General features: G+C 34.6%; 2 protein-coding genes and 1 pseudogene across 2 annotated transcripts in view; 2 read left to right on the top strand and 1 right to left on the bottom strand.

Annotated features, from left to right (window-relative positions):
* The first annotated feature begins 16,182 nt into the window (after positions 1 to 16,182).
* On the top strand, positions 16,183 to 75,053 carry LOC131059797 (cinnamoyl-CoA reductase 1-like; annotated as a pseudogene).
* A 41,612-nt stretch (positions 75,054 to 116,665) lies between these two features.
* Positions 116,666 to 117,239, bottom strand: LOC131874541 (uncharacterized). Its single transcript, XM_059217969.1, has one exon. It carries the CDS (start codon positions 117,176 to 117,178, stop codon positions 116,762 to 116,764), a length of 417 nt encoding a protein of 138 aa, XP_059073952.1. The 5' UTR covers positions 117,179 to 117,239; the 3' UTR covers positions 116,666 to 116,761.
* A 1,866-nt stretch (positions 117,240 to 119,105) lies between these two features.
* Positions 119,106 to 120,280, top strand: part of LOC131874417 (cinnamoyl-CoA reductase 1-like) — a 5,609-nt gene continuing 4,434 nt past the window's right edge. Inside the window, exons 1-2 of the mRNA XM_059217791.1 lie at positions 119,106 to 119,177; positions 119,276 to 119,330. Of these exons, the coding sequence (XP_059073774.1) occupies positions 119,106 to 119,177; positions 119,276 to 119,330 (127 nt within the window). The remainder of the gene's footprint in view (positions 119,178 to 119,275; positions 119,331 to 120,280) is intronic.

Here is a 120,280-nt window from a genome sequence, read left to right as displayed (position 1 = left end):
TAGATCGTGCATATTTCTCTAAGTTTACAAACACTCTTTTTTTGATTGTCGCCTTTAACATTTGCACCCATCCCAACAATTCCTCAACCACAACGGCAATGAAAACATAAACCAGTCTCTCTTTGTAATGCCAATCAAACGTAAATGTCGTAATATTCATCGGAGATAAATTGGTGCCTTCCATGGCTGACTCGGGTAGGGAGGATTTTAGATTAGTTTACAGAGGAGTTTTGTAGGATACAAAAAATGTCGTATCCTTCTATATATATAATTGTTATTGTATCCTTCTATATATATAATTTATCCTTCTATATAATAATTGTTATCCTTCTATATATAATTTATAGGTGATGTGTGACCATAGCTATGGGAAATTATATTGATGTTACAAAATTTGATTTGGGCTGCTCCAGAATGGAGGTTCATAAAGTAAAGTGCAATCCATCCAATATCAAGGGTGCATCACAAATTCTAGAGGCTAAAAACTAATATATGCTAATTTGCCACAAATTTTGTGTGAGAGCGAAGCTATGTATGTTGTCGCTAGTTTCCATTCTCCTAATGGATGATTTATTTTTCTTTTTAACCACCTTCTAATCATCATTAGTACCATCTTTTAAGTGGGTAGATGATGAAGGTAGATCAAGAATAGTAGGACCTTTTTCATTTCGATCCATGATAATTTGAACCTCTGACATGCCCTGAGGGAGGACACCGGTGAATTCATCTCCAGCCTTCCCTCGATACTTTATTGTTGCATTGATGTTGTGATGGGCAAGGTTTCATTACTCTTGTCAGCCAAACTACAAATGTATCTCTTTCACCTTTGTGAGGTTTTTTATCACCCTCAAGCTGTGACTGCATAATTTTGAGGTCTGGAAACCTTGGTGAAGACATTGGATTCTCCAAAGGTGGAATTCATGAATGGAAGACATTTGTTAGCTAGTTGAGAAATGAATCTTTTTATGGATTGTATTCGTCCTTGTAGAGATCTTAATTGTTTGATATTTCTAGGAGGTGCCATCTCCATGATTTCTTGTACCTTTGCAAGATCTACCTTGATTTCTTTTTCTGAGACTATGTATGCCAAAAGTTTGTCAGATGTTACACCAAAGACACACTTCCTAGGATTGAGTTATCCATTGATATGTTCCAATCTTTGAAAGATTTATCCAGGATTTCTAGATGTCCTTCTCTTGTGAATGATTTAGTCAATAAGTCATCTACATAATCTTCCATGAATGTGTGCATCATGTCATGAAATATTATGGTCCTTTCTCTTTGATAAGTCACTCGTGCATTTTTCAAGCCAAAAGGCATGACATTCTAACAATAAGTACCCAATGGACAAGTAAATGCTGTTTTATCTTGGTCCTCTGGTACTATTTTGATTTGATTGTATCTAGAGAAAGCATCCATGAGAGATAACATAGAATGTCCTTTTGTTAGATCTACAATTATTTCGGTGTTGGGTAAAGGAAAGTCATCCTTCGGACAAGACATGTTGAGATCTTGGAAGTTTATACAAATCCTAATGATTTTACCTAGTTTAGATACCAGCACAATGTTAGAGATCCATTTTTTATATTCGATAGGTCGGATGAATCCTACATCTAGTAGCTTCTTCAAGTCTACTTTGACCAATATGGTGACATGTGGGTTCATATTTCTTAGTTTATGTTTGATAGGTTTAGCTGCAGGAGGTATACATAAGTGATGCATGATTAGATCTGGATCTACCGCTGGCATATCTACATAAGACCAAACAAAATTAATGATGAAGTCAGGCCTTTCTTTTTCTGTTAGTGATTGGGCCAGATGTATGATTTGTGTTGCTACTTTAGAGCCAAAATTAATTGATTGAGTTGGCTCAATTAAATTGGGTAATCTCTCTTGATAATTCTCAGGAAGAGTGTCAAGTCTCTCATCATCAAGTGCCTCAAAGAGGTTTTCACCATCAAATATGTCCTTTGTTTTTACTTTTTTATGATCTAATACTGTCATTAAATGGTTTTCACCATTAGATCGATTTTTTATTTTGATTTTGCAACTAAGAGACTTGGAACTCTCGAGATTGAAAACTCTATTATGAGTGTCACTGGTGGAACATATTTCTGGGTTTACAGAACAAAGGTATTGGAAAATGGTGTCATCATCTAGGAAGATAGGTATGTTAAGGTGTCCAAGTTGTTCCCAGTCTATGAATTCAGGATGTATGAGGGGTAAGGGATTGTTTGGTAGGTCAAGGTCCACAACAGTCAGGGTCATGATGGATTAATTGTCAAAATTTGTTTCATTTAGGCTAAAGTATGGGATGTTACCTTCTTCAGAATCGATTTCGCTTGGAATCTGATCATCCTTACCAGAGACATTGATATTTTGTAATCCAACTTCAACTGGTCAAGCCCCCAAATTTTATCCATCATAGGGTATGGGTGTATATGCGTGCATTGTATCTACCTCAATGTCCTCAGTGACATCAAAGAAAGTATCCCATTCATATTCTTTTTCGTCTGTCTCAAAATAAATTTCTAAGGCTATACCATTGTATCTTACAGGAATATTGTAAGATGAGAAGAGGTCTCTGATAATTTATACAAGTTGTGTGGCTTGTGTTGATTTAGATTATGTTCTTGCTTGTATTCTTTGAATTTTTTCATAAATCGTTTATCTTCTTGCAGTAGCAAGCTCTTCTTGTTGTGGTTCAGATTCATCTTCCCTATGTGTTCTGACTGTTTCTTTTGTGACTGATTATGTACTGGCTTGATCAGGTTATTTCATTGCTTGTATATGTTGTATCTGTTTGTAAGAAGCTTCTTCTCTTTGAATAGAAAGTTCCTCTTGTTTCCTTTCATATTCCTCATCTCTTTTATCTTTGCTAATCCTTGCATCTGCTTGATGTAGTGCTTCTAGCCATTAGTCCTCTTGGTATGTGAGCTTTCTTTTCCATCAGGTATTTTGATGATGATCTCGTTTTTGTTCACATGGAAGATGTTTATCATACCCTAGTCCTAATTTATCTTTGGTAAGTTGTGAATGGGGTTGTATTGGTTTTGTGATGCCTTCTTGACGCTTTCCAATTGGACCTGTTCCTTGATATCCCATCCATTGTATGATTTTAAATTATTTTCCATATTATTTTGTGGGAATAGTGATGTTAATAGCTTTTTCTCGTATGTCTTCTTCATCTTGGTAGAGCCAATTTCTTTCATCTAGTAGGGTCCCTGCTTGAATGAACATGCCATCAAACTTTTTGATAGGTTGTGAACACTGTTGTTTGGAAGTTGATGGTTGTCCATGAGATTTTGGTGAAATTGGCATCTTTTATAGACATAGGGATTCAAACAAGTATTCTCCCATGCCTTTGTCTTCTAACTTCAAACCTTTCTCAAAATCTATGAATAGGGTTTTGAGTTGATCCTTGATGTTTGTTGATCTAGAAGCGGGAGCTTCCCTCTTAAGTGGTACAAACAATACTGAACTTATTTAAGATTATTGCAATATTGGAAAGGATTAGTGTCCACTGTGATAGTAATTTCCTACTCATCATATGGAAATTTTAGGCACTGATGATATGTGGATGGCACCACTTGCATTTCATGGATCCAAGACCGACCCAAAAGTATGTTGTAAGATAAGTCCATGTCCAGGACTTGACATAGAGTATCTTTTTAAATTGGCCCTACTTGAATGGGTAATACCACATACCCTTTTGACAATCTTCCTCATCGTCATATACCTTGATTTCTATCTTTTTATTTGTAACAATGGTCATCTCTGAGAAACCCAATGCACAAATAAGTTTTAGAGTACAAATATTTAGACCGGCTCATCCATCTATTAGCCCTCTTTTCACTCGATGTTTGTAGACTAAGAATTCGGTATGGAGTGGTTTATTATGTGGATGATTAAGAGAGACATCATCGTGCTCTAAAAATGAAACATTGTGATGCATAATTAAATGTCCCACCCTGGCTTGGAATCTGTCAATACACAATTTATTTAGAACTGTAGTGTCCACGAGAGCCTTTTCCAGAATATCCTTGTATGTAGGTGAGATCTTAAGAAGCTCTAATATTGATATTTGAGCGGGTGTCTTCCTCAATTGTTCCACCAAGGTGTATTGATCATTTGGAGATGTTGTTGTTTTTTATGTCTGTCCCTTCAATACATATTTTTGTGCTCGAGTAGTTATATTGACAGGGACATGTTTTTGTTTGTTTTTAATAGTAATGACATTAATCTGATCATCTGATGTTGATATGTGATTGATATGGGCTCCTTTGTTGTTTGAGGATGATGATGCACCTTTATCATAATTTGGGAGTGGATTCTTAAAGGTTGCATGATCATCATTGGTCTTATGACCATCTACCATTATGTCACCATTATCAATTAGATCTTGAACCAAGTTCTTCAAGCTTAGGAAGTCATTTATGTGATGCCCTTTTTTCTATGATATTCACAATAATGTGTGTCACTCCACCATGGTGGTTTTATTTGGGGGTCAAAATCCCTCGTGTTTAGTAATGTAATGACTTTACTTGCCAATAGTTCTTGAAATGTAGATTCATTGGTTTGTTCTAAAGGTACAAACTTTCCTCGATATGGTGCTGGTTTTGAATTAGCGTTATTATTATTCCCTTGGTTGATGTTGCCTTGATTGCTCATTCCAAGAATGTTGGTTCTTTGATTGTTATTTTTTTGAGGATTGGTTGGTGGAGTAATGCCAGAAAAGTTTAACACGAGTTGTTTTGGTTTAACATTGTCTACCACACCATCACTAGAAACATTTTTATTTCTTGTCTAAAACTTGGATTTGTTTGAGTTGTTACAGTAATTGTTGTTATAGGTGTTGTTTTATGAGCTAACACCCTCTTTAGAGAAATTCAAATTTCCTTTCTTGATTGAGGCTTCTTCTACTTGGATGCCATTCTCAATAAGCTTTGCAAAACTCTATAGACATTGCATTTTGAGTTGATAACTCATTTCATCGTTTAACTTGTCTATGAAAATTTCCATTTTTTCCTTTTCTAGCACATCCCGTGGGTATCTTGAGACCATGTGTCTCAAGTGTTGTAAGAAAACCATGTAAGTTTAATTGCTCTTTTTTTTTTAATTGCAAATGTCTAGCATGGTGCACAACTCATTATCATGATCATGAGGATCTCTCTTACCATTGTATTTATCATAATTTGGTATGTCCAAGTTTGGTGGGAAAGGCACCATGCTTAACCTCCTATCAAAAGTATAAGGACAAATGTCCTCCAAAGAGTACCTTGTCATGGACCCTTGTTGCATGTCTTGCATCTATCATTGGAGTGCTTGAAGTTTTTGTGTTATTTTGGCTAAGGGAGAATTTTCTTCATTGAATATTTGATGGTGAGCCTCCCCTTGTTCACTAATGTTATCATGATTCTAGGTATAGTCTCGGTTGTGGGTGTTGTCTGGATTATAGGTGGTATCTCCTTCCAAGTGCTCTTGATTTTGAGTATGGGATGTGTAGGTCCGTGCCCTTATTCTTGGGATCATTTCATTGGTATTATTTACATTTTCTATGTCAAAATATTTAGGAATCTCGACTCCTTTACTAGTTAGCATGAGGAGGTATTTTTGCTTATCTAATTCTATAAGACTTTCCATGACTATTTGGAAAGTAGAATTCTCTTGACATTGTCAGATAAGATCCTTAGTGATCTCTTCTTCGCCCATATGCGTATATTTATCAGAAGGATTGGACTCCCTGCAACCCCTGCTTGATCTTCGTTTTGGATCCTTTTCTTTATTTTCTAAGATCGAGTGACAACGACCATCAATATACCTCTAAAGTAGTGAATTACTCTTCTCCTAGTGGGGTTCTTGGTGGAGTTGGTGGCTCAGATCAAGCTTCATTGTAAGTGATGTAAATTCTTGGAAAGAAAGCGGGATTGATCTTTCCCCCTTTGTTAAGACGTTGGCTAAATGTTGTTTTCTGTGTAAAAGCCCTACTTCTCAAAGGCTCTTCATCAAACTCGTTAGTTTTTCCTTGAAGATATAGTCGCATATGACGCAGGAAAATATAGTATGATATAAAGAGTTGATGGTTGATGTTGAGAAACTTTCTCCTCTTGATAAGAACTCTAGGGCTAGGTTGTCTCTTCTTCAAACCAGTTTTTAGACAAGGATGCTTCTTCTTGGCATGTTGAAGGGTATTCATGCGAGTGATCAAAGTTTGAATTGAGAGATTGGTTCGATGAATACTTTGTTTTGATTTCTAAGTCTACTTAGTCGAATAGAGGGTTCGATATGCCTCTATTCATATGACCAAGTGCGTCAAATGATATGATACAGTTCCCTGATATTGGAAACTAAGCTGATTTGACCAACTTAGAAAACTAACTTGGTATGTTGATGTTTGGATTTGGTTGATTTGAAACTTGTGATCACTAACTGATATGGTGTTGATCCATTTTCTCTTGTCTGCATTGGATTTGACAAAAAGACCCAAAAGGGTATTTAAAACTGGTTATGAATTTTCAAAAATGTTGGTAGATTGCTCTTTGTTTTTAGCCAATTTTGGTCATGCGTTAAAACAAACCTCTTAAATGTGCTAAAACATGAGTCCAAAGTGCTACAAAGTTGGTCAGATGCGCTATACTTTCCCTGAAATTTTCTATCTAGTATTCGCTGATAATACAAATGTTGATTTTGCAATGCGCTAATTTTTTTTGTGCAAGCACTAACTTTTGGTTGGTATGCACTATTTTATGATTGCTATGTGCTACACTGATGCTCTTATGTGCTAATCTAGTGTTCATAAGTGTTATCTAATTTTTTCCAATGTTCTTTTGTTTATGCACTAATTTGATCTACTCAAGCACTAAGATTTGGTTTCAATGTGCTATTTGATGGTTGAAATGCTCTATGCTGATGGTCTAACGTGCTAATTGTCCTCATTTTCTCAGTTTGATGAGTTTGTTGAAAGTTTAAAAATTATCTCTGTGTTTGATGGATGATCTTTTGATAACTGATTTAAAAACAATATAGACAAAAGCAATAACAGTTTGTCTACGCTAACAAAAAGTGTATGTTGTTTTGAGGATGTGTTCAAATCCCTGATGTTTTCATTGGTTTTGATACAAAGAAGACATATCAAGTAGACTCTTTATTCAAGGTTCATTGACAATATCATAGCCCACACTCGATACTCCTTCAACTCAAACAGCCGTGTAACCCCACAAAGGGCACCCATTTTTTCGGCTTTGTCTATAAATTAACCCAAAGAGGATTGTTGCTCAATTGAGTAGTTATCTTGGGAGATGTATGATAAGTATTCTTGTGGGTGGATTCTTCCCCACCCTTGCACTATGATATTGCCAATGTATGGCAACTGACTTGGCTCAAAGTTTCTACTTCTATGGTTTATAATAAAGGTTATGTTCGGCATGACAAATGATAAACTCAATTAAGAGACTTCCTAAACTTTAAAACAAAAAATTTTCAGATCACAATGATACTAGGGGAAGGTTATAAAATACACACTTCCATTGGAGGGGATTTTCATATTTGATTATAGCGGGTTGGTAAACTTGGCAATAAAGTTGTTGCCCATTTGGGTCATACCCTTCTCACTAGGCCCCTCAAGGCTTCAAGAAGGTATGCCCTCTAAAAGATTGTATTTTCTAAATTGAAATAAAGCTTGACAATGGTGTGTTTGGATTTTTTATCACCCGATTAAGGGTTGAGCATATACCTCACACCTTCAAAACATGGAATACACGCTTTCTTTTTATCCAATATCGTAATCAGTTTCTAAAAGACTTTCTTGGAGATGTTTCTCCAAAAGACATGTGATTATTTTTATCCCAAGATAGAAATGTGTGAAGATAATAAATATTTTGAACAAATCAGATCGTGTTCAACCAAATGAAATTCGCCAAATGACTCAACAATGATTGCAAACTTTTAAAGCTTTTAAGATTGCAATGTGAGGTTCTTTTTAAGCTTCCAAATGAAATCTAAGGTTTGTTTTAAATTCTTGCAAGAAAGATGAGTTATTTTTACCAGCTTTAAAGGTGAACAAAGAAACTATTCTAAGTCCTCCTGTAGACAACTATTAAAACTTGCAACTAAATTAGTTAGCAAAAATCCAATTCTGATGGTGGGCTTCACAAGCCTAATTTTTAGCTCTGTTAAATTTTTTTGTCTCCGCCAGCTCTGTGCGCTCAATTTTAGTACAAATGCATTAAGAAACGATGCCTCCATTCTAGAAAATCTAGCAAATGCTCTACTCTGAGGCCTAGATGCGCTAGTCTGGTGCTCCTACGGGCGGAAATAGGAGAGAGGGATAAATGCTAAAAAAAAGATTAGATGCACTGAAAGATTATTTCTTTGTGCTAATATGTAACATGGAAGTTCTAGGACAAGCTATGGATGCGCTAAAAGAACTCTCTGATGCACTATTCTAATATTTTGATGTGATACTTATGTTCAACCTACAATAAAAATGATATTAGATTTGGGGACATGCCCCATGGTGGGTACAAAAACGGTGTGCTAGAATATGTGGTGATCAAAATATTAAAATGTAGATCCAAAAGGCCAACATACCAATGAGGCTTTTGAGTGTAAAGATCAACTATCTTAAACTAGTTTAACTTCTCAAGATGTATCTCATTGTTCTCTATCTCATAGGATCCCTAAAGTCAATATTTTTCTCTCAGATCATTGAGAAAATGACAACTTCAAGAACAAGTGATATTATGATCTACATGCATGAATGCATTTTAAGATCTATATGATATGTTCAAACTATGGTATTAAGCAAGGATGAAGATAATGATATGGTAAATATATTAACAAACTATCCTAACATGATATACTAGCATGGATATGTTATGATATAAAATGTTTCTTAATGACAAAATGTTATTCTAGCAAAGAGAGGCTAAAATGCTTGATATAATTAGACTATAATTTAGATGCATGAAACTTGGATATGATTAATGAAGAATGTGAGCTCTATTTATAGAGGAAATAGGGCAATGAATAATTAGAATTGAATAATCTTAACAAGGGTCAAGATTGAAAGTTATCGGTCCATGTTTATAGTTTTCACCAATGAAATGGTGACAATTGTCAACAAGAGGTGGCTTGAGAGGGGATGCAAGAGGCATGAAATGCTTGAGAAGAAATAAAGGTCACCTGAGGAGGTTGGATTATGGTTAGTTTAGAGTCATCCATTGGATAAATATTTTACCCAAGGGATAAACTCTTGTACAGGGGGGAAATGGGATAACTACGGTCAAAGCCACGAGTGCTTGATGAGACCCTTGGGTCAAATAAGGGTTAAGCTAGAGAGAAAGTCTCTAACCATGTGGGAAGGTTGATTTAACTATTAATGGTTTGGGATACTTTGAGGGTTAACTTGTTGAAGGCATAAAGCCTTTAATTCATTTTGAAGACTTTTGGGGATTTATGAGAAGTGACTTCTCTTAAGGAATGTACAAATGTTCAAGCGATGAATTAGACTAAAATAGAATGTACAAATGAATCGAATTTTAATTAAATTAAAATATTTTATTTCAACTAAAATAGATGCAACTTGCATTTGTAGGAAAATACAAGTGGGGGGGTGGGGAGTATAAATAAATTTAATTTATTTATATGCAAGGACCAATTTAATTAAATGTAAATTTAATTAAAATTGAGAAAGGTGATTTGATTAAATAAAGTGATTTATTTAATTAAAGGCTAGAAAGGGGGGGGGGGTTAGATAATTAAATAGATGAAACTACAAAAATTAATTAAATAAGATTTAATTAATAGGGGGATGCAGTTTAAATAAATATTAAATATTTATTTAAAAAGGTGGTCAGATATATACATTTACAAGATCTATTTCCTTAACCCTTAAACCTAATAAGAGGAGTATCTTGAGTATGGGTGTTATCTATGCATTTCACATGAATTATGTAGATAAGATTGATGCACTTTCTCTCTCTATTGTGTTTTTGTATGCATCGTTATGTTGTGTTTTTCTTTCTATAAAATCGCTTGTATGCTTTCATCTATAGAGGTGCATCTTTATGTTTTCTTCATACTTGCTAAATATTTGTGTTATATTCATCTCTTGAAATGTATGTGATTGAGATAGGATTTAGATCTCAAAATGATTTAAAATATTTCAGAAAGGATTGTCACTAATACCTTCATATTTTTGTTACATGCATTTTGATTTCCCATGGTATGGATACATTAGTGTTAGTATGTTGATATATCATGTTGCACAAATTCCATTACTCCTGCCAGTATGACATTGTTAGTCTTCCTCATGGTGGGTTGTGTTTTTTTTATGTCACGAAAGATTTTGAGGAAGTGTAACTAATTCTTGGTAGGGTGGAAACGTACTTTGGCAATGTTCTCGCCCATGATTTGGTTGAGGGAGACAAATGTCAAGAGTTCCCATCAGGGTGGTTATCATGATTTGGTCCTTGTACATTATTTGTATTTGACCTTGTGGTCTATTGTAAATTTTTATGTTTCCTTAAATATATCTTGATCCTATCTTATGTAATTTGACTTTATATGTTGAAATGTAATTTCTTGTCTCTAACCTTGTATATCTACACATGCGGGAATGATTTATTCTTGATTATTTGTATTTTGTGAATTATGTTATTTTGAAATTATGTCTATCCTTACAACTCTCTTGAGCCAATTAATTATGAAGGGGTGAAGAAGAATGCTACTATCTAGCACATTTTACAAAAAGGGGATATTACTCCTTACCTAGAAAGGCTTCATCAAGAGAACCATAAATTGATTAAATCTTTTGTCAAGGGCTAGAAGGATACCTATGTCTCTATGTATGGAAAGAAGGTTGACCTCATGGAAGACCTTATCTATGAGATTACTCGCATGTCAATGGATGATAAGAAGGTCTTCAGAGACAAAAAGGCCTCAGAAGAAGAAGTGCAAAACTTCCATAAAGGAAAAGAGGGATAGCATCTAATTAGGAAGCCAAAGAGTTTCTTTAAAATAGGCTCCATCAAACCCCTTTGGGTTGTCATTCTTAAGGTACTTATGCATTATTTCTCCCTTGATAGCCACTTTAATAATATTTTTTGGCATCATTTTGTGTTGCTAAATCATTTCAGATATAAGGATGGGATTTCTTTTCCTTTTTTTCCTTTATCTTCCTTGAATGAGGGTATTAGAGATGCTAAGAAGAACCCAAAAAGCTCTATTTTACATGAAGGTCTTATTATGCTCATAATGGAGCACATTAAATCTTTTCCCTCCTGCTATAAGAGTAAGCCTAAGATTTTTTTAGGATTCAACTCCCTCGAAGGATGAGGACTCAAATTTTATTATGTCAAAGGATAAGTGTTCGGATATTGATAAGGATTCTAAGACTAGGGTTGGAATCAAAAGGGGGAACCTGAGCTATAGCAGAAGTCTAAAGAAAGGCAAAATGAAAAAGTCCTCCCCTATTTCCTCTCACTCTAAAGAATAGAGTTACCACCACTCAAATATTCCCCAAGTGATTTTCTGGAGAGTTATAAGGATAGAGATGGTAGATAGCCATTTCCTCAACAATTGAACATTGAGTCCCCCCATCTCAACTTGGATAACGAGACTCGTGATGATATCCTAGGTCTTTGTAGGGATGTGACGATGGACTCTTTTAAACTACATAAATGTTATTTCCATGAAATCAAATAGATGAGCGTTAAGATAAGGTCTATTCAAGATAGGCTAGATGAGGGTGTAGAACATGGTGACTTGGGGTGGATAAAGAAGGCAAGAATATGGTTGTGTCTCTTTAAAACATTGTGACAGATGTGGCTAATTTGAAATCATATTATGAAGGGCGTATTATGGCCTTGGAAATAAAAACAGAGGATATTAATGCTAACCTAGTATAGGTGATAAAGTTTAGCCATAGTGTGATTAAAGGGTCTACAAGAAGTATTGAGGATTTTGGTTGATAAATTCAAAATTTTGGAACAAGGTAATCCTTAATCTATCGATCTAGAGGACAAAGGTAATCAGGTTAGTGTTGAAGATGGCAAGGGGTGATGCACCCGTACCACAAGCCATCTCAAAAAGGTTGTTGGTCAGTTGCTAAAGAATTTTGTAGGATATTAAGAAGCTTGCTCGGGAAGCTTTCGAGCATGAGGTTGAAGTTGTTGAAGTCTTAAAGTTAAAGTAACTTCTTTCTTGTGTTTTTACTTGTCTTATCCTAGAGCCTTGTTTTTGTCTGGTCTCTTTACTCTAGCTTTTGTTTAGTTTTTATTTTTGAGTTGTTCTGCTAATGTTTTGCTATGACATCGTTTTGTACGTAGGGTTGAGAGTCCCTTCAAAACCTGTTTGAACCTTTAATCAAAAACTTGTATTATTTTAGTTATCATTTCAAATATTTTGAATTAGCAAATTCAAACTTATATACACTTATGTAGATAATATTTAATTTATCTTGTCTAATTTAATAAAATTTAACTTTTATTTACTATGGTATGGTCACAGATACACTTGGAATATTAACAAGTGAACTTTTGCATAACAAATATGAAGATTCCAAATTAAGAGAGAAAAATTTAGCTAACTAATGCACCTCTATGTTTGAATTTTCTAATAGATTTTATGTTGACAATTGAAATAAATCACTTCCTCAAGGTTATAATTAAAATCCATTTTCAAAAATAAATGATAATCTTTTCTAGATTATTATATAGTACATCATCAATACCACACATAGAATGATATTTTAAAAAATTTCACATTGAAAAGCTTCTTTGCAAGACTCTCATTTTAATGATTTTATTTAATTTCAACTAATTTTTTACATAAATATTAATTTTGAATTTCCTTCAACTTTATTATTTGAAATATCTCTAATCCAATATTAGTTGTAAAATTAAAAGATAGTTTTAAAATTTATGTTAAGACAATATATAAAAAATAAAATAAAATAAAACAAACTTATATTTTATGAAAGAAAATTAAGAGTGAAAACACTCAACTTATCTTCATAACTCCGTAAAAGTAATTATGGACTTTATTTATCTATTCTTATTTCTATATAACTTTTATTTACCATAGTATGTTCATAAATGCACTTAAAAGATTAATAAGCTAACTTTTGCATAACAAATATGAAGATGCCAAATTAAAATAAGAGAAAAAAAATACATACCATTATTATTTTGAAATATAGATAAAATTTTAGATAATTTTACTTTGAGAACTCTTTTTGAAAGGTTGCTAAGGTCATGATTTTATTTTAGATTCAAAATTTAAGCTAAAATATTAGATTTTATGAATGTGTGAAGAATAATTAAATAAAAATAAGAATACGAATAATAATTTATAATCATTATGTATAAGTGTCATTAACTTTATTATTTCCAATATCTTTAATAAAATATTATTTGTGAAAATAAAAAATTGAATTACAGTTTATATTAAGAAAATATATAAAAATTTAAAAAACTAAAACCAACCCAAGAGAAAATTAATGATGAAAAAATGGACTCATCTCTATAACTCCATAAAAATAATTGGAGGCTTTATTTATCTATACTTAATTCCATTTTACTATCAAAATAGATTCTACTTATTTTAGGCTTTTTCTTTAAAGCGGATTTTTCATCTGCAGACAAATGCTCCATCGATAAGGAGTGTGGTGGTCTATAGCAGCAATAAGGATTGTGAGTATAGCTCATGCACTCTACACAAGCTTTTGAAATACGAGTGTCCACTGATTTTTCATCTCCTGTTGAGAAATGCTCCACTGATTCTTCATCCTGTGAGAAATGCTCCTCCACTGATTTCTCATCTGGTGAGAAGTGCTCCTCCATGAGTGGTGACAAATTAGGATGATGTGGCAAATGGCAGCAAGTAGGATCAGAAGTATATCTTCTGCAGTCTGTACAACTAGGTAACATTCGACGGTCTCCAATCAGAATGGTACGCTTAGCGGAGGAGACATGGAAATTAAATAAACTGAGCGACACAACAAGTATGAGCGTGATGACCATAGATTTCCCCATACTCACTGCTGAGATGAAGATAAATGGAAAAATAACAAATAACTCAGCAGATGAAGATGAAGATGAAGATGAAGATGAAGATGGAGATGGAATCCAGCTATATTTATAGAGACTTAAATTATGAATAGTTCAAATTATTGTTAAATTTTGAGTGAGAGACGTTCAAACTGATAGTGCGTCTAAAACAGTGGAGAATGGAAATCCAGCTATATTTATAGAGACCACATTATGAAGACACAGAAGGAGAATGGAAATCCAGCTATATTTATAGAGACCACATTATGAATAGTTCAAATGATGGTTAAATTTTGAGCGAGAGGCGTTCAAACTCATAGTGCGTGTAAAACAGTCCGTATATGACGTACGTTATTGTTAAAATATTCATTGACTAGATTTCCATGTTAAATTTTGAGTGAGAGACGTTCAAATTGATAGTTCGTTATGCTCAGCAATTGATCCACCTGTTAAAAACGCTAAGTAGAGTGTAACATGTACAAAACTCCACCGTCTTGATCGTGAACGATTACGGCACTTGATCGTGTACAAAACTCCACCATCTGTTCCGCCGCGGCATTTATGAGAAGGGACTGTGAAAAATTTAGTTGGAAAATTGTCCATCTAGGGTGCAGTAGTTTATTTCTGCTGTTATATTTCGATTTGGTTGACATCAGTTTGGGTATAAAGCACATTGGTTACCACTTATTGAGGTTTATCAATTTCTTTTATAATGCTAGCATGCAAATACATTAGCTCAAATTTATTTTGGGACTGTGGGCTGAGATCATAAAGATAGTGGGACTGAGTCATCCGTCTGTTGTTCCAAAAGCCAGGTGCAAGATATGTAAATCCATTTAAATTATCAATTATATATCTTTTCCCACAGACCCACCTTTCGATTCACCTTTAACTTCAAACCCTAAAAACGTTTTCCTATTGGTATAAGTGCAAACAAAGTAAACATATAGAATGATGGCGAAGACATTTTTCTATTGAAGCTCGAATATTATCGAGAAACCATGCACAAGATAAGCAATGGTAACAAAATATTAAGTATATTAATAAGAAATAATGGTACACTCATAGATTAAAGAGAATTTACATTGGGAAATGCTTCTAAGAGAAAGCCAAACAAAAATGGCAACCGCTTGCCTTATTATCTTAATCATTCATAATACAATAAGATGTATCCACTTGTTCTTAACCCTAATCAATGTGCAAGTATTAATAGGCACATCAATATGGGAAACTTCTATGGAGTATTAGACTACAATGGATATAAACTATGGATTGAAAAAGCATCTATAAGGGTCTAACAACATTCTTAGAGAGCTCTCGTCTCCATACACTTTCTATTGTGGTAGGATGTGTAGTATGTAGGGGTGTAAAACATACAAACTATACTACAAGTTAAACAAGTTAGCGTCATTAAAGTATTCTGGTATTTATAGATTAATGAAACTACTTGTCATACAGAATAAGCCTATTCAATTGGGAGCGTTCAATAATTTACCTTAAAAAGAAGGATTCCTATAATGTGACTATAGAAGTTTAAGTTGTATGAGGGTATTGATAGCCTTGAAAAATGACTATGCAAAAATTTTGTGTCCTTGACAATGTTTTGTCATTTTGAATTAATGTTGCTCTCTGAGTTACCCTTAGATTTTAAGATTCTTAGGTTTAGATGTTTCTGGGTGAGCCTTTTGTTTTAAACCTAAAGCCTATTATGTTTTTTCATTACCTTTTTTCACTTAAACTTGAGTGTCTTTTCCATCGTCGCAAAGGACCATGTTCCTTTCCCTAGGCATTTTTTCTTCTGTTGGCCTTTTATTTTTTCCTAGAAACTGTCTTTTCCATTATGGTCGGGTCCCCTTTTAATATTTTTGCGGGCATTTATTTTCCCTAAAGTCCGGCCTTAATGTTCTGACTTATATCTCCATGTTTAAGTACCAAGCAACTAAAGGCTCCATGATTTTGCACATGCATCAAATGGATGGTGATGTTTTAACTCAAGCGGGAAGATGCTTGAAGGATAGCGACAAGTATTGAGTGGACATTATAACCTGCACGTAATGAATGAGCAGATCGGATGACCCTCACAGTCCAGTGAAGGAAGATGGAGGGAAGTTATTGACGATGGTATCGCAAGATGATGTCGCATGTCCCAGGCAGACTAGCAAGGTGCGAAGGTGGGGCTGCTAACGGAATTGAGCTGGAACATGACTGGACAATGCATCGTCAAGCTTTTGTGGACCCATCTTTCTACATTGGAAGGTCAATATCAATATTGACAGATGGTGATCGCGCGATGTGCCATGCTAGACAGATCTACGACGGATATAGAGCATTTTTTAAACAGAGTGTTTGGGGCATTTTTCATTGTTATTCATGCGGGAAAATTGAAGGCAAAAGAAAATAAGATTGTTGATATTGAATAAACAGAGACGTGTCCAGGCACATGGATGTCGACTAATTCTCAAAAGACCAATTTAGGAGGTGTTTTGTTGGGTCGATTCGTATTAATGGAAAAAGTTGGAAATACCAAAGGTGGCAATATCAGCAAGTTTCCATTGCCACTACAAAGAGAAGTTGAGATCTTCAGAAGGATACAAAATCGTTCATGTAAGGTAAACTTGGTCAGAAGGGCAGTGAATTGGCAGTTTGAGTCTAACGATGTTTTGATTCGATGGATATGATTTTTTGAATCCGTTTAGTGGTAGGATGCGTAGAAAAGCATTGGAATGATTTTTTTTTCTCATGCATGAAAACCACCAAGAAAGGTATTTTCATTATAAATACAGCTATGTGGTGTCTTCAATTGGTAAAAAGAATAAGAAAATTCATTATCTTTTTCGAAGGTTTTGAAATGGTGAATATGATTTTTGCGTAGTATCATGCTAGAAGTTACAATAAGCTCTTTGATACCAGATGGAATTCTTTTGGGAGTGAGTATTCTTATAGTCGATGGAGTCTTGAAAATGGGGAGAATAGTCGATGGACACTTGAAATCAGTTTCCTATCATAACAAGCCCTGCAGGACTCATCCCCCGTCTCTCCTCTATCACTCGCTGGTAGAGGGTTAAAGAAGGAGATTTATAGAGAAAAAGGAGAAGAACAAGGTTGCGATTGGGGCAGTAGCTGATCATCTCAGCATAGGCATGGAAGTTGCAACACCTTCCCTCCACTTTGTGTTCCTCTATGAGCTCCTCTTTGTATTTTCTCTGATCCTGGGCATGAAGGTTGAAACTTCTGATCTAGTTTAGGGGTGACTATACTTCTTGTCAAGATCTAATTTCCCTTCCAAAAGGGAAATGCTCTGCAAAACAAAGATGATGTATCTCATGGTCCATTTTAAAGTATCTGTAATGATACTGGCATAGCTCAAAAGGTTTTGTTTCTATCAAAATTTAGTTAGAAATTTTGGTTCTACTTCATCATGAATGCCAGCATGGGCAATCTTCTAGGAGACTGTGAGTAATATTTTTGTAACAAAGTCATAAGCAATCTTATGATCTTGTGACAGGTGTCTCCTCTGGCCTGAAGCTTGTTTTCTCCCTTGTTTCTATAAAAAGGAATTCATGGCCATGAGACAGAGGTCGAGAAATTTGGTCACAAATCTTGGGGGTCGAGAAGCTTGGTCCACAAGTTTGGATCCAAACCCTTGGTCATGTATAGTAAGTCTAGGTGAAATGAGTAGCCTATAATAGGAATTTGTAGAGAAAATAAAATGGATCTTGTGTCTTATTTTGTTCAAAGTTCTTGAAGGAGTTATATGTAAGATAATTTGCAACAAAAAATAGCTTATTAAATGAATGTAAGCATAGTTCATTTTCTCTAGTGTGTAACTCTGTTATGTTTTGAATTAGTAAGATCAAGGGTTTTCGCATTCCTTTCATTGTTGTGATGTATGTGTTTTGTATCTTATGCTCTAATCTAAGGGGCTGGTTAAATTTATAGGATAGGATTTGCAGACTGATGGACCTTATCAATGGATTATGATAAGTATTTTGGGTTGGGACAGATAGATGAGATGCATTGTAAGGCAGTGTTATCTTAAGATCTCCAACTATTAGATTAATGTTTTGTTCTGTTATATTTCATCTTATGTTTTACAATTTTAGTCCCCCAATGGATAAGACACTCGTCGTGGATTTAAGTTGTTTCTAGTAAAAATTCTTTACTCATAACTCATCAACAGCTTGATGTAAATCGATAATATCAGAATATCTTTTTATTTTTTTATATGTCAATGATTGTCAAAAGTTGTCTCATGCTCGAAAGTAGGTCAAGGATCACTGAGAGCTAGCCACTCTGTAGCATTAAGGCACCACCCTCCCGTCTTTTGTAGAGGCCGAAGTGAAGAAGGGTTAGCATAATCGTTGTCATATGTTGCTCCAAATCCTCAAGTATCTCTAAAACAATGCAATCTGGGGAACCAACACGAATAATTGGAAATCTTGAAATGCTAGCAAACTTGACTATGCTAAGAATAGAAAATAAAACCAAGTTGGGACATGGAAAGTAATCATTCGCTCTACACATCTTTTGGATAAATGTTGTTAGTGATAGGTAGAATGAAAAAAAAATGCTAAAACAAAGAAAGGCGGAAGGTTATGCATATTCAATGAATTGAATCTTAGATGGAGGTTAATAGTTAAACCATGATTATATATTTAATATATAATAAATTACCTGAATATCAAAGAAAGAGAGAATTGTGAAACCAGGTATAATTATAAAAATCATTGTGAGGTAATATTTTAGCAATGTGTATTAATTTATGTATGTCTTGTGGTCAAATACCAGTAAATATTATGTTTGTGTCTCAAATATATTATACAGGGTATCTGACTTTGAGTAAGGATGAGGTAGACATTATAACGATACATCAAAATGTACCCTTGGTGACAATCATGTGTGAAAGTAATAGTTATGAATGTGCTATTAAAATTTTAATGTATTGGTGTATCCTTACTGAAAGGAGTGTATGAATCAATCTTTAATTATACATATTTTCTGTGTATGTAGGTAGATATTGCCAATCATGTTATATTCTATGTTGGGGTTTTATTACCTCTAGTATCAACCCTCACCTTTGGACAAAGATATGCTAATGTGACTAGGGTCAAAGGGCTAGAGGCCTTCCATCAAAGTGTTATGAATTTTCCATGGATGTTTGTTCTTGTGCTAGCCGGTGAACTCCCATACAAAAAAGTATGATTCTCTATGGACATTGTCCTTGGCCTACTCACCCACAAGTAAAACCATGCTTGTTGGTTCATAGCACAAACTCACTCCTTGTGACTAGTATCCTATGGTTCAAGATGGACCCTTAGGTGCCATGGTACTTGGACTCATTCCAACTATTGGTTATCAAGACTTAGTACCTCAAATTATGAGTATAAGAGGCCTTCCAAAATGGTAGGCATTTGAAATCAACATGGACTACTGGTATATAAATATAGGTAAGAAAATGTGCAATAAAGAAAAGTTAGATATGGAGTTTAATCATCTTCTCACTTGGGATAAGTGAAAACAATTAGGATGAAATTGACTTTTAATATTACATAAGATTATCCACCAAAGAATTAGAGAAATAGGATTCAAGATCATGGATAGTATGATAGGATGTTAGCACATGCAACCAAGGTACATATTAAGGAAAACAAATTTGAGTAGTGATATTGAAATCTTATAAGATTAAGAAGTTGAGGTTTACACGTGATAATTGGAGTACTACATGAAATTATTTTATATTTGCATAGAAGAATTAAAGAAAGTAAAATACAAAATGCTTCAGACATATGAAATTATGCATTATTTTCTTAGCATGTATCCAGTTTTGTGGGACCATGCCTATCCTTATTTGAGATGAATTATTATGAGATGTGTTGTATCCTTGTTTCATCAAAGACCTATTGAACTCGTAGAAAAGTGTGAGGACTATTTTATATGAAATCTATCTTTTGTAAGTCTTTTTTGGAGTCCTAGGGGGTTCTTTTGGATTGGAGGTAATTGTGAGTGTCAAAATAACTTGATGACCCATTAATGATTAAAAGGAAAAATGATTTTTCTATTTTGACAATTGGAATTACAAGAAAAATATTTATAGCAAAAAGAATTTCTTTACTAACATTGCTACGATTCAGAGGCTTATTAGGACCCATATTTTGAAAAAAATCTTTCTTCTCCTAAGAGACTGTAGGGCAGTTTGAAGCGAGAATGTAGTTTTTTTGTGTTTATTGGAAAGTAGGGTAACGTAACTCACTCATGTAGTAATAACGAAACAAATTCTATAATTTCAATTTTGTAAGTACATAAAAACGTGAGTAAATTTCATTTAAGCAGATAAAAAAATAATTTTATCAAGCCTTGAGTTGATTGATGCAAAAGAAAAATGTGCTATTTCTATAACCTAGAAGATTCTAGAAATCAAGAAATAGAAAAATAGAAATGAGTTTAAATATCCAATCTATTAGTGAAACCCTAGCTTACACTTTTGCACAACCTGACATCATATTCATGTTGCACTTGCACCTAATTCTTTTCATGGAAATAGAGATAATAATCCTTCCTTTGCCTACAAATATGCGAGTAAGAAAATAATAAAGAAACAAATTAGATTAAGTATATATCATACATGTAAAAATAGAAGGAAATAAAATACAAGTAACCCTTTGTGAAGGGCGTAGCCTAGCCCGAAAAGTTCATGCCTTAGGGTAATGAGGAGAAAGATACCTGCTCACACACCTTTTAGCGAATAGTAATAAAAAATGCATAGAATAAGAGAAAAGTTTAGATTTCTCTGATGTCCTTTATTCAAAACTATATCAGCTCGATCCCCTACAAATAGCTGCCCAACAAATGACATTGAAAAAAATTACGCTCTGTAGAAGTTCAATGGAATAGTGGAGAGCCATACGAGTGAATATGGGCCCTGCCATGCATTCAAAGTTGTGGATGTTCTTCCTATTGATCATTGCCACAAGGGGCTTCATGCAAACAAAATTTCAGACACTCTTTCGTGGGTCCCCATCCAAGTCCATAGATCTTCCTAAACCACTAGCACTACAGTCAGTATACAAAAACATGATCTAATTCTCCTTATAAATAGGCAAAAGAATGTGGGAAGGAATTAGGAAATAGAAAATTGGAAATTGGAAATTGGAATTGAGGGTGAGAAGAAGGTAGAGATGGAAAGTGTGTGTGTCACAAGAGTAGGAGGGTTTATTGCCTCTTGGCTTATAAGGATGCTCTTGATCAAAGGCTACACTGTAAAAGGAACAGTCCGCAATCCTAGTCAGTATTTATTTTTTATATATGAGAAATTGAATTTTTAGGGTTTAGGTAGGGGAGGGGAACTCATCCCCTATATTTATTATATTTTATATCTATATCGATGAGGATCAATTATATGTAGATGATAAAAAGTATAAGCATCCAAAAGAGTTGGAAGGGGAGGAAGAGAGGCTTGATCTTGTGAAGGCTGATATTCTCGATCCTGACAGTTTGATACAAGCTATCAGAGGGTGCAAAGGAGTATTTCAGATGGCTTTCCCTATCATTGAAGATCCGGTATGTCCCTGTCCCTTTCCCTCGCTTGTTTAGCTGAGTATTTTTACTGGTCTACGCACTTAATATTTTAATGGCCACTTCCATAGGCACAAGTGTTGCAGGCGGTTGTGAAGGGCACTCTAAATGTGTTGAAAGCCTGCAACAAATTGGGAGTGAAGGCTTTAATCCTTGCGTCTAGCATCGGCACCATTTACCTCAACCCCAAAAGGAATCTGCAAGCTATAGTCGATGAAGACTGCTAGAGCAACCTTGATTACTACATTGAAATCAAGATCACAAACTAAAAGTTAGTTATGTCACAATCATAACTAAAGAATCTACATTTTTCCCCTCTTTAAGGCAATTCAGCCCGTTGCGTTGTTTTGAATAAACTGATTAACAGATATATGCCCGAGAGATTGATTGAACAAATTGTGAGAAGATGGATCTCTCAATAGATTATGGGAAAATATATTCGATGATTGAATATTGTGCTTGAGATGTACATTTGATGAAAATGCACAACTGAGAGGCATAATTGAACAATTGATGGAAATGAGCAGTATAGCCAAATTGATAAGTTGATTAAGCTGATTCAGTTGATTAAGCTGATTTAGATTGATCCTAGCGCAAGACAAGTTGATCAAATAATTGATTAATTGATTGATCTAGGGGCGAGGACATTTGAGAAGCAAGTTGATTGATCTGATAAATTAATTGATAAAGAGATTAAGAGACATGTATCAGTTGGATAACGCATTTGATTGATCTCTCTAAAACAAGGAATCTATGAAGAGAATATTGAAAGAAATGGTGGTGAGAAACGGTTGATGTTAAAGATAAAAAGAGATGAAATGAAGAATGAAAGAAAGGAAATGAAATGATAGAAGGAAGGGATGAAGGAATAAAAGAATAATTGATGAGAGAAATGAAGAAATTATGAAAAGAATGAAGATAACAAAAGAGGAAGATGATCAAATAAATAAAGATGAAAATAAAGGGAAGAGGAAGCGATGAAAATTTATGTTCTTTTAAAGTTCTTATATCATCATCGATCTTATCATGGCAAAAGGATGAACTCATCTGAATATGGATTAGACCCAAATGAATCATATCAGTCACATATAGGAAGACACATCAAACAATGAAGGAATGCTTTAATTCACATTAGACCCGGACTTCCTCGATGATCAAGTAGACAACCATGTCCTAAGAGTGTCTAGTAAGAATTCAGGGACTTGATGTCCATTCAAGAATCAGGTCTCCCCACCCTTGGATAGGTCTCCTCCCATCATCGTAAGGTCTGATATATCTCACACAATTGTGGATACGTAAGGAGCTGACATAATGGCTAAACACCAAGAAGTGGAAGGCTTTCGCCCTCTAGCCAATTTATATAGTGGATCGAATTAGAAGCACCGCTTAGGTTGTCCCCTCTTACCCAACCCTAATGGCTTCTCGACTAGGCCCTCTAAGCATAATAACAATTTCTCTTTCACCGAGGATCCCAAATGCAAGGGGAGAGGATACTTTTGTTATTATCTTTTTGGGATCAACTAAAATAAAAATATGTGCAAATACACCAAACACATCAAACACTTTGTTCTTTTTAAGCACCAAATCAAAATGTGATTTAAGCTAAAATAAAAAATAGTTTGTTTGAAAATCACAATTTCTTCGACAAACGTCCTGCACCACACAAGTTAGCAGTTTAAATATATGATCTTTGACAAGTGAAAATGGATGCCTTGCCCAAATCGTTAGCCCTGCAAGATTAGTACCAATAATAAAAAATCCAACTTTCTCACAAGTCTATTGATACAATCAACAACTAACACAAACTACAAGGCACAAACTAAGAACTAACAAGGGCAAAAAACCAAAAGACTCTACTATTAAATGAACACAAAAACCCCATTAAGAAACAAAAATAAAAAAACTAAAAACAAACCAAAACAAACAGTCAATAGTGGTCATGTACAGCGCTTATTCATGTTGAGAGTCATCAATTAGGCGCTTTCTAATATCTCAATATTTATCGATGACCATTTTACTATATGACTAGTGTCTATGTGGGTATTATAAAAGACACACTATTAGGCAACAACTAAAGATTTCAGTTGTTATGAAATAGTCTTTATTTGGGGTATAATAATCTCTTATATTGCAACCGTTCACTTATGTGTAAACTATATGTCAATTTTATACTTTGGTAGGACTCCTGTGCAACTTGACCAAAGACTTAAAATCTCTGACAGTAGTCTTTAGTTATCATATGTAGATAAAGTTGGTGTGCAACTAATGTTTTCCTATTGTGCAATCGTCTTTAATTGTTCCACAATTTCTTAGTAAACATTAAGCAAGGAACGGAAAAATATGAGGCATGTCAAAATAATTCAAAGAGCACAACCTTAAATCACAACTCTTGAGGCCAACACAATTTCTATTCAAATGCAAATGGTAAGTTGGAAGCCGAATTCCACAACACTTGCTTGTACACTTGCAACGTGTTTCAAATAGATAAAATCCTAACCAAACAACCCTTATTTTTAAAAGGAAATGAATCAACAATTCATAGAGATCATATAAACATTTCTATAGGTCATACCCGTAGGTGTGTGTTTGATCTTGCGGTTATGCCAGTGACTCGTAATCACAGGTTAGTTTACATATTCTAAGGCATATGTCAGCTCTTTATGTATTTTCCTATATATTAAGTAACTATCTAACATATCTATATCAACTTTCCAAATAATTAGCTTTGTTTATTTGTTTTCAATTTCAAATGTTTTATTTAATACTTTACTCAACATATTGCCTTTCAAAATTATTTTAATTGTATTATTATATGGTTAATTTTGTTTCATTTATTTTTCCTAAGATTATATGCAAAGGAGATTTTACTATTTGTTTCAATACTATAATTTATATTTTCATTTTATGTACACATTTTTGAAATCATGAAAATTATATTTCCTACACTTCTACCACTCATTTTACACCCCTTTTGCGTGGGCATTTCAAGTACTTGGCCCTAGCGCATGATTTTATCTAATCTAGTGCACATCGTTTTACTCAATATTCCTCTTTGGCAGCCAAAAATGGAAGTAAACACATCTCCTTGGACATTTATCATCCCTCAATTTATGCACTCCCATTCAACGTTCAAATTTCCACCTACAAGTTTGATCCAATTCATTTTTTTGCTGAAAATGAGGTTTAAAATATTTGATTATGGCTCAATACCAACCTCGTCCAACTATATGTCATGTTTCGATTTCCACTTGAGAGGATTTGAATTATGTGCCTAAGTTAATTGTAAAAATACATATCCCCTAGCACATTAACCATCTTGTATTATCCTTCACTTGCCATTCATTATCACTCCCTATTCTATATATTCAACTTGTTGCTGCTAAATTTGCCAGAGAAGAAATCTTACAATCTTTGGATGAGTACTCTGTAGCACATCTAATTTGGATCTGGAGAATTCTATGAGTAGCCTCTAGAATTTGGATTTGGTTTAAATTTCCTTTCTTGGTTTCGAATCCTCATCCTCACAAAGCTTATACCTCGTATAATCTAATGGAAAAATTAAGTTCAATGAGATTTACCAAGCGCGATTCCCTTTTAATAGATTTGCATACAAAATAAATCATGCATATTTCTATTTTAATAGATTGTGCATATTTCTCTAAGTTTACAACCACTCTTTTTTCGATCATCTCCTTTAATATTTGCACCCATCCCAACAATTCCTCAACCATAATGCCAATGAAAACATTAACCACTCTCTCTTTGTAATGCCAATCAAACGTAATTGTCGTAATATCCATCGCAAATAAATTGGTGCCTTCCATGGCTGACTCGGGTAGGGAAGATTTTAGATTAGTTTATAGAGGATTTTTGTAGGATACAAAAAATGTCATATCCTTCTATATATATAATTGTTATTGTATCCTTCTATATATATAATTTATCCTTCTATATAATAATTGTTATCCTTCTATATATAATTTATAGGTGATGTGTGACCATAGCTATGGCAAAGTATATTGATGTTACAAAATTTGATTTGGGCTGCTCCAGAATGGAGGGTCATAAAGTAAAGTGCAACCCATCCAATATCAAGGATGCATCACAAATTCTAGAGGGTAAAAACTAATATATTGCTAATTTGCCACAAATTTTGTGTGAGAGCGAAGCTATGTATGTTGTTGCTAGTTTCCATTCTCCTAACGGATGATTTCTTTTTCTTTTTAACCACCTTCTAATCATCGTTACTACCATGTTTTAAGTGGGTAGATGATGAAGGTAGATCAATAATAGAAGGACCTTTTTCATTTCGATCCACGATAATTTGAACCTCTGACATGCCCTGAGGGAGGACACCGGTGAATTCATCTCCAGCCTTCCCTCGATACTTTATTGTTGCATTGATGTTGTGATGGGCAAGGTTTCATTACTCTTGTCAGCCAAACTACAAATGTATCTCTTTCACCTTTGTGAGGTTTTTTATCACCCTCAAGCTGTGACTGCATAATTTTGAGGTCTGGAAACCTTGGTGAAGACATTGGATTCTCCAAAGGTGGCATTCATGAATGGAAGACATTTGTTAGCTAGTTGAGAAATGAATCTTTTTATGGATTGTATTCGTCCTTGTAGAGATCTTAATTGTTTGATATTTCTAGGAGGTGCCATCTCCATGATTTCTTGTACCTTTGCAAGATCTACCTTGATTTCTTTTTCTGAGACTATGTATGCCAAAAGTTTGTCAGATGTTACACCAAAGACACACTTCCTAGGATTGAGTTATCCATTGATATGTTCCAATCTTTGAAAGATTTATCCAGGATTTCCAGATGTCCTTCTCTTGTGAATGATTTAGTCAATAAGTCATCTACATAATCTTCCATGAATGTGTGCATCATGTCATGAAATATTATGGTCCTTTCTCTTTGATAAGTCACTCGTGCATTTTTCAAGCCAAAAGGCATGACATTCTAACAATAAGTACCCAATGGACAAGTAAATGCTGTTTTATCTTGGTCCTCTGGTACTATTTTGATTTGATTGTATCTAGAGAAAGCATCCATGAGAGATAACATAGAATGTCCTGTTGTTAGATCTACAATTATGTCAGTGCTGGGTAAAGGAAAGTCATCCTTCGGACAAGACTTGTTGAGATCTTGGAAGTTTATACAAATCCTAATGATTTTATTTAGTTTAGATACAGGCACAATGTTAGAGATTCATTTTTTATATTCGATAGGTCTAATGAATCCTACATCTAGTAACTTCTTCAAGTCTACTTTGACCAATATGGCAACATGTGGGTTCATATTTCTTAGTTTATGTTTGATAGGTTTAGCTACATGTTGTATAGATAAGTGACACATGATTAGATCTGGATCTACTCCTGGCATATCTACATAAGACCAAACAAAATTGATGATGAAGTCAGGCCTTTCTTTTTCTGTTAGTGATTCGACCAGATGTATGATTGCTGCTTTAGTGCCAAAATTAATTGATTGAGTTGGCTCACTTAAATTGGGTAATCTCTCCTAATAATTCTCAAGAAGACTGTCAAGTCTCTCATCATCAAGTTCCTCAAAGAGGTTTTCACCATCAAATACGTTCTTTGTTTTTACTTTTTTATGATCTAATATTGCCATTAGATGGTTTTCACCATTATATCGATTTTTTATTTTGCTTTTGCAACTAAGAGACTTGGAACTCTCGAGATTGAGAACTCTGTTATGAGTGTCACTGCTGGAACATGTTTCTTGGTTTACAGAACAAAAGTATTGGACAATGGTGTCGTCATCTAGGAAGATAGGTATGTTAAGGTGTCCAAGTTGTTCCCAGTCTATGAGTTCAGGATGTATGAGGGGTAAGGGATTGTTTGGCGGGTTAAGGTCCACAATAGTCAGGGTCATGATGGATTAATTGTCAAAATTTGTTTCATTTAGGCTAAAGCCTATGATGATACCTTCTTCAGAATTGATTTCGTTTGAAATCTGATTATCCTTGCTAGAGACATTGATATGTTGTAATCCAACTTCAACTGGTCAATCCCCCAAATTTTATCCATCATAGGGTATGGGTGTTTATGTGTGGATTGTATCTACCTCAATTTCCTCAGTGACATCAGAGAAAGTATCCCATTCATATTATTTTGAGTCTATCTCAGAATAAATTTCTAAGGCTATACCATTGTATCTTACAGGAATATTGTAAGACGAGAAGAGGTCTCTGATAATTTATACAAGTTGTGTGGCTTGTGTTGATTCGGGTTTTGTTCTTGCTTGTATTCTTTGAATTTTTTCATAAACAGTTTATCTTCTTCGAGTAGCAGGCTCTTCTCATTATAGTTTAGATTCATCTTCCCTATGTGTTCTGTCTGTTTCTTTTGTGACTGATTATGTACTGGCTTGATCAGGTTATTTCATTGCTTGTATATGATGTATCTATTTGTAAGAAGCTTCTTCTCTTTGAATAGAAAGTTCCTCTTGTTTCCTTTCATATTCCTCATCTCTTTTATCTTTGCTAATCCTTGCATCTACTTGATGTAGTGCTTCTAGCCATTAGTCCTCCTAGTATGTGACCCTTCTTTTCCATCGGGTATTTTGATGATGATCTCATTTTTGTTCATGTGGAAGATGTTGATCATACACCAGTCCTAATTTATCTTTGGTAAGTTGTGAATGGGGTTGCATTGGTTTTGTGATGCCTTCCTGATGCTTTCCAATTGGACTTGTTCCTTAATATCCCATCAGTTGTATGATTTTAAATCCTTTTCCATATTATTTTTTGGGAGTAGTGATGTTAAAAGATTTTTCTCATATGTCTTCTTCATCTTGGTAGAGCCAATTCAAAACATATTTTTCTTTTGTTTCATCTGGTAGGGTCCCTGCTTGAATGAACATGCCATCAAACTTTTTGATAGGCTATGAACATTGTTGTTTGGAAGTTGATGGTTGTCCATGAGATTTTGGTGAAATTGGCATCTTTGATAGACATAAGGATTCAAACAAGTATTCTCCCATGCCTTTGTCTTTTAACTTCAAACCTTTCTCAAAATATATGAATAGGGTTTTGAGTTGATCCTTGATGGTTGCTGATCTAGAAGTGGGAGCTTCCCTGTTAAGTTATACAAAAAATACTGAACTTGTTTGACATTATTGCAATATTGGAAAGGATTAGTGTCTACTGTGATAGTAATTTCCTGCTCATCATATGGAAATTTAAGGCACTGATGATATGTGGATGGAACCACTTGCATTTCATGGATCCAAGATCGACCCAAAAGAATGTTGTAAGATAAGTCCATGTCCAGGACTTGACATAGAGTATCTTTCTAAATTGGCCCTACTTGAATGGGTAATACCATGTACCCTTTTGATGATCTTTCCTCATCATCATATGCCTTGATTGCTATCTTTTTCTTTGTAACAATGGTCATTTCTGAGAAACCCAATGCACAAATAAGTTTTAGAGTACAAATATTTAGACCGGCTCCTCCATCTATTAGCCCTCTTTTCACTCGATGTTTGTAGACTAAGAATTCAATATGGAGTGTGGTATTATGTGGATGATTAAGAGAGAGAACATTGTGCTCTAAAAATGAAATATTGTGATGGACAATTAAATGTCCCACGTTGGCTTGGAATCTGTCAATATACAGTTTATTTGGAACTGTAGTGTCTGGGAGAGCGTTTTCTAGAATATCCTTGTATGAAGGTGAGATCTTAAGAAGCTCTAATATTGATATTTGAGTGGGTGTCTTCCTCAATTGTTCCACCAAGTTGTATTGATCATTTTGCAGATGTTGTTGTTTTTTATGTGTGTCCCTTCAATACATATTTTCGTGCTCGAGTAGTTATATTGACAAGGACATGTTTTTATTTGTTTTTAATAGTAATGACATTAATTTGATCATCCGATGTCGATATGTCATTGATATGGGCTCCTTTGTTGTTCAAGGATGATGATGCACCTTTATCATAATTTGGGAGTGGATTCTTAAAGGTTGCATGTTCATCATTGGTCTTATGACCATCTACCATTATGTCACCATTATCAATTAGATCTTGAACCAAGTTCTTCAAGCTTAGGAAGTCATTTATGTGATGCCCTTTTTTCTATGATATTCACAATAATGTGTGTCACTCCACCATGGTGGTTTTATTTGGGGGTCAAAATCCCTCGTGTTTAGTAATGTAATGACTTTATTTGCCAATAGTTCTCGAAATGTAGATTCATTGGTTTGTCCTAAAGGTATGAACTTTCATTGATATGGTGCTGGTTTTGAATTAGCATTATTATTATTCTCTCGGTTAATGTTGCCTTGATTGCTCATTCCAAGAATTTTGGTTCTTTGATTGTTATTTCTTTGAGGATTGGTTGGTGGAGTAATGCCAAATAATTATAACACGGTTTGTTTTGGTTTAACGTTGTCTACCACACCATCACTAGCAACATTTTTATTCCTTGTCCAAAACTTGGATTTGTCTGAGTTGTTATAGTAATTGTTGTTATAGGTGTTGTTTTATGAGCCAACACCCTCTTAGAGAAATTCAATTTTCCTTTCTTGATTGAGGTTTCTTCCACTTGGATGTCATTCTCAATAAGCTTTGCAAAAGTAGATAGACATTGTATTTTGAGTTGATAACTCATTTCATCGTTTGACTTGTCTATGAAAATTTCCATTTTTTCCTTTTCTAGCACATCCCATGGGTATCTTGAGACCATGTGTCTAAAGTGTTGTAAGAATACCATGAAAGTTTAATTGCTCTTTTATTTTGTATTGCAAATGTCTAGCATGGTGACCTTATGTTGGATATTGTAGGAGTATTGTCAAATGAATTTATTCACTAACTCATCAAATGATCTGATAGGAGGTGTGAGTCTTGAAAGCCATTCCATTGTTTGTCCTCCCAAGCTTCTTGGGAATAGCTTCATCATCTAAGTATCATTATGGGAAAACTCCAAGCTCATAGTGTAAAACTCCTTATCATGATCATGAGGATCTCTCTTACCATTGTATTTATCATACTTTGGTATCTCCATGTTTGGTGGGAAAGGCACCATGCTTAACCTCCTATCAAAAGTATAAGGACAAATGTCCTCCAAAGAGTACCTTGTCATGGGCCCTTGTTGCATTTCTTGCATCTGTCATTGGAGTGCTTGAATTTTTTGTGTTATTTTGGCTAAGGGAGCATTTTCTTCATTGAATATTTGATGGTGAGCCTCCCCTTGTTCACTAATGTTATCATGATTCCAGGTACCGTCTTAGTTGTGGGTGTTATCTCGATTATAGGTGGTATCTCCTTCCAAGTGCTCTTGATTTTGAGTATGGGATGTGTAGGTCCATGCCCTTATTCTTAGGATCCTTTCATTGGTATTCTTTACACTTTCTATGTCAAAATCTTTAGGAATCGTGACTCCTTTACTAGTTATCATGAGGAGCTATTTTTGCTTATCTAATTCTATAAGACTTTCCATGACTTTTTGGAAAGAGGAATTCTCTTGACATTGTTGGATAAGATCCTCAGTGATCTCTTCTTCCCCCATGTGCATATATTCATCAAAAGGATTGGACTCCCTGTGACTCATTCTTGATCTTGGTTGTGGATCCTTTTCTTTGTTTTTCTAAGATAGAGTGACAACAACCATCATTATACCTCTAAAGTAGTGAATTACTCTTCTCCTAGTGGGGTTCTTGGTGGAGTTGGTGGCTCAAATCGAGCTTCATTGTAAGTGATACAAAATCTTGGAAAGAAAGCGGGATTGATCTTTCCCCCTTTGTTAAGACGTTGGCTAAATGTTGTTTTTTGTGTAAAAGCCCTACTTCTCAAAGGCTCTTCGTCAAAATCGTTAGTTTTTCCTTGAAGATATAGTCGCATATGATGCAGGAAAATATAGTATGATATAAAGAGTTGACGGTTGATGTAGAGAAACCTTCTCCTCTTGATAACCACTCTAGGGCTAGGTTGTCTCTTCTTCAAACCAGTTTTTAGACAAGGATGCTTCTTCTTGGTATGTTGAAGGGTGTTCATGCGAGTTATCAAAGTTTGAATTGAGAGATTGGTTAAATGAATACTTTGTTTGGATTTCTAAGTCTACTTAGTCGAATAGAGGGTTTGATATACCTCTATTCATCTGACCAAGTGTGTCAAATGATATGATACAGTTCCTCGATATTGGAAACTAACCTGATTTGACCAACTTAGAAAACTAACTTGGTATGTTGATGTTTGGATTTGGTTAATTTGAAACTTGTGATCACTAACTGATATTGTGTTGATCCATTTTCTCCTATCTGCATTGGATTTGACAAAAAGACCCAAAAGGGTATTTGAAACTGGTTATGAATTTTCAAAAATGTTGGTAGATTGCTCTTTGTTTTTACCTAATTTTGGTCATGCGTTAAAACAGACCTCTTATGTGCTAAAAGATGAGTCGAAAGCACTACAAAGTTGGTCAGATGCGCTATACTTTCCCTGAAATTTTTTATCTAGTATTGTTTGATAATACAAATGTTGATTTTGCAATGCGGTAAACTGTTTTGTGCAAGCGCTAACTTTTGGTTGGTATGCACTATTTTATGATTGCTATGTGCTACACTGATGCTCTTATGTGCTAATATAGTGTTCATAAGCGTTATCTAATTTTTTCCAATGTTCTTTTGTTTATGCGCTAATTTGATCTGCTTAAGCGCTAAGATTTGGTTTCAATGCATTATTTGATGGTTGAAATGCACTACATTGATGGTCTAATGCGCTAACTGTTCTGATTTTCTCAGTTTGATGAGTTTGTTGAAAGTTTAAAAATTATCTTTGTTTGATGTATGATCTTTTGATAAATGATTTAAAAACAATATAGACAAAAGCAATAATAGTTTGTCTATGCTAACAAATCATGTATGTTGTTTTGAGGATGTGTTCAAATCCCTAATGTTTTCATTAGTTTTGATACAAAGAAGACATATCAAGTAGACGCTTTATTCAAGTTTCATTGACAATATCATAGCCCACACTCGATACTCCTTCAACTCAAACAGCCGTTGCACCCCCCAGAGGGCACCCATTTTTTTGCCTTTGTCTAGAAATTAACCCAAAGAGGATTGCTCCTCAATTGAGTAGTTATCTTGGGAGATGTATGGTGAGTATTCTTGTGGGAAAATTCTTCCCCACCCTTGCACTATGATATTTCCAATGTATGGCAACTGACTCAGCTCAAAGTTTCTACTTCTATTGCTTATAATAAAGGTTATGTTCAGCATGACAAATGATAAACTCAATTAAGAGACTTCCTAACCTTTAAAAAAAAAGATTTTCGCATCACAAGGATACTAGGGGAAGGTTATAAAATGCACACTGCCATTGGAGGGGATTTTAATCAACCTCCACAATTGATTATAGCGGGTTGGTAAACTTGGCGATAAAGTTGTTGCCCATTTGGGTCATACCCTTCTCACTAGCCCCCTCAAGGCTTCGGGAAGGCATGCCCTCTAAAAGGTTGTATTTTCTAAATTGAAATAAATCTTGACAATGGTGTGTTTTTCTTTTTGATCACCCGATTAAGGGGCGAGCATATACCTAACACCTTCAAAACACGGAATACATGCTTTCTTTTTATCTAATATCGTAATCGTTTTCTAAAAGACTATCTTGGAGATGATGCTCCAGAAGACATGTGATTATTTTTATCCCAAGATAGAAATGTGTGAAGATAATAAATATTTTGAACAAATAAGATCATGGTCAACCAAATGAAATTCGCCAAATGACTCAACAATGATTGCAAACTTTTAAAGCTTTTAACATTGCGATGTGAGGTTCTTTTTAAGCTTCCAAACGAAATCTGAGGTTTGTTTTAAATTCTTGCAAGAAAGATGAGTTATTTTTACCAACTTTAAAGGTGAACAAAGAAACTATTCTAAGTCCCCCTGTAGACAACTGTTAAAACCTGCAACCAAATTAGTTAGCAAAAATCCAATTCTGATGGTGGGCTTCAGAAGCCTGATTTTTAGCTCTGCTCTAAATTTTTGTCTCCGCCAACTCTATGCACTCAATTGTAGTACAAATGTATTAAGAAATGATGCCTACATGCTATAAAATCTAGCAAATGTACTACTCTGAGGCCTAGATGCGCTAGTCTGGTCCTCCTACGGGCAAAAATAGGAGAGAGGGATAAACGCTAAAAAAATATTAGATGCGCTGAAAGATTATTTCTTTGTGCTAATATGTAACATGGAAGTGCTAGGAAAAGCTATGGATGAGCTAAAAGAACTCTCTGATGCACTATTCTAATATTTTGACCTAATATTTATGTTCAACCTACAATAAAAATGATATTAGATTTGGGGACGTGCCCCACGGTGGGCACAAAAACTATATGCTGGAATATGTGGTGACCAAATTATTAAAATTTAGATCCAAAAGGCCAACATACCAATGAGGATTTTGAGTGTAAAGATCAACTATCTTAAACTAGTTTAACTTCTCAAGATGTATCTCATTTTTCTCTATCTCATATGATCCCTAAAGTCAATATTTTTCTCTCAGATCTTTGAGAAAATGACTTAGGAATGACGACTTCAAGAATGAGTGATATTGTGATCTACATGCATGAATGCATTTTAAGATCTATATGAAATGTTCAAACTATGATATTAAGCAAGGATGAAGATAATGATATGGTAAATATATTAACAAACTATCCTAGCATGATATACTAGCATGGATATGTTATGATATAAAATGTTTCTTAATGACAAAATGTTATTATAGGAAAGAGAGGCTAAAATGCTTGATATAATTAGACTATAATGTAGATGCATGAAACTTGGATATGATTAATGAAGAATGTGAGCTCTATTTATAGAGGAAATAGGGCAATGAATAATTAAAATTGAATAATCTTAACAAGGGTCAAGATTGAAAGTTATCAATCCATGTTTATAGTTTTCACCAATGAAATGGTGACAATTGTCAACAAGAGGTGGCTTGAGAGGGGATGCAAGAGGCATGAAATGCCTGAGAAGAAATGAAGGTCACCTAAGGAGGTTGGGTTATGGTTAGTTCAACATCATCCATTGGATAAAGCTTTTACCCAAGGGATAAACTCTTGTGTAGGGGGGAAATGGGATAACTAGGGTCAAAGCCACGAGTGCTTGATGAGACCCTTGGGTTAAATTAGGGTTAAGATAGAGAGAAAGTCTCTACCCATGTGGTAAGGTTGATTTAACCATTAATGGTTTGGGAGACTTTGAGCGTTAACTTGTTGAAGGCATAAAGCCTTTAATTCATTTTGAAGACTTTTGGGGATTTTTGAGAAGTGACTTCTATTAAGGAATGTACAAATGTTCAAGTGATGAATTAGACTAGTTTAGGACGATTAGAAGAATCTAGAAGGCTCTAGAAGAAGATTAATCATGCAAGTGGATTTGGTAGGAGAATGCAAGTGGGATGAATAGAATTTTAATTAAAAAAAAATATTTTATTTCAACTAAAATAGATGCAACTTGCATTTGTAGGAAAATACAAGTGGGGGGGGTATTAATAAATTTAATTTATTTATATGCAAGGATAAATTTAATTAAAATTGAGAAAGGGGATTTGATTAAATAAAGTGATTTATTTAATTAAAGGCTAGAAACGGGGGGGGTAGATAATTAAATAGATGAAACTACAGAAATTAATTAAATAAGATTTAATTAATAAGGGGATGCGGTTTAAATAAATATTAAATATTTATGTAAAAAGGTGGTCATATTTATACATCTACAAGATCTATTTCCTTAACCCTTAAACCTAATAAGAGGAGTATCTTGATTATAGGTGTTATCTATGCATTTCACATGAATGATGCAGATAAGAAGTAGACTTGTGGATATGATTCATGCACTTTCTCTCTCTATTGTGTTTTTGTATGCATCGTTATGTTGTGTTTTTCTTTCTATAAAATCCCTTGTATGCTTTCATCTATAGAGGTGCATCTTTATGTTTTCTTCATGCTTACTAAATATTTGTGTTATATTCATCTCTTCAAATGTATGTGATTGAGATAGGATTTAGATCTCAAAATGATTTAAAATATTTAAGAAAGGATTGTCACTAATACCTTCATATTTTTGTTACATGCATTTTGAGTTCCCATGGTATGGATACATTAGTGTTAGTATGTTGATATATCATGTTGCACAAATTCCATCACTCCTGCCAGTATCACATTGTTAGTCTTCCTCGTGGTGGGTTGGGTATCTTTCATGTCATGAAAGATTTCGAGGAAGTGTAACTAATTCATGGTAGGGTGGAAACGTGCTTCGGCAATGTTCTCGCCCATGATGTGTTTGAGGGAGACAAATGTTAGGAGTTCCCATTAGGGTGGTCATCATGATTTGCTCCTTGTACATTATTTGTATTTGACCTTGTGGTCTATTGTAAAGTTTTATGTTTTGTTAAATATATCTTGATGTTAGCTTATGTAATTTGACTTTATATGTTGAAATGTAATTTCTTGTCTCCAACCTTGTATATCTACACATGCAGGAATGATTTATTCTTGATTATATGTATTTTGTGAATTATGTTATTTTGAAATTATGGTTGTCCTTACAACTATCTTGAGCCAATTAATTGTGAAGGGGTGAAGAAGAATGCTACTATCTAGCACATTTTGCAAAAAGGGGATATTACTCCTTACCTAGAAAGGCTTCATGGGGATAACCATAAATTGATTAAATCTTTTGTCAAGGGCTAGAAGGATACCTATGTCTCTATGTATGGAAAGAAGGTTGACCTCATGGAAGACCTTATCTATGAGATTACTTGCATGTCAATGGATGATAAGAAGGTCTTCAGAGACAAAAATGCATCAGAAGAAGAAGTGCAAAAATTCCCTAAAGGAAAAGAGGTGTAGTGTCTAATCAGGAAGCCAAAGAGTTTCTTTAAAATGGGCTCCATCAAACCCCTTTGGGTTGTCGTTCTTAAGCTACTTATGCATTATTTCTACCTTGATAGCCACTTTAATAATATTTTTTGGCATCATTTTATGTTGCTAAATCATTTCAGATATAAGGATAGGATTTTTTTTCCTTTTTTTCCTTTATCTTCCTTGAATGAGGTTATTAGAGATGCTAAGAAGAACCCTAAAATCTCTATTTTACATGAAGGCCTTATTATGCTCATAATGGGACACATTAAATATTTGCCTCTCCCCCTAAGAGTAAGGCTGAGATTTCTTAGGATTCAACCCCCTCGAAGGATGAGGACTCAAATTTGATTATGTCAAAGGATAAGTGTTCGGATATTGATAAGGATTCTAAGACTGGGGTTGGAATCAAAAGGGGGAATTTGAGCTATAGTAGAAGTCTAAAGAAAGGCAAAATGAAAAAGTCCTCCCCTATTTCCTCTCACTCTAAAGAATAGAGTTACCACCACTCAAATATTCTCCAAGTGATTTTGTGGAGAGTTATAAGGATAGAGATGGTAGATATCCATTTCCTCAACAATTGAACATCGAGTCACCGCATCTCAACTTGGATAAGGAGACTTGCGATGATATCCTAGGTCTTGGTAGGGATGTGATGATGGACTCTTTTAAACTACATAAATGGTATTTCAATGAAATCAAATAGATGAGCGTTAAGATAAGGTCTATTCAAGATAGGTTTGATGAGGGTGTAGAACACGGTGACTCGGGGTGGATAAAGAAGGAAAAAATATGGTTGTGTCTCTTTAAAACATTGTGACAGATGTGGCTAATTTGAAATCATATTATGAAGGGCGTATTATGGCCTTGGAAATAAAAATAGAGGATATTAATGCTAACCTAGTTAACGTGATAAAGTTTAGCCATAGTATAATTAAAGGGTCTACAAGAAGTATTGAGAATTTTGGTTGACAAATTCAAAATACTACAACAAGGTAATCCTTAATCTATCGATCTAGAGGACAAACATAATCAGGTTAGTGTTGAAATGGCAAAGGGCGATGCACCCATACCACAAGCCATCTCAAAAAGGTTGTTGGTTAGTTGCTGAAGGATTTTGCAAGATATTAAGAAGCTTGCTCAGGAATGTTTCGAGCATGAGGTTGAAGTTGTTGAAGTCTTAAAGGTCTCTTTCCTCTAGCTTTTGTTTAGTTGTTGTTTTTCAGTTGTTCTGCTAATGTTTTGCTATGACAACATTTTGTACATAGGGTTGAGGGTCCCTTCAAAACTTGTTTGAACCTTTAATCAAAAACTTGTATTATTTTAGTTATCATGTCAAATATTTTGTATTAGCAAATTCAAACTTATATTCACTTATGCAGATAATATTTAATTTATCTTGTCTAATTTAATAAAATTAAACTTTTATTTACTATGGTATGGTCACAGATACACTTGGAATATTAACAAGTTAACTTTTGCATACCAAATATGAAGATTCCAAGTTAAGAGAGAAAAATTTAGCTAACTAATTCTCCTCTATGTTTGAATTTTCTAATAGAGTTTATGTCGACAATTGAAATAAATCACTTCCTCAAGGTTATAATTAAAAACCATTTCCAAAAACAAATGATAATCTTTTTTAGATTATTATATAGTACATGATCAATACCACACATAGAATGATATTTTAAAAAAAATCACATTGAAAAGCTTCTTTGCAAGATTGTCATTTTCATGATTTTATTTAATTTCAAATAATTTTTTGCATAAGTATTAATATTGAATTTCCTTCAACATTATTATTTGAAATATCTCTAATCCAATATTAGTTGTAAAAATAAAAGATAGTATTAAAATTTATGTTAACACAATATATAAAAAATAAAATAAAATAAAACAAACTTATATTTTATGAAAGAAAATTAATAGTGAAAACAATCAACTTATCTTCATTACTCCATAAAAGTAATTATGGACTTTACTTATCTATTCTTATTTCTATATAACTTTTATTTACCATAGTATGTTCATAAATGCACGTAAAGATTAATAAGCTAACTTTTGCATAACAAATATGAAGATGCCAAATAAAAATTTAAAATAAGAGAAAAAAATACATACCATTATTATTTTGAAATATAAATAAAATTCTAGATAATTTTACTTTGAGAATTCTTTTTGAAAGGTTGCTCAGGTCATGATTTTATTTTAGATTCAAAATTTAATCTAAAATATTAGATTTTATGAATGTGTGAAAAATAATTAAATAGAAACAAGAACATGACTACTAATTTATAATCATTATTTATAAGTGTCATTAACTTTATTATTTCCAATACCTTTAATAAAATATTATTTGTGAAAATAAAAAATTGAAAATATATAAAAATTAAAAAAACTAAAACAAACCCAAGAGAAAATTAATGATGAAAAAATGGACTCATCTCTATAACTCCATAAAAATAATTGGAGGCTTTATTTATCTATACTTAATTCCATTTTACTATCAAAATAGATTCTACTTATTTTAGGCTTTTTCTTTTAAGCGGATTTTTCATCTGCAGACAAATGCTCCATCGATAAGGAATGTGGTGGTCTATAGCAGCAATAAGGATTGTGAGTATAGCTCATGCACTCTACACAAGCTTTTGAAATACGAGCGTCCACTGATTTTTCATCTGGCTCGAATGATTTTTCATCTTCTGTTGAGAAATGGTTCACTGATTCTTCATCCTGTGAGAAATGCTCCTCCACTGATTTCTCATCTGGTGAGAAGTGCTCCTCCATGAGGGGTGACAAATTAGGATGATGTGGCAAATGGCAGCAAGTAGGATCAGAAGTATATCTTCTGCAGTCTGTACAACTAGGTAACATTCGACGGTCTCCAATCAGAATGGTACGCTTAGCGGAGGAGACATGGAAATTAAATAAACTGAGCGACACAACAAGTATAAAATGGAAAAATAAATGGAAAAATACCAAATAACTCAGCAGATGAAGATGAAGATGAAGATGAAGATGGAGATGGAATCCAGCTATATTTATAGAGACTTAAATTATGAATAGTTCAAATTATTGTTAAATTTTGAGTGAGAGACGTTCAAACTGATAGTGCGTCTAAAACAGTGGAGAATGGAAATCCAGCTATATTTATAGAGACCACATTATGAAGACACAGAAGGAGAATGGAAATCCAGCTATATTTATAGAGACCACATTATGAATAGTTCAAATGATGGTTAAATTTTGAGCGAGAGGCGTTCAAACTCATAGTGCGTGTAAAACAGTCCGTATATGACGTACGTTATTGTTAAAATATTCATTGACTTAATGCTTCGGCTTATATCTCCATGTTTAAGTACCGAGCAACTAAAGGTTCCATGATTTTGCACATGCATCAAATGGATGGCAATGTTTTAACTCAAGCGGGAAGATGCTTGAAGGATAGCAACCAGTATTGAGTGGACATTATAACCTGCACGTAATGAACGAGCAGATCGGATGATCCTCGCAGTCTCGTGAAGGAAGATGGAGGGAAGTTATTGACAACGGCATCGTGAGATGATGTCGCGTGTCCCATGCAGACTAGCAAGGTGCGAAGGTGGGGCCGCTAACAAAATTGAGCTGGAAGATGACTGGACAATGCGCCATCAGGCTTTTGTGGACCCATCTTTCTACGTTGGAAGGTCAATATCAATATTGACAGATGGTGATCGCGCGATGTGCCATGCTAGACAGATCTACGACGGATATAGAGCGTTTTTTAAACAGAGTGTTTGGGGCATTTTTCATTGTTATTCATGCGGGAAAATTGAAGGCAGAAGAAAATAAGATTGTTGACATTGAATAAAAAGAGGCATGTCGAGGCACATGGATGTCGACTGATTCTCAACAGACCGATTTAGGAGGTGTTTTGTTGGGTCGATTCGTATTAATAGACAAAGTTGGCAATACCAGAGGTGGCAATATCAGCAAGTTTCCATTGCCACTACAAAGAGAAGTTAAGATCTTCAGAAGGATACAAAATCATTCACGTAAGGTGAACTTGGTCAGAAGGGTAGTGAATTGGCAGTTTGAGTCTGACGATGTTTCGATTCGATGGATATGATTTTTCAAATCCATTTAGTGGTAGGATGTGTAGAAAAGCATTGGAATGATTATTTTTTCTCATGCATGAACACCACCAAGAAAGGAATTTTCATTATAAATACAGCTATGTGGTGTCTTCAATTGGTAAAAAGAATAAGAAAATTCATTAGCTTCTCCAAAGGTTTTGAAATGGTGAATATGATTTTTGCGTAGTCTCGTGCTAGAAGTTACACTGAGCTCTTTGATACCAGATGGAATTCTTTTGGGTGTGAGTATTCTTATAGTCGATGGAGTATTGAAAATGGGGAGGATAGTTGATGGAGACTTGAAATTAGTTTCTTATCAGAACAAGCCCTGCAGGACTCATCCCCCGTCTCTCCTCCGTCACTCGCTAGTAGAGGGTTAAAGAAGGAGCTTTATAGAGGAAAAGGAGAAGAACAAGGTTGCGATTGGGGGAGTAGCTGATCATCTCAGCATAGGCATGGAAGTTGCAATGCCTTCCCTTCACTTTATGTTCCTCTATGAGCTCCTCTTTCTACTTTCTCTGATCCTAGGCATGAAGGTTTAAACTTCTCATCTAGTTTAAGGGTGACTATACTTCTTTTCAAGATCTAATTTCCCTTCCAGAAGGGAAATTCTCTGCAAAACAAAGATGATGTATCTCATGGTCCATTTTAAATTATCTGCAATGATAGTGGCATAGCTCAAAAGGTTTTGTTTCTACCAAAATGTTGTTAGAAATTTTGGTTCTACTTCATCATGAATGCCAGCATGGGTAGTCTTCTGGGAGACTGTGAGTAATATTTTTGTAACAAAGCCATAAGCAGTCTTATGATCTTGTAACAGGTGACTCCTCTGGCCTGAAGCTTGTTTTTTCCCTTGTTTCTATAAAAAGGAATTCAGGGCCATGAGACAGAGGTCGAGAAATTTGGTCACAAATCTTGGGGGTCGAGAAGCTTCATCCATAAGTTTGGATCCAAGCCCTTGGTCATGTATAGTAAGTCTAAGTGAAATGAGTAGGCTATAATAGGAATTTGTAGAGAAAATAAAATAGATCTTGTGTCTTATTTTGTTTGAAGTTCTTGAAGGAGTTATATGTAAGATAATTTCTAACAGAAAATAGCTTATTAAATGAATGCAAGCATAGTTCAAATTCATTTTCTCTAGTTTGTAACTCTATTATGTTTTGAATTAGTAAGATCAAGGGTTTTTGCATTCATTTCATTGTTGTGATGTATGTGTTTTCTATCTTATGCTCTGAACTAAGGGGTTGGTTAAATTGATAGGATAGGATCTGCAAACTGATGGAACTTATAAATGGATTCTGATAAGTATTTTGGGTTGGGACAGATAGATGAGATGCATTGTAAGGCAGTGTTATCTTAAGATCTCCAGCTATTAGATTAATGTTTTGTTCTGTTATATTTCATCTTATGTTTTACAATTTTAATCGCCCAATGGATAAGACACTAGTCGTGGATTTAAGTTGTTTCTAGTAAAAATTCTTTACCCCTAGCTCATCAACAGCTTGATGTAAATCGATAATTTCAAAATATCTTTTTATTTTTGTTTATGTCAATGCTTGTCAAAAGTTGTCTCATGCTTGAAAGTAGGTCGAGGATCACTGAGAGCTAGCCACTCTATAGCATTCTCCCTCTTTGTTGAGCCCCTTTTAGGAGTAAGACCTTCTGCTTTATTTTAAAGTCGTCTGCAATTATGGTGCGGAGATTGCATGAGCATTAAGGCACCACCCTCCCATCTTTTGTAGAGGCCAAAGTGAAGAAGGGTTAGCATAATCCTTGTCATATGTTTCTCCAAATCCTCGAGTATCTCTAAAAAAGTGCAATCTGGGGAACCAACGGGAATAATTGGAATTCTTGAAATGCTAGCAAACTTGACTATGCTAAGAATAGAAAATAAAACCAAGATGGGACATGGAAAAGAATCCTTCGCTCTACACATCTTTTGGATAAATGTTGGTAGTGATAAGTAGAATGAAAAAAAATATGCTAAAACAAAGCAAGGCAGAAGGTTTTGTGTATTCAATGAATTGAATCTTACAAGGAGGTTAACAATTAAACCATGATTATATATTTAATATATAATAAATTACATGAATATCAAAGAAAGAGAGAATTGTGAAACTGGGTATAATTATAAAAATCATTGTGAGGTAATATTTTAGTAATGTGTATTAATTTATGTATGTCTTGTGGTTAATTTGTAAGGGTGAATAATTTTATAGACACTCCAAGTGTTATGACATGTGGAAAGTCAATCATGATATATTAAAATGTCATGATATGGCAAATACTAGTAAATATTGTGTTTGTGTCTCAAATATATGATACAGGGTATCTGACTTGGAGTAAGGATGAGGTAGACATTATAACTATACATCAAAATGTACCCTTTGTGACAATCATGTGTGCAAGTAAATAGTTATGAATGTGCTATTAAATTATAATGTATTGGTGTATGCTTAGTGAAAGGAGTGTATGAATGAATGTATAATTATACATATTTTTTGTGTATGCAGGTAGATATTGCAATCATGTTATATTCTATGTTGGGGTTTTATTACCTCTAGTATCAACCCTCACCTTTGCACAAAGATATGCTAATGTGACTAGGGTCCAAGGGCTAGAGGCCTTCCATCAAAGTGTTATGAATTTTCCATGGATGTTTGTTCTTGTGCTAGCTGGTGAACTCCCATTAAAAAAAGTATGACTCTCTATGGACATTGTCCTTGGCCTACTCACCCACAAGTAGAACCATGCTTGTTGGTTCATAGCATAAACTCACTCCTTGTGACTAGTATCCTATGGTTCAAGACGGACCCTTAGGTGCCATGGTACTTGGACTCATTCCAACTATTGATTATCAAGACTTAGTACCTCAAATTATGAGTATAAGAGGCCTTCCAAAATGGTAGGCATTTGAAATCAACATGGACTACTGGTATATAAATATAGGTAAGAAAATGTGCAATAGAGAAAAGTTAGATATGGAGTTTAATCATGTTCTCCCTTGGGATAAGTGCAAACAATTAGGATGAAATTGACTTTTAATATTACATAAGATTATCCACCAAAGAATTAGAGAAATAGGATTCAAGATCATGGATAGTATGATAGGATGATAGCACACGCAACCAAGGTGCATATTAAGCAACACAAATTTGAGTAGTGATATTGACACCTTATAAGAATAAGAAGTTGAGGTTTACACATGATAATAGGAGTACTACATGAAATTATTTTTTATTTTGATACAAGAATTAAAGAAAGTAACATACAAAATGCTTCAGACATATGAAATTATGCATTATTTTCTTAGCATGTATCAAGTTTTGTGGGAACATGCCTATCCTTATTTGAGATGAATTCTTTTGAGATGTGTTGTTTCCTTGTTTCATCAAACAACTATTGGACTCATAGAAGAGTGTGAGGATTGTTTTATATGAAATCTATCTTTTGTAAGTCTTTTTTGGAGTCCTAGGGGGTTCTTTTGGATTGTAGGTAATGGTGAGTGTCAAAATAACTTGATGACCCATTAATGATTAAAAGGAAAAAATGATTTTTCTATTTTGACAATTGGAATTACAAGACAAATATTTATAGAAATTTTTTTTTTTTTACTAACATTGCTATGATTAAGAGGCTTATTAGGACCCATGTTATGAAAAAAATCTTTCTTCTCCTAAGAGACTATAGGGTAGTTTGAAGCGAGAATGTAGTTTTTTTGTGTTTATTGGAAAGTAGGATAATGTAACTCACTCATGTAGTAATAACGAAACAAATTCTATAATTTCAATTTTGTAAGTACATAAAAATGTGAGTAAATTTCATGTAAGCAGATAAAAAATCAATTTTATCAAGCCTTGGGTTGATTGATGCAAAAGAAAAATGTGCTATTTCTATAACCTACCAGATTCTAGAAATCAAGAAATAGAAAAATAATTTAAATATCCAATCTATTAGTGAAACCCTAGCTTACACTTTTGCACAACCCGACATCATATTCATGTTGAACTTGCACCTAATTTTCCTCGTGGAAATAGAGATAATAGTCCTTCCTTCACCTACAAATATGCGGGTAAGAAAATAATAAAGAAACAAATTAGATTAAATATATATCATACATGTAAAAATAGAAGGAAATAAAATACAAGCAACCCTTTGTGAAGGGTGTAGCCTACCCAGAAAAGTTCATGCCTTAGGGTAATGAGGACAAATATCCCTACTCACACACCTTTTAGCGAATAGTAATAAAAAATCCATAGCATAAGAGAAAAGTTTAGATTTCTCTGATGTCCTTTATTCAAAACTATATCAGCTCGATCCCCTACAAATAGCTGCCCAACAAATGACATTGAAAAAAATTATGCTTTGTAGAAGTTTAATGGAATAGTGGAGAGCCATACGAGTGAATATGGGCCCTGTCATGCATTCAAAGTTGTGGATGTGCTTCCTATTTATCATTGCCACAAGGGGTTTCGTGCAAACAAACTTTTAGACACTCTTTTGTGGGTCCCCGTCCGAGTCTACAAATCTTCCTAAACCACTGGCACTGCAGTCAGTCTATAAAAACATGATCTAATTCTCCTTATAAATAGGCACCAGAATTTGGGAAGGAATTAGGAAATTGGAATTGAGGGTGAGAAGAAGGTAGAGATGAAAGTGTGTGTGTCATAGGAGCAGGAGGGTTCATTGCCTCCTGGCTTATCAAGATGCTCTTGAGCAGAGGCTACACTGTAAAAGGAACAGTCCATGATCCTAATCAGTATTTATTTTTTATATCTGATAAATTGAATTTTTAGGGTTTAGGCGGGGGAGGGGAACTCATCCCCTGTATTTATTATATTTTCTATCTATATCGATGAGGATCAATTACATGTAGATGATAAAAATTATAATCATTTGAAAGAGTTGGAAGGGGAGCAAGAGAGGCTTGAGCTTGTGAAGGCTGATATTCTTGACCCTAACAGTTTGATAAAAGCTATCAGAGGTTTCAAAGGAGTCTTTCACATGGCTTTCCCTATCATTGAATATCTGGTATGTCCCTGTCCCTTTCCCTTGCTTGTTTAGTTGAGGAGTTTTACTGGTCTATGCACTTAATATTTTAATGGCCACTTCCATAGGCACAAGTGTTGCAGGAGGCTATGAAGGGCATTCTAAATGTGTTGAAGGCCTGCAATGAATTGGGAGTGAAGGGTGTAATCCTTACGTCTAGCATCGACACCATTTACCTCGACCCCAAAATGAATCCACAAGCTATAATCGATGAAGACTACTAGGGCAACCTTGATTACTGCATTGAAACCAAGGTCACAAACTAAAAGTTAGTTATGTCACAATCCTAACTAAAGAGTCTGCATTTTGCCCCTCTTTAATACAATTCAGCCCGTTGCGTTGTTTCAAATAAACAGATTAACAGATATATGCCCGAGAGATTGATTGAACAAATTGTGAGAAGATTGATCTCTCGATAGATTATGGGAAAATATATTGGATGATTGAATATTGCATGAGTGATTATGTTGAGATGCACATTTGATGAAAATGCACAACTGAACAATTGATGGAAATGAGCAGTATAGCCGAATTGATAAGTTGATTAAGCTGATTTAGATTGACGCTAGCGCAAGACAAGTTGATCTAATAATTGATTAATTGATTGATCCAAGGGCGAGGACATTTGAGAAGCAAGTTGATTGATCTGATAAATTAATTGATAAAGAGATTAAGAGACATGTACCAGTTGGATAACGCATTTGATTGATCTCTCTGAAACAAGGAATCTATGAAGAGAATATTGAAAGAAATGGCACTAAGAAATGATTGATGTTAAAGATAAAAAGAGATGAAATGAAGAAAGAAAACTTGGAAATGAAATGATAGAAGGAAGGGATGAAGGAATAAAAGAATAATTGATGAGAGAGATGAAGAAATAAGGAAAAGAATGAAGATAATGAAAGAGGAAGATGATGAAATAAATAAAGATGAAAATAAAGGGAAGAGGAAGGGATGAAAATTTATGTTCTTTTAAAGTGCTTATATCATCATCGATCTTATTATGGAAAAAGGATGAACTCATCTAGATATGGATTAGACGCAAATGAATCATATTGGTCACATATAGGAAGACACATCAAACAATGAAGGAATGCTTTAATTCACATTAGACCCACACTTCTTCGATGATCAAGTAGACAACCATGTCCTAAGAGTGTCTAGTAAGAATTCGGAGACTTCATGTCCATTCAAGAATCAGGTCTCCCCACCCTCAAATAGGGCTCCCCCCGTCGTCATGAGGTCTGATATATCTCACACAATTGCGGATACATAAGGAGCTGACAGAATGGCTAAACACCAAGAAGTGGAAGGCTTTTGCCCTCTGGCTAATTTATATAGCGGATCAAATTAAAAGCACCGCTTAGGTTGTCCCCTCTCACCCGACCCTAATGGCTTCTCGACTAGGCCTTCTAAGCATAATAACAATTTCTCTTTCACCGAGGATCCCAAATGCAAAGGGAGAGGATACTTTTGTTATTATCTTTTTGGGATCAACTAAAATAAAAATATGTGCAAATACACAAAACACATCAAAAACTTGTTCTTTTTAAACACCAAATCAAAATGTGATTTAAGCTAAAATAAAAAATAGCTTGTTTGAAAATCATAATTTCTTCGACAAACGTCCTGCACCACACAAGTTAGCAGTTTAAAGATATGATCTTTGACAAGTGAAAATAGATGCCTTGCCCAAATCGTTAGCCCTGCAAGATTAGTACCAATTGTAGCATAGAAATTAGGAATCATCAAAGCAATATACAAAAGGACATATTATTCATCATTAGCTCAATCACACATTGCAATGATCTAATCCTAAGCACACTCAATAGAGACATAAAAACAAAGCATTCAAAAGCAAATATTATGCAAACTAGATGATGAATTGAATACTCCTTCCATGCGGCTCCATTGTTGTTCTTTCCTCTTCAATGGGTTTGTGGATCTCACCTACAAGTGCACTCACAATTGAAAGCAAGATTGATGAAAAACTCAAGAGTACTAGAAGCGAAAGTTCGGTAGTTTGATAGGAATTAGGATTCAAGAATCAAGGGTCAAGGGATTTGATTGAAGAAATTCATCCAATTTATAGAGAAATTGGAGAAAAAGATCAAATTAGCATGAAATGGATATTTAGGCAATTGATTTCAAAAATAGGAAAATAGAGTGGAAAGAAGAAGGTTATGACACCTTCTATGTCATGAATTATGACATATTGCCAATGCAAAGCTTAGAGAACTAGAACCTTATGACATCTTGCTATGTCAAGAGTATGACGCACGAAGCACAAAAATAGGGAGAACTAGAGACAAGTGAATTAGGTGGAAATTGCAATTAGGAAATTAGAAAATAGGTGGAAATTAGGAATTTAGAAATTAAGAAATGATGAAATTAGGAAATTAAGAAATGATGAAATTAGGAAATTAGGTAAATTAATTAATAATTTGTCATTTATTAATTAATTCACAAAGAGGAATAATTAGCCAATTAAATTAACATTTAATTGTGACAAGAAAACTTAGGATAAATAAATAATTTATTAATCCTAGAGGAAGAAATGACAAACCAGGTTAAATGATGAAATCACGAAACCCTAGAAGATGAATTAGATCTTGATGAAAGATAATTGACATCGATCATGATTTTGAATTGATAAATGACCAGTGTTGATAAATGATTTGATTGAGATTGGCTGACAAAAATCAATGACAAATTGACCAAATTGACATGATTTGAAAAGGACAAGGATCGATGACGAATCGATCGCAATATGACAAGATTGACAAGGACAAAGATCGACCAAAATCATGACTGAAGGTTGTTGTCAACAAGACCAAATTCGAAGGTGAGATGATAGAAGAATGACTCGATGCTCGCAAATGATAAAAACCAAGTGCATGACATAGGAGAAATGTTAATGCGACGCAAAAACCTAAAATGAGGCAATGTGCAAATGTTAAAGTATAATTCCGCAAGCGTTGACAGTTTAAAGATATGATCTTTGACAAGTGAAAATAGATGCCTTGCCCAAATCGTTAGCCCTGCAAGATTAGTACCAATAATAAAAAATCCAACTTTCTCACAAGTCTATTGATACAATCAACAACTAACATGAACTCCAAGGCACAAACTAAGAACTAACAAGGGCGAAAAACCAAAAGACTCTACTATTAAATGAACACAAAAACCCCATTAAGAAACAAAAATAAAAAAACTAAAAACAAACCAAAACAAAGAGTCTAATAACCAAACAAAAATATAGACTCGACTAACGAAACAAAACAAAGACTTAAATAACAAACAAAACAAAAAAATCAGAGACTAACTAACAAACAAGAACAAACAAACATAAAGACACTAACAAGAACTAACCAAAGAAAGGCACTAACAAAAGCTAACAAATAGTAAACAAAATAAAAACTAATAAAGACTACTAACACACTAAGAACTAACAATCTAGTAATTAATAAAACAAAAAATACTAACGAAGATCAAACAAACACAAAAATTAACAATAAACAAAAACTAACAAATAAAAGAAAACCACCTAACAAAGACTAAAACAAAACAAAAAAAAGATAACAAAGACTAACCTTGAATAAAATAAAAATGAAAACACAAAAAGAAAAAAAGATACAAATAAAAAAGAACAAAACAATAAAACATAAAAACAAAAACAAAAGCAACTATCAAACCAAGAATAAAAAACAAACTAAAAGCTAACTATCAAATCAAAAATAAAAACAAACTATATACCTACCGAAAAAATCAGCAAACAAACTAAAATTGAACACAAAAGGACATGAGAACTGCCTAATAAGAATGCCTCAAAGAAATGCCATTCTCTAGAGATGCACTGGCAGACATGCATACAAGATGTGAAGCACGGGAAAAGAATGCAGGGACATTAGAGAATTCCACATAGACACAAGCTAGACATATGTCATACACTAACAATATACAAATGAGAAGAATGCAAGTAAATATCTCCCAAATAGATGTTGTTATAATATGCTTAAATATCTAAACAAATATTTCAATGAGAGAAACCTTGCACAAAACTCAAGAGACCAAATATAAAGAAACAGAAGGCATTGTTTTCCTCCCCTCCTTATTAAATATGGTTACATATATAAAATAGAAGGGTTTCAAGTAGTTTATGTAAACAATTGAACTGCTTAACAAAAGTTCTTTAAGCATGTAAGATAAGGATATAAAATAACTTTTCTTTTGGTAAATTATGCATACAACTTTACAACAGCCCTATCTAATCTACACCAAACCAGATAATATAGCACAATTAAATTTATAGAAAGAGTATAAATTTTGTATATTGATTGTAGTTAATCCATCAATGATCAAATGCATTTTTCCACAATGCAAATATCCTTTCAATATTCAATCTATTCAATAGCCTACAAAATAGACTATAAAACGGTGAAAATAAATTGAATATGGGATCCTTTTGGGGAACACAGTTCTATTTAAGAAACTAATGGTGCCAAGGTCATCTTCTTAAAGGTCCAATCCCTAAAATTGTTCCCATTCGTAAAAGCACAAACAAAGTAAACATATAGAGTGATGATGAGGATATTTTTTTGTTGAAGATAAAAATATCGAGAAATCGCGCACAAGAGAAGCATTGGTTACAAAATCTAAAGTATATTACTAATAACTAATGGAACACTCGTAGAGTAAAGAGAATTTACCTTGGGAGATGCTTTTAATTAAATTCCTAATAAAAATGATACTTGCTTGCCTTATTAACTTAATTGAATTCATAATACAATTAGATATTTCCCACTTATTCTTAACCCTAATAAATGTGCGTATTAATAGGCATGTCGATATGGGAAACTTATAAGAAGTATTAGAATAAAAGGAGTATTAAATATGGATTGAAAAAGAACTCTATTGTGGCACGGCATGAAGTATGCAAGAGGGTGCAAAACATACAAACTATATTATAAATTTCAAACATGTGCACAACGGAACAGGTCAAATACATTCCTTTTAAATTTATTGCATGGAAAATACATTTTCTTGAAATTTGTTGGATATTTATTGATGAATCATTTTTGTGAAGAGTGAATATTTGCATAGTGTGACACTTCTATAAAGAAAAAATACAACACAAATATAAATTCTCAACCTAGATTGCAAATTCTCAACCTAGATTGCCTAAAATTGGTGTGTATTTTCTAAATTTTAAGATTATATACAGTAAAGGAATATCGAACTCTTAATAAAGTGTATGCATATATAAAAATTAAATTAAATTAGTTAGATACATATTTTGATAAATTAATGATCTAATAATTTTAATTGTTGATTGTTTATTAGTGAAGAAAGGTCACTAGGATGTCACAAAAAATATAGCAACTTATTTGTTTTCCCTAAGTTTCGTCCTCTTTAAATAATTTCAAAATCTAGTGCATACAAAAAAAACTCATTTTCGATGAATTTTAATTTTTTAATAGTTTTCTAAATTAAAATTTCACTTGAAGCTTATGAAATCCCTAGCCCTTTGAGTGAGTTTCAGTTCTAGGAAGTTAAATAGTGATCATGGGGCCCAACAAGGCATATGTTGAAATTAGTATGATCTACAAAATATTTTTTTAGAACACTATTGTGCTTAGAATGTGACACACATCAAAAATTATATCTTCTATTAGATAAGGTAAACTTTACAATGACCTTTACTGTTGTGAGAAGAAGATAAGGTTTAAGTAATTACATTAATAATCAAAACTGATTTGTTACTCAAAGAAACAAAAAAAACACCATAGAGATCGAATTCATATCCATTTGTACATTCTACATTTCTTACTCTCTAACATTCAGAAGGTTCCAATCTTCTTCAACTTGCATCTACAAAATTATTGTATTCTAAATATTCTTGTTTTTCTATTTTTGTATACTTCACTTCGCAAAAACTAACTAACTAATGTGAACTCTCTAACTCCTTACTATAAAATCTCTCTTCCAATATTAACCATCCCAACTTATAGATTGTTGTGATTTACGAAACGTAACAATCTAAAGCATTAAAATGTATCACTCTCTTTCTTTGTCATGTCTACCTGTAATTACATAATCAGTGCTTAACATGTGCAATTTGTCAACATAAATTAGATTTTTCAATTTGATTTTTTGCATCATTCCTATTCCAAAAACCTACATGCTCTTTTTCCCACATTTAACTAAATTTGAGGAATTTTTCAGGATAGACAAAATCACCACTACTTCCCAATATTCATTGTGGTGCAGGAGCACCTAGTTTTGAGTACAACTTCTTCATTTTGATGTGTTTGTTGATAGTTTGATTTGAGATGGTAAATAAGAGTCTTCTCTTAGGTCCTCATATGTTTTTGAAATTTTTTGGTAGGTTTAATTTCCTTAGGACAGTGCATTTGCTCAATTTTGGCTTGTAAGCCCGTGTAAGCCTAAAATGGCATAATCTTGCATTTTGATGTAAAATGCCTTGAATATCCTTGTTTGGAATTGGGAAATGTTAATGTAATGGTATTTAGTCATCCTAGATGATTTGAAGGAGAAAAAAAAGCATGTAACGTAAAAATGCACTTTTTGGCAAAAGCTGTCAAAGTTGCTTAACAACTTTTTGCACCGTTGAGCAACTTTTTGCATTTTTGTGCAAAGGGATGGTTAGGAAATCGATGCAGAGTTAGTTAGGAAAAAAATGGAATATAAATTCCCTGAGAATTAATGTAATGAGGTTTTTGAATGCCTGGAGTAGATTGGAATACAAATTGGAGTCCATTTTTTAGTTTTACCTTGTGTTTTTGAAAGAATTAGAGAAACAGTTCCTACTTAATGGATTGATTGCATTGTTGTTATTTTATTATTGTTTTGTACATTCTCTTATAGTGCTTAGGAATAATTTTTATTAGTTTTTGTGCAGGTTTAAATTGAGTTGTTAATTTTGTAAGCTCTTAGCCTGAGTAGGGGTTTGAGAGGCCCAAACACGGTTCCAACTTGAAGTCCTTTGAGTTATTCTCAATAACCCTTGGGACTAGAGCCATGGAACCTTTGTATAGTGTACATATTCTTTATTTTACTTTTGAGTTCATTGAAAGGCCAATGAACATCATTTCCTTGGCGAGCTCAGTCATAGCTCGGTTCGGAAATGAATGAAATTATGCAAGTGCTTGCAAGGATGAGCAGGATTGGAAGTGCAGAGTATTTGGAATGAGAAAGTGGGGTGTGGCAGTGCATATGTGTGAGTTTGGATGTGTGTCAGATTAAGGAAGACACCAAACCCTTAGAAAAAGACCAAAACAAGCCTAAAACCACCTAAAACAAGCATTTCTTGGGTTCCGTACTTGTACGGTCATACTGAGATTTCTATGTCATAAAATGGAAAGTATTCCCATAAGTGTATCCTAATCATCATATATTTTGTGTGGGTCTTTGGGGAAATTATGATAAAATCCACAAAAACCGGTTAGGTAGGGATAATTGGGGCTCTAGGGCTACTAGGGCTAGAAAATAGGGAAAGGAAGGAGTGATGGGGAAATGAATCAACCCCTTACTCAAAACTAATTTATTACCCTTGGAAAATATCATAAAGACACACTAAAACCTCTATAAGAATTTGTTAAGAGTTTGAGGGTGTGAGGTTAGATTTACCCTTGTGAATCCCAACCATGCCTGAGCAACTAGTGAGAACATCTTGATTGGGAGCACTCCCTGAGAGTTGAGATGTCTAAATTGACTAGTAGACCAGATGAACAATGAAGGGAGCCCACTAGGACAACACTTGACTTCCTTTTAAAAAGGATTGACTCTCTTTGAGTATACCTCCCCATCATAGTAGTATTAGAGCAACCAAGATTTGGGAAGATGCCAATACATAATAGACACAGAATCAGTAGGAGAGAATAGTCTAAGGATGGTGACCAATGCAGATCTAGAAAGGAAGGTAGAAGACCAAGAGGAATAAAATAGGCTCCTTAGAGAAATATTACTACAACTGGAGAGCAAACTAGATGCAGTTGAACATAAAACTGAGAAAGTGATAATCAAGGTCAATAAGGGGAAGGGTAAAGAAGTTGTAGAAGAGGATAGGACACCTAAACCAGACCCTATTCTACCTAAAGAACCTTTCCTTGAAGCAATCAAATCCTTAGGAGGAAAATCCCTAGAAGGAGTGCCACTTTTTTGTGGAAAAATGGAGCCTGAGGTAGTCCTGGAATGGATAGAGATATTGGAGAATCACTTTGAAGATGATGGAATTAGTGAGGCACAAAAGGTGAAGGTGGCCAAGGATAGATTGAGAGGGGAAGCATTGACTTGGTGGAAATTTATTCAAGAAGAGAGGCAAAAAGAGGGCAAGAACCCCATAGCTACTTGGAAGGGCATGTTAGCCAAGGTTAAAGAGGCATACATCCCTAAAGATTATGAGATCCATTTGCATAAGAGGAGACAAAATTTGAGACAGAGAGACTTGGATGTGAGTATCTACACTGAGGAATTTTAGAAGTTGTGTCTAAGATCCAAGGCAGTGGAGGATGAGAGCATCAAGGTAGCCAGATACTTGAATGGCTTGAGATGGAATATTCAAGAGGAATTAACCTTGTTATTCCCCAACACCATGCACAAGTGCTATAAGTTGGCACTAAAAGTGGCGGAAAAGAGGAAGAAGAAACAAGAACAAAACAACAGAGGCAAAGGTAGGGGAAGAGATGGCAGAGGCCAGAGAGGTAGTTTTGGTGGAAGAAGTGTAGACTAAACATCCCAAGGGGAATCCAAATTGGTTGAGAAAAGTGGGGATTCCAATAGCAAGAGAAACTATAGAGGAAGGTCTAGTGGATTAGGAAGAGGGTCCCATTTTTCCACCATGAAGGGCTACAATTTCCATCAACTTGGACACCCGGCCTATAGATGCCATCAGAAGTCTTCTTCATCCCAAGGAGGTGAGAGGAGAGTAAATTATGCTCAAGAGGATGCAACAAACATGAAAGCATCAAAAGTAAGTTTGCATTCAAAGGTTGGAGAGAACCTCGTGAAGTGAGAAGTTTCCATGACTTGGCTCAGTTTTATAGGAAGTTCATCAGAGGGTTTAGTGAAATATATCTAGTTTGTATGGACAAAGGAGGCACAAAGAGGTTTTGATCTCTTGAATACAAAGGTGGCAACTCAACTGGTACTTATCCTACCAAGATTTGACAAGCTCTTCACCATTGAATGTGGTGCAAGCAACATAGTGGTTGGAGCAGTTTTGAGTCAAGACAATAGACCAGTTGCCTTCTTCGGTGAGAAACTCAATGATGCAAAGAAAAGGTATTCCTCCTATGATTTGAAATTGTATGCACTTGTCCAATATATTAGGAAATGGAGGCAATATTATTTTCCTAAGGAATTTGTGGTTTACACTGATAATCAAGCTCTTAGCTTTCTTAATTCTCAAGAAAAGTTAAACCATAGGCATATTAAATGGGTAGAGTATTTGCAGTCATATACCTTTACCATTAAACACAAGAAATGACAATATAATAAGTTAGATGGTGCATTGAGTAGGAGGTTACTAATAGTGCAAGAAGTGTAGCTTAAAAGCATTGGAGTGGATAGTTTCAAGTAATTGTATGAAGAAGATGAAGACTTTGTTGTTTCCTACAAGGTTTGCCAAGGGTTTTTAAACCATTTTCAAAGTGAATATGCAAATTACACCTTGCAAGATGGCCTTTTGTTCAAAGGAGGACAACTATGTTTGCCTAAAGGGTCTATGAGAGAAAACTTGATGCAAGAAAAGCATAATGGATGCTTGAGTGGACATTTTAGTTTGAACAAGACTTTGGAACTTGTCCAAAGGTTCTACTTTTGGCCTAAAATGCAAAGAGATATCAGAAGATATGTGGAAATGTGTGGTTTTCCAAAGAGCTAAGGGCACATCTTCCAATGCTGATCTTTATCATCCTTTACCTATCCCCAATCATCCATGGGAGTGTGTAAGTATGGACTTTGCTATTGGTTTGCCTAAAGAAAATCAGGTTTTGAAAGCATCTATGTTGTGGTAGATAGGTTTAGTAAGATGGCTCATTTTATTCCATGAAAGGTCACTCATGATGCTAGCCACATTGCTCACTTGTGTTTCAAAGAGGTTATTAGAATTCATGGTTTACCTATCAGCGTTGTGTCAGATAGGGATGCAAAGTTTATTGGTCATTTTTCGACGACTTTGTGGCAAAGATTAGGTATTAATTTGTCTTGCAGTTCAGCCTATCATCGCCAAATGGATGGCCAAACTGAGGTGGTCAATAGAAAACTTGGAAACCTACTTAGATGCCTAACAAAATAGTATGGTTAAGCTTGGGATCAGATTATCCATCAAGCTGAGTTTGCCTACAATGATAATGTGAATAGTTCCACTAGTAAAAGTCCTTTTGAGGTGGTGTATGGCATTCATCCTAGAGGATTTTTGGAGCTCAACGATGTGGGAAATATGGGATAGTAGAGTGGACATGCCTTAGACATGGCTCAATCAATGCAAGAGGTTCATGAGCAGGTTATTACAACCCTACTGGACACTACTCAAAGGATCAAGGATAAAGAGGATGAGAAAAGAATAAATATCCAATTTTTTTTTGGTGACATGGTGATGGTACATTTGAACAAGGAAAGACTTTATAAATGTCTCCCTAGCAATCTTCAGATGAGGAAGATAGTGTAGCATCGTAAATTGTACGCACTTGCTAGGGTGGTACAATTTCACACCTAGTTTAGCACCCGCCTTGGCGCATTTTGCATTTTGCATTGCATTTCCCCTTTAGCACTTAATTAATTAAATTAATTAGGTCTAAGGTTCTATTTTATCATCTCCCATATCATAAAGGTGGGCCCTTTTCATTAAAGTGTGCCCCTTTAATTTTATTCTTCCAATACATCATTTAATCTAAAACCCTAATTAGGTCCTATTTTGAACTTTAAGGCCTGATTTTAGGGGTCAAAACATCTTGAAATCAGCTGTAACTTCAGGATTCTCTCTAAAATCATCATATCCGACGACCCTAAAAATTTGGTGAAAAGTTGTCAGGACCATGGCACCCGGAGTGCACACGGTCTCGAACATTTTTCCCAAAATTTTAGGAGTGCAATCCAATCATAAAATAAATCTTAACCCCAAGAAACTGGTGGGAGATTCAATCTCTAAGTCGGCCTAAAGTGAAATTAAGACCTAGGGTTTCATATATAAGAGCTCTCTTTCTTCATTGGAAAGAATCCAGAATTTTGGTTTCAAGGGCCTTCTACGCAGCGAAAGAGAAGATCTTTGAAGACTTCAACAACATTCAATATCCATCCATCAAGCATTTATCAATTTCATTCATCCATTTAAGGCTTTGAAGACATTGAAGAGCAAGAAGGGATCACTGACTGAAGATTGGCTTGTACCCCTCCCTTGGGGTTGGGTATGATTTCATGTTGTTTTCATGTATTTGCATAAGCCTCATTATATCATTTGTATTCATGCTTTAGATCACTTTGCATCTTGATTTGGAGCATTTACATTATCCTTTACAAGCAATTAGGGTTTACTTTCTAGGTTGCTCTAGTTTGCTTACTTGCATTTTAGGATCTTGCACACACACAATGTCTGCACACACAACTTTTACTATACAACTTGGCTATTCATGGAGGTGGAAATCACCAAAGCGGGGGTTTGACTAAGGTAAAACCCTATATAGCCACCTACAACCCTTTTCAGATATAAGCGCAGATTTCCAAATTCAAAGGACGTCGTGAGTTGCAGATCCAATGGGAGCAGACTGAGACGGGACAACACACCAAATTGCAGAGCAGAAACCTAGGACAGGGGTGTGGGGTGCCTTGGTCTTGACAGGACAGGGGCGCTGGGTGCCCTGGTCCCTAGGACAGGGGCGCTGGGCGCCCTGGTCCCTCAGACAACAGTATTTTTCAGCACTTTTCGACAGCTTTCAGGTTGCCAAAAGGAGCAGTTTCAGTCCCCATCCCGAACATTTCCACTTAGATTTTAACCCCAGGTACACATCTGCATTCTCCTCTTATTCTTGTGTTTACAGCTTTTCATCACTTAATCTCAATCTTGCAATCTTGTTACTAGTTCATACTTACACTTTAGGGTTAATAGTTGAACTTGCATCATTCTATCTATCATTTGCAACAAAGGAATAGAAATCCTAATAGGTAGCCCGTGGCTCTCTCTTCCACAAAATGAAGTAGCCAATTGTGTGATACCTCTAGGCTCTTTCGTATTCCACAAGTGTGTGATTGAAAGTGAGATTAGGGCATGTTTGCTTAGTGTCACTTTTTCCCCTACACATTTTTGGTGAACCTAACGTGAATTCCAATCTTCTCTAATTCTGATTTATGTTTTCAAATTTGAGTGTTTATATTATTTCAAATTCAAATTTGCATTTACAATTTTTAATTTATTGCAAGATTCAAAAATTTAGAGGAAATTTATGCTAAAACCCTAATTTTTCAATTCAAAGTTGAACTTGTGGATAGCTTAATTGGGATCAATCTGATTTAGGAACTCATTTGAATCATAAATTTCATTTTCTAAATCTACATTCTAAGTGCTTGCATTGGTTAAAATTAAACATTTCCTTCTATTTTGCATGTGTTATCATTTGAAAGAGGAAAATTGTTGTCATGATGCATTCATTTCATAGATGTGAAAAAGGGTTAGCTTCCCTTGTTTCAATTTTTCCTTCTCCTAAAGAACCTCCCCCCATCTATAACAACATTTTAGTGCCTAAAAGAGTTTCTACCAATCCCTTTAAGACTCTCCCATGCTCTAAGGATGAAGACTTTAAGAGTGATCTTGACAATTCTCCTAAAATGTACCCTTCCTATTTAGCTATCCTAGAGGAAGAGAATGATATCATAAACACCTTTCTTAATGTTACTTCACCTTCCCTACATGATGCCTCTCTAAGTGAAAACGTATTGATGGACATTGACTTATTTTCTCCTAAAGTTGGTCCTTCCAATGGGGGCATGTTAGTGCAACAAGAGGTTATGAACATTTCTTTCAAAGATCTCCTTCCTAAGCATGAATCTTTGGAGAAATATGTTCATGTTCCTCCTAAAAAACACTCCCTTCATGAGGATCCTTTTGTGCAAGAAGATGATATTATCCCTACATTTCCTAGTGATGGCATTTCCTTTTCCAACAAAATTCCCACTAGAGATGATGAATTAATGATAAATGCTCACCCTTCCCCTAAGGTTTGTCTTACCCATAAGCAGCCCTTAGAGAAAGAAGATGAAATAATAAGCAATTTCCTTAATTCTCTCTCCCTTAAAGATCATATTGAATATATTTTGAGGAAAGAGGATGAGTTTAACACATCTATTGATGCTCTCCCTCCTAAGAATGAGGAATTAATAAACAATGTTATCTCCTCTCCCGAAATTGACAATACTTCAAATATTCCTTTCAACAACCTCACTATTTGGGATGAACCATTAGAAGAAGGTGTAGATTATTATCTACCCCATGAGAAAACCCTAGCCAAAGGGGATGAAATCAAGATTGAAAACTCCCTTGATAGTTTCTCACCTTCCTTAAATCTCAATTATTCTCCCTCTAAAAATAAAGCATCTCCCTGTCCTTAACTTGGTTCTACTCATAAGGAAACCCTAGTTCAAAGCAAGATGGTTAAAATCTCTTTCAAAGATCTCCCTCCCAAAAGTGAGACTTTAGAGAGTAATGTTGATCCTTCTCCTAGAGATTTTATTCCCCATGTAGATCCTTTGATGATAGAGGATGATATGACCTTTCCTCGTATTACTCTTCCTACTGGAACATCAATGCCTACCCCTTGTCTCTCTCCTAAAATTGATTTAATCCGTGATAAGATTTTAGTGCAAGAGAAGACTATCAATAATTCTTCCAACACTTTTGTTCATTCCTCTAAACCATCCTCAATCCATTTGATACATGTGAATGAAACACCTAACAAACCTCTCTTCACTATCCAAGGTGCTTGTCCTTCTCAAAACTCTCAACCTTTAAATAAGCCTATCTTAGTGGTTCAAGGTGGTTATGCTAATGATTCTTTTTCCACTCCTAAGAAACCTATTATTACTGTGCAAGGAGGTTATTCTACTAAGAGCCCTTATGAGTATGCTAAGCAACTAACTAGAGAGAGTTATAATGTGGTTGCTCATACCTATAACACAAGAAACAATAGGCAACCTAATCCTCCTCTAGTTATCCCAACTTCACTTCCTCCTTCCCAACCTATTCTCCCTCAAGCTCCTCATATTTCACAAATGCTTAGTAAGGACTGTGATCTCATAGAACAACTTAAAGCTACCCCTGCTAAGATATCCCTTTGGGATTTGATCCAAACTTCTTCCGCTCATCATTGAATGTTACAAGATGCCTTGAAAGATTTGAATGTTCCTCTACCTAATACATCTAGTAATATAGTGTCTTTGGTTAACTCTGTGATGAATCCTAAAGCTCAAATTGTGTTTACTCAAGATGAGTTGCCTACTAGTGAAATTCAACATCAATATGATCCCTTGATGATTGTGGTTATCATAAATGACACTGCTATAAGACGAACACTGGTAGATAATGGTTCTGGCCTTAATGTGTGTAGCATTAATCTATTGCATAAGATGAATGTGGACACATCCCTTATTGAGCTTGACTCTCGTCCCATTCAAGGCTTTGATAATGTGGCTAAGTCTTCATTAGGTATTATCACCTTACCCATCACAGTGGGACCTGTTACTTTGCCTACTCATGTCCATGTTATGTCGAGAAATCTAACATACAACTTGTTATTAGGGAGACCTTGGATTCACAGTATGCAAGTTGTCCCCTCTACATTGCATAAACAAGTTAAATTTATTTATAATAATAAGACATATACCTTGATAGGTGATACTAATTTTCAAGCTTGTTTGCAAACATCTACTTCCAAAGGGAGTTCTTCTAAGCCTTCCTCTTCTAGTGATGACTCGTTAAACAAGATACCTGTGGATGAATCATCACCCTCTGATAATCAAAATTCTTTGGATGAGTCTGAAGTTCTTGAAGAAGATTCTTCTCAACTTGAATCCACACATGAAAAGGCTTTTGATCCTGAGAAGGTTCTCGCAGAAGACGATTGGGGATCTCTTGATTTTAATCCCACCTTTGTAGGTGAGTATAGGGTTCCTCGTAGAGAGCTTAAAGTTAAAAAGAAGGAAGAAACTAGAGATCAATCAGTCTTACCTGAACCTATGAGCAATAATTTTGTGGCCGCTTCTCAAACTTCTTCTCCTCACACCTCTAATTCTAAAGAATTTGATTCTTTGTCTTATGAAAAACCACCTTCTCTTTCTGAAATGGCTAATCTTTTATGGCCATGGTTTTCACATTTTAGCTAAGAGTGGCAATAGTGGAAATGGTTGTGGCACAAATGAACAAGGAATTAAAGTTCCTTTAGAACATAACATGCATGAATATTCATTTGGACTTGGATATAATCTTTCTAAGCCCACCAAAGCATCTAAAAGACCATGTCTCAATGTGAATGCTATATTTAGTGGTGATGATGATCTCACTTCAACTAAATCATCTTCTACTTCTATCAACTCTCATTCCCCCCATAAGGAAATCTTGGCGATGAACAAATCTCTTTATGACTCCCCTCAAATTTCTAAATCCACTTATTAATCTTTATCTCCTATTCATCATAAAGTCCTTTCTTCCAGGGATAAGGCTCTAATAAATTACACTCATCTATCTTCTAAGATTTCTCGTAACTTTCCTTCTTCAATTTTTATCATTTTATACATGTTTTTTATCTCACTTATAGTTGAGCATTCAGCATGTCATATTCAAATACCTCATTCAATCTATCATGTCTTTAAATAACATTAATGGCTATTATGTTGCTCATCATTATGTGACATTGGTAGCTCATTTACTGGGGGCTCATTGTCATTCATGATGGTACAATTTCAAGTGCAATCATATTTTTGAAGCAACATAATAGCCTAATTTTTCTATGTTATCTCTTGTTCCTATGGGGTAATAGTGTGGAAATATTGATCATCTTTGCTTTAGAATTCTCTTTTCCTAGATATGGGAGAAGATGTGTATTCTCTTTCTTATCCTACCCACTTCTTGTGAGGAGCATTTTACATACACTAATGTCTTTCTTGCATGAACTCATGTGAGTATGTAGTACATTTTGTTATGTCTAAATCTCTCCCTGGAAGATTGTGTAAGTCCTTCTCATTGTCCTTATCCTTGGGAGGCAATGATCTTTTCTTATTTTTATCTAAGGATCCACTTTTTCCTATTTCGTGGATGGTGTGAACTTTATTACTTGATGTTATTCCTTGTATGCATTTGTTGTTGTTTGTTCAAGGATTCTCTCTTACAAGAGGTGTAAGTCCTTGACTACAACCTCTTTTTCACTTGGTAAAATACATCCATAATGAATTCACTCTCCTAATTGGGTTAAAAAGAGCATCATCCTTCATTAAGAATCACTTTCACCTCGCAAAAGAAGGAAGTATTGCATTCTTATTCTCTTCTTTGTCTTATTCTAGAAGATGTTATATTTGTCTAAGACAATTCCTCTCAGGGATAGGTGTCTTTTGTACAAAGATCTCTTCTCCTCTAAGGATCTCCTTTACACATACTACAAGATATCCCTTTTCAACTATCTTATCCTTGCTTAAAGAGTGCAAAACTCTATTGCTTGGATCTATGACATTGTTGCATTTTTGGGGTATCTTCTTTTGTGATGAAGGTAGGTATCCTTGTTCTACTTTGCTTATGACATAAACATTACACTTTTTGAGCAATGGGTCATTCTCAGAACCAGAGCACAGACTCTTAGAGCGAGATGTCACACTTTTGTACTATACATATACAGGTTGTAGCATACTCGGGCATAGACTCCTATGAGGTGCTTCTAACCTCACTTACACACACATGCACGAGGTTGAGTGGAACCAGCGGCATAAGGCTAGACTTTCTCACTCTCCTCCCTTACATGGATCACCTAGACAAACTCTAGGAGCTAGTTTTCCATGTCCTTTTTCCCATGGATCACCTAGACAAGATCTAGGGGCGAGAAGTCCATGTTTTCTCTCTCACTATTCTTCTCATGGATCACTAATGTGTGTGTTCATGCTGCTTTTTCCTTTCTTTTCTTCTCTTTGCATTTTGTTTCCATTTGCATCCTTCATCTTGTGTTAGAGGACTCTCAAATCCTCACACTCTTTGTTGTGTTGGGATTGAGATTTAGTCCTCTTTCTTACCAAATTATTCTCCATTAGTTTTTGATCTCATATCAAATCTTCTTGTGAGCATTTGTCATCAATATTCTTTAACAATTCGAAGTGGTAAACATGATACCCTATTTCAACTCACTAAAATTAGGAAGCCAAAACAGGGGGGGCCATATAGCTACCCTCAAATTTTCATCACCTTCCTTAGTAAGCATTAGGTGATTTTGTGATCTAACGTGTGTTTTGTAGGGTGCGGTTCCTAACTGTGTACTGCAGATACCGCTGGGGGCTTCATTTGACAGACTTATGGATATATCCTTCTTCAAATAATGTTTAGTTTTTTTTGTACTTTAGCTTGCATATGCACGTAGTGTTCATATGATCGCTAAAGTGGGGGCTAAATGTAGCGTCGTAAATTGTATGCACTTGCTAGGGTGGTACAATTTCACACCTAGTTTAGCACCCGCCTTGGCGCATTTTGCATTTTGCATTGCATTTCCCCTTTAGCACTTAATTAATTAAATTAATTAGGTCTAAGGTTCTATTTTATCATCTCCCATATCATAAAGTTGGGCCCTTTTCATTAAAGTGTGCCCCTTTCATTTTATTCTTCCAATACATCATTTAATCTAAAACCCTAATTAGGTCCTATTTTGAACTTTAAGGCCTGATTTCAGGGGTCAAAACATCTTGAAATCATTTGTAACTTTGGGATTCTCTCTAAAATCATCATATCTGACGACCCTGAAAATTTGGTGAAAAGTTGTCGGGACCATGGCGCCCGAAGAGGACCATGGCGCCCGGAGTGCACACGGTAACGGACATTTTTCCCAAAATTTTAGGAGCGCAATCCAATCATAAAATAAATCTTAACCCCAAGAAACTAGTGGGAGATTCAATCTCTAAGTCGGCCTAAAGTGAAATTAAGACCTAGGGTTTCATATATAAGAGCTCTCTTTCTTCATTGGAAAGGATCCAGAATTTTGGTTTCAAGGGCCTTCTAGGCAGCGAAAGAGCAGATCTTTGAAAACTTCAACAACATTCAATATCCATCCATCAAGCATTCATCAATTTCATTCATCCATTTAGGGCTTTGAAGACATTGAAGAGCAATAAGGGATCACCGACTGAAGATTGGCTTGTACCCCTCCCTTGGGGTTGGGTATGATTTCATGTTGTTTTCATGTCTTTGCATAAGCCTCATTATATCATTTGTATTCATGCTTTAGATCACTTTGCATCTTGATTTGGAGAATTTACATTATCATTTAGAAGTAATTAGGGTTTACTTTCTAGGTTGCTCTAGTTTGCTTACTTCCATTTTCAGATCTTGCACACACACAAGGTCTGCACACACAACTTTTACTATACAACTTGGCTATTTATGGAGGTGGAAATCACCAAAGCGGGGGTTTGACTAAGGCAAAACCCTATATAGCCACCTATAACCCTTTTCAGATATAAGTGCAGATTTCTGAATTCGAAGGATGTCACGAGTTGCAGATCCGACGGGAGCAGACTGAGACGGGACAACACACCAAATTGCAGAGCAGAAACCTAGGATAGGGGCATGGGGTGCCCTGGTCCTGACAAGACAGGGGCATTGGGCGCCCTGGTCCCTAGGACAGGGGTGCTGGGCACCCTGGTCCCTCAGACAACAGTAGTTTTCAATACTTTTCGATAGCTTTCAGGTTGCCAAAAGGAGCAGTTTCAGGTGCAGAATCAGGTCAGTGGCGCATGCGCCCCCATCCCGAACATTTCCACTCAGATTTTAACCCCAGGTACACATCTTTATTCTCCTCTTATTCTTGTGTTTACAACTTTTCATCACTTAATCTCAATCTTCCAATCTTGTTACTAGTTCATACTTACACTTTAGGGTTAATAGTTGAACTTGCATCATTCTATCTATCATTTGCAACAAAGGAATAGAAATCCTAATAGGTAGCCCATGGCTCTCTCTTCCACAAAAAGAAGTAGCCAATTGTGTGATACCTCTAGGCTCTTTCGTATTCCACAAGTGTGTGATTGAAAGTGAGATTAGGGCATGTTTGCTTAGTGTCACTTTTTTCCCCTACATAGATAGGTCCTTGCAAAGGTTTGGCCAAGTATGGCAATAATGCATACAAGGTAGACTTACCGGGTGATATGGCTTTGTCACCCATTTTCAATGTGGAAGATTTGGTGCAGTATAAGGGCACACTTCTAAAATAAGATAGCATAGTTTCAGAGGTCTCTCAAGCATTTCCAGACCTGCCCTTACCAGCTGCACCTTTTCCCCCAACCGAGAAGGTGTTAGATTCTAGAGTTTTGAAGAAAAAAAGGCATACCGCCTACATGGAGCACTTGGTCAAGTGGCAGAACCTTCCAGCATCAGAGGCTACTTGGATACCTAAGGCAGACTTCTCTAAGCATGGAGTTCCACTTTCTTTGCTGCCTCAAGGAGTCACTTGACTTATTTTCATTGGGGGAGTATGGTGCAGGAGCACCTAGTTTTGAGTGCAACTTCTTCATTTTGGTGTCTTTGTTCATAGTTTGGTTTGAGATGGTGAATAATATTCTTCTCTTAGGTCCTCATATGTTTTTGAAATTTTTTGGTAGGTTGAATGTCCTTAGGACAATGCATTTGCTTAATTTTGGCTTGTAAGCCCTTGTAAGCCTAAAATGGCATAATCTTGCATTTTGATGTAAAATACCTTGAATAGCCTTGTTTGGAATTGGGAAATGTGAATGTAAATGTCTTTAGTCATCCTAAATGGTTTGGAGAAGAAAACAAAGCATATAAGGCAAAAATGCACTTTTTGGCAAAAGTTGTCAAAGTTGCTTGACAACTTTTTGGAACGTTCAGGAACTTTTTGCATTTTTGAGAAAAGGGTTAGTTAGGAAACTGATGGAGAGTTAGTTCAGCCAAAAATGGCATATAAATTCCCTTATAATGAATGTAATGAGTTTTTTGAACGCCTGGAGTAGATTGGAATACAAATTGGATTCCATTTTTTAGTTTTACCTTGTGATTATCAAAGAATTAGAGCAGTAGTCCATACTTAATAGATTTATTAAATTTCTATTCTTTTCTTATTATTTTTTGAATGCTCTTGTAGTGCTCAGGAAGCATTTTGATTAGTTTTTGTGTAGTTTTGAACTGATTATTTAATTTTGTTATCTCTCGGCCTAAGTAGGAATTTGAGAGGCCCAAACATGGTTCCACCTTGAAGTCCTTTGATTTATTCTCAATAACCCTTGGGACCCAAACCATGGAACCTTTTTACAGTGTACATATTCTTTTTTTTCCTTTGGAGGTCATTGAAAGGCCAATGAGCATCATTTCCTAGGCGAGCTTAGTCATAGCCCGGTTAGGAAATGAATGAAATTATGCAAGTGCTTACAGGGATGAGAAGGGTTGGAAGTGTAGAGTGTTTGGAATGAGCAAGTGGGGTGTGTCAAAGCATATCTGTGAGTTTGGAGATGTGGAAGATCAAGGAAGACACCAAACCCTTAGAAAAAGACAAAAATAAGCCTAAAACCACCTAAAACAAGCATTTCTCGAGTTTGTACCTGTACGTTCATACTGAGATTTATCATGTCATAAATTAGAAACTACTCCTAAAAGGGTATCCTGATCATCAAATATTTTGTGTGGGTCTTCTGAGAAATTATGAGAAAATCTACAAAAACTAGTTAGGTAGGGCTAATTGGGGCTCTAGGGTTACTAGGCATAGAAAATAGGGAATGGAAGGAGCGATGGGGAAATGAATCAAACCCATACTCAAAACCAGTTGATTACCCTTGGAAAACATCATAAACACCTACTACAACCTTTGAAAGAATTTTTAAGGAGTTTGAGCGTGTAATGCTTCGCGAGGAAACCCCAAAGGGATTAAGCTAAAACACAAGAATTGAATGCAAAATTTTATTTTTTTAAATTTAAACACAAAAAAATTATACAATGAGGTATCATAAGATCAGAAAACACAGCTGAAGACTCAAATAACACCTAAAGAGTTTCTCAACGCGATTACTTAATTTAACACTTAACTCAACTCACGCTAAATAATCCAATTAAGTTGATTAACTTAATGACAAGATAATACTTTGAACAAGGGTAAATTTTTTCGGTATAATAAAAATATAGATAACATGATAAGGTTCATCCATTGAGGTTAAAATTATAGATAAAATGATTAAGTTCATCGAATAAAATTTAACCATACATTATGTTCAAACTTTTCATGAAAACATAAGTCATGCATCTAATTTCATAACGTAGTTTAATTTCATCATAATCTAATGAATACTTTCTATGCATACTTAATTGCATTATCAATAACTGAATACATTCTATTATTCAAAACTACATTCTTTCATGATCCAAATTACTAGATTTAATAAGATGACTATATAAATGCATTTAAGATTAACTTCATCTAATCCACATTATACATTTTAATAGAATGCCATCCATACATGCTAAATTAAAAAGGAAATATAAGAACATAACATCACATAACACCGAAATGATATTGGAGTTCACCCCTAGTGGGCTACATCTCTGGGTTTGCTCAACTACAAGACCCCTCTGATAATAAAAATAATGAAGAATACATAAGGTCACCTCATTTATAATCCTGCCATCAAGGCGTATGTAAAATAATACATACATATGACCACATCGGTCAAATAAATACATGAATGATCCCAGAATAGGAAAGGATTCAACTAAACATGATAAGAAGCAAATACAAAATCAACTAGTGCATCCACAAAACTAAATATTTGCAACCCATCATAAGAAAACCATGGTCTAACACAAATATCAGTTTCTCACAAGGGCACAAACAACAAGATGACTCCTCAACATTGCTTCTATCAAAGACAACACAACAACACACTAGCGAATATAATAGACAAGTGTCATCACATAACCTGGTATGGTTACCATGCTAGCTCTTCATAGGTTCCGGCCCCATCCACTAGGTTACCCTAGCAACCTATTTCAAACCTTCGGCCCATCCAAGCCTCATGTGGACCCACACATCCTTTCGTGAAGACAAGGTTGATGGTTTTCCATTTCAAGTCTTCTCACTACATGCCGAGTCTACACTAGCACTCATCCCATACGTGAGGCATAATTAACTTACTTAGTGATTCATTAACTAACTCTCTAATATGCTATTAGGTTATCACTTATTTAGACACACTTTCGATGGGTTACCCAAGAACCACTTTGGGCACAGCCCCCAATCGAAAGCCACTTTCCCAAATGACACTCTAGACTATACTCGAATGAACTCCTAAACCAAGGAATACACAAGGTCAAGCAAACGGAGTTCAATATGGTAGGAATACCCACTTGGTCAAACAAGACTTCATACGAGGTGCACTGACTGATGTACTCTAACTAGAGACCTAACCAGCTACGGTCAACCACGAACCAACATTCGACTCCCACATAAAGGACATGACCGGATAGAACACCATCACAAGAAAATAGTCAAAACTCGAGATCAATGACATAAGAAAGTACCCATATAAACATGCGACAATATCCAACAATCACAATCAAGGACTTGCCTTTTCTTAAGCAAATGCGAATACACAAAATTAAGCATGCATAGGCATAGATTGGAAAAGATAATCTTCTTTCCTATTGTTTACACACAACAATCAATCCAATTTTCTAAAGGATCTAAGTTTGATTGTTGTTTGTCTACCTCATCTAGGTACAGGTCATTCATGGTTTTCTAACTCACTAAGTTCATTTGCATCATAACATTAATATAAATACTTCCTCATGAGTTTTCAACCAAAATCACATTACTAAAAATATTTTATGCGTAGAACACCCAATGATATAAAATCAAATATTCAGTTTAATCAACTAAAATATGATATTTATCATTCAAAATAAAACATCATTCTTATTCTTTTTCGAAATAAATAAACCATTCTCATATCTGCAAAACAAGCATATACTTTTAAAAAATGGAAATATACATTACAAAGGAAAATTAAAATCGATAGTCATTTCCTCAGTAAAAAGATACTTCCTTGCATACATAGAGAAAAGTACAAATTAAATATTCATTTATATATATATATATATATATATATATTAATTCATGATTAATAAAATATATACAATTAATAATTAATAACAAAATTTACAAATTAATTATTAATTAATATATATATATATATTAATCCTATATTAATAAAAAAATATATATTAAATAATAATTAATAATTAAAATTATATCAAAAACCTTTTTTTTTAATAAAATAAAATTTATTAACAAAAAACACTTTTAACAAATTAAAAAAAAATTTATATTTTATTTAAAGCCCCCCCTTGGGAAACCCACGGGCCCCACTACATGGTTTTCTTTCCCTTTGGGAAGGGGCTGTGGGGACCATGACATGGTCTCCCCACTGCCATGGCTCTCCCCCCAAAGCCCCCAAAGCCCCCAAATTAACGTTGTTTTAATATATATATATATATATATATATATTATTTAATTTATTAAAATTAATAAACAGAACACCAGTCTCTAGGTATTCTCAGACCCAGAAATTTATATTCTTCTTTTTTTTTTTATTCTATTAAAACAAAAACCTCAAATCTGTAGTCTCTAAGACAATATTTTGAGAATCAGTTTCCAGAATATGAATTGTCAATTTATAAACCCAAATATATTTCTATATATAATAATTTTTTTTTTAAAGCCAATGCATTTTCAAAACCATATAACCTAGAAAATGGCAGGGAGGATGAAAAATAATCAATCTATTGGATAGAAGAAATCCCAACAAGCTAAAATTGGGGAGAAATTAACCAGCATATCCAAAATGCTCAAATCTGAATCTTTTTTTTTGACAAAATTAAACTGTGAAAAGCCAAGCCCCAATTTTTTTATTTTAAAACAACCTGAGCAACCAAAATCTAAACTTGAGGTTGGAAAAGAAGACAAGGAGGGTTTGGATTGGAGATATAATTACAACTCTTTCATTTTCCCCAAAGAGATGAGATTTATAATCTTCAGAAACAGATTTCTACAAAATCCAAAACAATTTCTTTTAAACAAAGAAGCCAACAAAATAAACTAGAGATCTACCTGATTCAGTAATCCTAGAAGAGATTTTGATGAAGAGCCCAGCCTGCAAGCTCAAGAAATCCTTTCTTTTGCAAAATCCCCAAATTTTCATTCCCAAAAATATTCCCCAAAAATAATCCTCCCAATATTTTTTGAAAACCTAGGCTAAATGGTAAAAGTTTGACCAAATATTCATGTTTGGATTTAAAATATTTTCATTTAAAATAAAATCCCAAAAATTATTCTTTCAAACTATATCAAATATATATTAAACTTGCTTTTCTAATTAAAATTGATTTTCTTAAATAATTGAAATCAACCGTTCTATTTCCAAAATGCCAAAAAGATTAAATTAATAATATTTCAAATAAATTTAATCTTTCCTTTCAAAAGAACAAAAACTGAATAAATTCATCTTTTAGATTAACCATTTAATCAAACTTTCTACCAACTTGAATTGAGCAATTCTAATTAACGATTAATCGCATAAAAGGGAACCTATTTAATTTAGTCCCTTAATTACAATGCATAAACACACATTTAATCAAATTAAATACTAAGGATTAAATAATTAGTTAAACCACACACAAGACACGCAACCCAAGAAGGCCAAACAAATAGATGACTTGCATATGCAACCAAAGGAGATACTGACGGATGACTAACGATGCTCACTTGAGCATGACTAGGGTCAAACAAGGGTCTTACGACAACCTAATCCAATTTCAAAGGGTTAATGAGGAGCACTCAAACTTGTGAACCCAGGTGGAGGCTAACCTCGCACCCATGTGGTACTGTACCTGCAATCTCCTACAACCAAGAGTCATACATGCATACATATATATATATATATATATATATAATAAAAGTGTTAGCCTGCGACTAATAACATAAATTAGGAGAACTAATAAACTTACATACGAATTGATGCGAAAACCACATTAATAGGTATGCACAATAGCCAAAACATCTGACTATAACATTATAACATGATAAACTAACCAAGGTCAAACTGAGATCAAAATTTGATTAGGGCAGGGGTACTACAGAGTGTGTGAGGTTGGATTTACCCTTGTGAATCCCAACCATGCCCAAGCAACCAGTGAGCACATCTTGATTGGGAGCACTCCTAGAGAGTTGAGATGTCTAAATTGAGTAGTAGACTAGATGAACAATGAAGGGAGCCCACTAGGACAACACTTGACTACCTTTTACAAAGGATTGACTCTCTTTGAGTATACCTCCCCATCACATTGTCGAGAACAAACCATTTAACCACATGTATGTTGTTTTAATTTTTTTATTTATCTCATGATTTTATGATCACTACTTGTTTTGTAGTGTGGATTCCCAAAATGAACTTACATAGACATATGCTCTTTAATTTTTTATGCATTAACATAGTAAATTTGTCGAACCATCCTCCAAGTTATTACATTATCCTCCTTAGATAATTTGTTTATATTTTTAATCTTTCAAATAAAATTCAAACATGCAAATGATCATTGTACATCTAGAAGTAGTTGAAATGGTGGGAAATTAACTCTATTTGCAAAGTTTACATTCATCTTTAAAAATTTGGGGCTGAATTGCTTGGATAGGGTCACCTACAACCCTACTCCTAACAATTAGAGCGATGAAAAGGGTAATGAATAGGGTATTGTGCCAATTTTACAAAAATGATCCTTAAAATGAGCGCAATCAAGCATAAATTAGGTACAAGCTAGGCACAACCTCCAAAGAGGGTCCAAACTGAGTGGAATCACAAGTACATAAATTAGGTACAAGCTAGGAACAACTACCAAAGTGGGTCAAAACTAAGTATGAAATCATAAAGAGATAGAATTTACATGTTCACTACAATATTAATCATTCATAACCATTTCATTAGTGTGTGCAAAATTATGTGTCGATCAAATTAAATCCTAAAATACATCAATGAGACTAAATATTGAAAGTAAATTAAGAAAATCAAACTCAAATTTTGCCTTCTCATGAGTGTCCCATTGTCCTCTCTCGCTAAGGATTCTTCAAGTCATTTTTTCTCTCAGATTTTATGCACCCGGATTTCAGAATGACAACCTAGAGAATGAGATTATAGTCAAATGCAAGGAAATCCTTCCTACACTATATGATGATGAGGTAGATGGTATGTAAATTAAGATCTAGATGGTGAAAAAATGCTTCTATATTGATTTATACTAATGATAATGCTATGAGAATGAGGATACTAAAAGATTGCTAGCATGATTAATAGTAGAAAATGATCTATTCTTCCTAAAATGCTTCTAAACTCTAGCTAGCTCTTAATTTGTGCCAATGAGGGCTTATTTGTATATATTCCAAGGCTCGTGTCCTACATGGCAAAGATGGACGATCGAGATTCGATTTGAGGAAATGAAGGGCAGGAGATGGAGAAGTTAGAGAGAAAAGTGTATCTTTTTTCTTTAGGGGGAAACAAGTGAAATGTGGAGGATGGAGAAGAAATAAGAATGCCAAGTGTCCTTAATTGGTTGCAAATTTGTTGAAGATATTTGATTAATTAAATATTTAGGAATATTTAATTTCTCAATTTGTTGCAAATGCCATGTGTCCCTTTTAGTTTGTCGAATTGGTTGAAGATAATTGATTTATTAAATATTTAGGAATATTTAATTTTTGAGACACATGTTGATGTGGCAGACTTTATGTGGCGTGATAGGACAAGTTCATTAGATGATGTGGAAAAAAATTAGGATAGGAAGAATAAATGCCATGAATCATATAAATAAATTAAAGAATTTATGTATAGATAGAGGAATTAGACATTAATTAAATAATTTGTATTTAATTAATTTTTCTCAAGTGTGTACAATTAGCATTTGTTAGATCCACTTTTGTATGGGGGAAACCATATTACAGGGTATATGAAAGGATATAATTTTAAATGCCCCCGACATAGTCAATAGTGGTCATGTGCAACGCTTATTCATGTTGAGAGTCAGCAATTAGGCGCTTTTTAATATCTCAATATTTATCGATGGCCATTTTACTATATGAATAGTGTCTATGTGGGCATTATAAAAGACACACTATTAGGCAACAACTAATGATTTTAGTTGTTATGAAATAGTCTTTATTTGGGGTGTAATAATCTCTTATATTGCAACCGTTCACTTATGTGTAAACTATATGTCAATTTTATACTTTGGTAGGACTCCTCTGCAACTTGACCAAAGACTTAAAATCTCTGACAGTAGTCTTTAGTTATCATATGTAGATAAAGTTGGTGTGCAACTAATGTTTTCCTATTGTGCAATTGTCTTTCATTGTTCCACAATTTGTTAGTAAAGATTAAGCAAGGAACGGAAAAATATGAGGTATGTCGAAAGAATTCAAAAAGCACAACCTTAAATCACAACTATTGAGGGCCACATGATTTCTAGGCAAATGCAAATGGTAAGCTGGAAGCCGAATTCCACAACGCTTGCTTGCACACTTGCAACGCGTTTCAAATAGATGAAATTCAGGAATGCACACCATGTTCGTTTTATTCAATCCCAATACATGATGTTGGTTCCGGTGTGATTCAATGGCCTACGTTGGCCCCTTGTTGCATGGTTAGAGCAGGATACCGCATGCCACAGCTTACAAATAGATTAAATTAATAGCAAAACAATGGTTTTGGGCAGAAATAATCCTATAGTTTACAAGTATTTTGAAATTAATTTTTAGTTGGTATTGCGTAGAAAGTAGGAAATGGAGAGTTGGCATGAACATTCCGAACCCAAGTGAGTTGACTGTCCGAAATAGCTTCACGTGTTGAGTTGTGCACCAAATTAGAAAGCGCTAGGCAGTGGCATTATAAAAATGAGGGCGTGGGTTTCAGTTGGGCGGCCCGTTGTTTAAGTGAGACGGTGAGGCGTATAAAAATAAACTTTTAGACACTCTTTCGTGGGTCCCCGTCCAAGTCCACAAATCTTCCTAAACCACTGGCACTGCAGTCAGTCTGCGAAAGCATGATCAAATTCTCCTTATAAATAGGCACAAGAATGTGGGAAGGAAATAGGAAATTCGAAATTGCAAATTGGAAATAGGAAATAGGAAATAGGAAATAGGAAATTGGAAATTGGAAATTGGAATTTGGAATTGAGGGTGAGAAGATCAAGATTTGTAAACTGGATATCCAGCCATCCATCCAACAATTATTGTTAAATTTATTTTCTGTGTGTTTCAGAATTGGTATTGCTATGCAAAGACGGTAGCAGAGAAAGCCGCGTGTACGCATGCGGAGGAGGTGGGTATGGAGTTGATAAGGATTAATCCAAGTATCGTCTTGGGTCCTCTGCTCCAGCCCACTATGAACTTCAGCACTGCTCATGTTTTGAAATATTTAACTGGTGAGCTATTATTAAAATTATCCGTTGAATTCCCACTTCCCTCTCATGCTCATGCTCATGCTCATTCTATTAGATTAATTGCTTTGACGTTTTAATCCTTCTAGGCTCGGCCAAGACATATGCAAACGCAACTCAGGTTTACGTGGATGTGCGAGATGTGGCGACAGCGCATATATTGCTCTACGAAAATCACACTGCCTCTGGTCGATATCTGTGTGGAGAAAGAAGCCTGCACAGAGGACAGCTCCTGGATCTGTTAGTACAACTCTTCCCACATTACCCACTTCCTACCAAGTATGGATTCTTATCATTGCCATTGCCCACTAACTTGCCCACTAACTGTGAATTTCTATAACATGTTTTCACAATCTTCCCCTTCTCTGCAGGTGTTCAGACCAGGAAAATCCAAGGAAAGTGGCATACAAATTCAGCAATCAAAAGCTGAGGGAATTGGGTCTCTCATTTACGCCCATAAAGGACTGTTTGACTGATACGGTGGCCAGCCTCAGGGACAAGGGATTTCTTCCCTAGACCTACAGTTTGAACGACAACAACGGCAATGGAATTACACCCTGCTGCCACGGACATTGATTTTTTAGCTTCTCACATTATTATCCTCATTCTCACTCAATACTTGGATACTATAGCATTCCACATCTCATATTGTACAGCATTACACAATCTTCATTTCAATGCAACAAGGCCTCCCAGTCAAATATTTTTTATTGTTTCCTTGCCATAGGACAGAAAAATGCATCATTTAATGGAACGGTCCTATATTTATTCTTATGCATCATAATTTAACACAAATACTGCTAAAATATTTTTTAGCATTGAAACACTAAGCAAAACAAGTAGGCTTCAAGATTGTCACTTTAAGACAGGACAATGCCCATCAAGACAGAAAGTTGTCGACCTAAGCATTTCTTGTCACGATCTGTCTGGTGTCATGCTATTGAAAGAGCAATGTCTATATGCGACCACAACCTACAAAGAGCTGAACAAATTCCATTTGACTTAGAAAGACATACTACACATGCAAAGTAAACAATCAATCTCACAGATCTGTATACAAGACCTTCACTATTGAACTAACAAAAGCATGAAAAACATACAACGTTTGTGTTATGTTTTTCTGTTGCCTAAATCTTCAACATTTATAACCTCTGCTATCCTCCTCTATACACACATGGCTTATCAATATATACCCAACACATTTACCACCTTATTCCTTTTTCTTATTCTCACAAACTAAAAGTTAGTTTTAAGTTGTAAAAATATATGATGGTGTCGCTAAGGTTTTCTAGTGTGTTTCATAATGTATGTTTGGATGAGTTTTATTTTATAAACCTATTTTATATGCGTACATGAAGTTATTACATTGCCAATATCATTCAAAAATAATATAGTGTCAAACTAAATGACTAAACGATTCCATTTACAAATCAACAAATCATTACAAAGCAATCACCTTCCCTTAATCATCTAGATATCATTTGATCACACACATAAGTGAACCTTTTAATAGTACATTATTTGGTAAGGTACATGCTATAGAGGTATTGAAGAATCCAAGGGAATCTACATCACTGAGCAAATGTATTCAACAAAGGAGATATCCTTGTTTGGTAAGGGGAGGTACGAATTATTTGATTTGGTCTTCTTTGATGTTCAATTCGAAGGATTTTTTTTATTGATTTTGAATACATGATATTAATATCTTTAGATCTAGCATCATACACTAATTATTTGTAAAAACTGTTCGTTAAGCATTCTTATGGGTCCTACCAAAGGGAAACATATTCCTAGCTATTGGAAAAATCCTAACCAAACAACCCTTATTTTTAAAAGGAAATGAATCAACAATTCATAGAGATCATATAAACATTTCTATAGGTCATACCCGTAGGTGTGTGTTTGATCTTGCGGTTATGACAGTGACTCACAATCACAGGTTAGTTTACATATTCTAAGGCACATGTCTGCTCTTTATGTATTTTCCTACATATTAAGGAACTATCTAACATATCTATATCAAGTTTCCAAATAAGTAGCTTTGTTTATTTGTTTTCAATTTCAAATGTTTTATTTAATACTTTACTCAACATATTGCCTTTCAAAATTATTTTAATTGTATTATTATATGGTTAATATTGTTTCATTTATTTTTGCTAAGCTTATATGCAAAGGAGATTTTACTATCTGTTTCAATACTATAATTTATATTTTCATTTTATGTAAACATTTTTGAAATCATGAAAATTATATTTCCTACACTTCTATCACTCATTTTACACCCCTTTTGTGTGGGCATTCCAAGTACTTGGCCCTAGCACATGATTTTATCTAATCTAGTGCACATCCTTTTACTCAATATTCCTCTTTGATAGCCAAAAATGGAAGTAATCACATCTCCTTGGACCTTTATCTTCCCTCAATTTATGCACTCCCATTCAATGTTCAAATTTCCACCTACAAGTTTGATCCAATTCATTTTTTTGCTGAAAATGAGGTTTAAAATATTTGATTATGGCTCAATACCAACCTCGTCCAACTATTTGTCATGTTTCGATTTCCACTTGAGAGGATTTGAATTATGTGCCTAAGTTAATTGTAAAAATGCATATCCCCTAGGACATTAACCATCTTGTATTATCCTTCACTTGGCATTCATTATCACTCCCTATTCTCTATATTCAACTTGTTGCTGCCAAGTTTGCTAGAGAAGAAATCTAACAATCTTTGGATGAGTACTTTGTAGCACATCTAATTTGGGTTTGGAGAATTCTATGAGTAGCCTCTAGAATTTGGATCTGGTTTAAATTTCCTTTCTTGGTTTCGAATCCTCATCCTCACAAAGCTTATACCTCGTATAATCTAATGGAAATATGAAGTTCAATGAGCTTTAGCAAGAGTGATTCCCTTTTAATAGATTTGCATACAAAATAAATCATGCATATTTCTATTTTAATAGATTGTGCATATTTCTCTAAGTTTACAACCACTCTTTTTTCGATCGTCTCCTTTAATATCTGCACCCATCCCAACAATTCCTCAACCACAACAGCAATGAAGACATAAACCACTCTCTCTTTGTAATGCCAATCAAATGTAATTGTTGTAATATCCATCAGAGATAAATTGGTGTCTTCCATGGCTGACTCGGGTAGGGAGGATTTTAGATTAGTTTACAGTGGTGTTTTGTAGGATACAAAAAATGTCGTATCCTTCTATATATATAATTTATCCTTCTATATAATAATTTTTATCCTTCTATATATAATTTATAGGTGATGTGTGACCATAGCTATGGGAAAGTATATTAATGTTACAAAATTTGATTTGGGCTGCTCCAGAATGGAGGGTCATAAAGTAAAGTGCAACCAATCCAATATCAAGGGTGCATCACAAATTCTAGAGGCTAAAAACTAATATATTACTAATTTTCCACAACATTTGTGTGAGAGCGAAGCTATGTATGTTGTTGCTAGTTTTCATTCTCCTAATGGATGATTTATTTTTCTTTTTAACCACCTTCTAATCATCGTTACTACCATCTTTTAAGTGGGTAGATGATGAAGGTAGATCAGGAATAGTAGGACCTTTTCCATTTTGATCCATGATAATTTGAACCTCTGACATGCCCTGAGGGAGGACACCGGTGAATTCATCTCCAGCCTTCCCTTGATACTTTATTTTTGCATTGATGTTGTGATGGGCAAGGTTTCATTATGCTTGTCAGCCAAACTACAAATGTATCTCTTTCACCTTTGTGAGGTTTTTTATCACCCTCAAGCTGTGAATGCATAATCTTAAGGTCTGGAAACCTTGGGGAAGACATTGGATTCTCCAAAGGTGGCATGAGTGAATGGAAGACATTTGTCAGCTAGTTGAGAAATGAATCTTTCTATGGATTGTATTCGTCCTTGTAGAGATCTTAATTGTTTGATATTTCTAGGAGGTGGCATCTCCATGATTGCTTGTACCTTTGCGAGATCTACCTCAATTTCTTTTTCTAAGATTATGTATGCCAAAAGTTTGACAGATGTTATACCAAAGACACACTTATCAGGTCCAGTCTTTGAAAGATTTATCCAGGATTTCCAGATGTCCTTCTCTTGTGAATGATTCAACCAATAAGTCATCTACATAATCTTCCATGAAAGTGTGCATCGTGTCATGAAATATTATGGTCATTTCTCTTTGATAAGTCACTCCTGCATTTTTCAAGCCAAAAGGCATGACATTCTAACAATAAGTACCCAATGGACAAGTAAATGTTGTTTTATCTTGGTCCTCTGGTGCTATTTTGATTTGATTGTATCCAGAGAAAGCATCCATGAGAGATAACATAGAATGTCCTATTGTTAGATCTACAATTATGTCAGTGTTGGGTAAAGGAAATTCATCCTTCAGACAAGACTTGTTGAGATCTTGGAAGTTTATACAAATCCTAATGATTTTATCTAGTTTAGATACTGGCACAATGTTAGAGATCCATTTTTTATATTCGATAGGTTGGATGAATCCTACATCTAGTAACTTCTTCAAGTCTACTTTGACCAATATGGTGACATGTGGGTTCACATTTCTTAGTTTATGTTTGATAGGTTTAGCTGCAGGAGGTATAGATAAGTGATGCATGATTAGATCTGGATTTACCCCTGGCATATCTACATAAGACCAAACAAAATTGATGATGAAGTCGGGCCTTTCTTTTCTTGTTAGTGATTTGGCCAGATGTATGATTTGTGTTGCTGCTTCAGTGCCAAAATTAATTGATTCAGTTGGCTCAATTAAATTGGGTAATCTCTCCTGATAATTCTCAAGAAGAGTGTCAAGTCTCTCATCATCAAGTGCCTCAAAGAGGTTTTCACCATCAGATACGTCATTTGTTTTTACTTATTTATGATCTAATACTATCATTAAATGGTTTTCACCATTAGATCGATTTTTTATTTTGCTTTTGCAACTAAGAGACTTGGAACTCTTGAGATTGAGAACTTTGTTATGAGTGTAACTGGTGGAACATGTTTCTGGGTTTATAGAACAAAGGTATTGGACAATGGTGTCGTCATCTAGGAAGATAGGTATGTTAAGGTGTCCGAGTTGTTCCCAGTCTATGAGTACAGGATGTATGAGGGGTAAGGGATCGTTTGGCGGGTTAAGGTCCACAACAGTCAGGGTCATGACGGATTAATTGTCAAAATTTGTTTCATTTAGGCTAAAGTCTATGATGATACCTTCTTCATAATCGATTTTGCTTGGAATCTGATCATCCTTACTAGAGACATTGATATGTTGTAATCCAACTTCAACTGGTCGAGCCCCCAAATTTTATCCATCATAGGGTATGGGTGTATATGTGTGGATTGTATCTACCTCAATGTCCTTAGTGACATCAAAGAAAGTATCACATTCATATTCTTTTGAGTCTGTCTCAGAATAAATTTCTAAGGCTATACCATTGTATCTTACAGGAATATTGTAAGACAAGAAGAGGTCTTTGATCATTTATACAAGTTGTGTGGCTTGTGTTGATTCGGGTTTTGTTCTTGCTTGTATTCTTTGAATTTGTTAATAACAGTTTAACTTCTTGAAGTAGCAGGCTCTTTTTGTTGTGGTTCAGATTCATCTTCCCTATGTGTTCTGACTATTTCTTTTGTGACTGATTATGTACTGGCTTGACCAGGTTATTGCATTGCTTGTATATGATGTATCTGTTTGTAAGAAGCTTCTTCTCTTTGAATAGCAAGTTCCTCTTGTTGCCTTTCATATTCCTCATCTCTTTTATCTTTGCTAATCCTTGCATCTACTTGATGTAGTGCTTTTGGCCATTAGTCCTCTTGGTAGGTGACCTTTCTTTTCCATCGGGTATTTTGATGATGATCTCATTTTTGCTCATGTGGAAGATGTTGATCATACCCCAATCCTAATTTATCTTTGGTAAGTTCTGAATGGGGTTGTATTGGTTTTGTGATGCCTTCTTGACACTTTCCAATTAGACCTATTCCTTAATATCCCATCCGTTGTATGATTTTAAATCCTTTTCCATATTATTTTGTGGGAATAGTGATGTTAATAGCTTTTTCTTGTATGTCTTCTTCGTCTTGGTAGAGCCAATTTAAAACATATTTGTCTTTTGTTTCATCTGGTAGGGTCCCTACTTGAATGAACATTCCATCAAACTTTTTGATAGGTTGTGAACATTGTTGTTCTGAAGTTGATGGTTGTCCATGAGATTTTGGTGAAATTGGCATCTTTGATAGACATAGGGATTCAAACAAGTATTCTCCCATGCCTTTGTCTTTTAACTTCAAACCTTTCTCAAAATCTATGAATAGGGTTTTGAGTTGATCCTTGATGTTTGCTGATCTAGAAGTGGGAGCTTCCTTGTTATGTGGTACAAAAAATACTGAACTTATTTGAGATTATTGCAATATTGCAAACGATTAGTGTCTACTGTGATAGTAATTTCCTGCTCATCATATGGAAATTTAAGGGACTGATGATATGTGGATGGCACCACTTGCATTTCATGGATCCAAGATGGACCCAAAAATATGTTGTAAGATAAGTCCATGTCGAGGACTTGACATAGAGTATCTTTCTAAATTGGCCCTACTTGAATGGGTAATACCATGTACCCTTTTGATGATCTTTCCTCATCGTCATATGCCTTGATTGCTATCTTTTTCTTTGTAACAATGGTCATTTCTTAGAAACCCAATGCACAAATAAGTTTTAGAGTACAAATATTTAGACCGGCTCCTCCATCTATTAGCCCTCTTTTCACTCGATGTTTGTAGACTAAGAATTTGATATGGAGTGGGGTATTATGTGGATGATTAAGAGAGACATCATCGTGCTCTAAAAATGAAACATTGTGATGCACAATTAAATGTCCTACCATGGCTTGGAAACTGTCAATATATAGTTTATTTGGAACTATAGTGTCCACGAGAGCCTTTTCCAGAATATCCTTGTATGCAGGTGAGATCTTAAGAAGCTCTAATATTGATATTTGAGCGCGTGTCTTCCTCAATTGTTCCACCAAGTTGTATTGATCGTTTGGAGATGTTATTGTTTTTTATGTGTGTCCCTTCAATACATATTTTTGTGCTCAAGTAGTCATATTGACAGGGACATATTTTTGTTTGATTTTAATAGTACTGACATTAATTTGATCATCTGATGTTGATATGTGATTGATATGGGCTCCTTTGTTGTTCGAGGATGATGATGCACCTTTATCATAATTCGGGAGTGGATTCTTAAAGGTTGCATGATCATCATTGCTCTTATGACCATCTACCATTATGTCACCATTATTGATTAGATCTTGAACCAAGTTCTTCAAGCTTAGGAAGTCATTTATGTGATGCCCTTTTTTCTATGATATTCACAATAATGTGTGTCACTCCAGCATGGTAGTTTTATTTGGGGGTCAAAATCCCTCATGTTTAGTATTGTAATGACTTTATTTGCCAATAGTTCTCGAAATGTAGATTCATTGGTTTTCCCTAAAGCTACGAACTTTCATCGATATGGTGCTGGTTTTGAATTAGCATTATTACTATTCGCTTGGTTAATGTTGCCTTGATTGCTCGTTCCAAGACTGTTGGTTCTTTGATTGTTATTTCTTTGAGGATTGGTTGGTGGAGTAATGCCAAATAAGTTTAACACAGGTTGTTTTGGTTTAACATTGTCTACCACACCATCACTAGAAACATTTTTATTTCTTCTCCAAAACATGGATTTGTTTGAGTTGTTATAGTAATTGTTGTTATAGGTATTGTTTTATGAGCTAACACCCTCTTTAGAGAAATTCAAATTTCCTTTCATGATTGAGGCTTCTTCCACTTGGATGTCATTCTCAATAAGCTTTGCAAAAGTAGGTAGACATTGCATTTTGAGTTGATAACTCATTTCATCATTTAACTTGTCTATGAAAATTTCCATTTTTTCCTTTTCTAGCACATCTCGTGGGTATCTTGACACCATGTGTCTCAAGTGTTGTAAGAAAACCCTGAAAGTTTAATTGCTCTTTTATTTTGTATTGCAAATGTCTAGCATGGTGACCTCGTGTTGGATATTGTAGGAGTATTATCAAATCATCTGATAGGAGGTGTGAGTCTTGAAAGCCATTCCATTGTTTTTCCTCCCAAGCTTCTTGGGAAAAGCCTCATCATGTAAGTATCGTTATGGGAAAACTTCAAGCTCATAGTGCAAAACTCCTTATCATGATCATGGGGATCTCTCTTACCATTGTATTTATCATACTTTGGTATGTCCAAGTTTGGTGGGAAAGTCACCATGCTTAACCTCCTATCAAAAGTATAAGGACAAATGTCCTCCAAAGAGTACCTTGTCATGGACCCTTGTTGCATGTCTTGCATCTGTCATTGGAGTGCTTGAATTTTTTGTGTTATTTTGGCTAAGGGAGGATTTTCTTCATTGAATATTTGACGGTGAGCCTCCCCTTGTTCACTAATGTTATCATGATTCCAGGTATCATCTCGGTTGCGGGTGTTCCTCGATTATAGGTGGTATCTCCTTCCAAGTGCTCTTGATTTTGAGTATGGGATGTGTAGATCTGTGCCCTTATTCTTGGGATCCTTTCATTGGTATTCTTTACATTTTCTATGTCAAAATCTTTAGGAATCCTGAATCCTTTACTAGTTAGCATGAGGAGGTATTTTTGCTTATCTAATTCTATAAGACTTTCCATGACTTTTTGGAAAGCGGAAATCTCTTTACATTGTTGGATAAGATCCTCAGTGATCTCTTCTTCCCACATATGTGTATATTCATCAAAAGGATTGGACTCCCTGTGACTCATGCTTGATCTTGGTTGTGGATCCTTTTCTTTGTTTTTCTAAGATCGAGTGACAATGACCATCAATATACCTCTAAAGTAGTGAATTATTCTTCTCCTAGTGGAGTTCTTGGTGGAGTTGGTGGCTCAGATCAAGCTTCATTGTAAGTGATACAAATTCTTGGAAAGAGTGGGATTGATCTTTCCCCCTTTGTTAAGACATTGGCTAAATGTTGTTTTCTGTGTAAAAGCCCTACTTCTCAAAGGCTCTTCGTCAAACTTGTTAGTTTTTCCTTGAAGATATAGTCGCATATGACGCAGGAAAATATAGTATGATATAAAGAGTTGACGGTTGATGTAGAGAAACTTTCTCCTCTTGATAAGCACTCTAGGGTTAGGTTGTCTCTTCTTCAAACCAATTTTTGGACAAGGATGCTTCTTGGTATGTTGAAGGGTCTTCATGCAAGTGATGAAAGTTTGAATTGAGAGATAGGTTCGATGAATACATTGTTTTGATTTCTAAGTCTACTTAGTCGAATAGAGGGTTCGGTATGCCTCTATTCATATGACCAAGTGTGTCAAATGATATGATACAGTTCCCCGATATTGGAAACTAACCTGATTTGACCAACTTAGAAAACTAACTTGGTACGTTGATGTTTGGATTTGGTTGATTTGAAACTTGTGATCACTAACTGATATTGTGTTGATCCATTTTCTCCTGTCTACATTGGATTTGACAAAAATACCCAAAAGGGTATTTGAAACTGGTTATGAATTTTCAAAAAAGTTGGTAGATTGCTCTTTGTTTTTAACCAATTTTGGTCATGCATTAAAACAGACCTCTTATGTGCTAAAAGATGAGTCCAAAGTGCTAAAAAGTTGGTTAGATGTGCTATACTCTCTCTGAAATTTTCTATCTAGTATTGTCTGATAATACAAATGTTAATTTTACAATGAGGTAAACTGTTTTGTGCAAGTGCTAACTTCTGGTTGGTATGCACTATTTTATAATTGCTATGTGCTACACTAATGCTCTTATGTTCTAATCTAGTGTTCATAAGCATTATCTAATATTTTCCAGTGTTCTTTTGTTTATGCGCTAATTTGATCTGCTTAAGCGCTAAGATTTGGTTTCAATGTGCTATTTGATGGTTGTAATGCACTACGCTGATGGTCTAATGCGCTAACTATTCTGATTTTCTCAGTTTGATGAGTTTGTTGAAAGTTTAAAAATTATATTTGTGTTTGATGGATGATCTTTTGATAAATGATTTAAAAACAATATAGACAAAAGCAATAATAGTTTGTCTATGCTAACAAGTAGTGTATGTTGTTTTGAGGATGTGTTCAAATCCCCAATGTTTTCATTGGGTTTGATACAAAGAAGACATATTAAGTACACTCTTTATTCAAGGTTCATTGACAATATCATATCCCACACTCGATAATCCTTCAACTCAAACAGCCGTGTCACCCCCCAAAGGGCACCCATTTTTTTGCCTTTGTCTAGAAATTAACCCAAAGACGTGATTATCTTTATCCCAAGATAGAAATGTGTGAAGATAATAAATATTTTGAACAAATAAGATCGTGGTCAACCAAATAAAATTTGCCAAATGACTCAACAATGATTGCAAACTTTTAAAGCTTTAAGATTGCAATGTGAGGTTCTTTTTAAGCTTCCAAATGAAATCTGAGGTTTGTTTTAAATTCTTGCAAGAAAGATGAGTTATTTTTACCAAATTTAAAGGTGAACAAAGAAACTATTCTAAGTCCTCTTGTAGACAACTATTAAAACCTACAACCAAATTAGTTAGCAAAAATCCAATTCTGATGGTGGACTTCACAAGCCTAATTTTTAACTATGCTATAAATTTTTGTCTCCGCTAGCTCTATGTGCTCAATTGTAGTACAAACGTATTAAGAAATGATTCCTACACGTTATAAAATCTAGCAAATGTGCTACTCTGAGGCCTAGATGCACTAGTCTGATGCTCTTATGGGTAGAAATAGGAGGGAGGGATAAACCCTAAAAAAAAGATCAGATGCGTTGAAAGATTATTTCTTTGTGCTAATATGTAACATGGAAGTGCTAGGACAAGCTATGGATGAGCTAAAAGAACTCTCTGATGCACTATTCTAATATTTTGACGTGATATTTATGTTCAACCTACAATAAATATGATATTAGATTTGGGGACGTTCCCCACAGTGGGCACAAAAACCTGTGTGCTAAAATATGTGGTGATCAAAATATTAAAGTTTAGATCCAAAAGGCCAACATACCAATGAGGATTTTGAGTGTAAAGATCAACTATCTTAAACTAGTTTAACTTCTCAAGATGTATCTAATTTTTCTCTATCTCATAGGATCCCTAAAGTCAATATTTTTCTCTCAGATCATTGAGAAAATGACTTAGGAATGACAACTTCAAGAATGAGTGATATTGTGATCTACATGCATGAATGTATTTTAAGATCTATATGATATGTTCAAACTATGATATTAAGCAAGGATGAAGATAATGATATGGTAAATATATTAACAAACTATCCTAACATGATATACTAGCATGGATATGTTATGATATAAAATGTTTCTTAATGACAAAATGTTATTATAGGAAAGAGAGGCTAAAATGATTGATATAAATAGACTATAATGTAGATGCATGAAACTTGGATATGATTAATGAAGAATGTCAGCTCTATTTATAGAGGAAATAGGGCAATGAATAATTAAAATTGAATAATCTTAACAAGGGTCAAGATTGAAAGTTATCAATCCATGTTTATAGCTTTCACCAATGAAATGGTGACAATTGTCAATAAGAGGTGGCTTGAGAGGGGATGCAAGAGGCATGAAATGCCTGAGAAGAAATGAAAGTCACCTGAGGAGGTTGGGTTATGGTTAGTTCAGTGTCATCCATTGGATAAAGCTTTTACCCAACAGATAAACTCTTGTGCAGGGGGGAAATGGGATAACTAGGGTCAAAGCCACAAGTGCTTGATGAGACACGTGGGTTAAATGAGGGTTAAGTTAGAGAGAAAGTCTCTAACCATGTGGTAAGGTTGATTTAACCATTAATGGTTTGGGAGACTTTGAGGGTTAACTTCTTGAAAGGCATAAAGCCTTTAATTCATTTTGAAGACTTTTGGGGATTTCTGAGAAGTGACTTCTATTAAGGAATATACAAATGTTCAAGCGATGAATTAGACTAGTTTAGGACGATTAGAAGAATATAGAAGGCTCTAGAAAAAGATTAATCATGCAAGTGGATTTGGTAGGAGAATGCAAGTGGGATGAATAGAATTTTAATTAAAATAATATATTTTATTTCAAATAAAATAAATGCAAATTGAGAAAGAGGATCTGATTAAGTAAAGTGATTTATTTAATTAAAGGCTAGAAACGGGCAGGGGGGGGGGGGGGAGGTTAGATAAATAATAGATGAAACTGCAAAAATTAATTAAATAAGATTTAATTAATAGGGGGATGCGGTTTAAATAAATATTAAATATTTATTTAAAAAGGTGGTCAGATTTATACATCTACAAGATCTATTTCCTTAACCCTTAAACCTAATAAGAGGAGTTTCTTGATTATACATGTTATCTATGCATTTCAAATGAATGATGCAGATAAGAAGTAGACTTGTGGATATGAATGATGCACTTTCTCTCTGTATTGTGTTCTTGTATGCATCGTTATGTTGTGTTTTTCTTTCTATAAAATCCCTTGTATGCTTTCATCTATACTGGTGCATCTTTATGTTTTCTTCATGCTTGCTAAATATTTTTGTTATATTCATCTCTTGAAATGTATGTGATTGAGATAGGATTTAGATCTCAAAATGATTTTAAATATTTAAGAAAGGATTGTCACTAATACCTTCATTTTTTTGTTACATGCATTTTGAGTTCCCATGGTATGGATACATTAGTGTTAGTATGTCGATATATCATGTTGCACAAATTCCATTACTCTTGCCAGTATCACATTGTTAGTCTTCCTCGTGGTGGGTTGGGTATCTTTCATGTCATGAAAGATTTCGAGGAAGTGTAACTAATTCATGGTAGGGTGGAAATCTGCTTCGGCAATGTTCTCACCCATGATGTGTTTGAGGGAGACAAATGTCAGGAGTTCCCATTAGGGTGGTCATCATGATTTTGTCCTTGTACATTATTTGTATTTGACCTTGTGGTCTATTGTAAAGTTTTAAGTTTTGTTAAATATATCTTGATGTTAGCTTATGTAATTTGACTTTATATGTTGAAATGTAATTTCTTGTCTCTAAAATTGTATATCTACACATGCGGGAATGATTTATTCTTGATTATTTGTCTTTTGTGAATTATGTTATTTTGAAATTATGGTGGTCCTTACAACTATCTTGAGCCAATTAATTGCAAAGGGGTGAAGAAGATTGCTACTATCTAGCACATTTTGCAAAAAGAGGATATTACTCCTTAGCTAGAAAGGCTTCATGGGGATAACCATAAATTGATTAAATATTTTGTCAAGGGCTAGAAGGATACCTATGTCTCTATGTATGGAAAGAAGGTTGACCTCATGGAAGACCTTATCTATGAGATTACTCGCATGTAAATGGATGATAAGAAGGTCTTTAGAGACAAAAAGGCCTCAGAAAAAGAAGTGCAAAAATTCCCTAAAGGAAAAGAGGGGTAGTGTCTAATCAGGAAGCCAAAGAGTTTCTTTAAAATGGGCTCCATCAAACCCCTTTGGGTTGTCATTCTTAAGGTACTTATGCATTATTTCTCCCTTGATAGCCACTTTAATAATATTTTTTGGCATCATTTTGTGTTGCTAAATCATTTTAGATATAAGGATAGGAACTTTTTTCCTTTGTCTTTCTTGAATGAGGGTATTAGAGATGCTAAGAAGAACCCTAAAATTTCTATTTTACATGAAAGCCTTATTATGCTCATAATGGAGCACATTAAATATTTGCCCTCCCCCCTAAGAGTAAGCCTGAGATTTCTTAGGATTCGACTCCCTCGAAGGATTAGGACTCAAATTTTATTATGTCAAAGGATAAGTGTTCGGATATTGATAAGGATTCTAAGACTAGGGTTGGAATCAAAAGGGGGAACCTGAGCTATAGCAGAAGTCTAAAGAAAGGCAAAATGAAAAAGTCCTCCCCTATTTCCTCTCACTCTAAAGAATAGAGTTACCATGACTCAAATATTCCCCAAGTGATTTTGTGGAGAGTTATAAGGATAGAGATGGTAGATATCCATTTCCTCAACAATTGAACATCGAGTCACCCCATCTCAACTTGGATAAGGAGACTCGTGATGATATCCTAGGTCTTGGTAGGGATGTGACGATGGACTCTTTTAAACTACATAAATGGTATTTCCATGACATCAAATAGATGAGCGTTAAGATAAGGTCTATTCAAGATAGGTTGGATGAGGGTGTAGAACATGGTGACTCGGGGTGGATAAAGAAGGCAAAAATATGGTTGTGTCTCTTTAAAACATTGTGACAGATGTGGCTAATTTGAAATCGTATTATGAAGGACGTATTATGGCCTTGGAAATAAAAACAGGGATATTAATGCTAACCTAGTTAACGTGATAAAGTTTAGCCATAGTATAATTAAAGGGTCTACAAGAAGTATTGAGGATTTTGGTTGACAAATTCAAAATACTACAACAAGGTAATCCTTAATCTATCGATCTAGAGGACAAAGGTAATCAGGTTAGTGTTGAAATGGCAAAGGGCGATGCACCCATACCACAAGCCATCTCAAAAAGGTTGTTGGTTAGTTGCTAAAGGATTTTGTAGGATATTAAGAAGCTTGCTCAGGAAGCTTTCAAGCACGAGGTTGAAGTTGTTGAAGTCTTAAAGGTAAAGTAACTTCTTTCTTATGTTTTTTCCTTGTCTTATCCTGGTGCCTTGTTTTTGTCTGGTCTCTTTCCTCTAGCTTTTGTTTAGTTGTTGTTTTTGAGTTGTTCTACTAATGTTTTACTATGACAACGTTTTGTACATAGGGTTGAGGGTCCCTTCAAAACCTGTTTGAACCTTTAATAAAAAACTTGTATTATTTTAGTTATCATTTCAAATATTTTGAATTAGCAAATTCAAACTTATATACACTTATGTAGATAGTATTTAATTTATCTTGTCTAATTTAATAAAATTTAACTTTTATTTACTATGGTATGGTCACAGATACACTTGGAATATTAACAAGTTTACTTTTGCATAACAAATATGAAGATTCCAAGTTAAGAGAGAAAAATTTAGCTAACTAATTCTCCTCTATGTTTGAATTTTCTAATAGAGTTTATGTCGACAATTGAAATAAATCACTTCCTCAAGGTTATAATTAAAAACCATTTCCAAAAATAAATGATAATCTTTTTTAGCTTATTATATAGTACATGATCAATACCACACATAGAATGATATTTTAAAAAATTTCACATTGAAAAGCTTCTTTGCAAGATTGTCATTTTCATGATTTTATTTAATTTCAAATAATTTTTTGCATAAGTATTAATTTTGAATTTCCTTCAACTTTATTATTTGAAATATCTATAATCCAATATTAGTTGTAAAAATCAAAGATAGTATTAAAATTTATGTTAACACAATATATAAAAAATAAAATAAAATAAAACAAACTTATATTTTATGAAAGAAAATTAATAGTGGAAACAATCAACCTATCTTCATTACTCCATAAAAGTAATTATGGACTTTATTTATATATTCTTATTTCTATATAACTTTTATTTACCATAGTATGTTCATAAATGCACGTAAAGATTAATAAGCTAACTTTTGCATAACAAATATGAAGATGCCAAATTAAAATTTAAAATAAGAGAAAAAAATACATACCATTATTATTTTGAAATATAAATAAAATTCTAGATAATTTTACTTTGAGAATTCTTTTTGAAAGGTTGGTAAGGTCATGATTTTATTTTAGATTCAAAATTTAAGCTAAAATATTAGATTTTATGAATGTGTGAAGAATAATTAAATAAAAATAAGAACATGAATACTAATTTATAATCATTATTTATAAGTGTCATTAACTTTATTATTTCCAATACCTTTAATAAAATATTATTTGTGAAAATAAAAAATTGAATTACAGTTTATATTAAGAAAATATATAAAAATTAAAAAAACTAAAACAAACACAAGAGAAAATTAATGATGAAAAAATGGACTCATCTCTATAACTCCGTAAAAATAATTGGAGGCTTTATTTATCTATACTTAATTCCATTTTACTATCAAAATAGATTCTACTTATTTTAGGCTTTTTCTTTTAAGCGGATTTTTCATCTGCAGACAAATGCTCCATCGATAAGGAATGTGGTGGTCTATAGCAGCAATAAGGATTGTGAGTATAGCTCATGCACTCTACACAAGCTTTTGAAGTACGAGCGTCCACTGATTTTTCATCTGGCTCGAATGATTTTTCATTTTCTGTTGAGAAATGCTCCACTGATTCTTCATCCTGTGAGAAATGCTCCTCCACTGATTTCTCATCTGGTGAGAAGTGGTCCTCCATGAGTGGTGACAAATTAGGATGATGTGGTAAATGGCAGCAAGTAGGATCAGAAGTATATCTTCTGCAGTCTGTACAACTAGGTAACATTCGACGGTCTCCAATCAGAATGGTACGCTTAGCGGAGGACACATGGAAATTAAATAAACTGAGCGACACAACAAGTATAAAAAGCGTCATAACCATTGATTTCCCCATACTCACTGCTGAGATGACGATAAAGGTAGATGGAAAAATACCAAATAACTCAGCAGATGAAGATGAAGATGAAGATGAAGATGAAGATGGAGATGGAATCCAGCTATATTTATAGAGACTTACATTATGAATAGTTCAAATGATGGTTAAATTTTGAGCGAGAGGCGTTCAAACTCATAGTGCGTGTAAAACAGTCCGTATATGACGTACGTTATTGTTAAAATATTCATTGACTAGATTTCCATGTTAAATTTTGGGTGAGAGACGTTCAAATTGATAGTGCGTTATGCTCAGCAATTGATCCACCTGTTAAAAACGCTGAGTAGAGTGTAACATGTACAAAACTCCACCGTCTTGATCGTGAATGATTACGGCACTTATGTGAATGATTACGGCACTTGATCGTGTACAAAACTCCACCATCTGTTCCGCCGCGGCATTTATGAGAAGGGACTGTGAAAAATTTAGTTGGAAAATTGTCCATCTAGGGTGCAGTAGTTTATTTCTACTGTTAGATTTCGATTTGGTTGACATCATTTTGGGTAGAAGATATGTAAATCCATTTAAATTATCCATCTAGTTTCTAAAGCCATATCAAAAATTTAGAACAATCCAACGGTTCATTTTTGAGTTATGCCCCCGTACTGAGGCCTATTTTTACTGTTATAAACAACTCAGAAAAATTCACCATTTAGCCTGCTAGGGCATCAAATATCTCAACAAATACTTGACAAAATGAAAACAAAGCCATACTCAAATGAAAACCATCTGAGTCTACTTTCAGAATATGCAAGCCATTATTTTTTTCAATGGTGAAATCACAAGATAACTACAAACCCTTTCCAACAACTCCATTTAAGACAACTTAAAACTGGTTTCCACCAAAACCTTGATAACTTTCACAAATCTGCATAAAAATGACTCAAACTAAAATAAAATGAAAGGTTATTAACATATCTTTCCAATGAATCCACTTATAGGTCTTAACTCTTCCATATGCATTTGTACCAAATGCTGCAACATGACTGTTCTCAGGAAACCTGGAAGTTGCAAACAACCACTTTCACCAAAACGTGCATATCTTCTTCATTTCTTTATGAAATTGACCCAAACGAAAAGGATGAGAAAGAGGATTCACCCTTCTATCTAACCATTTCTATATTATAGAGTTTCCAGGCCATACATGACTGTACAAGGCCTGGAAACAAAGATTTGACACAAGAAACTTAACAAAATGCAAGATTCAAACACATCCAAATGTTCCAAAACTTTCTCCTCCTTCTTTATTCTTCAAATAATCATTTGGTTCGACCAATACAACATATTTATAAACTCTTTGGTAGTTCTAAACCATCCAACTACCTTTATGACCCTTCATCTTCCCTTTTACAACTTTTTGTGAGGCTTGGAAGCCTAAAAGTGTAAGCAAGTCCTGATTATGTCCTAGTTGTCCTTATAGGCCCTTATAGGTCAAGATGGTCAAAATTGTATAAAAGGCCATGAGAAGGATATCAAGTATGTAAAAGGTATTAAATAGATTATTTGGACATGTTTAGGGGGTTTTTACAATTTGGAGAGTCATTAGGAAAAAGTGTCAAAATTGCAAGAAAATTGCAAAAGTGCAACATTTGCAAAAATGTAAAAGTGCAAAAATTGCACATAAAGTTGTAAAATGGAAGATGAAGGGTCATAAAGGTAGTTGGATGGTTTATAACTACCAAAGAGTCTATAAATATGTTGTATTGGTCGAACCAAATGATTATTAGAAGAATAGAGAAGGAGGAGAATGTTTTGGAACATTTGGATGTGTTTGAATCTTGCATTTTGTTAAGTTTCTTGTGTTAAATCTTTGTTTCCAGGCCTTGTACAGTCATTTATGGCATGGAAACTCTATAATATAGAAATGGTTAGATAGAAGGGTGAATCCTCTTTCTCATTCTTTTCGTTTGGGTCAATTTCATAAAGAAATGAAGAAGATATGCACGTTTTGGTGAAAGTGGTTGTTTGCAACTTCTAGGTTTCCTAAGAACAGTCATGTTGCAGGATTTGGTACAAATGCATATGGAAGAGTTAAGACCTATAAGTGGATTCATTGGAAAGATAGGTTAATAACCTTTCATTTTATTTTGGTTTGAGTCATTTTTATGCAGATTTGTGAAAGTTATGAAGGTTTTGGTGGAAACCCGTTTTAAGTTGTCTTAAATGGAGTTGCTAGAAAGGGTTTGTAGTTATCTTGTGATTTCACCATTGAAAAAAGTAATGGCTTGCATATTCTAAAAGTAGACTCAGAAGGTTTTCATTTGAGTATGGCTTTGTTTTCATTTTGTCAAGTACTTGTTGAGATATTTGATGCCCTAGCAGGCTAAATGGTGAATTTTTCTGAGTTGTTTATGACAGTAAAAATAGGCCTTAGTACGAGGGGCATAACTCAAAAATGAACTGTTTGATTGTTCTAAAATTTTGGTATGGCTTTAAAAACCTAGGTTTCTACATCCTCCCCAAAGCAATCTTCCAAATATGCTCGGGTTTCAAAGTTATTAATGTCTGTGTGCAGGTATAGAAAACTGTCATGTGAATGACAATCACTTTGATGATAGTGAATTGGATTTATTTCAATGAACAATGAAGTTTAATGGTTTGAAAAGGTATAAATTATTGAATATGTTTGAGACAGAATTAATGAACCCCTGTAGCATGCATGAAAGTATGATGATAGATTGATATTGGTGGAGAAGTTGTTTTTATGCCTTAAATGAATAGTTTGGAATGAACCTTGAAGGATTCTTGAGTGAATGTGTTTTGGAAATATGGTGCTCTGCATCAATTGCTATGATTCAGAGGCTTATTAGGACCCATGTTATGAAAAAAAAATTTCTTCTCCTAAGAGACTGTAGGGCAGTTTGAAGCGAGAATGTAGTTTTTTAATGTTTATTGGAAAGTAGGGTAATGTAACTCACTCATGTAGTAATAACGAAACAAATTCTATAATTTCAATTTTATAAGTACATAAAAATGTGAGTAAATTCCATGTAAGCAAATAAAAAAACAATTTTATCAAGCCTTGGGTTGATTTATGCAAAAGAAAAATGTGTTATTTCTATAACCTACTAGATTCTAGAAATCAAGAAATAGAAAAATAATTTAAATATCCAATCTATTAGTGAAACCCTAACTTACACTTTTGCACAACCCGACATCATATTCATGTTGCACTTGCACCTAATTTTCTTCATGGCAATAGAGATAATAATCCTTCCTTCACCTACAAATATGCAGGTAAGAAAATAACAAAGAAAAAAATTAGATTAAGTATATATCATACATGTAAAAATAGAAAGAAATAAAATACAAGCAACCCTTTGTGAAGGGCGTAGCCTAGCTAGAAAAGTTCATGCCTTAGGGTAATGAGTACAAAGATCCCTGCTCACACACCCTTTAGCGAATAGTAATAAAAAATGCATAGCATAAGAGAAAAGTTTATATTTCTCTGATGTCCTTTATTAAAAACTATATCAGCTTGATCCCCTACAAATAGCTGCCCAACAAATGACATTAAAAAATATTATGCTTTGTAGAAGTTCAATGGAATAGTGGAGAGCCATACGAGTGAATATGGGCCCTTCCATGCATTAAAAGTTGTGGATGTGCTTCCTATTGATCATTGCCACAAGGGGCTTCGTGCAAACAAACTTTCAGACACTCTTTCGTGGGTCCCCGTCCAAGTCCACAAATCTTCCTAAACCAGTGGCATTGCAGTCAGTCTACAAAAACATGATCTAATTCTCCCTATAAATAGGCACAAGAATGTGCGAAGGAATTAGGAAATAGGAAATAGGAAATAGGAAATAGGAAATTTGAAATTGAAAATTGGAATTGAGGGTGAGAAGAAGGTAGAGATAGAAAGTGTGTGTGTCATAGGAGCAGGAGGGTTCATTGTCTCCTGGCTTATCAAGATGCTCTTGAGAAGAGGCTACACTGTAAAAGGAACAGTCTGCAATCCTAATCAGTATTTATTTTTTATATTTGATAAATTGAATTTTTAGAGTTTAGGTAGGGGAGGGGAACTCATCCCCTCTATTTACTATATTTTGTATCTATATCGATGAGGATCAATTACATGTAGATGATAAAATGTATAATCATCTGAAAGAGTTGGAAGGGGAGGAAGAGAGGCTTGAGCTTGTGAAGGCTGATATTCTTGACCCTAACAGTATGATAAAAGCTATCAGAGGGTTCAAAGGAGTCTTTCACACGGCTTGCCCTATCATTGAATATCTGGTATGTCCCTGTCCCTTTCCCTTGCTTGTTTAGCTAAGGAGTTTTACTGGTCTATGCACTTAATATTTTAATGGCCACTTCCACAAGCACAAGTGTTGCAAGAGGCTGTGAAGGGCACTCTAAATGTGTTGAAGGCCTGCAACGAATTGGGAGTGAAGGGTGTAATCCTTATGTCTAGCATCGACACTATTTACCTCGACCCCAGAATGAATCCACAAGCTATAATCGATGAAGACTGCTGGAGCAACCTTGATTACTGCATTGAAACCAAGGTCACAAACTAAAAGTTAGTTATGTCACAATCACAACTAAAGAGTCTACATTTTGCCCCTCTTTAATACAATTCAACCCGTCGTGTTGTTTCGAATAAACTGATTAACAGATATATGCCTGAGAGATTGGTTGAACAAATTGTGAGAAGATTGATCTCTCGATAGATTATGGGAAAAGATATTGGATGATTGAATATTGCATGAGTGATTATGTTGAGATGCACATTTGATGAAAATGCAAACTGAGAGGCATAACTAAACAATTAATCGAAATGAGCAATATAGCCAAATTGATAAGCTGATTAAGTTGATTCAGTTTATTAAGTTGATTTAGATTGATGCTAGCGCAAGACAAGTTGATCTAATAATTGATTAATTGATTGATGCAAGGGCGAGGACATTTCAGAAGCAAGTTGATTGATCTAACAAATTAATAGGTAAAGAGATTAAGAGACATGTATCAGTTGGATAATGCATTTGATTGATCTCTCTGAAACAAGGAATCTATGAAGAGAATATTGAAAGAAATGGTGGTGAGAAATGATTGATGTTAAAGATAAAAAGAGATGAAATGAAGAAAGAAAGCTTGGAAATGAAATGATAGAAGGAAGGGATGAAGGAATAAAAGAATAATTGATGAGAGAGATGAAGAAATTATGAAAAGAATGAAGATAACGAAAGAGGAAGATGATGAAATAAATAAAGATGAAAATAAAGGGAAGAAGAAGTGATGAAAATTTATGTTGTTTGAAAGTGCTTATATCATCATCAATCTTATTATGGCAAAAGGATGAACTCATCTGGATATGGATTAGACCCAAATGAATCATATTAGTCGCATATAGGAAGACACATCAAACAATGAAGGAATGCTTTAATTCACATTAAACCCACACTTCCTTGATGATCAAGTAGACAACCATGTCCTAAGAGTGTCTAGTAAGAATTCGGGGACTTGATGTCCATTCAAGAATCAGGTCTCCCAACCCTCAGATAGGGCTCCCACCGTCGTCGTAAGGTCTGATATATCTCACACAATTGTGGATACGTAAGGAGCTAAGAGAATGGCTAAACACCAAGAAGTGGAAGGCTTTCTCCCTCTGGCCAATTTATATAGTGGATCATTAAAAGCACCACTTAGGTTGTCCCCTCTCACCCGACCCTAATGGCTTTTCGACTAGGCCCTCTAAGCATAATAACAATTTATCTTTCACCGAGGATCCCGAATGCAAAGGGAGAGGACACTTTTGTTATTATCTTTTTGGGATCAACTAAAATAAAAATATGTGCAAATACACCAAACACATCAAACACTTGTTCTTTATAAGAACCAAATCAAAATATGATTTAAGCTAAAATAAAAAATAGTTTGTTTGAAAATCACAATTTCTTCGACAAACGTCCTGCACCACACAAGTTACCAGTTTAAAGATATGATCTTTGACAATCAAAAAAAGATGCCTTGCCCAAATCGTTAGCCCTGCAAGATTAGTACCAGTAATAAAAAATCCATCTTTCTCACAAGTCTATTGATACAATCAACAACTAATGCGAACTCCAAGGCACAAACTAAGAACTAACAAGGATGAAAAACAAAAAGACTCTACTATTAAATGAACACAAAAACCCCATTAAGAAACAAAAATTTAAAAAACTAAAAACAAACCAAAACAAAGAGTCTAATAACCAAACAAAAACATAGACTCAACTAACGAAACAAAACAAAGACTTAACTAACAAACTAAACAAAAAAACCAGAGACAAACTAACAAACAAGAACAAACAAACATAAAGACACTAACAAGAGCTAACCAAACAAAGGCACTAACAAAAGCTAACAAAATAGTAAACAAAATAAAAACTAATAAAGACTACTAACACACAAACTAATAATACTAACACACTAAGAACTAACAATCTTGTAATTAATAAAACAAAAATTGCTAACAAAGATCAAACAAACAAAAAAATTAACAATAAACAAAAACTAACAAATAAAAGAAAACCAACTAACAAAGACTAAAACAAAACAAAAAAAAGATAACAAGACTAACCTTGAATAAAATAAAAACGAAAACACAAAAAGAATAAAATATAAAAATAAAAAAGAACAAAACAATCGAACGTAAAAACAAAAACAAAAGCAACTATCATACCAAGAACAAAAAACCAACCAAAAGCTAACTATCAAATAAAAAACTAAAACAAAGTATATACCAACCGAAAAAATCAACAAACTAACTAAAATTGAATACAAAAGGACATGAGAACTGTCGAATAAGAATGCCTCAAAGAAATGCCATGCTTTGGAGATGCACTGGTAGACATGCATACAAGATGTGAAGCACGGGAAAAGAATGCAGGGACATTAGAGAATTCCACACGAACACAAGCTAGACATATGTCATACACTGACAATATACAAATGAGAAGAATGCAAGTAAATATCTCCCACATAGATGTTGTTATAATATGCTTAAATATCTAAATAAATATTTCAATAAGAGAAACCTTGCACAAAACTCAAGAGACCAAATATAAAGAAATAGAAGGCATTGTTTTCCTCCCCTCCTTATAAAATATGGTTACATATATAAAATAGAAGGGTTTCAAGTAGTTTATGTAAACAATTGAACTGCTTAACAAAAGTTCTTTAAGCATGTAAGATAAGGATATAAAATAACTTTTCTTTTGGTAAATTGTGCATACAACTTTACAACAGCCCTATATAATCTACACCAAACCAGATAATAAAACACAATTAAATTTATAGAAAGAGTATAAATTTTGTATATTGATTGTGGTTAATCCATCAATGATCAAATGCATTTTTCCACAATGCAAATATCCTTTCAATATTCGATCTATTCAATAGCCTACAAAATAGACTATAAAACGGTGAAAATAAATTGAATATGGGATCCTTTTGAGGAACACAGTCCTATTTAAGAAACTAATGGTGCCAAGGTCATCTTCTTAAAGGTTCAATCCCTATAATTGTTCCCATTCATACAAGCACAAACAAAGTAAACATATAGAGTGATGATGAGGATATTTTTTTGTTGAAGATAAAAATATCGAGAAATCGTGCACAAGAGAAGCATTGGTTACAAAATCTAAAGTATATTACTAATAACTAATGGAACACTCATAGAGTAAAGAGAATTTACCTTGGGAGATGCTTTTAATTAAATTCCTAACAAAAATGATACTTCCTTGCCTTATTAAATTAATTGAATTCATAATACAATTAGATATTTCCCACTTGTTCTTAACCCTAATCAATGTGCAAGTATTAATAGGCATGTCGATATGGGAAACTTCTAAGCAGTATTAGAATAAAAGGAGTATTGAATATGGATTGAAAAAGCACTCTATTGTGGCAGGGCGTGAAGTATGCAAGAGGGTGAAAAACATACAAACTATACTATAAATTTCAAACATGTGCACAACAGAAAAGGTCAAACACATTCCTTTTAAATTTATTGCATGGAAAATACATTTTCTTGAAATTTGTTGAAGATTTATTGATGAATCATTTTTGTGAAGAGTGAATATTTACATAGTGTGACACTTTTATAAAGAAAAAATACAACACAAATATAAATTTTGAGCCTAGATTGCCTAAAATTGGTGTGTATTTTTTAAATTTTAAGATTATATATAGTAAAGGAATATCGAACTCTTAATAAAGTGTATGCATATATAAAAAATAAATTAAATTAGTTAGATACGTATTTTGATAAATTTATGATCTAATAATTTTAATTGTTGATTGTTTATTAGTGAAGAAAGGTCATTAGGATCTCACAAAAAATATAGCGACTTATTTTTTTTCCCTAAGTTTCGTCCTCTTTAAATAATTTCAAAATCTAGTGCATACAAAAAAAAACTCATTTTCTATGAATTTTAATTTTTTAATAATTTTCTAAATTAAAATTTCACTTGAAGCTTATGAAATCCCTATCCCTTTGAGTGAGTTTCAGTTCTAGGAAGTTAAATAGTGATTATGGGGCCCAACAAGGCATACGTTGAAATTAGCATGATCTACAAAATATTTTTTTAGAACACAATTGTGCTTAGAATGTGACACACATCAAAAATTATATCTTCTATTAGATAAGGTAAACTTTACAATGACCTTTACTGTTGTGAGAAGAAGATAAGGTTTAAGTAATTACGTTAATAATCAAAACTAATTTGATACTCAAAGAAACAAAAAAAACACCATAGAGATCGAATTCATATCCATTTGTAAATTCTACATTTCTTACTCTCTAACATTCAGAAGGTTCCAATCTTCTTCAACTTGCCTCTACAAAATTATTGTATTCTAAATATTCTTGTTTTTCTATTTTTGTATAATTCACTTTGCAACAACTAACTAAATGATGTGAACTCTCTAACTCCTTACTATCAAATATCTCTTCCAATATTAACCATCCCAACTTACAGATTGTTGTGATTTATGAAATGTAACAATCTAAAGCATTAAAATGTATCACTCTCTTTCTTTGTCATTTCTACCTGTAATTACATAATCAGTGCTTAACATGTGCAATTTGTCAACATAAATTAGATTTGTCAATTTGTTTTTTTTGCATCATTCCTATTCCAAAAACCTACATGCTCTTTTTCCCACATTTAACTAAATTTGAGGAATTTTTCAGGATAGATAAAATCACCACTACTTCCCAATATTCATTGTGGTGCAGGAGCACCTAGTTTTGAGTACAACTTCTTCATTTTGATCTGTTTGTTCATATTTTGGTTTGAGATGGTAAATAAGAGTCTTCTCTTAGGTCCTCACATCTTTTTGAAATTTTTTGGTAGTCTGAATTTCCTTAGGACAATGCATTTGCTCAATTTTGGCTTGTAAGCCCATGTAAGCCTAAAATGGCATAATCTTACATTTTGATTTAAAATGCCTTGAATATCCTTGTTCGGAATTGGGACATGTTAATGTAATGGTATTTAGTCATCCTAGATGGTTTGGAGGAGAAAAAAAAGCATGTAAGGCAAAAATGCACTTTGTGGCAAAAGCTGTCAAAGCTGCTTGACAACTTTTTGCAACGTTGAGCAACTTTTTGCCTTTTTCTGCAAAGGGATGGTTAGGAAACCGATGGAGAGTTAGTTAGGAAAAAAATTGAATATAAATACATTGAGAATTAATGTAATGTGGTTTTTGAATGCCTGGAGTAGACTGGAATACAAATTAGAGTCCATTTTTTAGTTTTACCTTGTGTTTTTCAAAGAATTAGAGCAACAGTTCGTACTTAATGGATTGATTGCATTGTTGTTATTTTCTTATTATTTTGTACATTATATTATAGTTCTTAGGAATAATTTTTATTATTTTTTGTGCAGGTTTAAATTGAGTCGTTAATTTTGTAAGCTCTTAGCCTAAGTAGGGGTTTGAGAGGCCCAAACACGATTCCAACTTGAAGTCCTTTGAGTTATTCTTAATAACCCTTGGGACTAGAGCTGTGGAACCTTTTTATAGTGCACATATTCTTTATTTTCCTTTTGAGTTCATTGAAAGTCCAATGAACATCATTTTCTTGGTGAGCTCAGTCATAGCTCGGTTATAAATGAAATTATGCAAGTGCTTGTAGGGATGAGTAGCGTTGGAAGTGCAGAGTATTTGGAATGAGAAAGTGGGGTGTGGTAGAGCATATGTGTGAGTTTGGATGTGTGTCACATTAAGGAAGACACCAAACCCTTAGAAAAAGACCAAAACAAGCCTAAAACCACCTAAAACAAGCATTTCTCGGGTTCCATACTTGTACGGTCATACTAAGATTTCTATGTCATAAAATGGAAAGTACTCCCAAAAGGGTATCCTAATCATCAAAGATTTTATGTGGGTCTTTGGGGAAATTATGATTAAATCCACAAAAACTGGTTAGGTAGGGCTAATTGGGGCTCTAGGGCTACTAGGGCTAGAAAATAGGGAAAGGAAGGAGTGATGGGGAAATGAATCAACCCCATACTCAAAACCAATTGATTACCCTTGGAAAATATCATAAAGACAGACTAAAACCTCTATAAGCATTTGTTAGGAGTTTGAGGGTGTGAGGTTAGATTTACCCTTGTGAATCCCAACCATGCCTGAGCAACTAGTGAGAACATATTGATTGGGAGCACTCCTAGAGAGTTGAGATATCTAAATTGACAAGTAGACCAAATGAGAAAAGAAGGGAGCCCACTAGGACAACACTTGACTTCCTTTTAAAAAGGATTGACTCTCTTTAAGTATACCTCCCCATCATAGTGGTATCAGAGCAACCAAGATTTGGGAAGATGCCACTACATAACAGACACTAAATCAATAGGAGAGAATAGTCTAAGGATGGTGAAAAATGTAGATGTAGAAAGGAAGGTAGAAGACCAAGAGGAATAAAATAGGCTCCTTAGAGAAATATTACTACAACTGGAGAGCAAACTAGATGCAGTTGAATGTAAAACTGAGAAAGTGATAATCAAGGTCAATAAGGAGAAGGGTAAAGAAGTTGTAGAAGAGGATAGGACACCTGAACCAGACCCTATTCTACCTGAAGAACCTTTCCTTAAAGAAATCAAATCCTTAGGAGGAAAATCCCTAGAAAGAGTACCACTTTTTTATGGAAAAATGGAGCCTAAGGCAGTCCTAGAATGCACAGAGGGATTGGAGAATCACTTTGAAAGTGATGGAATTGGTGAGGCACAAAAGATGAAGGTGGCCAAGGCTATATTGAGAGGGGTGGCATTGACTTGGTGGAAATTTACTCAAGAAGAGAGGCAAAAAGAGGGCAAGAACTGCATAGCTACTTCAAAGGGCATGGTAGCCAAGGTGAAAGAGGCATACATCGTTGAAGATTATGAGATCTAGTTGCATAAGAGGAGACAAAATTTGAGACAAAGAGACTTGGATGTGAGTAGCTACAATGAGGAATTTCAGAAGTTGTGTCTGAGATCCAAGGCAGTGGAGGATGAGAGCATCAAGGTAGCCAGATACTTGAATGGATTGAGATGGAATATTCAAGAGGAATTAACCTTGTTATTCCCCAACACCATGCACAAGTGCTATCAGTTGGCACTAAAAGTGGTGGAAAAGATGAAGAAGAAGCAAGAACAAAACAACAGAGACAAAGGTAGGGGAAGAGATGGCAGAGCACAAAGAGGTAGTTTTGGTGGAAGAAGTGTAGACCAAAGATCCCAAGGGGAATCCAAATTGGTTGAGAAAAGTGGGGATTCCAATAGAAAGAGAAACTATAGAGGAAGGGGATCTAGCAAGTCTAGTAGAGGAAGGTCTAGTGGATTAGGAAGAGGGTCCAATTTTTCCACCATGAAGTGCTACAATTGCCATCTGACACCCGGCCTATAGATGTCGTTGGAAGTCTTCTTCATCCCAAGGAGGTGAGAGGAGAGTAAATTATTCTCAAGAGGATGCAGCAAACATGAAAGCATCCGAAGTAAGTTTGGATTCAGAGGTTGGAGAGAACCTCGTGATAATAAGAGACTTTATAAAAGAATCGGTTAACAAGGAACCTAGCCAAAGGAGATCCTTGTTCAAAATAAAATGTAAGATCATGGGAAAGGTATGTAGAGTGGTGGTGGATTGAGGATCCACAAACAACATAGTGTTAGAGGAAGCGGTGAGTAAGCTCAATTTGCCAAGAATACCAAATAGTGATCCTTATACACTTACATGGCTCAACAAGGGGTAGCATGTTCTTGTAAATCAACAAACTTGGGTGGAATTCACTATAGCAGGCTACAAAGACAAAATCTTGTGTGATATCCTACCCATGGATGCTTTCCACCTACTCCTAGGTAGGCCATGGCAGTTTGACAGGAAGGCAATACACCATGTAGAGAAGAATGCTTATACCTTCCAAAAGAATGGAACCACCTACAAAATCCAGTCCATCAGAGACCAAGTAGAGGGAATACTCAAAGGTCCTAATGTGTTGTTGGTTGGTGAGAAAGAGTTCATTAACACACTCAAAGAGGGAGAAGGAGTGTGGTTTGCCATTGTTGTAAAGCCAAAAGAGGACAACAAGGAGAAGAAGATGAGCATTCCTAAAGAAGTGCAGGAGGTCCTAAATCAATTTGAGGACATCATTAGTGATGGAACACTAGCTACATTGCCTCCTCAACATGCCATAGGTCATCAAATTGACTTTATACTCGAAGCTTCTGTGCCCAATAAGGAAACTTATAAAATGACACCAGATCAAAACAAGGAGATAGCCAAGAAAATACAAGAACTCCTAGACAATGGACTAATCAGGAAGAGCATCAGCCCATGTGCAGTACCCACCATTTTGGCTCCAAAGAAGGGAGGTACTTGGAGACTTTACACTGACTCTAGAGCCATAAACCGAATTACTATTAGATATAGATTTCTCATCCAAATAATTGAAGACTTGATAAATTGTTTGGGAGGTGCTGAATACTTCAACCAGATAGATCTCAAGAGTGGTTACCACAAAATCAGAATAAAGGAGGCTGATGCATGGAATACATCCTTCAAGACTATAGAAGAACTCTATGAATGGCTTGTTATGCCATTTGGACTCACAAATACCCTTAGCACATTCATGAGACTCATGAATGAAGTACTCAAGGACTACATTGGTAAATTTCTTGTTGTTTACTTAGATGACATCTTAATTTTTATTAAGTTTAAAGATGAGCATCTTAAGCATATAGAAATTGTCTTGAGTAAACTTTGTGATGAGCAATTAACCTTAAATTTGGAGAAATGTGAGTTTATGAAACAGGATTTGGTGTATCTTTGGTTTGTAGTCTCAAGAGGTGATTTGAAGATGGATACCTCTAAGGTGGAATCCATAATCAGTTGGCCCACACCTAGGAAAACAAGTGAAGTGAGATGTTTCCATGACTTGGCTCAGTTTTATAGGAAGTTCATCAGAGGGTTCAGTGAAATATATCTAGTTTGTATGGACAAAGGAGGCACAAAGAGGTTTTGATCTCTTGAATACAAAGGTGGCTACTCAACTGATACTTATCCTACCAAGATTTGACAAGCTCTTCACCATTGAATGTGATGCAAGAAACATATAGGTTGGAGCAGTTTTGACTCAAGATAGTAGACTGGTTGCCTTCTTCAGTGAGAAACGCAATGATGCAAAGAAAAGGTATTCCTCCTATGATTTGGAATTGTATGCACTTGTCCAATATATTAGGAAATGGAGGCAATATTCCTTTCCTAAGGAATTTGCGGTTTACACTGATAATCAAGCTCTTAGCTTTCTTAATTCTCAAGAAAAGTTAAACCATAGGTATATTAAATGGGCAGAGTATTTGTAGTCATATACCTTTACTATTAAACACAAGAAAGGACAATATAATAAGTTAGATGATGCATTGAGTAGGAGGTTACTAACAATGCAAGAAGTGTAGCTTAAAAGCATTGGAGTGGATAGTTTCAAGTAATTGTATGAAGAAGATGAAGATTTTGTTGTTGCCTACAAGGTTTGACAAGGGTTTTTAAACCATTTTCAAAGTGAATATGCAAATTACACCTTGCAAGATGGCCTTTTGTTCAAAGGAGGACAACTATGTGTGCCTAAAGGGTCTATGAGAGAAAACTTGATGCAAGAGAAGCATAATGGATGCTTGAGTGGACATTTTAGTTTGAACAAGACTTTGGAACTTGTCCAAAGGTTCTACTTTTGGCCTAAAATGCAAATAGATATCAGAAGATATGTGGAGAAATGTGTGGTTTTCCAAAGAGCTAAGGGTACATCTTCCAATGCTAGTCTTTATCATCCTTTACCTATCCCCAATCATCCATGGAAGTGTGTAAGTATGGACTTTGTTGTTGGTTTGCCTAAAAGCAAATCATGTTTTGATACCATCTATGTTGTGGTAGATAGGTTTAATAAGATGGCTCATTTTATTCCATGAAAGATCACTCATGATGCTAGCGACATTGCTCACTTGTTTTTCAAAGAGGTTATTAGAATTCATGGTTTACCTATCAGCATTGTGTCAGATAGGGATGCAAAGTTTATTGGTCATTTTTGAAAGACTTTGTGGCAAAGATTAGGTATTAATTTGTCTTGCAGTTCAGCCTATCATCCCCAAACGGATGGCCAAACTGAGGTGGTCAATAGAAAACTTGGAAATCTACTTAGATGCCTAATGAAATAGTATGGTTAAGCTTGGGATCAGATTATCCATCAAGCTGAGTTTGCCTACAATGATAATGTGAATAGTTCCACCAGTAAAAGTCATTTTGAGGTGGTGTATGGCATTCATCCTAGAGGATTTTTGCAGCTCAGAGATGTGGGAAAGATGTGATAGTAGAGTGGACATGCCTTAGACATGGCTCAATCAATGCAAGAGGTTCATGAGCAGGTTATGAAAACCCTATTGGACACTACTCAAAGGATCAAGGATAAAGAGGATGAGAAAAGAATAGATATCCAATTTGTTGTTGGTGACATGGTGATGGTACATTTGAACAAGGAAAGACTTTAGAAAGGTGTCCCTAGCAATCTTCAGATGAGGAGGATAGGTCCTTGCAAAGTTTTGACCAAGTATGGCAATAATGCATACAAGGCAGACTTACCAGGTGATATGGCTTTGTCACCCATTTTCAATGTGAAAGATTTGGTGCAGTATAAGGGCACACTTCTAAAGTTTTGAAGAAAACAAGGCATACTGCCTACAAGGAGCACTTGGTCAACCGACAGCACCTTCCAACATCAGAGGCTACTTGAATACCTAAGGCAAACTTGTCTCAGCATGGAGTTCCACTTTCTTTGCTGCCTCAAGGAGTCACTTGACTTATTTTCATTGGGGGAGTATGGTGCAGGAGCACCTAGTTTTGAGTACAACTTCTTCATTTTGGTGTGTTTTTTCATAGTTTTGTTTGAGATGGTGAATAATATTCTTCTCTTAGGTCCTCATATGTTTTAAAAAAATTTTGGTAGGTTGAATGTCCTTAGGACAATGCATTTGCTTAATTTTGGCTTGTAAGCCCTTGTAAGCCTAAAATGGCATAATCTTGCATTTTGATGTAAAATACCTTGAATAGCCTTGTTTAGAATTGGTAAATTTTAATGTAAAGTTCTTTAGTCATCCTAAATTGTTTGGAGGAGAAAACAAAGCATATAAGGTGAAAATGCACTTTTTGGCAAAAGTTGTCAAAGTTGCTTGACAACTTTTTGCAACATTGAGGAACTTTTTGCATTTTTGAGCAAAGGGTTGGTTAGGAAACCAATGGAGAGTTAGTTAGGCCAAAAAGGGCATATAAATTCCCTTTTAATGAATGTAATGAGGTTTTTGAATGCCCGCAATAGATTGGAATACAAATTGGATTCAATTTTTTAGTTTTACCTTGTGTTTATCAAAGAATTAGAGCAATAGTCCATACTTAATAGATTGATTGCATTTTTATTCTTTTCTTATTTTTTTTTGAATTCTCTTGTAGTGCTCAGGAAGTATTTTGATTATTTTTTGTGCAATTTTGAATTGATTAGTTAATTTTGTTATCTCTCGGCCTAAGTAGGGGTTTGAGAGGCCCAAACATGGTTCCACCTTGAAGTCCTTAGAGTTATTCTCAATAACCCTTGGGACTCAAGCCATGTAACCTTTTTACAGTGTACATATTCTTTATTTTCCTTTGGAGGTCATTGAAAGGCCAATGAGCATCATTTCCTAGGCAAGCTTAGTCATAGCCTGGTTAGCAAATGAATGAAATTATGCAACTGCTTGCAGGGATGAGAAGGGTTGGAAGTGCAGAGTGTTTGGAATGATCAAGTGGGGTGTAGTAGAGCATATGTGTGAGTTTGGAGATGTGGAAGATCAAGGAAGACACCAAACCCTTAGAAAAAGACAAAAACAAGCCTAAAACCACCTAAAACAAGCATTTCTCGGGTTTTGTACATGTACGGTCATACTGAGATTTATCATGTCATAAATTGGAAACTACTCCCAAAAGGGTATCCTAATCATCAAATATTTTGTGTGGGTCTTTGGGGAAATTATGGGAAAATCTACAAAAACTAGTTAGGTAGGGCTAATTGGGGCTCTAGGGCTACTAGGCTTAGAAAATAGGGAAAGGAAGGAGCGATGGGGAAATGAATCAAATCCATACTCAAAACTAGTTGATTACCCGTGGAAAACATCATAAACACCTACTACAACCTCTAAAAGAATTTTTTAGGTGTTTGAGGGTGTAATGCCTCACGAGGAAACCTCGAAGGGATTAAGCTAAAACACAAGAATTGAATGCAAAATTTTAATTATTTAAATTTAAACACAAAAAAATGATACAATGAGATATCATAAGATCAGAAAACACAGCGGAAGACTTGAATAACACCTAAAGAGTTTCCCAATGCGATTACTTAATTTAACACTTAACTCAACTCACGCTAAATAGTCCAATTAAGCTGATTAACTTAAGGACAAGATAATACTTTGAACAAGGGTAAATTCTTCCGGTATGATAAAAATATAGATAACATGATAAGGTTCATCCATTTAGGTTAAAAGTATAGAGAAAATGATTAAGTTCATCGAATAAAATTTACCCATACATTACGTTCAAACTTTTCATGAAAACATAAGTCATGCATCTAATTTCATAACGTAGTTTAATTTCATCATAATCTAATGAATACTTTCCATGCATACTTAATTGCATTATCAATAACTGAATACATTCTATTATTCAAAACTACATTCTTTCATGATCCAAATTATTCCATTTAATAAGATGACTATATACATGCATTTAAGATTAACTTCATCTAATCTACATTATACATTTTAATAGAATGTCATCCATACATGCTAAATTAAAAAGGAAATATAAGAACATAGCATCACATAACACTGAAATGATATTGGAGTTCACCCCTAGTGGGCTACATCTTCGGGTCTGCTCAACTGCAAGACCCCTTTGATAATAAAAATAATGAAGAATACATAAGGTCACCTCATTTACAATCTTTCCATCAAGGCGTACATAAAATAATACATACATACGACCACATCGGTCAAATACATACATGAATGATCCCAGAATAGGAAAGGATTCAGCTGAACATGATAAGAAGCAAATACAAGATCAACTGGTGCATCCACAAAACTAAATATTTGCAACACATTTTAAGAAAACCATGGTCTAACACAAATATCAGTTTCTCACAAGGGCACAAACAACAAGATGACTCCTCAACATTGCTTCTATCAAAGATATCACAACAACACACTAGCGAACATAATGGACAAGCATAATCACATAACCTGGTATGGTTACCATGCCAGGTCTTCATAGGTTCTGGCCCCATCCACTGGGTTACCCTAGCAACCTATTCTAAATCTTCAGCCCATCCAAGCTTCATGTGGACCCACACATCCTTTCGTGAAGACAAGGTTGATGGTTTGTCATTTTAGGTCTTCTCACTACATGTCGAGTCTGTACTAGCACTCTTCCCATACATGAGGCATAATTAACTTACTTAGTGATTCATTAACTAACTCTCTAATATTCTATTGGGTTATCACTTATTTAGACACACTTTCGATGGGTTACCCAGCAACCACTTTGGGCACAGCCCCCAATCGAAAGCCACTTTCCCAAATGACACTCTAGACTATACTCGAATGAACTCCTAAACCAAGGAATGTTGCCTTGATTGCTCATTCCGAGACTATTGGTTCTTTGATTGTTATTTCTTTGAGGATTAGTTGGTGGAGTAATGCCAAATAAGTTTAACACGGGTTGTTTTGGTTTAACATTGTCTACCACACCACCACTAGCAACATTTTTATTTCTTGTCCAAAACTTGGATTTGTCTAAGTTGTTATAGTAATTGTTGTTATGGGTGTTGTTTTTTGAGCTAACACCCTCTTTAGAGAAATTCAAATTTCCTTTCTTGATTGAGGCTTCTTCCACTTGGATGCCATTCTCAATAAGCTTTGCAAAAGTAGGTAGACATTGCATTTTGAGTTGATAACTCATTTCATCATTTAACTTGTCTATGAAAATTTCCATTTTTTCCTTTTCTAGCACATCTCGTGGGTATCTTGAGACCATGTCTCTCAAGTGTTGTAAGAACACCATGAAAGTTTAATTGCTCTTTTTCTTTGTATTGCAAATGTCTAGCATGGTGACCTCGTGTTGGATATTGTAAGAGTATTGTCAAATGAATTTTTTCACTAACTCATCAAATTATCTAATAGGAGGTGTGAGTCTTGAAAGCCATTCCATTATTTTTCCTCCCAAGCTTCTTTGGAATAGCCTCATCATCTAAGTATCGTTATGGGAAAAATCCAAGCTCATAGTGCAAAAATCCTTATCATGATCATGAGGATCTCTCTTACCATTGTATTTATCATATTTTAGTATGTCCAAGTTTGGTGGGAAAGGTACCATGCTTAACCTCCTATCAAAAGTATAAGGACAAATGTCCTCCAGAGAGTACCTTGTCATGGACCCTTGTTGCATGTCTTACATCTATCATTGGAGTGCTTGAAGATTTTGTGTTATTTTAGCTAAGAGAGCATTTTCTTCATTGAATATTTGATGCTGAGCCTCCCCTTGTTCACTAATGTTATCATGATTCCAAGTATCATTTTGGTTGCGGGTGTTATCTCGATTATAGGTGGTATCTCCTTCCAAGTGCTCTTGATTTTGAGTATGGGATGTGTAGGTCCGTGCCTTTATTCTTTGGATCCTTTCATTGGTATTCTTTACATTTTCCAATCTTCTTTTGTTTATGCATTAATTTGATATGCTTAAGTGCTAAGATTTGGTTTCAATGTGCTATTTGATGGTTGTAATGCACTACGTTGATGGTCTAATGCGCTAACTATTCTGATTTTCTCAATTTGATGAGTTTGTTGAAAGTTTAAAAATTATCTTTGTGTTTGATGGATTGTCTTTTGATAAATTATTTAAAAACAATATAGACAAAAGCAATAACAGTTTGTCTATGCTAACAAATAGTGTATGTTGTTTTCAGGATGTGTTCAAATCCCCGATGTTTTCATTGGTTTTGATACAAAGAAGATATATCAAGTAGACTCTTTATTCAAGGTTCATTGACAATATCATACCCCACACTCAATACTCCTTCAACTCAAATAGCCGTGTCACCCCCTAGAGGGCACCCATTTTTTTGCCTTTGTCTTGAAATTAACCCAAAGAGGATTGCTCCTCAATTGAGTAGTTATCTTGGGAGATGTATGGTGAGTATTCTTGTGCGCAGATTCTTCCCCATCCTTGCAGTATGATATTGCCAATGTATGGCAACTGACTTGGCTCAAAGTTTCTACTTCTATGGTTTATAATAAAGGTTATGTTCGGCATGACAAATGATAAACTCAATTAAGAGACTTCCTGACATTTAAAACAAAAGATTTTCACATGACAAGGATACTAGGGAAATGTTATAAAATACAAACTGCCATTGGAGGGGATTTTCATCAGCCTCCACATTTGATTATAGCGGGTTGGTAAACTTGGCAATAAAGTTGTTGCCCATTTGGGTCATACCCTTCTCACTAGCCCCCTCAAGGCTTCGGGAAGGCATGCCCTCTAAAAGGTTGTATTTTCTAAATTGAAATAAATCTTGATAATGGTGTGTTTGTCTTTTTGATCACCTAATTAAGGGGCGAGCATATATCTAACACCTTCAAAACATGGAATACACGCTTTCTTTTTATCCAATATCGTAATCATTATGTAGAAGACTATCTTCAAAATGATGCTCCAAAAGACATGTGATTATTTTTATCCCAAGATAGAATTGTGTGAAGCTAATAAATATTTTGAACAAATAAGATCGTGGTCAACAAAATGAAATTCGCCAAATGACTCAACAATGATTGCAAACTTTTAAAGCTTTCAATATTGCAATGTGAGGTTCTTTTTAAGCTTCCAAACGAAATCTGAGGTTTGTTTTAAATTCTTGCAATAAAGATGAGTTATTTTTACCAACTTTAAAGGTGAACAAACAAACTATTCTAAGTCCTCCTGTAGACAACTGTTAAAACCTGCAACCAAATTAGTTAGCAAAAATCCAATTCTGATGGTGGGCTTCACAAGCCTAATTTTTAGCTCTGCTATAAATTTTTGTCTCTGCCAGCTCTATGTGCTCAATTGTAGTGCAAATTTATTAAGAAATGATGCCTACATGCTATAAAATCTAGCAAATGCGCTACTCTGAGGCCTAGATGCGCTAGTCTGGTGCTCCTACGGGCAAAAATAGAAGAGAGGGATAAACGCTAAAAAAAAGATCAGATTCCTTGAAAGATTATTTCTTTGTACTAATATGTAACATGCAAGTGCTAGGACAAGCTATGGATGAGCTAAAAGAACTCTCTAATGCACTATTCTAAAATTTTGACGTGATTGAATCCAACAACCTTTTATCTTCACTCAACTTCTCATCACCACCCTAGGCAGAAAGTTGGGATTCTTAAAACCCACACTGACCTTTATCTTCATTCAACTTCTCATCACCACCCTAGGCAGAAAGTTGGGATTCTTAAAACCCTGGCGTTAAGAGCCCATCGTATTTGTGATCCAAAAGGACAACATACCAATGAGGATTTTGAGTGTAAAGATCAACTATCTTAAACTAGTTTAACTTCTCAAGATGTATCTCATTTTTCTCTATCTCATAGGATCCCTAAAGTCAATATTTTTCTCTCAAATCATTGAGAAAATGACTTAGGAATGACAACTTCAAGAATGAGTGATATTGTGATCTACATGCATGAATGCATTTTAAGATCTATATGATATGTTCAAACTATGATATTAAGCAAGGATGAAGATAATGATATGGTAAATATATTAAGAAACTATCCTAACATGATATACTAGCATGGATATGTTATGATATAAAATATTTCTTAATCAAAAAATGTTATTCTAGAAAAGAGAGGCTACAATACTTGATATAATTAGACTATAATGTAGATGCATGAAAATTGGATATAACTAATGAAGAATGTGAGCTCTATTTATAGAGGAAATAGGGCAATGAATAATTAAAATTGAATAATCTTAACAAGGGTCAAGATTGAAAGTTATCCATCCATGTTTATAGTTTTCACCAATGAAATGGTAACAATTGTCAACAAGAGGTGGCTTGAGAGGGGATGCAAGAGGCATGAAATGCCTAAGAAGAAATGAAGGTCACCCGAGGAGGTTGGGTTATGGTTAGTTCAATGTCATCCATTGGATAAAGATTTTAGCCAAGGGATAAACTCTTGTGCAGGGGGGAAATGGGATAACTAGGGTCAAAGCCATGAGTGCTTGATGAGACACTTGGATTAAATGAGGGTTAAGTTCTAGAGAGAAAGTCTCTAACCATGTGGTAAGGTTGATTTAACCATTAATGGTTTGGGAGACTTTGAGATTTAATTAATAGGGGGATACGGTTTAAATAAATATTAAATATTTATTTAAAAACGTGGTCAGGTTTATACATCTACAAGATCTATTCCCTTAACCCTTAAACCGAATAAGAGGAGTATCCTGATTATAGGTGTTATCTATGCATTTCATATGAATGATGCAGATAAGAAGTAGACTTGTGGATATGATTGATGCACTTTCTTTCTCTATTGTTCTTCTCTTTCTATAAAATCCCTTGCATGCTTTCATCTATACAGGTGCATCTTTATGTTTTCTTCATGCTTGCTAAATATTTGTGTTATATTCATCTCTTGAAATGTATATGATTGAGATAGGATTTAGATCTCAAAATGATTTAAAATATTTAGGAAAGGATTGTCACTAATACCTTCATATTTTTGTTACATGCATTTTGAGTTCCCATGGTATGGATACATTAGTGTTAGTATGTCGATATATCATGTTGCACAAATTCAATTACTCCTGCCAGTATCACATTGTTAGTCTTCCTCGTGGTGGGTTGGGTATCTTTCATGTCATGAAAGATTTCGAGGAAGTGTAACTAATTCATGGTAGGGTGGAAATGTGCTTCGGCAATGTTCTCGCCCATGATGTGTTTGAGGGAGACAAATGTCAGGAGTTCCCATCAAGGTGGTCATCATGATTTGGTCCTTGTACATTATTTGTATTTGACCTTGTCGTCCATTGTAAAGTTTTATGTTTTCTTAAATATATCTTGATGTTAGCTTATTTAATTTGACTTTATATGTTGAAATGTAATTTCTTATCTCTAACCTTGTATATCTACACATGTAGGAATGATTTATTCTTGATTATTTGTATTTTGTGAATTATGTTATTTTGAAATTATGGCGGTCCTTACAACTATCTTCAGCCAATTAATTGTGAAGGGGTGAAGAAGAATGCTACTATCTAGCATATTTTGCAAATAGGGGATATTACTCCTTAGCTAGAAAGGCTTCATGGGGATAACCTTAAATTGATTAAATCTTTTGTAAGGGCTAGAAGGATACTTCTGTCTCTATGTATGGAAAGAAGGTTGACCTCATGGAAGAACTTATCTATGAGATTACTCGCATGTCAATGGATGATAAGAAGGTCTTCAGAGACAAAAAGGCCTCAGAAGAGGACGTGCAAAAATTTCCTAAAGGAAAAGAGGGGTAGCATCTAATTAGGAAGCCAAAAAAAAATTTTAAAATGGGCTCCATCAAACCCCTTTGGGTTGTTGTTCTTAAGGTACTTATGCATTATTTCTCCCTTGATAGCCACTTTAATAATATTTTTTGGCATCATTTTGTGTTGCGAAATCATTTCAAATATAAGGATAGGATTTCTTTTCCTTTTTTTCCTTTATCTTCCTTGAATAAGGGTATTAGAGATGCTAAGAAGAACCCTAAAACCTCCATTTTACACAAAGGCCTTATTATGCTCATAATGGAGAACATTAAATCTTTGCCTTCCCCCCTTGAGAGTAAGCCTGAGATTTCTTAGGATTCGACTCCCTCGAAGGATGAGGACTCAAATTTTATTATGTCAAAGGATAAGTGTTCGGATATTGATAAGGATTCTAAGACTAGGGTTGGAATCAAAAGGGGGAACCTAAGCTATAGCAAAAGTCTAAAGAAAGGCAAAATGAAAAAGTCCTCCCCTATTTCCTCTCACTCTAAAGAATAGAGTTACCACCACTCAAATATTCCCCAAGTGATTTTGTGGAGAGTTATAAGGATAGAGATGGTAGATATCCATATCCTCAACAATTGAACATCGAGTCCCCCCATCTCAACTTGGATAAGGAGACTCATGATGATATCCTAAGTCTTGGTAGGGATGTGACGATGGACTCTTTTAAACTACATAAATGGTATTTAAATGAAATCAAATAGATGAGCGTTAAGATAAATTCTATTCAAGATAGGTTGGATGAGGGTGTAGAACATGGTGACTCGGGGTGGATAAAGAAGGCAAAAATATGGTTGTGTCTCTTTAAAACATTGTGACAGATGTGGCTAATTTGAAGTCATATTATGAAGGGCGTATTATGGCCTTGAAAATAAACACAGAGGATATTAATGCTAACCTAGTTAACGTGATAAAGTTTAGCCATAGTGTAATTAAAGGTTCTACAAGAAGTATTGAGGATTTTGGTTGACAAATTCAAAATACTACAACAAGGTAATCCTTAATCTATCGATCTAGAGGACAAAGGTAATCAGGTTAGTGTTGAAATGGCAAAGGGCGGTGCACCCGTAACACAAGCCATCTCAAAAAGGTTGTTGGTTAGTTGCTGAAGGATTTTGCAGGATATTAAGAAGCTTGCTCAGGAAGCTTTCGAGCATGAGGTTGAAGTTGTTGAAGTCTTAAAGGTAAAGTAACTTCTTTCTTTTGTGTTTTCCTTGTCTTATCTTGGTGCCTTGTTTTTCTCTGGTCTCTTTCCTCTAGCTTTTGTTTAGTTGTTGTTTTTGAGTTGTTCTGCTAATGTTTTGCTATGACAACATTTTGTACATAGGGTTGAGGGTCCCTTCAAAACTGGTTTGAACCTTTAATCAAAAACTTGTATTATTTTAGTTATCATTTCAAATATTTTGAATTAGCAAATTCAAACTTATATACACTTATGTAGATAATATTTAATTTATCTTGTCTACTTTAATAAAATTGAACTTTTATTTACTATGGTATGGTCAACGATACACTTGGAATATTAACAAGTTAACTTTTGCATAACAAATATGAAGATTCCAAGTTAAGAGAGAAAAATTTAGCTAACTAATTCTCCTCTATGTTTGAATTTTCTAATAGAGTTTATGTCGACAATTGAAATAAATCACTTCCTCAAGGTTATAATTAAAAACCATTTCCAAAAATAAATGATAATCTTTTTTAGATTATTATATAGTACATGATCAATACCACACATAGAATGATATTTTAAAAAATTTCACATTGAAAAGCTTCTTTGCAAGATTGTCATTTTCATGATTTTATTTAATTTCAAATAATTTTTGCATAAGTATTAATTTTGAATTTCCTTCAACTTTATTATTTGAAATATCTCTAATCCAATATTAGTTTTAAAAATAAAAGATAGTATTAAAATTTATGTTAACACAATATATAAAAAATAAAATAAAATAAAACAAACTTATATTTTATGAAAGAAAATTAATAGTGAAAACAATCAACTTGTCTTCATAACTCCATAAAAGTAATTATGGACTTTATTTATCTATTCTGATTTCTATATAGCTTTTATTTACCATAGTATGTTCATAAATGCACGTAAATATTAATAAGCTAACTTTTGCATAACAAATATGAAGTTGCCAAATTAAAATTTAAAATAAGAGAAAAAAATACATACCATTATTATTTTGAAATATAAATAAAATTCTAGATAATTTCACTTTGAGAATTCTTTTTGAAAGGTTGCTAAGGTCATGATTTTATTTTAGATTCAAAATTTAAGCTAAAATATTAGATTTTATGAATGTGTGAAGAATAATTAAATAAAAACAAGAACATGAATACTAATTTATAATCATTATTTATAAGTGTCATTAACTTTATTATTTCCAATACCTTTAATAAAATATTATTTGTGAAAATAAAAAATTGAATTACAGTTTATATTAAGAAAATATATAAAAATTTAAAAAACCAGATTAAACCCAAGAGAAAATTAATCATGAAAAAATGGACTCATCTCTATAACTCCATAAAAATAATTGGAGGCTTTATTTATCTATACTTAATTCCATTTTACTATCAAAATAGATTCTACTTATTTTAGGCTTTTTCTTTTAAGCGGATTTTTCATCTGCAGACAAATGCTCCATCGATAAGGAATGTGGTGGTCTATAGCAGCAATAAGGATTGTGAGTATAGCTCATGCACTCTACACAAGCTTTTGAAATACGAGCGTCTACTGATTTTTCATCTTCTGTTGAGAAATGCTCCACTGATTCTTCATCCTGTGAGAAATGCTCCTCCACTGATTTCTCATCTGGTGAGAAGTGCTCCTCCATGAGGGGTGACAAATTAGGATGATGTGGCAAATGGCAGCAAGTAGGATCAGAAGTATATCTTCTGCAGTCTGTACAACTAGGTAACATTCGACGGTCTCCAATCAGAATGGTACGCTTAGCGGAGGAGACATGGAAATTAAATAAACTGAGAGACACAACAAGTATGAGAGTGATGACCATAGATTTCCCCATACTCACTGCTGAGATGAAGGTAAATGGAAAAACACCAAACAACTCAGCAGATGAAGATGAAGATGAAGACGAAGACACAGAAGGAGAATGGATATCTAGCTATATTTATAGAGACCACATTATGAATAGTTCAAATGATGGTTAAATTTTGAGCGAGAGGCGTTCAAACTCATAGTGCGTGTAAAACAGTCCGTATATGACGTACGTTATTGTTAAAATATTCATTGACTAGATTTTCATGTTAAATTTTGAGTGAGAGACGTTCAAATTGATAGTGCGTTATGCTCAGCAATTGATCCACCTGTTAAAAACGCTGAGTAGAGTGTAACATGTACAAAACTCCACCGTCTTGATCGTGAATGATTACGGCACTTATGTGAATGATTACGGCACTTGATCGTGTACAAAACTCCATCATCTGTTCCGCCGCGGCATTTATGAGAAGGGACTGTGAAAAATTTAGTTGAAAAATTGTCCATCTAGGGTGCAGTAGTTTATTTCTGCTGTTAGATTTCGATTTGGTTGACATCATTTTGGGTATAAAGCACATTGGTTACCACTTATTGAGGTTTATCAATTTCTTTTATATGCTAGCATGCAAATACATTAGCTCAAATTTATTTTGGGACTGTGGGCTGAGATCATAAAGATAGTGGGACTGAGTCATCCGTCAGTTGTTCCAAACGCCAGGTGCAAAATATGTAAATCCATTTAAATTATCAATTATATATCTTTTCCCACAGACCCACCTTTCGATTCACCTTTAACTTCAAACCCTAAAAACGTTTTCCTATTGGTATAAGTGCAAACAAAGTAAACATATAGAATGATGGCGAAGACATTTTTCTATTGAAGCTCGAATATTATCGAGAAACCATGCACAAGATAAGCAATGGTAACGAAATATTAAGTATATTAATAAGAAATAATGGTACACTCATAGATTAAAGAGAATTTACGTTGGGAAATGCTTCTAAGAAAAAGCCAAACAAAAATGGCAACCGCTTGCCTTATTATCTTAATCATTCATAATACAATAAGATGTATCCACTTGTTCTTAACCCTAATCAATGTGCAAGTATTAATAGGCACATCAATATGGGAAACTTCTATGGAGTATTAGACTACAATGGATATAAACCATGGACTGAAAAAGCATCTATAAGGGTCTAACAACATTCGTAGAGAGCTCCCGTTTCCATACACTTTCTATTGTGGTAGGATGTGTAGTATGTAGGGGTGTAAAACGTACGAACTATATTACAAGTTAAACAAGTTAGTGTCATTAAAGTATTTTGGTATTTATACATTAATGAAACTACTTGTCATACAAAATAAGCCTATTTAATTGGGAACGTTCAATAATCTACCTTAAAAAGAAGGATTCCTATAATGACTATAGAAGTTTAAGTTGTATGAGGGTATTGATAGCCTTGAAAAATGACTATGCAAAAATTTGGTGTCCTTGACAATGTTTTGTCATTTTGAATTAATGTTTCTCTCTGAGTTACCCTCAGATTTTAAGATTCTTAGGTTTAGATGTTTCTGGGTGAACCTTTTGTTTTACACCTAAAGCCTATTATGTTTCTTCATTACCTTTTTTCACTTAAACTTGAGGGTCTTTTCCATCATCGCAAAGGACCATGTTCCTTTCCCTAGGCATTTTTTCTTCTACTGGCCTTTTATTTTTTCCTAGAAACTGTCTTTTCCATTATGGTCGAGTCCCCTTTTAATATTTTTGCGGGCATTTATTTTCCCTAAAGTTCGGCCTTAATGTTTCGGCTTATATCTCCATGTTTAAGTACCGAGCAACTAAAGGTTCCATGATTTTGCACATGCATCAAATGCATGGTGATGTTCTAACTCAAGTGGGAAGATGCTCGAAGGATAGCAACAAGTATTGAGTGGACATTATAACCTGCACGTAATGAATGAGCAGATCGGACGACCCTCGCAGTCCCGTGAAGGTAGATGGAGGGAAGTTATTGATGACGGCATCGTGAGATGATGTCGCGTGTCCCAGGTAGACTAGCAAGGTGCGAAGGTGGGGTCGCTAACGGAATTGAGCTTGAAGATGACTGGACAATGTGCCATCAGGCTTTTGTGGACCCATCTTTCTACGTTGGAAGGTCAATATCAATATTGACAGATCGTGATCACGCAATGTGCCATGCTAGACAGATCTACAACGGATATAGAGCATTTTTTAAATGGATTGTTTGGGGCATTTTTCATTGTTATTCATGCAGTAAAATTGAAGGCGGAAGAAAATAAGATTGTTGACATTGAATAAACAGACGCGTGTCGAGGCACATGGATGTCGACTGATTCTCAAAAGACTGATTTAGGAGGTGTTTTGTTGGGTCGATTCGTATTAATCAACAAAGTTGGCAATACTAGAGGTGGCAATATCAGCAAGTTTCCATTGCCACTACAAAGAGAAGTTGAGATCTTCAAAAGGATACAAAATCGTTTGAGTCTGACGATGTTTGGATTCGATGGATATGATTTTTTGAATCCGTTTAGTGGCAGGATGTGTAGAAAAGCATTGCAATGATTATTTTTTCTCATTCATGAACACCACCAAGAAAGGAATTTTCATTATAAATACAGCTATGTGGTTTCTTCAATTGGTAAAAACAATAAGAAAATTCATTATCTTCTCCGAAGTATTTGAAATGGTGAATATGATTTTTGCATAGTATCGTGCTAGAAGTTACACTGAGCACTTTGATACTAGATGGAATTCTTTTGGGAGTGAGTATTCTTATAGTCGATGGAGTCTTGAAAATGGGGAGGATAGTCGATGGAGACTTGAAATTAGTTTCTTATCAGAACAAGCCTTGCAGGACTCATCCCCCATCTCTCCTCTGTCACTCGCTGCTAGAGGGTTAAAGAAGGAGCTTTATAGAGGAAAATTAGAAGAACAACGTTGTGATTGGGGAAGCAGCTGATCATCTCAGCATAGGCATGGAAGTTGCAACGCCTTCCCTTCACTTTATGTTCCTCTATGAGCTCTTCTTTCTATTTTCTCTGATCCTAGGCATGAAGGTTGAAACTTCTCATCTAGTTTAGGGGCGACTATACTTCTTGTCAAGATCT

This window comes from Cryptomeria japonica, chromosome 3 (genome assembly GCF_030272615.1).
Source record: "Cryptomeria japonica chromosome 3, Sugi_1.0, whole genome shotgun sequence".
Lineage (NCBI taxonomy): Eukaryota > Viridiplantae > Streptophyta > Pinopsida > Cupressales > Cupressaceae > Cryptomeria > Cryptomeria japonica.
This window is presented reverse-complemented; position numbering and strand designations above follow the sequence as displayed.

Coding starts and splice junctions, on each gene's coding strand:
- LOC131874541 (XM_059217969.1), bottom strand. CDS start 117,178: ATGGGGAAATCTATGGTCATCACTCTCATACTTGTTGTGTCTCTCAGT.